At 49.1% G+C, this 115,908-nt stretch overlaps 5 protein-coding genes across 17 annotated transcripts; 3 read left to right on the top strand and 2 right to left on the bottom strand.

Annotated features, from left to right (window-relative positions):
* The first annotated feature begins 3,712 nt into the window (after positions 1 to 3,712).
* Positions 3,713 to 13,916, top strand: CHMP7 (charged multivesicular body protein 7). Of its 2 annotated transcripts, none has more exons than XM_063358578.1 (10): positions 3,713 to 4,099; positions 5,668 to 5,842; positions 7,213 to 7,398; positions 8,127 to 8,260; positions 8,662 to 8,710; positions 9,025 to 9,144; positions 9,458 to 9,556; positions 10,523 to 10,583; positions 11,179 to 11,343; positions 12,188 to 13,916. In XM_063358578.1, the coding sequence occupies exons 1-10, from the start codon at positions 3,810 to 3,812 to the stop codon at positions 12,250 to 12,252; spliced, it is 1,344 nt and encodes a 447-aa protein (XP_063214648.1). In that variant the 5' UTR covers positions 3,713 to 3,809; the 3' UTR covers positions 12,253 to 13,916. The 2 variants fall into 2 exon arrangements, with proteins under 2 accessions (XP_063214648.1, XP_063214649.1); XM_063358579.1 differs by having other exon boundaries at positions 3,714 to 4,099; positions 11,182 to 11,343.
* A 3,474-nt stretch (positions 13,917 to 17,390) lies between these two features.
* LOC134526574 (D(1) dopamine receptor-like) lies at positions 17,391 to 23,074 on the top strand. Its single transcript, XM_063358577.1, has one exon. It carries the CDS (start codon positions 18,252 to 18,254, stop codon positions 19,614 to 19,616), a length of 1,365 nt encoding a protein of 454 aa, XP_063214647.1. The 5' UTR covers positions 17,391 to 18,251; the 3' UTR covers positions 19,617 to 23,074.
* A 2,330-nt stretch (positions 23,075 to 25,404) lies between these two features.
* On the top strand, positions 25,405 to 35,694 carry R3HCC1 (R3H domain and coiled-coil containing 1). 2 transcript variants are annotated; one of them, XM_063358864.1, is made up of 8 exons: positions 25,405 to 25,481; positions 27,320 to 27,449; positions 28,531 to 28,668; positions 29,399 to 30,635; positions 30,905 to 31,077; positions 32,292 to 32,362; positions 33,202 to 33,297; positions 35,217 to 35,694. In XM_063358864.1, the coding sequence occupies exons 2-8, from the start codon at positions 27,355 to 27,357 to the stop codon at positions 35,363 to 35,365; spliced, it is 1,959 nt and encodes a 652-aa protein (XP_063214934.1). In that variant the 5' UTR covers positions 25,405 to 25,481; positions 27,320 to 27,354; the 3' UTR covers positions 35,366 to 35,694. The 2 variants fall into 2 exon arrangements, with proteins under 2 accessions (XP_063214934.1, XP_063214935.1); XM_063358865.1 differs by lacking the exon at positions 25,405 to 25,481 and adding an exon at positions 25,548 to 25,606.
* A 1,059-nt stretch (positions 35,695 to 36,753) lies between these two features.
* Positions 36,754 to 101,451, bottom strand: LOXL2 (lysyl oxidase like 2). Of its 10 annotated transcripts, none has more exons than XR_010074020.1 (20): positions 101,320 to 101,451; positions 100,122 to 100,239; positions 97,350 to 97,539; positions 94,586 to 94,740; positions 92,153 to 92,250; positions 90,158 to 90,261; positions 79,848 to 80,287; positions 77,200 to 77,375; positions 61,986 to 62,197; positions 55,674 to 55,896; positions 53,186 to 53,369; positions 48,730 to 48,881; positions 47,828 to 47,995; positions 44,687 to 44,852; positions 44,129 to 44,372; positions 40,821 to 40,936; positions 40,174 to 40,310; positions 38,771 to 38,882; positions 37,452 to 37,661; positions 36,754 to 36,946 (listed from the first exon to the last, which is right to left on the bottom strand). XR_010074020.1 is itself a non-coding variant. In XM_063358855.1 (20 exons), exons 8-20 carry the CDS (start codon positions 80,206 to 80,208, stop codon positions 37,582 to 37,584), a joined length of 2,331 nt encoding a protein of 776 aa, XP_063214925.1. In that variant the 5' UTR covers positions 80,209 to 80,287; positions 81,512 to 81,630; positions 90,158 to 90,261; positions 92,153 to 92,250; positions 94,586 to 94,740; positions 97,350 to 97,539; positions 100,122 to 100,239; positions 101,320 to 101,451; the 3' UTR covers positions 36,754 to 37,581. The 10 variants fall into 10 exon arrangements, 9 of the variants coding, with proteins under 9 accessions (XP_063214925.1, XP_063214931.1, XP_063214924.1 ...); XM_063358855.1 differs by adding an exon at positions 81,512 to 81,630 and having other exon boundaries at positions 36,754 to 37,661; XM_063358861.1 differs by adding an exon at positions 81,512 to 81,609 and having other exon boundaries at positions 36,754 to 37,661.
* Positions 101,452 to 101,489: 38 nt separating this feature from the next.
* Positions 101,490 to 110,965, bottom strand: ENTPD4 (ectonucleoside triphosphate diphosphohydrolase 4). Of its 2 annotated transcripts, none has more exons than XM_063358867.1 (13): positions 110,866 to 110,965; positions 109,500 to 109,617; positions 109,046 to 109,243; positions 108,361 to 108,566; positions 107,682 to 107,832; positions 107,491 to 107,594; positions 106,809 to 106,868; positions 106,353 to 106,507; positions 104,622 to 104,788; positions 104,073 to 104,397; positions 103,262 to 103,347; positions 102,881 to 103,042; positions 101,490 to 102,599 (listed from the first exon to the last, which is right to left on the bottom strand). In XM_063358867.1, the coding sequence occupies exons 2-13, from the start codon at positions 109,505 to 109,507 to the stop codon at positions 102,371 to 102,373; spliced, it is 1,851 nt and encodes a 616-aa protein (XP_063214937.1). In that variant the 5' UTR covers positions 109,508 to 109,617; positions 110,866 to 110,965; the 3' UTR covers positions 101,490 to 102,370. The 2 variants fall into 2 exon arrangements, with proteins under 2 accessions (XP_063214937.1, XP_063214938.1); XM_063358868.1 differs by having other exon boundaries at positions 106,377 to 106,507.
* Between the last annotated feature and the right edge of the window lie 4,943 nt (positions 110,966 to 115,908).

Raw genomic sequence — 115,908 nt, 5'->3', positions numbered from 1 at the left:
GTGATGGGGTACGTGCCTATATATATGTTATTTCTGAACATCAGCATTCAGCTTTTCATTGCCTCTCGTCTGTTTTTGTGCCTGGGTGGGAACTGAAGCCACCCGATAATTTTGATCTCCCCCCGCTCCAGATAAACAAATGATTTGTCTCATAAATGCCAGGTTCCTCTTTAAAAGAGGGAGGAAAAGGTCTTGCGGACAGTCCAGGCTGTGAACTTCATGAGAACGGAGCTCAATTCCCCGCTGCACCGCAGCCCCTTCCTTGTGCAAGCCTGGGCAAGCCACCCCAGCCCTTGGTGCCTCAGTTTCCCCTCTGTGGCAGAGGGATGCTCAGACTTCTGTCTTCACTCCCTTTGCCTGCCTTATCGTTGGGGTTCGGGAGATGCTCAGGGCACTTGGCTGGACTTCCTCATCCCTTCAACTTTCCTGATGCAGCTTCCCCACCTCTGCGTACGCAGGGCGGCGAGAAGGGTTAAACTCTTCCCCTTCCTCTGCCAACCTGGCTCCCAAAAGCAAGGGGAAACTTTAAACAGGAAATGTAGAGTCTGAACTAAGATCTAGCCTTTTCCGTTCCCTCCTCCCTTCCCTCCCCTTGAACCAGGACTTAAAAGGAGCTCTGGGACGCAGGAGAGGGGTGAGGGTGTTGCAGACTGTGAGCTGCATCCCAGGCTCTGAATGCAAACCAAGGTACCTGCCAGCTTCGAAACTGGAGCAGAAACTGGAGCAGAAACCTCTGGCACGGCAGGTCTGTGGTTCAAAATGATCAATATTGCATAAAATCCAGCTTTCTGTTCAACCTTGGAGAGACTCATTCCAGGTTAAATCCCTGTGGGGTGAAGCTAGGATGTTACAAACTCCCAGAAAAGCCTGCAGCTGCCCTGCAGCTGCCGGCTCCTGCAGCCCAACTCCTCCACAGAGCAGAGCTGCTCCTGCCAAACTGCTGCCCAGCGGGACCAGTCTCATCCCCTGCCACACATAAACCCTGAGACTCTGTGAAGGGACCGAGCTGCTGTTGTTATATCTCCTCACACAGCTACAAAAGCAAATTCAAAATTGGCTTTGGAGGTTACACGCTGAGGATGCCTTGGATCTTTTCCCCAAATGTCTCAAGGCACATGGATACGTTCTTCGGCCAATATATATTTTTAATTTCTATCTTGTATCACAGTTTTTTCCACAGCTGAATTTCCAGGAGGAAGTTTCTTGTGTGGCAGGATCCTGCGGGAGTGGGATCAGATCATCACTTGGCTCTTTTTATTGCCGAACATGTGACGCCCCACTCTGACAGCCTCCGGCACCGGAGGTTCAAGGCCGATTTTCTCAGGTGTATAAACACAGCCCTATGCGGCTCCTTTGAACAAGACTCTTGCTCAGATGCTGCCGTTCGGCGTCCTGCATGCAGTATTTACTTTACTGACCGTGACCAAAATGTGCCCTCCTTGGCAGGGAAGAGCCGGGCTGGTTTTTGGCAGAAGGGTTCCTGGAGATGGCAGGTCCTGGGGTATGAATGGCTTCACATTTAGAAGGTGACATTATTTTGAGGCTAGCACTGAAAGGATTAATATAAAATTTCAGCTTGACACAGAAAGCTTGGAAGAAGATAAAAATAGGCTCTTGCCTCTGCTGAGTCATCTCCTGATTTAAAACATGGTTTGGGGGGTGCTTAAAGGCTGCTCTGGGACCTGCTGCCTTCCCCGCAGCATCTAGGTCTGGCCAGGGGAAGAGAGCCAAGGCGGTGTTACCAAACCCTCTGAATGGACCATTGCTGGCTTTTATTTACCAGTGTCAATGCCTTTTGCTCACCAACACACTGCGAGTCAGCAGGGCTGCGTTAAGGACCAACTCTGACGATGAATGTGAAATAATCTCAATGAAAATGAAATCAGCAGCCGCCCGCGGTTTTGAGCAGCCTTGCATGAGCTCACCGCAGCCCAAACAGGCTCTGGCACAGCTCAGCAGCCTTGGAAAATCCTCCTAATAAAAACACAGGGTAAAACGAGCTCCATGCCCTGGGTCTCTGAGGGCCAGCTGACTTCTCCCTGATTTCTGGAGAAACCCTGCAGGCAGAGGGTGACTCCTGCATCCCAGCGGCGACAGGGTTAAGCTGATGACGGCACACCACTGTCTGAGTCAGAGCCTGCAGCACCGGGCACACCGACCAAAGCAATCCTTCCCCCTGTGCCTCTCAGGGAAGCCAAACACATCTGAGAAACTGGGAAAGTCCAAGCACAAAGGCTGATTAACCCCTGAGTGTGCCCATGAGGGACAGGCCACTCCAGAGCTGAGGTCCCAGACACGGCTCGATTCCCCCCTGCTCTGCAAGAAACAAGATATATCACATATGGTGAATGCAGTGATACAGAGGTACCCAGAACTTGGCAGCTCTGCTTAAGCAACAGAGTTTGCCTCCCCCATTTTTTAGTAGTATTGAGTTTTGCTCTGAAAACATCACACTCTGCACGGAGAAACTCTTCTCTCTCACTCCTCTCCTGCATCCGGATGCAAGGCCGTTGCCTTTAGGAAACAGGGGAAAATGGCAATGACGATGCCACATGAAGGAAAAAAAGAAAAAACAGCTGCAAAAGGACAGGAAAGCCAACATCTGTGGATGTTTGCTGAGGCACGAGTCCCTGTGAAGCTGTGCTGCTGCCACAGCCCTCAGCTGCCCCGGCAAGGCCAGGCTGGGGCAGCCCCGGTGCGGTACGTGTGTCTAGCGGGGCTGCTCTCAGTGTGCACTCGTGCGATGTCAGGCAGGTGCTTTAGCTATGCAGTTTGTCACTCTTCATATCTTCTGCCTACGGCAGTCTGAAGAGCCGGCGCTGGGAGGATCCCGCTCCCCACCACGGTGCCGCTGGCTCAGTCCTGGGCGGTCCGCGGGGTCCGCACAGCGAACCCTCTGCCATCCAGGACTGCACAACCCTGCCCGTGCAAACGGCCGTGCACACTGTTCCCGGGGTGACTGTCACTAGGAAGGTGTGGTGCGGTGCTGCAGGTCACCGGGAGGACAGGCCATCTCCAGTCGCAGCCATTCGCAGCCATGTCTGAGCTGAACCATCACTTCGGTGTGTGCCCGGTGTGTGCTGCACGCCCACTGACAGCCCGTGTGGGGCTCTGCGCCTTGCTGGGCCACAGCAGCGACACGAATAAAGTGATCAAACACAAATAAAACTGACAATGGCTTAGTTGTAACTTAGTCCCTTTACATTCGAAGTCGAGACAGACCCTGGAGGCAAAGCAGCCCCTTGCCTTATGGTTCAAAGCGTGAAAAGTTGCTCCTCTTGGGTGTTTTCGCCTGCTGCCTACTCGCCTCTGCTGCTGCTCGCGTTTGGAGGGCACAGGGGGCAAAGCCCACGGCAAGGCCCCCCCTCAGGGCAGGCCCACAGCGGCCCGGGCCTCCAGGCCCGACTCCAGCAAGAGGGGAGGAACTCACAGGAACACTCTGCAGAGTGACATCACCCACGATGACATCACCCCCAACGACATCTCCACGTGATGTCAGGCCACGGGGTGTTGCCGGTGTGTGTCTGTTTTTCGGCGGGAAGGGAGGCTGAGGGCGGCCTCCCCCACACCCCGCCGGCCTCGCCCGCCCCACCCGGCCGTCGTGCCTGGCGGGAAAGCGGCGGCGCGCAGTGCGCAGGCGCACGGGCCGTACCACGGCGGGCGCGGCGGGGGGGGGGGGGAGCGGCGCGGCCCACACAAAGGCGGCGCGGGGGGGAGCGGGGAGCGGTGCGCATGCGCTTCGCGTCTTCCCGGCAGCCAGGCGGGTCCCGGCCGGGCGGAGGCCGCGGCGCAGCCGGGGGCTCGCGTAGATGTGCAGCCCGGGGCGGGCGCCGCCTGGGCCGGCCCCGGCCGGGGACCTGCCGCCCGAGTGGGAGACGGACGACGAGCGCATGGCTTTCCTCTTCTCGGCCTTCAAGCAGAGCCGGGAGGTGAACAGCACCGAGTGGGACAGCAAGATGGCCTTCTGGGTCGGGCTGGTGCTGGCCCGCGGTCGCCGCCGGGGCTCCGTGCGTACCTGCCTGCGAGACCTGCAGCACGGCTTCGAGCGGCGCGGCAGCCTCCCGCTCGGCCTCGGCACCGTCCTCCGGGAGCTCCTCAGGTAGCGGCCTGCGCCTGGGCAGGCCTCCCGCTGCGGGGGTGGGGGACAGGGGAGGCCGCGGGGGGGCGTCTGAGGGTGTCCCTGTGAGGGGGGGGATGTGTCTCTAGGGGTGGAGGGTGGGGGTGTCTCTGTAAGGGGGGGAGCCATCAGGGAGGAGAGGCCTGAGGAGAGGTGGTTGCAGAAGGAGGGGGTGTAAGGGAGCTTTGTGCCCTGGATGCAGGCAAGGAGAGCTCTGTGTGGTGTCAGCCTGGACGTGTCCAAGGCAGGGCTGGACGGGACTCCGAGCAGCCTGGTCTAGTGGGAGGTATCCCTGCCCAGGGCAGGGGTGTGCAACGAGATGAGCGTTAAGGTCCCTTCCAGCCCGTTCTTTGATGTCGGGAAGGAGTTCTTTCCTGTGAGGGTGGCAAGACACTGGCCCAGGTTGCCCAGAGAAGCTGTGGCTGCCCCATCCCTGGAGGGGTTCAAGGCCAGGTTGGCCGGGGCTTGGAGCAACCTGGGCTGGTGGGAGGTGTCCCTGCCCAGGGCAGGGGGTGGCCATGGGTGGCCTTTAAGGTCCCTCCCAACCCAAACCGTTTTGTGCCATGCTCTGTGTGTGGTGGGGAGAGTGCTGCAGGGTGCTGGATGGACATGGAGGGGGACATGATGGAAGACTTGATGCTCTTTTTGGAAGGGTGGTTGTGCTTGCCCGCACTAAGTGCTGGGAGTGTGGGAGAGCTTGAGGGGGTTTTGGTTGCGGTGGCAGGGCTTGCGAAGGAGAGGAGAGCACAGAGAGGCCCAAGGGAATACAAGGTTATGTTATGCGGGGGGAATTTGGGAGCCCTGTGCAAGGTGAAGCATGGACAGGGAGTTCGAGGAGCTCACCCTGGGGCTCACAGGGGGTGTGGGGAGTGCAGGGGATCCCAAGGGAATAAGGTGCTGGGAGTGTTTGAAGGTGCAAGAGGAGCTTTGTGTTAAATTGGGTTGTGTTTCCTGAAACGGTTGTTGTGATGACCAGGCTGCAAATGGTATGTGTAGGGGGCATGTGGGGATGTGGTGTGCTGGTATTTGCAACCAGGTGTTTTGTGTTGTGAAACTAGAGCCTAGCACTGACACCCTGAAAAGATTCAAGAACAGCAGGAGCTAGCTGAGTCTGTGTCTGTAACGTAACAAATAAAACTTCTGGATCTGAGAAAAGCTATATTTGCAAAACATGCAAATGAAGCATCCTGAAATGTGCAACTGCCCCTTACTAAAAACCAGTCCTCCCCATGGATTTCCTTGTTTGATGCTTCATCAGTTTCAAGTCAGAAAACTGGGAGAAACTTACCAAACTGGAAAAATAGTAAACAAAAGACCCCTGTGTCCAGAGGAGCCCCGGGAGGAGTGGAGGCCTCTGTGCATTTTCACGGGCAGCAGTAACACATCAAACTAACTAGAAACTAACTTGTAGCTAGGAAACACCACTAGGGCTGTGGATGTACGAGAGCAATGTTTCAGTTAATAATTCTCCATCCTAGCACTCTTGCTAGCTGCCAGTGGGAGGGCTTAGACTGACCATGTTCAGTTCTGCATGCATGTCTTCTCTCTAGACGTGGCAAGCTGCAGAGGGAGTCAGACTTCATGGCCAGTGTAGACAGCAGCTGGATCTCCTGGGGTGTGGGAGTCTTCATTCTGAAGCCCCTGAAGTGGACTCTGTCCAGTGTGCTGGGTGACAGTAAAATACCTGAGGAAGAAGAAGTTCTGATTTACGTGGAGCTGCTTCAGGTGAGTGTTGTTGAGAGCTTTCTCAAGATTATGCATCTCCAAAAAAATTATGAGTCATTTCCTTGCTAGCAAGGAAAGATCAGGATTGAATAGGCCTTCGTTTGTACTCATTAGATGTTTAAAAGCCTCTAATAACTGGGGAATAAGAAATCGTTTATATCTACAGATGTTCCTTGAAACTAATAACAACTTTTCTCTGAATTCCAAGAAATGGGAGGGGCAGGCTTGCTTGCTTGTCTAGGAGGGCAAGTAGTATGCTGTGAGACCACTGGAAATCTCAGGTTTGAGTTTGTGCGAGTGTAGTATCCGAGGGAAACTTGCAGATTGAGTGCCATCTGTTGTAGGGAGAAATGGGTGACGTAGAAGTTGCTGGCTGTCAGTCCAATGTATCATTGAGCTGAACTCACATGTGCGTTACTAAAGGCTGCTTTCACTTCAGAGCGTGTGCTTTCAGCCTGCCTTTTCAGACATGATTAGAACCGCCCTTTGTCCTGTCAAACCTGTGCCTTTTCTGTGGCACATTGTTAGTGGTAGACCTGTGGGTCGCATTGTGAATTCATCTAATTCATTGTTGCTCAGCCTGGCTTGGACAGTGCAGTGCTGACAGTCTCTGTGTTACTCAGCGACTGTTAAAATTAGCACCAAGACTTGCTGCTGTTGCGTGCAAGCGCTGTCTAAATGACCGGGACAAGCAGGAATACAAGAGCTCTTTAGATGTGTTCAACTGTTTGTAGTTACTCTGATAGCAGACGCTGTCTTACCTCTGCAGTGGGTGTTCCACAGCCCTTTCAGAGGGTGTGTGCAGCGGAGAGAAGAGAAACCTTTTAAAAAGGTGCCTGGAAAACCACAAGCCTTGATGTGGAATCTGGGGGTGGTTGGAAAGCGTTGTTTCTGTAGTCCTAAGTGGACCATAACTCTCACTTGCAGTGGGGAAAACGCTTCTTTTTCCTCTGCCCATGTAGAAATGATGCAAAATGTCTCAGTGAGTAGAATTACAGTGTGGGTTAAAGAAAAGCTTTCGTTGGATTGAAGCTTGGGGAGGGGGAAGAACTTTGAGAAATGCAGAGGAGGCTCACTTGCTGCCTGTGTGGTTATGTCGTTCTGTAGCATTTGCACAGGGAACGTGAGTAGTGTAGCTTTGGTTCTCAGGGAAAACTGTAATATTTTTCATTCCATCAATGGTGATATGTTTAAAGCATTGTAACTGCTTTTGAATGTTATGTACAACTCATTCTGAAAGTCTGTCTGGCTCAAAACATCGTGTGTCTAACTTTTCACCTTCAGCGTGTGGGAGGAAGCAGGTGTGGACTTGGCAGTTGTTGTGGGAGTGCTGTGTAAACTAATAGACGGCTCTGTTGCTTCCTTTGCAGGAGAAAGCAGAGGAAGTTTATCGCCTGTATCAGAACTCTGCGCTTTCTTCTCACCCTGTTGTTGCCCTCTCAGAGCTGCGTTCCCTCTGTGCCAGCGTTTGTCCAGATGAAAGGACGTTCTACTTGTTGCTTCTCCAGCTGCAAAAGGAAAAGAGGGTCACGATCCTGGAACAGAATGGAGAGAAGGTACAGGGTAAAGGTGACTGCTTTTGGGTGGTATAATCCCTGTCTTGCATTTCATCTGGCTGGAAAGAATACCGTATTGGCTAAATATGGGCGTTCTTTGATTGGAAAACTCAATTCTGTGTGCTCCAACATCATAACCTGGTTATAGATGAGATTAAATCCTCAGTCTTGCATGACAGGTTCTTATTTTTCTCCGTCAAACATTTGTAATATTACTTATGTAATTTAAAAGCTAGAAAATTGGCAAACACGGTAGTTGTCTACTCGCAGGTTGACTGTTCCCAGCTACCCCCAAACTGAAGTTGTTCCACGCTACTAGAGTCAGCCTTCCACTTTCTGTGGAAAGGTTTTCCTGTCTGTCAGTAACTACAGCGATGCAGGCGCTCCCGTCTCTAAGATGGCACATTTGCCTGTAGTGTTCTGCACCGTACAGTTCAGTACTGAAGTACTTAGAAATGTGACATTGCCATACGCTGTTCGGAGCACCAGGACAGCTTTAAATCTTCAGGGTGTTCCGTTAAGGCTTTCTGTTTTCACACTGGTGTTACTCGATCCTGTCTAGTTTAATATTAGATTATATGGTAACTGGTATGTCCTCATCACTCTATTACAGGGCTTAAGCTGGGGATGTAAAAAACATTGTTTCCTTCCATCAGAGTGAAAGTATTTCTAGTGCAGGCACAGATTCTGGAGGCAACTGGCTTGAGCGTGTGGTTCTTTTTCTTTAGATAGTGAAGTTTGCCCGAGGTCTTCATGCCAAAGTCTCCCCAATGAATGATGTGGATATTGGAGTGTATCAGTTGATGCAAAGCGAACAGCTGCTGTCACAGAAGGTGGAGTCCCTTTCCCAGGAAGCAGAGAAGTAATTTGGGGAAGGGTGGTGGGAAGAACTTCTGTGTGCTGTAGAACTGTGTATTCCTGTAGCATAGTTAGAACGAAGCTGCTTTCTGAAAGTCATTCTTTCCTGTTCAGTAAACATAACAGCCACAGTCATCTGGTAGGGCAGGTTTTCCAGTCTTTGTTCCCTATCCCCATGAAAACAACTTGCAGTGAGTGGATGTCAAAAGTTTTTGCAAAAAGATTTGGAATGCGTTCAAGAGCTATTTCTGAGAAGCAACAATGGCTTAAGAGCGGTCGTATCTGAAATGCATTGTTACTCCGTCACCTCTGGATTAGAGCAAGGTAGCGAGGATGGTTGCTGATTTGTGAAATAACTATTGCTTGCAAAGGAATAAGCTGCTTTTCTTTGTTGCATCTCTGCAGATGTAAAGAGGATGCCCGGAGCGCTTGTAGAGCTGGGAAAAAGCAATTGGTAAGTACTGTTCCACTTGGGAGCAACTACAAGGGAAGCGTCTGGGAGCTGGTCCATAGCTGCAGATAATGACCATTGGCATTGTGTGATTGAACTTAGACGTGTTGAAGTGGTGTTTCTGAGGCCAAAGGTCTCCTTAAGGTGAAGATAAGAATATATTTGTCCAGAGTGATGTGGTGAAGAGAAATGGAAGTATCTAACTCTTAAAACCAGCTGGTGTGTGTGTGTTACTGCACAAGGATTGCTATTTTTTTTGCACTTCCTTTGGCTGCTGCCCAGTTTGTGATGCGAGTCTGTGTATCTAATGTCTCCAGGCGCTGAGATGTTTGAAATCCAAACGAAGGACGGAAAGGCGCATTGAAGAGCTTCATTCCAAGCTGGATGCGGTGCAGGGGATCTTGGATCGTATATACGCCTCCCAGACTGACCAGATGGTAGCGTGTTAATTTTGTCTTGTGCTTCTCACTTTAGCCCCGCTCTTCTCATTTGTGCTGCTTTACCTGCTTGTCAGAGCTTGTGTCTGAGGGGTGTAAGCTGCCTGGTGAGACTCGATTCTCCGCTCTAGGAAACAGCAAATCCGCTGTTGGGGTATCGCTCTGAATAAACCTGCTTGTGGCTCCATTTTCTGCTTGTGTGCTCATGTTTCTCTGGGGGTCCCATTTGGATAACGGGTGTCGAGGGAAGCTTACACGGCCTGTTGTTTGTTCTTAGTTAGCACTGTGCATCTTTCTTTTTTTTTTTTTTAAGGTATTTAACGCCTATCAGGCTGGTGTGGGAGCTCTGAAACTCTCTATGAAGGATGTTACTGTGGAGAAGGCAGAGAACCTGGTGGATCAGATACAAGAGGTACTGAAACAAGACCATATCTAAATAAACAAGCAAATAGTGTGTGGATGTACGCAGCAAGCTTGCCCGGCTATTAATGCTGAGGCTTGTGGCACCGTTTGGTTTCTGTCACCAGAGCAAACTGACTCTAATCTTGATCTTTTTAGACGAGCGAGCAGAGGTCTCCAAATAATTGTGTTTGGGTTTACACATTTGCATTTATTGCTGGCTAGTAATCACAATTTTAATTAAATTTGAGTATTTCGTGTATTCTTTTGGTTAGCAATATTGTGCAAGCTCACAGCTCTCCTAGAAAATGTTTAGCAAGATGTATTAAAAAGAAATACAAGTCATATCTTTGGAAGCTGGAATGCAAATACATGCATAAAAACGGGGTCTTAAACCCCCCTAACCCATAATCTTCTGCAGTTCAGTAAAGGAAAGGAGACGACTTTATTCTGAATGAATTGAAATGAAGAGAGTAATCTGTCTGCGTAAGCTGGTGTGAAAAACAGAGAAGGATTACTTTTTTAGCAACTTCAGCTCCATGTACTTAAATGGTGACTTCAGCTACCGAACTGAGAGGCTGTCTGTAAAAATTTCGTAGCTGAGGTGTATTGGTCTTCAGCTTCCTTGTTTTCTTAGCCTAAGCTGCAATACGGGCTCATTACTTATGTGAAAAAGCTGAAATTAGGGAGCTTTTCCTCTTTTTTTTTTTTTTTTTTTTTTTTGTCTGTGAAATTCCGTTTCAGGTTTGATCATCAAATGTGCTATTTGTTCTTGTAGCATTTACTAAATAATATTCCGTATTACTGCTTTTGCTACTGAAGCCCCAGTCATGTTGGGAATCTCTCTTGTGCATTAGTATCTGCTGCCTTTAAGTCAACTTCTGAATTTTTTTGTTATTTCTACTTTTGACATAGGTGGCTACAGTAAGACATAAAATTAGCTTATATTCTGTATCAAACACTCTGTATGTTTCCTCAGCTTTGCGATACTCAAGATGAAGTAGCCCAGACTCTGGCTGGAATGGGAATCAATGGTCTAGGTATGTTTTGGGGTTTTCATCTTCTCTTGCACTGCTGGCCCTCTGTGCTGCCATCCCTTCCCTGCTCCCTCCCCACCTATGTCTAGTCCTCCTTCCTGGGAGAATAATCGCCCACTGAAATACCAAGGACGTTGCTATTGGCGCCTTGAGAGGGAGCGAGGACTGACAAGGAGTTCTCTGACAGTGGGTTACAGAGGAATCAGCATTTGTGCATCTCCAAATCCTTGCAGTCTCTAAGTGCCGGTGGATTTTAGATCAACATTACACAACTCTGAACTAAATCTATTTTTAGAGTGGCTGCTGCTTTGTTTTTTTAAGTGATTATCTCTTTCCTGTGGCCTGTGTGTTGCTGCAGCTTTTTTGTCTCTGCTGAAATGTTTTCCTGCCCTTAGATATCTCAGCACAAAGGCTTCTAAAGGAGTAACTTCTTGAGATCAGGACTGAATTTTCACCCTCAGAAGCATCACAGGGAGTTCCTAATTATTATGAGTAATGATGGACGGGAGTAATAATACCTCTCTTAAATTTGGACTTCAGTTTGTGCTGTGAAAATGCTACTTAATTCTGCTTGGAACTGAATGTTTTCTTTAATCAGCAGAGATGGACACTGAGGAGCTTGAGAAGGAGCTGGACAGCCTCCTCCAGGACTCGACTAAGGAGCCTGTAGATCTGCCTCCTGTTCCCCAGAAGGTGCTGAATCCACCCATTTCTGATGCTGAGCTTGAAGCTGAATTGGAAAAGCTCTCTATTGCTGACGGAGGTACGGATGTCAGCAAGTTGCGTTGGTTAGCTGCTATTAGGAGCCATGGCAGCCTTGTGAAATAAAACGTGTCTAGCAGAACTGAAGTCTGAGCTAGAATCTTTCCCGCTTCAGTTACCTGGTTGAAAGCAAGCTCTCCTGGCAGCCCTGCCAGGTGTTCGACGGCATTGTCTTTCACTACCAGACAAAGTCTTCAGAGAAACTGCCCTCTTTGTTAGAAATTCTGCCTGAACTTTTTGCCGTGGGGTATAGGGAAAGTTGAAGGCCAAGTACCTTTGGACTAATTACTTTTTGTTGTCGTTTAACAAAGCCTATACAAAGCCAGGCCGTGGTTTTTGTATGTTCTGTTAAGAGTGATAAAGTATACCAGCATTTTTGTGCCTGTTGCTGCCAAGCACACAGCATCTTCTCTGCCCTAGAATGCTTCCGATGCTTATCTTATGTGTTACAGGTATGATGTCTGCTTAAACTAATACTAAACTAGTCTTTATTTAGTGACATGAGTGACCAGAGCTTATGGGCTTGAACTGTGTGCTGAGTTTTTGCTAGACTTGTCTTGGACCGGGGTAAATAGACTTTAATTTTCCTTTCAGGATAATCTCTTAATGAACAATTAACTGTCCATATAGTTTTCTTTCTATTTGTGTAGCCGATACATTCTGAAGTTTCAGAGCGAAGAACGCTCAGCATCCCATATCAAACATGGAGCGTGGGTTTCCAAGAGAATGCGATTGAATATTGAAGCACTGAGGCGCTCTGAAATTGCATTTGTTAGTTATGACATGGTTGATCTAGTCGCTCTTACTGATGAAAACTGATCTTTCTGTTGCAATTTTCTTTATAGATTTGGCACAAAAGACTCCCTCTGCTTCCTCTGAACCCAAAACAGCTCTGGGACTGAATCTCTAAAGACCCAACAGTATCCTGTTGCTGCAGTTTGAGAAGTTGTTTTAAGGTTCCTTAACTAATGACTAGAACTTCTGGGGAGAGGGGTGACGCTCCCCTGTTCTTCATGGATATCACTTGGCTCAGCAACAGGATCTCCTGCCATGACAATCCACTCTGGAACTGGCCCCAGCTGGTGTTTGTCATCTCTGTGCCAACATCTGCACTGGTCTCAATTTGACTTGTGATCCCAAGTCACTCTGCGACATCCAGTCTTCCCTTCTGGGAATGCAGTTCACTATTCTGCCCGGTGAAGATGAACTCTTCTATGTCCATAACAGTGCTCGTTTTTCTTTCTTTGCTGTGGCTGATGTTGAGAATCTGAGTTGCAGCGGTATTGCAGTTGCTCAACATTTGGCTGTTTGTGTGGTTGTTTAAAAACACTTGGCACATAGGTACTGTCCCTGACATAAGTTATCTGCAACAAGCTTAAACACCTTATGATAGTTCTATCCCTCCCTGTCTGTATTTTGCACGGTCGTGGACAACTAGACACTGTAACTGTTAAATTGTAGGAGATTTTGTTGCTGCTCTAGGGGGCAGCAAGTGCAAGCACAAGACAAAAATAATTCCTCTTTCTGTAATGATACTAAGGCCTTAAAAGGGAGACCTGCAAAAGATTTCAAATGAAGAAGTTTCTTAGGCTGCCTGTTGTGATGAAGGCGTGCAATCACTAGAATACAATTTTCTGCGTGCTCTTACTTGAAACTTGAGCCGTTAGCTATTTTTGTATCTTCCCTATTTGCAAAACTTCTTGGGAACTGCAGGGTGATCTGCACTGAGCTCTCGTATTGAGTGATTTGGAGTGGGAGGAGAAGGGATGCATCACTTTCCCTTTCTGAAAGGACGGTTTCATGTAACAGCCTTGACTTTGCCTTCAGTCTTGATGTTGCAATTCCACAAGATTATGGGTTACCAGAAAGCCCAAAACAAAACCCTGTAAATGTTTCTAATGAAAAAAGGAGCAAAGCAGCTGAAGATGTTTTTTAGAGGCTGTCTTTGCCCCTCAGAAGTGAAATCGTCGTCTTTTGCAGGTCCCTTTTTTATTATGCGTATGCACGTGGAAGAGCGGAAAGCCTGATGCCTACTGTGAATAAATGAATTCTTTCAGGAGGGGAATGTGCTATTAACTGGGCTTTCTGCACACGGAGCCCGTGCGTGGCAGGGGAGCGACTAGCGACGTGCTGCTGTATCACCAGTCCTCCTCTCCCTGCACCTCTCCCTGACTCGGAATGTATTCCCAGCACCGTTCGTTTCTACGCTGCCTCCGGTACCAAGCTCCATTGCTCGAGCCGTGTGGGTGGCAGCTTAGGCAAGCGGTAAACTAGGGCTGGAGTTCCCGTGTCCTGTTAATTATTGACAACCCGGCTTTAGCCCCAGAGGACAGGGGAAGAAATTAAAGGTGTCACTAGGGCGCTGCGTTGGCTCTGGCTTCTCTGTCACTTTGTCCCAGCGTGCAGATTCCTGCCAGAGAAGGTGTGCTGTAGCCAGCTAGCCGTTTACCCAGGCTGCACACGGAATTATTTGAATTGACTTGAAGCTCTGTATTCCTTTCCTTTGTAAGTAAACGGGAGAAAAACCACTGTGGCTTCTGCCTATGTGTAATAAAGGGGAGGGGAGGAACGGAACCAGAGTCCTTTGTGGTGCTTCCTTTTCTTTGCCTGTGCCACAGATCACTGCCATAATAGTGATGTTCCAGCGCTGCTTCTGCATCTATAAAACTTGTCTGCTGAAAGTAAACGGGCAGATTCCTGAGCTGCTTTGTCAAAAAACCCCAAGTTGAATAAGTGCTGTACCAGACTGATTTCCCTGAGCCTTTACACTGTGTTTAAAAAAAAAAACCAAACCCAACAGGTACGATGGTTAACCTAAAGTTGTCTGTCTTCACCAAATACCCTGTGCTGGGTTTTGAGTTGTACAGCCTTAATTTTACAAGTATCACTTTGGAAAAGGCTTGTTTCTTTTTATTTCCTTCAGCTTGTCTTACGTTTCCACTTTTTCATCGTTGAGCATTTTGCAAACGTGCAATTTCACACAGAACACCATCCTTTGCCTAAGGCACCTTGCTGTGGCCATGGAGGAAAATGCTGTGCCAGGAAGTCAGTTCTCCTAATTGCCCCCTTGTTTTTGTACTAAACACTATGTAAACCTTATTCTGGGACAGTTTTTGTCCAGCTCCTTGTTCTGGTAATTAAGCAGTGTCGCTGACGAGACTGATACTGGTTTTTCTCCTTTGTTTAAAGACAATGAATCTAAATGGAGTAACCTGATGTGTAAACTACTCAAAACAAATTACTCCTACTTCCCTCCCCTACCAAGATGCCCGAAGTAAGCTTTGAGCGTGCAGTGCAGGCAGTCGAGCCTGTTTCCTCTGGCAAGAGGTTTGATCGGCGCTGGGTGCTGATCCCTGGAGAGCTGCTGTGGTTTTTTGCTGGGACGGGCAGGGAGGAGGAAGTTTCTTCCCTGTGCTTATTTTCTGCTTTCTACCGAGCCCCCCCTGAGTTACACTGGTCTTGCCTACAGCCAGTATCGCTGGATTATTTTTTTAAAGGATCGGATAACCCCTCGTTTCTCCCCTGCTGTCAGAACTTGTGTCTTCTCTGGAAGTAAAGTGCAGAGTGATTCCTGTAGGGATAAACACTCTCCTGGAATTCTCTAATGCATCTGAGACAGCCATTCTGGAAGAGGCATTGAAGAGTTAAACCCAAGCAGCTGCTGCTTTATTTGAAGTGGCTTGTAATTTTCTCCCTTTGATGCAAAGTGGGGAATGTAATCAAGATGGCTGAATAGAGAATTTTGAGTATATTTTGGTGAGACAGCAGGGAAGGGAAATAGAGGGCAGCTTCTTGCTGGGCGAGGAAATTAAATATAAAAACCTAGAGCTGAATTGCCACCAAACTGGAGTCTTATCATACTTGAGTGCTGTTTAAAATAGTACTTAACTTGATTCTCGGGGAAAAAAAATAGCAGCTGCTTATGCGAGGAAATGTAGGAACTGTTCAGTAATATAAAGCAGGAGAACAGCTTTCTCGGTAGATAAAATTGCATCGAGCAGGCAGGAGGAGTTAATTGTGAACATGAGTAACTGCCTGTGTTTTGTTTGAGTAACTGTATTGTGTTCGCCTGTGACAGCAGAGTTAACGGTCCGCTCTTCGTTAGGTGTATTCGGAGATGCACAGAAATTGGGTAATGGATTGGATCCCTCTCCATCCCGTTTTCCCCCTGCTAACCCAGCTTTGAATGTCCGCTTTAATATAAGCGGTGTGCAAGGGCAAGATCCTTTCTTGGATATTTTGAAGCTCCTGTGGAGGAGGAAGGTTTCGTCGAGGAATGATTTCCTGGAATGCCTTCTGGCTTGGCATGTGCGACCTAGGTGTACCGTGGGCTCTCACTCCGAGCCTCTGCCGTGATTTAATGCTGTATGACAGATCACCTGCCGTCGCTGGTATTCCTGTTGTTAGCGTCTTGCAATGTAGATCTCAAAAATCTTTGTGCCCGGCATGGGGAATGTGAGAAAAATGTCCTTTGGGGCACAGAGGACAGTTCATCCGCATGCATCCTTAGTGCACTGCCAGGGTCCTGTGGTGTCTGGGCAATGAGGTGACCCTCCTTTTCCTCTGATTAAATTCTGGGGAGGACGAAGGGAGCCGGCCTGGCACAAAAGAGCCAAGCTGAAGTGCTGAGCCATGAGCCGGCTGTTGGTGCCATCTAGCTGCCCTTCCTGGCATAGGCACTTGGCAGGAGTAGGCTGCAGACGGTGGAACTAATGAGGCTTAATTAAACAAAGCCTTCAGAACTAAGTGCTGTGACATGCTGGCAACAACTTTCTTTAACCTGTCACAAAGCAAGCGTGCTGTTTGCTTTAGGAGTAAGCTGCTTGGTGCTGTATCTTCAAGAGAATAATTGCGCTCTTGTTTGAAAGTTGTTCTTGGGCAGTTCCTGCTCTATCTGGGCTCCTGCAAAGCCTGGGCTGCAGGGTCAAGTTAATTAAATCTCAGCGCAGCTGAGCTGACTCTGTATAGATTGGCTGCTGCTTTCTTCAGAAGTGGCGTATGTGACAGGCGAAGGCAGAGGGCGTCGTGATACACTACAGCAACTACCAATGTAACGCGTGAACTAACGCTGAACTGCCTGCGTCGGTTTTTCAGGTCGAGTTGGAAAGCTTTTGCTGCCCTTTCCCACCTTGCCCAGTTTACCAGCAAGGCATTTCTCAACAGCAGGTCCCCGTTTAAGCAGCCGTTACAGAGCTGGCTCTCGAGGAAACTTGCCTCCTGAAGGATTTTTCTGGCATTTCTTCCATCAGAGGAGCCCTTCTGCTTACAGAGTGGCTTTAGTTACAAAGTGATGGATGGGATCTTCTTGTGTCCAAGGCTAAACTGTGGGTCAGACCTGGTTCCTAATACCACGCTGTTCCTCCCCTCAATGCAATAGGGGAGAGTCTTAGAGAGCCGCTTGCTTGTCAGTCTGGAGTGAGAGTTTTACGGGGCAGGAAGAGGAGTAGTTTTAGGGGAGATATTCCTGCTCATTCCCCACTTCTGCAGTACCACGACACCTGCAATTGCTGCTTTTCAGCCCCAGCAGACTAATGGTGAGGCAACGGCTGGGGTTGCTGGGCTCTACTCTGCCCTTGTGAGAGGAAGAGCTGTTCTTGTGCTCTCGGAGATGGTAGGGTACCGAGGAGACCTCCTGGGGGTGACCGCTGTTTGCTGACAGGGCTGGTTCTGTGCTGGAGAGACATCTGGATTTTCCAATTAATGTTTTCAAGCTGTCGGTCGATCACTGAGGTGACAGCTAATGTGGAACTAGTTAGGAACTAAATTTAAAGAGGGAGTTATGAACTTGAAAGAAATGCTACCTTATATCACTTTACTGAAAATACCCACGTTTATTTATCAAAAAATCTCATCCAAGCGATGTTCAGAATCCTCTTTGGTCCTACACAAAACCTCTACTGAAAGAAAGACTGTCTGAAAACTGTGTTCCGTCTGAAACTTTCAGAAAGAAAAAGCTTTCAGATTTGTACAGGCTTCTTTTTTTTTTTTTCTGGTGTGCTTTGTACCTGTGGACTTGAAGGAATTTTGCAGCAAAAATTAAATGCCAGTTTTGCACCACTTGCAGCTGGGCAGCTCAGGACACGGGGGGAATAAATGGTTTAGGGTCATATATCTGCGCCGTGGCTCAGTGCCTGCGCACTGAATTTAGGCGTCTTTTATTCAGAGATGGAGGGCACTAAATTTCCATCCTGATTTGCATTGAGGACCCTCAAATCCCACTTGAACGTTTGTTATTTTACCCCGTCAATCCTATCACCTAATTCCCAAGCAACTTACCCTGCCGGCTGCGGGCTCCCAATGCCACGTTCTTCTCGGCTCGCAGAGGACTGACCTGCTGAGCTGGGGACCTGGTACGCGTGCAGAGAAGGATCTCACCTGTGTGAAATCCAGAGGGAAGCGCAGAGCAGCCTGCTTCACGAGCGGAGAAGGTCTGTCTGCAAGAGTAAAGAGAGTCCGATTCCCTCTTGCGTCGGGCAGCAAGTCCCAGCCTGGCCAGTGCAGAAGGGATTGACTGGGATTCCGTAGCAGGCACCAGATCAACAACGGATGAAGAGCTTCTGAGAGAGGAGAGGGAGGAAGGCTTGCAGCAAAGCCCTCCCAGCTCGCTCAAGTGCCGGAGGTGAGCGCCGGCTCTTTGTGAGCGGCAGGCTGCAAAGAGAGAAAAGTGGGGTGGGAGGCAAGAGCGGTGGGGAAAAAAGCAGACGCCACACTGTCAGCAGGAGATTTGGAAAGGAGTCAGAGCTTCAAGCACTTTTCCTTGTGCCGGGTCGTCTGGCTGGGTGTGAGAGCTGGGAGGATGGCAGTTGGTGCTTCTGAGATGTCAGTGGAGCCGTGAAAAGGGTTTTTGGATGCTGATGGGGGCTTGAACAGCTGTGGAACCTCTCAAGTGCCTGCAACAAAAGGGAACCCATGGATGGTTTTTACTCCTCCGCAGAAGGAGATGGGCAGGATGTGATCAATGACACCAGCAGCAGGAAGAGCTGGGCAGAGGAAAGCAACTCCAAGTTGCCCTTCCGCGTGGTGACAGCTGCCTTGCTTTTCCTTCTCATCCTCTCCACGCTGCTGGGCAACACCCTGGTGTGTGTGGCTGTGGTCAAGTTCCGACACTTGCGCTCGAAGGTCACCAATTTCTTCGTTATCTCCTTGGCAGTGTCCGACCTCTTTGTGGCTGTACTGGTGATGCCCTGGAAGGCTGCCACCGAGGTGGCGGGGTTCTGGCCCTTTGGGGCCTTCTGTGATGTTTGGGTGGCTTTCGATATCATGTGCTCCACCGCCTCTATCCTCAATTTGTGCATCATCAGCATGGACCGTTACTGGGCCATTTCCAACCCCTTCTGCTATGAGAGGAAGATGACGCAGCGCGTGGCTTTCACCATGATCGGAGCGGCTTGGTTACTGTCCCTCTTGATTTCCTTCATCCCTGTGCAGCTGAAGTGGCACAAGGATCGTGAGCTCTTTAGCCAACAGGAGCCAGGTTTTAACGTCACTGGGGAGGAGGAGAACTGTGATTCCAGCCTCAACCGGACTTACGCCATCTCATCTTCTCTCATTAGTTTCTACATCCCTGTTGCCATCATGATTGTGACGTACACCTGCATCTTCCGCATTGCCCAGCGGCAGATCCGCAGGATCTCCTCCCTGGAGAGGGCGGTGGAACATGCCCAAAACTGCCACAGCAGCGACTGCCCTCACGAGGCCTCCCTGAAGAACTCCTTCAAGAAGGAGACCAAGGTCCTCAAGACCCTCTCCATCATCATGGGTGTCTTTGTCTTCTGCTGGCTGCCCTTCTTCGTGCTCAACTGCATGGTGCCCTTCTGTAATCTTGACCTACATGAGCCAGGAGAGCTACCTTGTGTCAGCAAGACTGTCTTCAACATCTTCGTCTGGTTCGGGTGGGCCAACTCTTCCCTCAATCCCATCATCTATGCTTTCAACGCAGACTTCCGGAGAGCTTTTGCAACCATCTTGGGCTGTGGCTGCCTTTGCCCCAGCAATGCAGTGGAGACAGTGAACTTCAGCAATGAGCTGGTCTCCTACCACCACGACACCACGTATCAGAAGGACGTGGTGACGCTCAGCTACCCCCAGCTTCTCCCCCATGCTGCTCTGCAGACGGAAAGCCACGAGGCGTCCTTTGACAAGGTTTCTCAGGTCTCTCAGCCCTCTCGCAACGCCTGCCCTGCGGATGCCTTGCCTGCGGTGATGCACGTGGAGCGCAAAACGGCTGTCTCCCTAGAGAAGATCACGCCTTTCACCAGCAATGCGTTCGACTGAGACAGGGTCGGGAAAAGGGTGGTGGGGTGGTCTCAGGGAGAGACGGAAGCAGGGACACTATTGCAGTTGCCTGTTTTCTGAGGAGTTTGAGGATAACGTGCATATTGTACTTTCTGTCTGGGCAGGAGTTTACATTAATAAGCGTGGAATAGCCAGAGTGATTTTCCAGATGGCTCAAGGGCTTCAGATACGTGGGTTTTGTAACTCTCGGTTTCAGATCCAGCCCGGGTGGGCAGTAGGGGTCTGTGTCGCTGCTCTCTCTAGCTGACCCATGGAAAAATGCTTTCTGCAAAAGACGAAAATGCAAGGGCTTGAATTCCACTTTCCTTGTGACTTCAGCTGAGAATGCAAAGACTTGTGTGGTCTGCTGAGCCTCTCCTCTGTAGCCCATAAAGTAAAAACGCAGCTGTGCTGGTGGGGAGGGAGGCTGGCTTTGCCACTGCCCGTGTCCAAAGGGCCATCAGCCTTGGGCTGCTCAACGGGCACAAGCCAAGTGGCAAACAATACTTGGTGATAATTGCCACTGGCAGAACTAGATAATGCTGCCTTGTGCTTGGGATGGTGCTGTGCCGCATGGGAGCCTTTAGCTTGGGAAACCCATGTTCCCGGTGGGCTGTGCAGGAAGGAGGTAATGGCCTCGCTGGGATAACTCTTAGGCTCACCTCCAACTGTCTCTCTGTTGCTCTGGCAGATTATCCTGCGAGTCTGGACAAGTATGCAGCCACCTTTCCTGGAGCCCTGAGGCTGTGCTTGGTAGCAGCTTGTCTGGAGCGTGTTGCAGGGGAGGATTCGGTGATCTAAAAGTCTGCTCTGGCCCCGGGAGCAAGAACCAGCCTCCCGAAGCTGGGACGTGCACAGGGAAGGCAGTCTAGGATGAGCATAAACTGTGTTTTAGCCCCAGGATGTCGGACCGTTTGCTCGAAGCCTTTGGGAATGAGGGTGTCTGAGCCCTTCAGACTCCGAGGGTAGAGGAGAAAATCAGATGTTAAAGCAAGAACATTGCTGTTTTGGTTTCTGCACCTCCGCAGCATCTCCCATCAGTCAGGTCCCCCTCCTTTTCCTAGACTGTTTCTTCCCCCTTTTACTTTGTTCTCCCTCTAATTCCCTTCCTCCCCCATTTCATTAAGGATCCTTCCACACTGCCTCCCTTGCTGTCTCATTTCAATAATAATGGCTTCTTAAGAGGCGCTCCAGCTCACCTGTACTCTTTAATTAGCCCCGCTGGTGCGTAGGGGAGCTTGTGGCTGCTTAGCTGGGGGTAGAGACACCAAGTGAACAGCCCCCAGCATTTCAGTGCCGGCTGCGACACGAGTGACTTCAGAAAGGTGTTTTGATCGGTGCCTGGTTAAACACTGCGGCAGCAAGCGGCACATCCATGTCATCTTGAATCTGAGACATCTTTAGCTCTCTGGCACAGCAGAAAAGCCTCTCCCCCCCGCCCCTCCCCGGCAAACGTTCACAAAGAGAAAAATCAGAAAGTGATAATTACAGAGTAACGGTAATTATTAAATAGAGCCCAATTATAGTCAAGTTACAGCATAATCAGCGTGGGAGGGGAGCAGAGCTCAGCGTATCTGCAAGGTCGACGCTTGGATTTTTTTCTGGGGAAGCACGGATAAGACTCAACTTCATTTCTAAGCATCTCCCCGCGTGGCGGTGGTGGCCAGTTGTCAAAGCTGGGACGGTCTCGGGGCTTTTCAGCTCTGGGAGGGCGGTAGAGCCTAACTCAGAGCAGGAGTTGCTGTTCTGAGATGGGGGCGATCACCCGGCCTGTTTCTAGGAGGCCCAACGCGACTGATTTCGCTTGAACGTCGCTGCGATATGTGTAATGATTTCCCAGACTAAAAGCAGGTGTTGCGGCACGTGTGTGGCTGTGCTTTACTTCGGGACTCCTGGCGTGGTGGCGAGGAGGAGTGAGAATACCCAGCTTTTTTTTTTTTCCCAAAGCAGAACTGTCCTGGCCTCCCTGGTTTTGAAGAGTTTACTGATGCTCGTCTTGTGGCAAAGTTCTGGGGCTTAATCCATGACTATTTGTAAAGCGAGCGGAGGAAAAACAAGTAGCTTGATGTACTGCTGTTATCAATGATACCATTCGATGATGATGATGATAACCACTCTACGATGAGTTGCAGGGTGAACCTGCAAAAGAAAGACAGTGAAGAGGGTGAAACGATCCTTTTTTTTGTCCAGTTGTCTGCATTTAATCTGCTGCACCGGTCCCTGGCTCCGGAGCACTGGGGCTGTCCTCGATGAACGGTGCAGTGCGCCAGCCCCCTCGGCTGGACCTTTTACTGTGATTCGTGCCCTGGCCGGGCACATGGGTGGCTGAATCCGTCCTGGCATCGGCATCGGGGAAAAACGAGGTGGTGACAATGAGCTACACCAAAAATTGCCAGGTTACGAAACAGGCTTCTGCACATTGCACACCTTCTGTGGTCAGTCTGGCAAATGGACAACGGCTCCAAGATGGTGTGGCTTGGGCTTGCTTGGGCAAAAATATACCTTGTTGATCTTGCTTCAGCATGGGTTTCTTTTTCTTTTTTTTTCCTGCTATGGGTTTCTTTTTCCTTTTTCTTTCCTGCTGTGGGTTTCCTGCACAGGTGTCCTCTGCTGTCCCACCGAGGAGCATCCTCCTCCGAGCATCCTTGCGCAGCTACTGCTGCATCCCTGCCCGAATTTCAGAGCTGAGCGTAATGAATCCCTACGTGGGGCTGATCCCGGCGCAGGGGCTGTGGGCCGCGACTCGTGTGTGCTGTTGCTTAGCTCTGCTCCTGCCCGGTAATCCCGGGTAGACCAGTTTGCTTTCTGGAGCTGTTTTTCACCGTGGGTGAACTGGGGGCAGCGATGTTGGCTCACAGGTTGAGAAGACGGGTGGTTTTTCAGGCTGTCAGCGCTGAGCAGTCTAGATAAGAATAAAATGAGTAAATAGGAGTTCAAATCCAATTTAACGCGAGCTTAATTGTGGAGTAAAGTAACAAACTGGCATCTTTAATGCTCTGAGTGTCCCTCAGCTGCTGTGGAGGCACCGGGGCCCCAACATTTTCTCATTAGGTGCCTGGTTATGTGAAGAGAGAGATCATTAACTAGGGAGAGGTATCCGGGACCCATCAGGCACAACTCAAGTGTCCAAAGCCCCCGGATACCCAGAGACTAGGGTAAAAGGAGCATTAAAATCTCAATTTAAATGGAAATTGGAGGCTGCTCCTGAGAGAGAAAGGGCAGCAGCAGCTGGCAGCCGATGGGACTCGTGCTGCGACGTGGAGGTGAGCTGTTGGGCTGGCCAGGACTCGGCTCCCAACCTGGGGAAGCGCGTGTTTGGGGAGGGAGGACCCGAAGGGCAGCCGGCTGGGGACAGAGAGGACACCCTGTCCTGGCACAGGGGCTCTGAGCTGCCCCTGGCCCCTGCTCTGGTCAGCTCTTGGGCCCCACTGCTGTGCTTTGCCCTCTCTTCTACCTCCTCCTCCGTTCCCCATCCCTGTGTAGGTAAAAATCCCATTTTCTCAAGTCGCGGCACTCGTGGTCCCATCCTCCCAGGGGACCGTCGGGCTCTGGCGGTGGGCTGTAGGCTCCTTTGAGCTCTGCAGGGTTTTTCCTCTTTTCTTTTCTCCACGTATAGTTCCTGCTGCGTTGACGAACAGCCAGCACCCCAGAGACATTTAGCAGTTACCAGGAGACACAGCAGGTTGCCCAAAACTGCTGCCGGAGAGAGAAAGCTCTGTGGTTCCTCTCTGCTCGGAGGCAAATGCCAGCAGCGGTGTAAGAGGGTTCCGCTGCCACCCAGGGCCTGCAGCTGGGCTTGCAGACACAGGACGGTGGCCACCACATGCTCTGAGTCTGGTTTGTGGTGGAGGTAGCTCCTGTTCTGGAAGCCTGTGCTGCTGGTCCTGCTTTCGGGTCATCTCAGCCCGGAAAAAGGGGAGCGGGGCTTTCATGTCTCCAACCCAGGCTGGAAATCGCCCTGCTCGTGTCCACGGAGGTTAGGAAAGGATGCTGCAAAGTTGGGAAAAGGGCGATGTCTTACTCTGTGCAATCAGGAAATCAGTGCACGTTCTATTCTGTCGGCCTGGGGCTGCCAGGAACACTCTGGGAATTAACTGTTGGTGCAGCGGATGGACGCAGAGGTCGTGCCCACCCCTCCTTTCCCAGCTGGGTTGGAGGAGCGTATCTGGGGGGAAAACGTGGGGCAGGGGGTGGCTGTTGCCCTTGAAGTGGTTTTTTAAGGTTTAGGGGGGGATTGAATTTAGCAGAGAAAGGGAAGAAAAAGGAGGGGAAGGGGATGTGGCTGGTTTAAGTTGCTGTCTTGCCTGACTTTGCTCTCAGATTGGAAACATCAGCTGCTCTTCTCATCAGGCGGAGGCCGGGGCTGGTCTCCAAGGAAAGCAGCTCCAGACAGGGGCGAAGATGGGATGAGGGCCTCCGGGTCCTTGGAGGAGCCTGGCAGAAGCTCTTGTGAAATCACAGGCCTGGCTTTCTCAATCTATATGGTAATTTGGAGCAATCAGTCACCTAAGGGTTGGGGGGGAGAGGCAGAAGGGATTAACCCTGTCCAGGAGCATTTTGTGAAAGCGAGGCCAGAAATCCACGGGGATGAATTCGTGGGAAGCCATGAGGATGGCTCTGATGGACCAGCGCTGCTGCCTCGGACTTTGTGTGTCTCTCACAGTGCACGGAGCACGTAAGGGAGCCCAGACATGGGCTTTCTCTGCTCCTACAAGAGAAATAATGAGGATCGTTAGTTACCTTTGAGCATATCACTAACGAACAGTGCGGTTCGTTACCGACCTTGCTGCCATGCTGACCAGCAGGGATTTCTCAGCTGGGAGCAGCTCAGGGCCGTGGAGTGACCGGCTCTGCTCGTGCTGAGGAGCAACGGGGACACTTGGCGCTGAGCCGGGGACAGGTGACACCCTGGGAAAGCAGCCGATCGATGTGCCGCTGCCCTTGTCTCTGTTCCGCACAATATTTTCAATCCTTGAGACCCTTATTCTTCCAGAAACTGTCACCCCAGGGCAAATTGCCCCCCAGGATGTATGCATTAACTCATTACGGAAGGAATGTGAAATTAGGAGCATACTTACAAGCGTCAGCACCTGTAAGTCTCATTTGGCTTCACCTGGTGCTTCTGAAACAGACTCAAATCTCCAGTTACTCATCCAAAAACTCTCTCGGCACCAGAGGCTGCTTCTGGCTGCTTTCTGCCACGGTCTCGCTGAGAAAGAGGACACAGACGGCTAAAAACTCTGGGACTTTCGGCTGGAGGAATCTGTGATTACAGAAAAGTGTTAGTATTTATTTTGAGCAGTTTTAGAAAAAAAGAGTTGAATTACAGGGAAGTTAAGCTAAGGAAAATGAGCAAGTGGAACACGTCCCCACTCACAAGCTCTCCTAGGCGCTGTCTGCTCCCGTCAGCTGCCCCGGCCCGGGCTCAGTTTTGCATCAACGGGGGGTTTTTTTGCAGGATTTGGTGTTTTGGGACCACACCGCCGGTGGCTGCGTGGTGCCCCCAGCACCCGTACGCCCCCCCCCCACCGGGTGCCTTGGGGGATCCCCATCGTGCCGGACAGCGGGGGTTTACCCCCGAGACACACACACACACACGCCCCCCACCCCCGCTCCGGTTTTTCCATCCGCGTGGGGAAAACGCTTTTCCCTCGTGTGCGAGCGGGGGCCGGGGGGGACACGGCTCCCACGGGTGTCCGTTGGGCGGTGCGGGGGGAGTCCGGGAGGAGCCGAGGGGGCGCGGGGGGAGCCCGGGAGGAGCCGAGGGGGTGCGGGGGGAGCCGGGGAGGAGCCGAGGGGGTGCGGGAGGAGCCAGATCCGAGCGCAGGCGCCGCACCGGGAACTACCGCTCGGCCGGGCCTGGTGGTGAGAGCGGCGCGGGGGGGGGGCCTGGCCGGGGAGGTGGCGGGGGGGGGGGCAAGTGTGTGTGTGTGTGTGACACGGGACGGGAGGGAGCCGCCTGGGGGGGCTGCGGCGAGGGGTGCACCGAGGTGGGGCGGCAGGGGGTGCGCGGGGGGCTGGGGGTGCGCGGAGTGGGGGGGGGGGAACAGGGTGCAAAAGGGAGCACGTGGTGCTGGGGGGGGGGGTGGGGGGTGCCACGGCCGCACGGGGTGCTGGGGGGGCGCGGGGGGTTGGAGGGGTGCACGGAGCCACGGGGGGGTGCCGGGGGTGCAGGGAGCACAGAGCAGCACAGGGTGCTGGGGGGGGGGGGGGTCAGAGGGAAGGGGGGGGCAGCAGGGCCCACAGCAGCACAGGGTGCTGGGGGGGGGGGTCAGAGGGAAGGGGGGGGCGGCAGGGCCCACAGCTGCACGGGGTGCTGGGGGGGGGGGGGGTCAGAGGGAAGGGGGGGGCGGCAGGGCCCACAGCTGCACGGGGTGCTGGGGGGGGCGCGGGGGTGGGGTAACGGGGTGCACAGGGGGTTGGAGGGGTGCACGGGGTGCTGGGGGGGCACAGGGGTTTCGAGGGGTGCATGGAGCCCCACGGGTGCTGGGAGGGGGGCAGAGGGAAGGGAGTGGGGTGCAGCAGGGAGCACAGAGCAGTGCTGGGGGGCGGGGGGGGGGGGGGCAGTGGGGCCCACAGCTGCACGGGGTGCTGCGGGTGCACAGGGGTGGGAGTAATCGTGCAAAAAGCACGGCAGGGTGCTGGGGGTGCACGGGGAAAGGGGGTGGTGGGGTGCACAGGGCAGCCGAGGGGTGCACGGAGCCGTAGAGGGCGCTGGGGGCGCGTGGAGCAGCGCGGGGGGCTGGGGGTAGATGGGGATGGGGTGGAATAGGGTGCAAAGGGCAGCGCGGGGTGCTGGGGGGGCATGGGGACGGGGATAGCGGTGCAAAAAGCAGTACAGGGTGCTGGGGGTGCACAGGGATAGGGGGGTAATAGGGTGCACAGGGGTTTTGAGGGGTACACGGTGCCACACAGGGTGCTGGGGGGGCACGGGGAAGGGAGAGGGGTGCAGCGGGGTGCACAGAGCAGCACAGGGTGCTGGGGGGGCACAAGGAAGGGGGTAACAGGGTGCACAGAGCATCAGAGGGGGCACAGGGGTTTTGAGGGGTGCACGGACCCACATAGGGTGCTGGGGCTGCACAGGGATGGGGGTAACAGGGTGCATTGGGGTTTCAGGGGGTGCACGGAGCCATACGGGGTGCTGGGGGTGCCCAGGGAAAGGGATGACAGGGTGCGCAGGGCAGTCGAAGGGTGCACAGAACCATGCAAGGTGCTGGGGGTGCAGAGGGAAGGGGGTAACAGGGTGTGCAGGGGTGTTGAGGGGTGCACAGAGCCATACGGGGTGCAGAGGGAGAGGGATGGGGTGCAGTGGGGTGCACAGAGCAGTACGGGGTGCTGGGGGTGCACAGGGATGGGGGGGGAGTGGTGCAAAAGGCAGCACGTGGTGCTGGGGGTGCAGAGGGAAGGGGGTAACGGTGCACAGGGCAGTCGAGGGGTGCAGGGAGCCACACAGGGTGCTGGGGGTGCAGGTGGAGGGGGATGGGGTGCAGTGGGGTGCACAGGACACCCAGGGGCCTTGGATGCACAGGATGGGGGTCAGGGCTGCAGCTGGGTGCATGCAGCTCTGCAGAGGGTGCTGGGGCCAAGGTTTGGGTGCTGGGGCCAGATTTTGGGTGCTGGGGCCAGGTTTGCAGGGGTCCTAGGCACCTCCAGGGACAGGGGACCTTGCAGCCACCTCTCCATGTGTCCCTGTCCCTCCGCAGGCCTCCCGTCCGCTGCCACCCTGGCGCTGCGCTGCATGGATGGCGTTTTCCTCTCGCCCAACGAGGATGAGTTCGTGGGCAGGATCGCGGAGGAGCTGGAGCAGTTCATGCAGCAGGGGCAGCACCACAGGTGGGTGCCCTTCCACGATCGATGTGGAGGGGTCTTTGCGTGGGGTGACCTGCTCCTCGCTGGTGCACGCAGTCCCTGGGCGATGGCAGATGTCACTCCAGGAGCGGTGGCACATTGTGACGCTTGTCTGCGTTTTTGCATCGGTGAAAAACGCCGGAGCGGCAGCGTTTGGAGTCTGGCTGGCTGCAGAGCTCCAGCCTGGCCCGGAGCATCCCGAGGATCGGCGTGGGGTTTCTGCCGTGCCCACTTTGCCGTTCGCACTCGGTCAGACAGAGCTGTTTGGGACGCTGGTGGCTTTTGCGCCAGCCCCGCTGGTCACTAGTCAGCCCCGTGAGTTAGAATGAACAGTTTCGTAATCAAACTGCTCCGTTTCCCCTCTCTGCTGAGGGCTTCCTGCGCACCGGATCCTCCTCCACGGCAGCGATCTCCGTCGCCTTGGAATGCTGCGTCGTTTTTCTTTGGCCAGGCTGGATTTAACTGGACCCAGTCCCTGGTCCAGTGACCTTTGAAGCCCTTGAAATGGCCAAAAAGAGGGTGTCAGACAGGAGCAGGGGTGGGATCGCGTAGTTCAGCTTCCTGCCAGCTTGTAATGACTTCAAATATTTGTTTCATTGCTTTTTTTACAAAAAGTTTGGCAGAGAAAGTACCTGTGCTATTGTAAAATGTTCAGAAACGGAAGCAGAATTGTAAAAATGTGTCTAAATGTAATGTACGTGGTGTTTATTCATCCATTCATGTTCTTTTAGTTGCTGTTTTCTGGAGTGCAGTCAGACTGGGAGGAAGGGGACCCCTTCTGCTGGTGATTCCAGACATTCCCAGCACGGATACAGGCAGGGAGGAGAGTCCCAGCTGCCCCCGCTTCCAGTGCTGCGCACGAAGTGAGCGTGTCTGTCTGGGCATCTAGGATGGAGAAGGGATTTTGGCTCTTTAATACCAGAAAATCCTGCTTGCCTTTTGGGCTTGGATTTAAACCCTCCACTGGGAATGACTTGGGGAAGAGACGTTAATAAATTCTTGCTCCGGTCCTGTCCTTTTCCTTCCTGCGTGTTGCTGATGCCCCCGAACCCCTCTCTCTTCTCAGGGTGCTCCTCTTCCCCCCTCTGTCCAGTCGCCTCAGGTACCTGATCCACCGGACCGTGGACAATGTGGATTTGTTGAGCAGCTTTTCTGTGGGAGAAGGATGGAGGAGGAGGACGGTCATCTGTCACTCGGCCGTAAGGTACGGTGCGGTGGATGTGACAGTGCTTCTCTTTCTGTGGCCGTGGGGTTTTTGTTCAAGCTTATGAGCATGAAGTTTGCACGGCGCTTCTCCGCAAAGAGAAGGGTGTCTGTTCCTGGTATTATCCAGTTATTAAGGAAGCAAAGGTGCTTTTTTTATCCCTATCTGCTGACTTCTGTGTGGATTTGATGCTTTTCCTCCTCTCTCTCTTTTACAAATGTCATGTTCACAGAATCACAGAATGGTTTGGGTTGGGAGGGACCTTAAAGGCCACCCAGTGCCACCCCCTGCCCTGGGCAGGGACACCTCCCACCAGCCCAGCTTGCTCCAAGCCCCGGCCAACCTGGCCTTGAACCCCTCCAGGGATGGGGCAGCCACAGCTTCTCTGGGGAACCTGGGCCAGGGGCTCACCCCCCTCACAGCAAACAATTTCTCCCTCAGATCTCATCTCAATCTCCCCTCTGTCAGTGTAAAACCCTTCCCCCTCGTCCCATGGCTCCCCTCCCTGCTCCAGAGTCCCTCCCCAGCTTTCCTGGAGCCCCTTTAGGGCCTGGAAGGGGCTCCAAGGTCTCCCCGGAGCCTTCTCTTCTCCAGGCTGAACCCCCCCAGCTCTCTCAGCCTGTCCCCACAGCAGAGGGGCTCCAGCCCTCCCAGCATCTCCAGGGCCTCCTCTCATGTTACTTGGGTTTCTCTTCTCCCCACTCACACCGTGGTGTTCTCTTGGTCCCAGGCTGCCCAGCGAGACCAACGACCAAAAACCCAGCAACAACCCACCGAGACCCCACCGCCCTCCGCAGCCGTGGGGCCGGGGGGGCCGAGGCGGCAGGCTGCGGCACGGCGGGGAGGTGCACGGTGACAACACCCGAGCCTGCGTGGGGTCTGGAAGGATAAAAAGGCCACCCTGGAAGAAACCGGATAAAGCCCTGTACGTCCCCAAGGCGATGCGGAAGAAGGCGGAATGGGGGGAGCAGGAGAGCCCGGTGGTGGCTGTCACCGAGTCAGGTGGGGACGTGGCACGAGAAGAAGAGATCTGCCCTAAAGCTTCAGCCGGGGACGCCCAGGAGGAGCTGGGTCAGACTGAAGGCAGCCCCGGCGATGTCCCCATGGCCCTTGGCAAGCAACAGGAGCCTGGAGAAGAGTGCGTTTCAGGAAAAAGTAACGCTGGCGGAAACGATGAATGTCCTCCATGCTGTATGGATGTCCCGTCATCAGAGAACAGGAATGATTTCTCCGGGCAGGAAAGTCAGGATAAAGACTGTTCAGGTTCCCTTTCTTCTCTGGACAATAAAAACCCAACTGAAGCAGAAGAGCAAGACCAGAGCTGCAACACTGCCATGCCAGAAGGCAGCAAAATCCCCTGCCAGCTGCGAGCTGAAGACCAAACCAGCCGGGATGCCGGCGTGGTGGAGTGCGGCACAAACTCCTCCCTATCGGAAAGTTGCGTCAGTAACTGCTGTACGGACCCGGCTGCGGCAGAGTCGAGTGCGACGTCGCTGGTGCTGGAAAACCAAGATAAGAGCTGCGCCGCTGCCAAGAGACCGGAGAGCGGCAGATACCTGTCACCGTCTGAAGACCAGGGCGAGGACTCTGTGAATGCCGGCACGGCAGAGGGAAGCGGGAGTTTCTCCCAACCGGAAAGCCAAGATCAAGAGTGTCCCAGTGTTGCCCATGTGGAGCGTAACCAGAACCCCCCAGAAGCCCAAAATGAGCCTCTGCCCACACCCGCGCCGGTCCGTGGTGCCAACCCATCAGCTCCTGAGGACCAGAGCGAGCGCTGGGTGGGTGCTCCCGGGCAGAGTCCCAGCGGGAAGGTGCCGGTGGCAGATGAGGAGGAGAAGGAGCGTTCGGGCTTGGCCGATGCCCTGTGGCGTGAGCTGCATTTGTCTGCAGGCGATAAAGAGGAGAGCGCGGCCGTCCGTGGGCAGAGCGGCCTCGAGGACGACTGTACGGCGGAGCTCTTGGCAGAGGTAGTGTTTTGCCACGGGTTTTGCCGCGGGGAGCGACTTTGGGGGAAAGAGGATTTGGCCCAAAGGGAAAACATTAATCCATGGGAGGAGAGTCCCTGTCCCGGGGCTGCCGCGGGCGGCTGCTGAACACGTTGGCAGGAGTGTGGCAGCAGGAGTGGTTTGCAGGGACCGAGGTGGGGCCCTGGAGGATTGTTCTTTGAAGGGAAACCTTGTCTTGATTATTATTCTTCTTCTTTTTTTAATCTTTTTTTTTTTTTTAATATTGTCAGATAGTGGGTTATTTAACCGTGAAGGACATAAGCATTGAGAAGATCAGCATCGATTATTCCAGCTACGGAGAGGCACAGCTCGGCGAGGGGGATTTTGGCCACGTAACCGAAATCTATGACTTCTCCCCGTCGCTGAAAACGGAGAACCTGTTAGAAGCGTTGGCGGATTTCCAGTGAGTACCTCTCCGCGAGCCTGAGCACACCGGGGGCACGAGGGGAGCAGCAGTCACACTTGAACGCCCAACAGAATCTGATGAGTTTTGAATTTTAATTTTGCCTCCCTGCCCTTGTGTCTCGCGCTCTCTCTGTGCCCTGAAGGACACTTTCCTGCGGTTTATGCGGGATTTAAAACACGCCCCGTTCGTGGGGGCTGTCACACACACAGGTGTCCATGCGTTACCGCGTCCCAGTGCTTGAGTGACATTACGTGCTTACATAAGTCTCTGTAAGAAAAAGGGCCCAATCCTGCTGTTGGAGATAAGATTTATTATGTAAATATTGGGAACAGAGCCTTGTGCCTGAGGGAGTGACATTGGAGTCGTAGCAGGACCCAGAACAAAGTTCAGCCCTTCGTTAGCGATAAACGGTGCAGCTCTCACCGACGGTGTCACCGCTGCCAGGGCGCTCCGGCACCGTGTCTGCGGGCACCTCTCCCTCTTTTCCTCCCGCCATCCTCCTCCTCTGTTGCTAAACCTGGCGGATTGGACGTGAACACTTCACCTCTACGGATCCCTTAAATTAAAACACACGATTTACATTTTAAATTAGCTACTGTCTGTTGCATGTGTTTCCTCTAATGTGTTTTTCCCCTGGCTGGGAGAGTGAAACCGAGCTGGAGACGGACGGATCAATCCGAGCAGTCGATTGTATTTGTGTTTCCTCTGCCGCAGGAAAAGCTTTGAACTCCCTGCTCCCAAACTCACATTTTCCACTGGCGCTTTATTAAATTTTCACCTCGGTCTCTTCACCCTGAGCTTTGTAAACCACTTATTTATAAATCGCTTGCTTTTTATTGTAGATGGCTGAGGGATGGCGTAGTGTTTGTAAAGCACTACCTAAATGACAAACAGTATTTTGGGGTTACAGGACAGTCCCTGAAATTGAGGTTGGCTTTGGCCAAGGGTTTCTTCAGAGCAGGAGGAGATTTCTTGGGGGCAGCTGATGGGGGAATTGTGGCCTTGAAAGGGGCACGTTTAATGGTCTTCTGTGCCTTCCTTTCCTTCTTTCCCCGCCTGTAAAATGGGTACAATGCTTTGAAAACCACCATCTGTCTACGTAAAAATACTAAATGCTCTTGATAACCCGAAGTGGCTGATGGGGGTTATTGCGTGGTGGGGTTTTTGTCTGTCTTATTAATGAACGTTATTCTATTGTCTTTTCGTTTTAGTGAGAGCGGCTTCAAAATCCAGTGGGTGGACGATACGCACGCCCTGGGAATCTTCTCCAGCCCGTCTGCAGGTAGCGTGACCCCGGTGGTGGCTGGGATCGAGGGACGCGCTGGGGTTTCTCCGGTCTCGCAGAGTCACCCCGTGCTGACGCCGAGGTTCCCAACGTGCCTCTGTTGATTCTTGCGCTCAGGCGAAGCTGGTGCCAAAGGTAGTCTTGGTTCATCACGTCTGCCCCCGCGCGCTTCAGACTTGAAAGGCTTTTGAGGCTCGAGAAACCGGAATTGGTGTGTGGAAACTCGGCTTTGCAAGACCAGCAGGTTTTTAATTGGCTTGGATAATAACCAGGGCACCTTTTTTTTTTTTTTTTTAACCAAGCAACTCACGCTGCATTTCTAGAAATTAATCTGTTTTGCTACTTCAGGGTTTTTGTTTTTTTTTTCCCCCTCTTGTAATGAGACAAAATTCCTGCTGGGGAATATAAACCTGCTGGAAAATAACCTGCTGGGGCCCTTCCGAGCGCGATGGCACACAGACACCGACCTCCTGGCGAACTGACCTTCTCGGGGACAAATGCCCCAAGCTGGGGTCTGAGCCAGCCCAAGAGAAGTTTCCACCCAGCAGCGTGTGGAGGCCCAAAGCTTAGGCTTTTTTCTAGGGATCTAGTCTAATAAGGACAGAGTTGACTTGTAAACCATGTTTATATTTTCTCGGGACTCTTCCTGCGCAAGGAATGCGCGACGTAAGCCTGAGGTGACCAGAAGGAGTTTAGGAGTTTTAGTACAAGTCTGGAGAGAACGCGTCAGCTGCTGAGGCGCCAGTCACTGGGTGTTACTGTACCAAGCACCGATTTTTATTATTAAAGCCACCAAAATTCAGTCTGCTAATGTCAGCAACCTTTGTTCTTTGCAGCATCTCAAGCCCTGGGGCGACGTTACCCTTCTTTAAAGATCCGACCGTTGATCCACGCGACAAAGCAGTCTAAGATCAAGGCCCTTCAGCGACCAAGTAAGACAATCTGTTAATTATTAGTAGTGTTATTCCTTGGTTTCCCAGTCTTCTGGATCCTGAGTGGTGACGGTGACAAGTTAAATGGGGGAAGTACATATTAAGGACCAGTATTTCTTTTTTGGCTTGTATTTTTTACAGTTTTACTGGCCTTGCAGGATTGTGTAGCATTTTTGGTAAAAAGCCTGTGGATGTTTTTTGGTTGTTTTTTTTTGTTGTTGTTTTTTACAGTATTTTCAGCCAACCCGTAGCATAGTTATGTTAAAATTTACAGCATCAGCATCAGGTTTGTGCCTGTTTGCAGCAGGCAGGAGGGGTTGGCAGAGGTGAACGTGACGACAAATTTGCAGATCAAGACTAGATTACGTACTGCGTACCCTACGGCTCTTGCCTACGCTTAAGCTTTCAGTCCTTTTTCTCCCTTCTGTAGGAGAACTGAATTCAAAAAAGCATCAAAACCTGTTGCTTTTTCTTTACTCTCCAGCTCAGCCCTTTGCTGACGTTCCGGCTCAGTCTTTCTTGCGTTATTCTGCGCAGGTGCAGACAATAGATGAGACAAAAGCCATAGCAGTTGCATTTTGTGGTTGGCATAATTTTATTCAGTATCAGGTGAAGGAAGAAATTGTTAAGCTTAGCCATTAACATTGTTTTATTTATTCCATTGCCTTTTAAAATCATATTGTAATCAGTTATACTTGCCACAGTAAAGAAACGCCGTGAATCTTGTAGCAGTAGAGACTTTGCTGAACCTACAACTTTGCTGTTATTTCTACAGTTGAAACAAATTTCAGTATTAATGCTTTAAACGGACACTGTCACAGTCAGAACTTCCTGAGTTTTTAAGACTGCTGGATTTAAAGGAAAAGTCAAAAAAATTGGATTTGCTTTTGCACTCTCTGCCTCATCTGTTCTCATTCTCCCTGATTCTTCTTGCTTCTGAATCACGTTATAAACTCCTTTCTGGGGAATGTCGTATATGAACTCAGTTTGTATCCAATTCAAGTAGCAATTTTTATTTTCCAAATACAAATTTGGGTCTTAATTAGCTGACAGTGTCTCTTCTTTTTCTTTTTTTTATTTTTTTGTCAAGAAAGAGCGGCAGTTTTATTTTCCAAGCTGTGGACGCTTTGAGTCTGTCCCTTTTTCTTTAAGCTGCTGATGGGCTGCCTTTAATTAACAAAACTTCGGAAAAAGCAAGCAAAGCCCCCATTGCTAACTGGATAATAAATTTGCAAACAGTTGCTGATACGATAAAATGATTAGATAATTGCCAAATCCAGACTGCTGTGGACTTGGTAAAGTTTTGCTGTATTTATTTCTTGTAAGATGAAACCGTAGCAAGGCAGGTGTCTACCAGAAAACGGAGCTCACTGGCCAAAGGGCTTTCCCAAAGCATCGGAGAGATTGTAGGTGGTTTTTTAAAAAAAAATACAGAGTTGGTTGTTTTTTTTTTTTCCTTGCTGCTTTCTAAGGACTCAGAAAGCTGGTTTTGATTAGTCTAAATTGAGATCAAACTTTCCTGTGCCTGGAGAAATTGTTGGACTGTGCGCCTTCATTTTGTTCTCGGAGATGTGACTGGCTGAATTTTGCCAGGAACGGGGTCGGGAAGCTCTTCCTGGAAGCAACCGGGGAACGATTCTCTCTCCCGCTGCAGAAGAGGCCTGGAGCTTAATGCCAGCCAAATAGCTGTGGATCTGTCATTGACAAACGTTAAGTACAGAGCTGGCGGCACATCTGTCTCAAAGCAAAGGCAATTTACTGGGGAGGGATAGAATAATTTGCTCTTGCTCCTGGGCTCATTCTGTAAAGGAACTAAGAAAATAGGAGTCAGCCCTTCTCTCTGCCAGCCTTACGCTTTAGCCACCAGGCTGTTCCCTGAACAAGCGCTAACTTCACGATTTTCACCCGTTTTTACCTAGAGCTCCTTCACCTTGCAAAAGAAAGACCCCAGACGGACACCGCGGTGGCCAAGAGGCTGGTGACCCGGGCTTTGGGCTTGAAGCACAAGCAGCAGGACGGCTCGGGCACCGAAGCGCTGCTGCCGGAAAACTTGGACCAGGAGGAATAAACCATCTCAGCTTAAAAAAAAAAAAAAAAAAAAAAAATGTATAGATGAGCATGGCTGTGCTATTAAACTGCATGCAGAAGAGTGAGTTGCCACAGGGATGTTCTCTTAGGGGTTAGCACCATCTTTTCTTGCTAAAGTTGGGAAGGGGAAAAAGTTGATGATGGATGAGATCTTGAGCTCAAGAGCCGAGCGCTGCTGCTGGCTCTTCGTTACGCAGAGCATCTCGTCCTACTCTGTTTCAAAGCGTCGGTTACTCACTGGGGCGCTTGCAGAACGTAAAGCTGCTTACAGAAAAGCCTGCTCTATAATTAAAAAAAAAACCAACCAAACATTAGAGTAAGGGAATTGTATCTTGTTGGCCAAAATTCAGCTGTAAGCAAGAGGAGGGGTCCAAAACTCTGTTTAATGTTTACTTTGTTGTAATGTTATTGTTAAAATATCCCACAAGCATTGAGTGCAAGTGAGTTTCAGGGTTTTTCCTTCTTTACGTAGTGTTTAAAGAGCCTGACTTGCGTTGTTGCACTGTCAGCAAAGAAACTTGTCCTGCGCTGGTTAGGAAAAGAGAACCAGAACTTGCCAGTTCTGATTTGCCCAGAGCCTGGTGGTGGGAGATGCTGCGAGACACCCTGTGGCATCCAGCACAGCTCAGGCTCCGCTTCTGCTCCACAGTCCGGCATCTCGAGAACAAAATGGAGTTTTCCAGCTTACAGTAGGCTAAAAACCTTTGCTAGATGCCACTATCTGAGCCACTGGATAAATGACAGAAATACTCTTGACAAGCATTAGCAAAAGACCTCTGTGTTCTTTAAGCCTCACAACATCCCTGTGAGGTAGGTTCTGGAGAGCACGCGTTAAGATGCGGCCGCTTTCGATGCCCCGGCGGATTGAAATGGTCTCCTCCAAGTGTTCAGTTAACTTCAGCGGCTCGTAAAAGTCTTCCGTACAAACACAGAGGGAGAAAAAACTTCAGTACCAGGAATTGCGAACAAGGCCCTCGACTTTCATGGAGTTTGAAATCCACAAATGGCATATAAAACATTTTTCTGGGTAAAACATTTTTATTCAAGTAGCTCTGCCTGAAAATCTGTAGCGATGCGCGTCCTCAAACAAACAGAGGAACACGCTGAGCACCATTATGAATTTACCAAGTGTAAAAACCCTTTTAAAGGCAACTTACACAGGCGGGACTGTGACAGCACAGCTCCACGTCCCTGATGATGAGAGCCGGGAAGTTACCTCTGGAAGGTACAGCGATGATACAATGCCTTAAACTAAATTCATCCTTGCAAGGAAAGACAGAACACCCAGCCCAGAAGGTAACATTTGTAGAATCTATCGGGGTGAATAGCTTACTGCGTAATGGAAATTCACAGTCCAGCGGACTCATCATCGGGAGATCTGCGAAGTCTTCTGGATGTTCCAAGGGAGGTGCAGCTTCCCAGGAGATCTGCGAAGTCTTCCGGGTGTTCCCAGGGAGGTGCAGCTTCACGGAGCCCCGCTGCACTCGTGGAATGCAGTCCTGCATTAGCTGCTCCGCCGAGAGATCGCGTTGGGAGTCGATTGTTGAATACAAGAGTTTCACTGCAGTATTAAATTATGCTTTATACTGTTCCACTCGGAAAAAGCTGCTCCAATTTTATTATTTCCCCCCCCCCTTTTCCTGTATTTCTTGGCTAAAGTGGAGTAAGGACACGGCAGTACTGAGGATTAGCTGTGTTCAAGAAGCAGCGTCACAAATGGAGGCGTTTGCATCAATGGTGCGGTTCAAGCTTGAGTCAAAGAGCTTAAAGATACCAAGATTAATGCCTTGAAGAAAATGGTAAAGACATATTTTGGGTTGTTGGTACCCAAAGCAAAGGCAAATTGTGCTTGCTGCAGCCTGGACCTACGTCTGTGAGTAAAGATGGTGCTGCAAAGTGGAGGGAGGAATCTTTGTGGAGGAGGTTGGAATGGTGAAGACGCGGAGCCAAGTCGCGTTTAAAAGCCTGCTCCTGACTGCCCAGTAGTAGGGACTGGAGTTACGAGAGCCACGTGGTGGTCTGAGCACCTAAACTGGGAAGGAAGGCATCTTTAGAAAATAATTTACCTTGCTAATTTCGAGTTTTGATTGTTTGCTTGATTTTTTTTTTTTTTCCGGTTTTGTGCAGTGGTTAGGGAAATCACCGAAGCAGGAAACTTCGCTTCTTTTAAATAGTGGGGTGGGAGGCGATGCGGTTCTATCGGGTGGCCACCCTGTTATTTGTGAGTCCGCTGAAGTGATCGAACTTCTGTTCCGTTTCCTCGCTGAAGGAGCCACCTGGGGAGCGGAGAGAAAGAACACGGGGCTGAGCAGGAGGCAGCGAAGGCGGGTGGTGACCCACAAGGCAGGGAACACCCTGGGGTTTTGTGTCATCTGCAAAAGGGGGCGTCAAAATTAAGGGCTCAAAGCAAACACTAAAAGAGCAAAGATTTTCCCGGGCTCATTCATTTAAGGATTAATTAAATTTTGGCGTAACTGGAACAGCCAAGAGTCCCCAGGAGGACTGGATCGAGGTTTTTACGAAGACTGGACTATCGGCTACCCCCAGTTTCACTGCTAACCTTTGTGGCTTGAAACAACCCGGTGGTGACTAGCAGGGCCTGTGAAACGGTCTCCTCCTCGAGGCTGGTGGCTCCCCTTGCGTTCTGCTAGCTGAGAGCCAATGGAAGCTAAATACATTTATTTTTAAATAGAAATATTTTCAGGCTCAGCTGGAGAGCTCGTCCACCACTTAAGTGCCTCTTCATCCAAACGAAGTGGGTTTGGCTTTTCTGAACTAGGTCATGACACACGAGACAAGTTTTGTTTTTTTTTGTTTTTTTTTTTTAAAAAAAGAACAAATTAATGAGAAAAAGCAGTGGTTACATGGAATTTTTTCAGAAAAAACACTCCAGCCAGCTCTGGAAATTCTCTTCAGCACTGATTTTATTTGGAGGTTGGCAGGTCTTTGCTGTTAATTTATTTTCGGTGGTAAAAACAGTTTACCTTAGAAAGCCCCCAACTTAATTCCATTTTAAAATGGTCTGAACAATTGACTGATAATGCAAATTTAAACTAGTTTGGCTTCGTTTTGTGTGTATTCAAGAAAACGCAGAGTTCTCCCTCGCGTTCGAGGGACAGCAGAGTATTTTCATTTCTGGCTTGAGCAGATTTCACTGCTCTGCTTCGCACGTCACTGGTTTTTCTTTGCTTTTCAAGACGTGAGAAGCTTTGGGGTCTGAAATGGCACCAGTGTAATTTGGGCTCAGGATCCCCATCTTTCCTGGCCTCAGGATCCCATTTTTCCAAGCACAGAAGCTCAGAGAATTCCTAGCGCAGGGTCAGCGATGGAGCCTGATCCCGGCACGACAGCCATGAAGCTTTTCCCCTACCGAAGTCGCCCTCACCTATGTGGCAGTTGTACATCCAGATGCGCTGCCCATCGTACCGGCTCCTGCATTTCATCACGTTGTTGGAATAATCGGATTCAGCAACTTCATAGTTTGGGTTGATGACAACCTAGGGAGCGATGGAGAAACATGGCATAAAGTTATTTAAAGGCGGACTGGGTACAACACTTACTAGTCAGACTGAGACAGAATGGGCTTTTTCATTATACCATAATACTTCTTTTTTTTCCTAACAGAAAAAAACCTAACTCGTTTTGCAAGGAGACAGAAACTACCCGATTAAAGCCAGATCAAGATCACACCTTCCCCCGTGCCCCAAGACAGACCCTCAGCCACCTTCCCTCCGTTTCATACCATAGCAGCGCACACGAAAATAATTCCCTTTCCCTTCGCTCCTCTCCCGTTTAAGCGGCTGTTTTTAGAACCAAAGAATTCCCCCCACTCCACCCACCTGCAGAAAACAGCCTGGAGGCACAGCCCGAGCTCCTCCCGCGAACGCCACCGGAACAGCCCTATTTAATCCCAAGCGATGGGAGCGTTGCCTACAAACAGCTGAGAAGCTCAGTACCAGACAAGGGGGGGATGCTGTGCGTACATCTAGTGTGACATCCGACACCGTGCGGTAACATCGGCTGCACGTGGATCGTGTAGGACTCTCACGTTTTGGCTGGACACTGATTCCTTAAGATCTCTAAGCTGTGGTTATTGACCCTGATTTTTCACTCGAGCAAATACGTAATCTGGTAACGCTTTGTTGTCCTGTTGGGTAATTTATCTTTGAGGTATCCTGGGAATATCTGTTCAAGAGGGACAGGGAACTGCTGGAGAGGGGACAGCAAAGGGCCACCAAGAGGATGAGGGGACTGGAACATCTCTCTGATGGGGAAAGGCTGAGGGATTTGGGGCTCTTCAGCCTGGAAAAAAGCCGACTGAGGGGGGACCTTATCAACGCTGATCAATACTTCAAGGGGGGTGTCAGGAGGACGGGGCCAGGCTCTTCTCAGTGGTGCCCGGGGACAGGACAAGGGGTAACGGGCACAAACGTGACCGTGGGAAGTTCCATCTCAAGACGAGGAGGAACTTCTGTGCTGTGAGGGTGGCAGAGCCCTGGCACAGGCTGCCCAGAGAGGTGGGGGAGTCTCCGTCTCTGGAGACATCCCAACCCCGCCTGGAGGCGTCCCTGTGCCACCTGCTGTGGGTGACCCTGCTCTGGCCGGGGGTGGGACGAGGGGATCTCCAGAGGTCCCTTCCCACCCCCGCCATTCTGCGATCTCTTTGTAATCAGAAGTTTATAGTACTGTACGAGATGCACAAATAAACTAGGTAGGTACATTCCTGACATCCCTAATGGATACAATAAAAGCACCAGCAGCGTCTCCAACCCTCTCTTTCCCCCATACCTGGAAGAGGTAATCGCCGGGGGGGACATCAGTGATGTCGATCCACTGGCAGTCGATGTCATGACGGTACACGTCCCAGCATCCGACCGTGATTCCTTGTTCGCCAAAATTGGCGCATTCATACTGTTTTTGCACATCTAAATGAGAAGAGTTAAAGGCACAAAGCATTAGATCCACAGCAAGTCGGGCTGGGAATTTCCCACCCTCGGAGACGCCAGAGGAAGGGGGGGTTGTTCTCCAGCTCCCATAGACAGTGGGAGCTACAGGCGCCGCATTTGGGATGAGATTTAATACACCAGTGTCTTGCTCAATGTCTTGTACAGAAACACACGTACTACCTACCTGCCGCCTTCCAAACCTCATCACCTACAGGCACCTTTTGGAGTTCTTACTTTACAGGACTCAGAAAATGCACAATTAGGTTTTCAGAGCAGCTCAGGGTAAGGATGGAAGGAGCTGAGTCTGAAAACCTCAGCATATGGGGCGTTTGGGGATTCTCTTACACCCGCAGAGACCGCTCCATACGTATATAACCTCAGGACTGGCTCCTCTCAGGCCCGTTCTAGCCCTGCTCAGGACTCTGACAGCATCTCCGAAACCAGTCAGCTCTACGAAATTCCCAGCACAAAGGGCTCCGGCAAACGTACCTGCTTCACATTCGGTGTCTTCCAGGCAGAAGCTGGCTTTGTGTCCTTCAGCCACCTTGGTTCCATTGAGGTTCAGTAGATCGTAGTGGGTAAAAACCTCCATGCTGTGGTAATGCCTGCAAGGCACAGACGGGGAGAGTTATCTTCAAGAAAAACAGACACCCCTTTAATTAATTACCAGGTCTAAAGGGCTGCACAGTCTGCCCCAGCAGAGGTGGCCCAGTGGCTGGGGCAGGATGACTTGGATGCAAGAGCCCAGACTCGACGCTTCGTGCTGTCGCATCCCTCGGGCCAGGCGTTTCACCTCCCGGCCGTGGGGGTAAATACGCGCCACGGACCGAGCGGTGCTACAGGAGGAAGAGCAAGAGAAACCACGGCCAGGAAATATTCCCCTGGGCATAATCCTACATGGCACCATCGCCCACGCTGCCTTCATGTTGGCTCCTGGCCCGGGTATTTGTTTATATATCAAGCGCTAAAGCTGTTCCAGGGGAGAGAGAGCCTTGCCCCAGCCTTCGTAGAATCACACCGTGTTTTATAAAGGCAAAGAAGGGAGAAAAAAAATCAAAGCCACCATCAGCCAGGTCATCATTTCTAGTGGCCCTGTCATTTACCAGAACTAGAAATATTTCACCTGCTCCTTAACAACAGGCTGCAAACGGAGCTGGATGTACCCAGACCAGCAACCTGGCTCGCTTTATTTATTTATTTATTTATTAGTTTCAAAGCAGCAGAATGTGAATTTATTGGCAGAAAACCGACAACAGATGGAAGCAGCTTCTCTCGGCACTCGCTCCGCTCAGATCTAAACAACCCGACAGCTGGGTTCACACATGATACGCTTCATAATTCTAAACGGGGAAGTGTTAGTGTCAACTCAGCCTGGGCTGGGCTGCTCTCGGGAACGCTCCGGCGCTGTTGGGCACAGCAACAGTTAGGAGAGAGCCGGCAATCTGTGCTGTAGACCTCTAACTACAGGTTTAGGATGGATATTAGGAAAAATTTCTTCACCAAAAGGGTTGTCAAACATCGGAACAGGCTGCCCAGGGCAGTGGTGGAGTCACCATCCCTGGAGGGATTTGAAAGCTGGGCAGACGTGGTGCTGAGGGACGTGGGTCAGTGGTGGTTTGGGCAGCGTTGGGTTGATGGTTGGACTCGGTGATCTGAAAGGTCCCTTCCAACCCGGACAATTCTATGATTCTAACTAGCAAAGTTGGACCGCAGCAGGGTTTGGGTAACGCTGGCCCCAGGAACATTGACCTTTCCCACACCACGCTGCTGGTTCAGCACAAAACGAAGCCTGTGCTTCGGTCCAGCTGAAATCCACAGGACTTGTAGAGCAGGAAGGAGATGGAAGTACCCGATTAAAACCCGGGGGCGTGCGCCACGTGGTCAAGGCCGGGCACATAACTGCAGTCATGATGATGAAACGAGTTGAATTTGATCCCAGCCTTGGAATCGTGAGCAAACCCTACGGCGTGAGCACATCGCAGGGAACGGGAGAGCAACCGGGGATGCTGAGAGCGGAGCGGGTCCTTAAATCACTGCGTGTCTATGGGGACTCTGTCCTGGGCTGGGCTGGCCACTAACACAAACAAGATGCTCAGCTCTGAGGAGCGAGGCAAATGCACAGACAGGCCCTAAGTCAAAAGCCATTGCGCTTAGGATTTTTATAAAACTAAAAAAATAAGACAAAAAAGTGCAGAAATCCTCTCCTTTCCAGCCGTAAAAATAATCACGGCTTAAAAACTTCCAGCCGCCATTATCTCAGCGTCGCTCTGCACACGCATCTACGGATAAAGGAGGAGCAAGGAGGGAAGGGGAGGAAATTTTTCCTCTGGAGTGGGTTTCTTCTTACCTCCTCCTGCCCTTCCCTGAACCAAAAGAAACCTAAAACTGCCACCTGCCAGAAGCGAATCCCTTTTCACTCCCTGCTACAGGTCTTTCCCATTTTTGTTCTACTTCCACATCAAAAGCCAACTAAACAGAAACTCCCAGTGATGGAGCCAGGCAGCTGGGAAAGGAGAGCCATTCTGCAGCACCTGAGCTGGTGGCTTTGAGGCCGTCTAATTTGGCTGCCTCTGATAAAAGTTTGAGGTTCTCAAGTCTGACTCAGTTTCTGAAATATGTCTGAATCATTCAAAGAGGTGTTTACATTCTGGTGTTTACAGACTGGAAAGATTGAAGAGGAATTGAGTTCATCCTCCTCCGTATAAACAGAATCCAGTTTTTAAAGCACGCAGATGGCTCTCGGCCTCTTCCCGATCCTTTCCCAGTCTCACCTCGCGCAGTCTCTCCCGACCAGCTCCAAATATTCTCCTTTTTAACCAGCCTGCGACGTGCTCAAAGTCTTGTGGTGCCCACAGATTTCCCCCAGCCCCTTCCCAGCAAGGTCAGAAAGGCAAATACACTGCGCTGATCCGGGTTTCCTCCTCCCCTAAACCCCATTTACCTTCGGTTCTGTGCTGCCGAGGGTTTTAGCTCTCCAAAAAAATTACAAACCAACCCGTCTGCAGGGCAAACGGCCAACACTTGCCCCACACCATGATCTGAAGCTTCAGAGCGATGCAAGTGCTATCTACGCGTCTCCTCTCACTCCCGCTGTTTATAAAGGCTAAAAGGGATTTAGATTTGAGAATTTACTGCTCTAATGTCTTCAACAAAGCGAAAGTCTTACAACAGGGGCAGGACAAGAGCTCTGCGCTGAGTTACTTAGCTCCCTTTTACCCTAAATCACCGAAAATCAACCTTGTAACAGGCCATTATTTCAGAAGCAAAGCCCCTGGGCGGCTTGGTTCCAGCTCCTTTCCTCCCCCTGGTTTACTTTGGCTGAAACCATCAGCTCCCCCCTGAAAAACGATGCATTTATGAGGGTGAATTTACAGTTTGTCAAAAATAAGCACAAAACAACCTCCCAGCTGTACACGGCTTAAGTGGAATCGAGATGCATTTAAAAAATACAGAATGACAGCGTGTTCTCGAGTCCTTTCCCAGACGAGGGAAGGAGCTGAGAGGTTTCCACACACAGCGGGTACACGGGCACGCTCTTCCTTCTCTCTGTACACACCCACACCCCATGTACATACTGTCCCTGCACATACATCTCTCCTGTCTTGTTCACATACCAGTTCTCAACGAGAATTCCTGCTGTAATAAACTGGTTTCCCCGCTGTCAGAGGATCAGGGCTGCCCTAACACACATCACAGCTCTGCAGCCGCGGCTCCAGCATTTCAAAACAGCCCCCTCGGGCAGCACGAAGGGATGGAAGGAGGCACCGACTGTGTAAGATCATCTTTGTGGCACTCACCGGTGACAGTCGTGCCAGACCCACGCGTGGCGGCCGTTTTTGGGGCGGAAATCAGACTGCCCGTTGTTGTGGATCTGGGAGGAGAAGCGCAGCAGGCGCCGGTAGCCCGACGTGAGGGAGGTGTTGACGGCCGAGCTGGCCAGGCAGTTCTCCTCCAGCGCGCACTGCAGCATGAACATGGGGCGGTCCTCCAGGTAGGCCGTCTGCTCCACCAGCTCGGCGTTGAGCACCAGGTCAGGGGCAGCTGGGAGGAAGGTTTGAAATTAACTCACGGGCTAATTAAAAAAAAAAAACCCCACAAGTGTCTACCAGAAGCAGAGGCCAGCCCCTTAGAATCATAGAAACGTGTTGGGTTGGAAGGGACCTTTAAAGGTCATCTAGTCCAACGCCCCTGCAGTGAGCAGGGACAGCTTCCTTGCGCTGTATTTCTCAGCCCCATCAGCAGCAATTTGCCACTGTTTTGACATATCCAAGGCACAGCACAGGCCAGCACGTTTCTCACGCGCATCCCCAAGGCAAACACTTCTTCCAAAATGAAATAAAACCCGAGTTACTCACTCTCCGAGCAGGACACACCAGCACCGAAACGACCACCTCCCCTGGGACAGGAGACATCGGCTCCGTCGTGACGACAGTGGGCCAGGGACATCTCGGTCCCCGAACACTTGACACCGCTCATAACCACATTGTCAGCGCTGATGTCTCCATGCCAGTACCAGGTTTCCTGGGCAGAAAGGCAGAAAAAGGCATTTCACACACCCTTCGGTGTTTAGTTGACTGCTGGGGGACTATTCATCCCCCCGTCACCTGCATTCTCCCTCCAGGGAAGATCGAGGCAAGACCCCACACCATCACGGAGACAGATCTTGCTAAAGATGCTGGAGAAGAGACGAGTAACTCAGGGAATGAACCCAAGTCCGTTTAAGTAGAAAACTGGGACTGGGATTAAAACCCGGGTTGACCATATTCCCCGCCCTGAACATCTCACCAGCGTTAAGCATCTCTCTCCTTGTTTCTGAGCTGGTTTCAATCTCTGCTTGTTTCAATCCAGCTGTAAACTCACTTTTCCACCCTGCTCTGCCCACCCAGCTGACGAATTCATCCTTGGGATGTTTTAAGTCATTTAGGCTGTGCCTTTGGGAGAGATGCCCAGCAATTAAGCCACATCTGTCTTGTGACATTTGTGCACTTGGGAGGGCCACGAGTAACGCCAGAGTGCCTGCTTGCACAAGGAGGGGAGGCAGAATTAACACTTGTGCTAGAAATGCCAGTGGAAACAAGGCATTTGTGGAGCACCGGGACTAACGGGGTCTGTTAACCCTGACAATCTGGGGGCTGCATCTCTGGGTTCCCAGGGGGGATGTTCAAACCCTGCTCACGGCTCATCTTCATCACCCAGTTTTACAAAACCTGTGGGAATGACAGAAAATTAACTTACAACATAACACAAAACTAAACACTAAACCCCGATGAAGCTGCAACTGCAAAGCCTGGGAGAAGGGGAGGGGAGAAAGAGGAAGAAGAAAAAAAAAATATTAAAAAAATCAGATCTGTTAGTGTCAAAACTGGGAGCACGTTTCCAGGAAAAGAAAACCCATCTGTCCCATTGCTTCCATTGCAACAGGCTGTTGGTTAACCCTGTTAGCAACACTCTTTGCACACCCGCACACAGGGCTGCCCTGTTCTACACAGTGTAGCTTTATGCTCATGTAGCTGGTGCAGCCGGGACAGGCATAAGGGCCTTTTCTGTTCTAAATACCAGCAGTCTCAGCTAAAGGAAAAAATGTCTTGTTTCTTGCTGGACTCTCAGGGCTATGTCAATAGAGCCAGGCAGCTGGAAAGGCCAGCGTTCAAGGGACGTGGCTACTCTCAGCTCTTGCGCTCGGCTTGGCAGCCGGGCAGGCAAATCGGCCGGAGGAACCGGTTTGAACAGTGGGATGGCCACAACAGCGTCACGGGCAGCTCCAGCCTTCTACCTCCCAGGCATCCGACCCCAGCGTGGTGCTCGGGGACCTGCAGATCTCCTCTCCGGCCGTGGATAAGCGTCATGTTGCTTGGAATCTGCCTGCTCACGAGCCCAGTGTGTCCTGCTGGATCCCAGCTTGGTCACTCATTGCAGGACTGGGCTCTCCAGGCAGGGTTTTAACTGTCCGCTGCTGCCTACGGTCTCTCCTGCTTTCTCGACAGGCAACAACCAGCCCCGAGGATGCTGAGGCCATTAGTCATTTCAGGGCTTTATTGTTCCTCCCTGCGCAAAACCAGCAGGCAGCGGGCAGAGACGCTAATTCTCACTGGGTTTATCGCTGCAGCCCAGCAGAGCCGGCTGCGCGTGAGTGCCGAGCAGACCAGCCACGGCACGAAGGGACAGCAGAGCCCACCAAACCCCCGGCTTGGAGAATGGGGACAGCCTCTGCTCTCTGCGACCACATTTTACTTGTTTGCCCAAGTTTTTGATTTCCGGAAATTGTTTGGGGAAAATAGTTTTCCATCCAGAACCCATCTAAGGCTGTTTTCTGTGTGCGGGTTTCCATCTATACAAACACACACGGAGTTTATTTATTCAGTGGCCATTCGAGCCTAAGTCTCCCCAAAGCTGCTGGCGATTGTTGATTCTCGGTTGAAATGCCTCAAAGGGGCTGCATTTCCAGAGCACAGCAAGACAGCAAGCTCTGGCAAGGGATTACTTTGTCCTAAGGAAAAACCAGTTTATTTTAGGAGCCCCAATCCCCATTTTCATGTTGTCTGGGAACTGCGATAAAGGCCCAGAGGTTAGAGATTTCCTTTCAAAATCTGCCATTACACCTAGGTCTGCCTGCCCCTCTTTCACCTTGTGATCCTTGGGGGGCGTTATCAGCGCAGAAGAGTATCTCGCACCAGGGATATTGGCCTACACCAGCTACTTAAACCTGATGCCATTTATCCATCTGGGAACTGGGTGGGAAGCTCTTGCTCTCCCTCCTTCCAGCTCTTATGGATGCTGCTTGTTTTCCTCCAGCCAGCACAGCAGGCTGCCATTCATTGTGCCAAAGAGCTTCGCTGGGAAAGAACACTTTATTCCTTTGTGGTTTTATCCCAAGCTTGTTAGTTGATAGCTTTTATGCCTTTATTAAGTGCCATTCTTAGTCATGTGCAAGCAGGGAGGGTTTAGGGCATTTGTCATGAAAGGAGAAAGAAAGGCGTACAGCTCCACCACACACTAGTGCACACACCGCACTGCGAACTAACGACGGGAGCAAAATCAGACTGTTTTCAAGTGATCTGACACCAGGTTAAACTTGGCTTCCCCACTTCGGTCAGCCGGAGGAGTGCAACTCCCCACCGACTCGGGGAGGGACAAGAAACTCCATGTAACCACCAGCCCAACCAGGGCCAAGGGAGCCAGGCTTCCCGGGAAACCTGAGCAGTACAAAAACAGCAGCTTTGCCCAGAGCTCCTTCTGCTCTGAATTTCCCCCAATGGCTCTTGTGCAACAAGGTTTAACCTTCGGGGCCTCTCCAGCTAATGCTTTGAAGCTGAATGCTGTGATTTATGGCTTGGTGGGTTGTTTTTTGTTTGGTTGGTTGGGTTTTTTGAGCTTTTTTGTTTGCTTTGTTGTTGTTTTTTTATTAAGAAGCCTTCCTCCTCCTCCAGTAGCCCCCGCCCACCCACACACATGGCACCACATCTGAAGCACGCGTACAGGAGGGCGCAGGGACTCACCTGGAAGGCATGGCTGGCGAACCCCAGCCCCAGCTGCCGACACACCACCATGGCCTCCACGGTGCTCCAGTTCTCGCTGCAGACGGTGCCCCACTTCAGAGTGCCGTTGCGCTCCGCCAGGACCTCCACCCGGCCCTCGTAAGGGTTGCGGCCGCCGCTCAGACGCAGCTGCAGGGCATAAAAAGCCATCCGTCAACAAATGTCAGAGCAAACTTTATAGGGAAGACGCAACAGTTGGGCAAGCAACACTCAGGGTCTTCTGAAGGCTTGTGGTTAAAGTCACTGAGCCCAGGATGCCCCGTTCAGCTGCCAGCAGACCAGTTGATGGGGTCTGGTTCTTCATCTCCCACCGTGGACAAGAAGCAGCCCAGCCAGGCCCAGCATATGAAAGTGGCCTGTACCAGTTGCAAGAGAGAAACACCCTCCCGATGAAAGCTTCCCTTCTCCACACCCTTCTGACCTTCAGCAGGAGAACTTACTCAGAGGAACCTGTGTCCAGCTCATGCAGCTGAAGTTTTTAAGCTCCACGTGGCAAAGATGACGGCAGAACCCATGCCACAGCCACCTGGGTACCACTGTCACGGGACCCCACCGAGATCCCAGCACAACAGGGACATCCACCAGCTTTACAGGGCCACCGGACCGCAGAGGTTACAGCCGGAGCGGCACTTCAAGCATGAAATGAATGGATGGAGGAGCTCAAAACTCAGTACAAAAAGGGAGCATCATCCTTATTTGCCCTCCTGTCTGACACAACGTGGATGTTAAAATCTAAATTGAATAGGCACCGCTTAGGTGAAAGGATTCCTACCCAGGTGCCCTGCGAGGGAGGGCAGACGATGCTCCAGGATGAAAACACCTCGCCACACTCACTCGCATCCGGATCTCGCTTGGCTTCTCACCTGATTCTGGAAACCCATGGCCGGGACGTTGCATCTCACGGCAGCATCTTCTTCGTGGTTACAGCCCTGCGACTCCGTGTTGAATTTGCAGTCCGTGACCGATTTCTCAAAGCCCGTACAGTCAATTTCGTTGAGATGAATTGGACCCATGCCTTGGGGGAGAAAAGAAGAAAACAAAAGAAGAGAGTCCTTACCTTCTGCCCATGCTACTGTGTGGTGAAGAAATATCCAATTACAGTTTATTAATACTTTGCAGACATCGCACTGGCCTCTAGCATTCAAAACACGGTAATCCCAAAAAATTCCATGGATTTCTTGTAAAAATAAAACAAAAAGCTGCAAGATTATTATTAATAATTTTACCATTAAATTCTTTCCAGTAGTCTCTGGGATTCAAGCATGCAAGAACAGCAGAAAAAGCCAAGTTTCCTTTGTTACATAATTTACAAACTTCAGCTGTAGGAATTCGCAAATTATGACCTTTTCGTTTGGGCCCGTATGCTGGAATCTGCTCCCAGTCAAGCCCTGACATTTAAATGGGACAGCCACACGTTTGCTGGGACAACACCACGCACCACCACAGGGACGCGCGAGAAGTCAGTCAAACAACTCTGGGGCAGCTGTGGGTTACAGACCCCACCAACGTTGATGGGAACAGGAGAGCGAACATCGTTTCATTCTGCAGAGAATGGTCTCAAGGTACTGGGAGCCAAATTATTCAATTTGGCTCCCTCCCTGGACAAGTGGCAGCAGGCCATTGTCACTTCTCACAAAGAGACACAGCAAGAGGAGACACACACATACGAGAAGGCAACAATCCTGCCTGCAGAGCCCTCAGGTCCTGTTTCCAAACTGATCCCAAAGCTGGTTAGAAAGAAGTCATGGGGGGGATGGATCCAAGGTTCCAGCAGATGATCTTCATCACAGAAGAACAACCAGAGCCTTTCTTGGAGCCCATATAATCCATGAGTAATTGCTGATGGAAACACACTGGATAGTTTTGACTCGAGATCCCTGCAAGTAGCAGATGTAGAACCTCTGGTCTCCAGCAGTTTCTAGGAAGCTTTCAGAGCTCAGAGGCTGAGAATAAAAAGACTTCTGACCTTTGCTATCAACTTGCTCTGTGCAGACTCGGCATAATGGATGGATATTAGGAAAAATTTCTTCATTGAAAGAGTTATCACACATTGGAACAGGCTGCCCAGGGCAGTGGTGGAGTCACCAGCCCTGGAGCGATTTGAAAGCCGGGCAGACGTGGTGCTGAGGGACATGGTTTAGTGGTGGTTTGGGCGGTGTTGGGGTGATGGTTGGACTCAATGATCTGAAAGGTCCCTTCCAACCTCCGCGATTCTACGAGTCTATGATCAAAAGGCTGGTGGATGCTGTGCTCTGACCTGCAGGTGCCTTGTTTCACCTCAGCCCTTGCCCAGGCACTTCCATCTGAGCCGCGGGTTCGTCCATTTCTGATCAGCAGCCGGGAGCAGCACAGTGATGGTGGTGACAAAAGGCAAAAGCCACAGAAGTTTCCAAGAAAGCAGCATCCACCCACCAATACCCTCCACCAGCCCTTTCAATCGGCTGGAAGAGGTCGATCAACACCAGATGTAGATTTTCGGTTTGGAGTTCCCCTTGTTGGCACGCACCTGGGTAACGGAGGTAGAAAAGCAGCTATGGTTTTCTTACCATTTCTGACAGCGACTGTTGATTCTTCATCCCTGCAACACCATTCTCATCACAGCAAAAGAGACAAGGGCCCCGCAGAGCCAGGGGCTGTCTCAGAGCACTCAAACCACGGGAATGACATCCTGGCTCCATTTCTTTGTCTGCACCCAGAGGTGACACAAATTGCCCAAAGTTAGACACTGGCAGAACTTCCAACTGGGCTCTGACCAGCAGCCTCCCAGGCACATGCTGCCTCACCATGAACCCCTTTCTTTTTTAATTCTCTCACTCCTCTGGAAAGGAAAATCTTACCCAACACCAAGCCTGCTCCTTTTAGTTCAAAGCAAAGGGCTGACACTGGAAGGCAGGAAAATGTAATTGGTTTATTAACAGTAGGTGGGATCCTTTTGCTTAAAAACATCTGTCTACTGCCATCTGGAGCCTCTCTAACGCTGTGTGGCAGCCAGCACACCTGTGACTCAGAGGCCTAACCCTGGGTGACAGTTTAATGATCCGTCTGGTGAACCCCTTCACCTCCTCAGACTTCTGCTGAGGCACAGAGAAAACAAAAAATGATTTAAAAAAAAATGTTCTCTAGCATATTTCCATGATTGTGTGGTGGAATGAGTCAGGACGTACCCCGGAGCCGCCTTCTGACAACAGCAGCAAGAGCAACGAAGGCAGAAATGTAAATATATTGGGTTCAATCTCATCCACAGAATGAATTTGGGTCTGGACGCCTTAGCGCTTCGGCCAGCCCTGCATCCACCCATCACACAAGATCTGGGAGCAGACTCCTAGGCTGTGGCCGCCGGAAAAGGGGCATCTAGCCTTTTTTGCTTCTCTCTCATTAAAATCCTGTTTGTGGTTTATATCTGGAAACGGTGACACCGACCCAGTCATTTTGCAAGCCGCCGAGCAGCTGGAGTGGGAGGAATGGCTTGGTGCCGACCAGAATTGGAGGGTGATGCACCAAGAACGCAGGATGGATCCAGTCCGACGTTCTCCGCTGAAACGGCCCGACAAAGCCATACCGATGAAATGACAAAGCAAGAGGGAGGGCAGGGCCACGGGGCTGATCCACGTAACCCTGGCACGTCTGCTCTTCTCGGGGAAATTCTTTTATAATACACGGAGGCAGGAAGCGCTGCTGTCCCGGGCACTGAATAAACGAAGCTGAATTGCTATATGTGCTGAAATATGGTGATAAATGTTATATTTCCTCCCATGCCATACAGGATTAGGGCTGTACATCCAACACAGACATTCACCTACTGATTGAGGTTTTCTTCTGTGTTCTCCCTCCAAGGACAACACATGGAGATCTGGGCGCAGCATCTTCCTTTCAGACACCTCTTGTGTGAATAAGGGTAAATCGTTTAATCTGGCTCTCAGTTGCCCGTCTATAAAAGGGAGAATAAATCACCTTCTCCATACCCCGAGCTCTTTGTGGTAGGCACTCATCGCTGCCTCAGCTGGGACTTCGAGTCACTGCACACTGGTTTAACACGTAGTCCGTCTTTATGCATTTTACCCTGGGAAATTAAATCTCCAACACAGCAAGGATGAGACGGGTCCTTCAAATTAGCCTTGGAACACACAAATTCACCGAGATGCAGCTGTAACAAGGCAAAGCGTAAACACGCGCAGGGAGACGGAGTTTAACAGCTGGGAGACTCCCCTGTGCCAGGCCAGAGCAGAGACGAGTTTGGGCCCCAAAAGCTCCTTTTCCTACCACAATGTGATGCTCCAGCTGCTGAAGGAAGTTACCGAGCGCTTCTCATCCCAGAGGACAGTTTCAACAGGGCGCGCTGATTGATTGCCGGTATTTAACGATAAAAGAAAGGAAAGCGTGTGGGAATCGGCAGCTGCTGTAAGAGTTTCCAGGCTGCGGGAGATGGCTGGGAACGGCGCGTTCTCCTCCCTCACGTGGCAGCCGCTTCCCCCCCCCACGATGATTATTCTCTTTCCTAGACGCAGCTAAACACATCAGCAGCTCCCTGCATCCCGCTGCAAGATATTTTTTTTTTGGCAAATCCAATGGACAGGTCATATTTTGAAGCTTTCCAGATCCTGGACACCACCACCGTGCTTTACACGTGTTGTTACCTTCCCTGCCCTTCTCCAAGCCACGGCTGAAGAAATTTCACCCATTCATTTAGTCTCACAATAAAGGGGTTTGGTTTGGTGTCATTTTCTGTAGGGTTTACACTAGGGGAGCATGGTATTTGAATCAGAAGGCGGTTTGAGAGGGCGTACATTAGGCTTTGAGTTACCATTTACCACAGTTTGGGATTTAAACCAACTCCCAAATACAGGAAATCCAAACCCAAACCTGGCTCTGAGCTGTTCAAATGCCCTTCTATTTATAATGGGCTAAATTGATGTTCTGGTCTTAAATTGGAGAGCGTTTGAAGTCTAGACTCAGGAAGCATTTTTGCCAGGAACCTTCTAGTAATGCATTACACCATGATGTGAATGTAGAGAAAAAGAATTTGAGAGCAACGGATAACGTGTGATAACGAAGAAGTAATTACTGGAACAGCTGCCTGAGGGAAAGGTTAAACTCATCATCACTAGACTTCTTTCAAGGAATCTTGAATATCTTTTAGAAAGTCACATATTCCAGTTCGGCCTCAAGCTCCTGGACTCAAGAGACTTATTAAGGGCAGAGAATAAATTCCTGGTCCCCAAGACAAACATCCCAGTAAAAATACGCTCTGCCCTGAATCATGAAAGGGTTCTCGGAGGTGGACAAGGCACGAACGGTCCCTGGAGCTCCCGCTGCTCTTACCTTGCCCGAGTCTTGCGCCCGTTATCGCTTCCTTGGCGCTCCCGAAGCCCAGCTCTCGGCACACCACGCTGGCCGACACCAGGTTCCAGTTATCGTCGCAAACCGTTCCCCACTCTCCATTTTTCAGCACTTCAACTCGTCCTTCGCCAGTGTTGGCTCCCCCTTTCAGCCTCACCAGTGGTTGCTGGAAGACAGAGACAGAAGCGGTGCTACCACTGTCTGCGAACGAAGCAGCCTTTCTTTACAGCTCTCATTTAAGGCATGTGGCTGCAGGCAAATTGTGGCCCAAAAATTATTACCCCGAGGCACCTTAAAACAACCACCACGTAATACAAAAGGCTAAAAGCGCTGGATGAAAGGAGATCTTTATCTGACAAGACTTATGGTATGCTTAGACGTATGTTTCTCGCATCCCTGTACACGGGCAGAGAATAAAAAGAGATATCTTAGTCCTCTGCAGGTTTAGTGCTTGGATTTAGGAGCCTTTTTCACACCACCAGTTCTGCAGCAGAGGAGTGGCTGGACATTCTCAACCCGTTTGTCCTACCATATCCCTTGGGAGCCTTACAAGAGGCTCAGGAGTCGCATGGAGCCAGTTCTTATCTGCTCGATGCCTGTGGTTCAGCCGCTAGATGGATTCAGCTGCTGTACGGATCCCCGGACAGGGGTCCTGGGTTAACCGAGGAGACCAACGTGGAACTCAAGCCACGTAAAAGCTACCTGTCCACTGCAGTTACAACTAGTGGAATAAGTGATGCAGCAGATCGCAGTCAAAAATACACAGCTGAGCAGCAGATCCAGTTCCATTAATTCCTATTCTTATATTTCTATTAGTCACGGACTATACATTGCTTACAGCTTTCTCCAGCACCAAGCAGAGAGACCCACCAGCTGCCGCCCCCGAGAGATGCGTTGGTATGGGAACACTGTGTGATTTGTGCAGAGTCTGAGAGCAAAAAAAGCCCTTAACTTTTAAAACTGGAAGCAGATACAGTTCTCCAGGCTGGGGTCACACTAAGGACATCCAAAGCCTACACAAAGGCTTAAGGAATTACTTGGCAACGCGCACGGCTCAGAAGATTAGTAATGATTTACAAGACCTTTCACCTTCGAGGCCTAGATCCTGCAAGCTCTCGTGCAGACTCCAGGCAAGGAAACCACGGACAGGACTGTGCTATTCCCACTACAGCAGCATCTGAGGTGGTGTCTGGGGTTTTCTCAGGCATCAAGAGAAAGCCCACCCCTAAATTCATAGGCTGGGGAATGCAGGCTACAGCCAAGGGCTATGGGCAAGATCCACAGCATCTAACACTCCTTTGCAAAGAACGCCCTCTAACCAGCCTTAAGGGCCTCCAGACCCTGAGATCACCCCCGTATCCGGAGGCTCCACATGCCTTACAGCTGGAAAATTTCCCTTAGCATCAACCTAAACCACGTTTGCTGCAAGTGAAGCCGTTCCTTCATACTCAGTTGCCCCACTGGCACTGAGAACAACTGACTTCAGCGTCATTTTATAACAGCCTTTTGCATATCTTAGAGCTTTTACGCTACACTCAGCCCTCTCCTTGCTAGACTAAACAAACACAGCTTTTTCCACCTTTCCGGTAGGCCATGTTTTCCTAGTCTTTCAGGGCATTTCTTTATAGAAGACAGAGAGGTGGCGGAACTGCCGGCTTATTTCCCCGTGTACCTCTTACAGGAGAAACAACCCAGCAGTATTTAAGTGACTGTGAAACAGCAAAGCCCAGCAGCGACTGGGCGTCCATTCAATTGGCTTGAACACAACAGCTCAAACAGAAACGTGACAAGTGTGTTTGTTTTTTTTTTTTTACTACTTGCTCCCAGCCTTGCCAGCTGCAGCGGGCAGCCAGCCTCCCACCCTTCTGAGCCTGGAGGAGGAGGCCAGGTACCATACTCATGTGGGGACAGAAAGGGCTTGGAAGAAATACAAAGAGGGAAAATTTGCACAACAGGTTGGTTTGTGGCTACGCATACACATGTTGAGGCCCTACAGGTGATAAACGATGGCGAAGGGCAACGGAGCTGGTGAGGGGTCTGGAGCACGAGTCTTGTGAGGAGCGGCTGAGGGAGCTGGGGGTGTTCTGCCTGGAGAAGAGGAGGCTGAGGGGAGACCTTCTCGCTCTCTACAACTCCCTGGGGTCTCTTCTCCCAAGGAACAGGCCATGGGACAAGAGGAAACGGCCTCAAGTTGTGCCAGGGGAGTTTTAGTTTAGATATTAGGAACAATTTTTACACTGAAACGGTTATTAATCATTGGAACAGGCTGCCCAGGGAGGAGGTACAATCGTCATCCCTGGAGGTATTTAAAAGCCGGGCAGCCGTAGCGATATGGTTTAGTGATGGTTTTTGGAAGTGTTGGTTTAATAGTTGGACTCAATGATCTGAAAGGTCCCGTCCAACCTAGGCGATTCTATGATTCTAAGAGTCACACCCCCAGGCTTTTCCTACTTTTGTGCTCCCCACTCACCTCCTGCCTGAAGGCTTTTCGGAAGCCACTGTGGCTGCTGGGGGCAAAGGCGCGCCCGGGGACGCAGCTGACCACTGCAGGCATCCCGTTCTCACACGTTGCGTTCTTCTCTGCATCCACGTTGAGGTGATTGCCCAGTTTGCAGCTGGAGATATGAGCTTCGTTCCCACTGCAGTCCATTGAGTAAGGCCAGTAATGCTGCTTCCTTCTGCTGGCAAACATCCTTAAAGGAATAAAAGGGAACAGGAAAACAAAAGTTAGGAATCCGTAAAAAACTGCACTGATTTTTACTCTTGGGAAAAAAACTTGAAATAAAATGAGGACTGAACAGCATTATTTGAAGGCTGATCCATTCATACACACAATGACTCTCTGTTAAGGTGTCACTTGGGAATAAATAGGTCATCTCCTTAAGCTAAAGATCAGAGTGAATCAACAGTGCAGCCAGAGCAACAATCATGCACTCGAAGCGGAGACACATAGTCGAGACCCCTACATTATGCTGGGGTCAGAGATCGGTTAATTCAAAAGGCAGTGTACGAACAGGGCCCGCGCAAATAACGCTGGCGAGTTTGGACTGGGGAGGTCCCCAAAAGACCTCTCCCGTAAATGAGCTCTTCTCTTTGCTGGCCATCGCCTACCAGCTGCGAGAAGATGGCAGACTGGGAAAAAGCCCCGGCTCCCCCGCTTCTCTCAAAGCCGCAGCGTTAACAACCGTGAGCCTGAAAGCAATTTCCGAGAGCAAGAGCAATTCCCCCAGTGACATGTTCACAGCAGAGGAGATTGGCAGCAGTTTCTGCTTCTTGCTCCCAAAGCGGAGCACTGGCCTGGAGCTGCTCCAGGGACTCCTAAGGGGGAAGGGGCATGTGTGATAAAGGAGAAAAGAAAGTAATCCAGCTTCATCCTCACTGCGCCGCAAGGCTGTCGGACGACCGCATCGGAACTAAAATAGTCAATGAAACAAAAATATAGGTCAGGTCATTATCAGAAGGGAGATGTTAGAAGTTAAGTTAAAAAAAAGGCAAGGCGCAGAGGAGCCAACGCCCTGCTGTGATCTTGACGTGGCTTTGCGAGATCCCTGTGCTGCTCCTTATTCCAGGACGAGCTGCCACGCAGCCCCGGCGATCCAAGGATTATCTGGGATAAATGGCAGAGCAAGGCAGGCGGAACTTGCTGGGGGAAAAAGCATCAATTCCCATTAACTGTAGCACATCCTCGCAGGACTGAGAGTCCGAACAGGATCAGGTAAAGGGACAAAGAGCCTTTCATAGGTTTGGATTGAACCTAAACCGGACAGGTCAAGCTTTTCCCAGCTGATGCCCTTTGGTGATCCCGTGTGGGCTAATTTGTGCCATTGCAGATGCTCGAGGGGACTGTCGTCTCTGCTCCTGCTTGCTAAGCTTTGCTGACAAGCTCAGCGGTTGTCTAGGCTCATATGGCTCTCGGCCACCGACTAATCCTTTCTGGAACCAAATTTCTCTGGGTTAAGCTTAGGGCCAAACGCAGCCGGGGCTGGAGATAGAGACGCAACTGCATCACGTGAGGGGGAGTCAATGCTCTGCTGGAAAGGACAGGGGATGGGGCAGGGCTGAGATCTATCCCAGTATAACCTGCCTGTCTGTCCTGTGGGTAAAACACCCGCAATTCAACCCAAAATGAATAGGAAATAGGAAGGGAGAATAAAAATTTAAAAAATAAAAAAAAGTAAAATAAAGGGAGGATGCAGGCAGAAAGTGCCAGCCGCTTCTCAGCTAGAATATCTGGCTCAATGTGGACCCAAACCTTAAAGATTTTTTTCCTTTTAATTAAACTGCGCAGGATATGACATGCCTACCAAAAAGCCATGAAAGCCTCTGCCCTCAGAATCACAGGATGTGTTGGGTTGGAAGGGACCTCTAAAGGCCATCTAGTCCAACCCCCCTGCAGTCAGCAGGGACATCCACAACTAGATCAGGTCGCTCAGAGCCTCATCCAGCCTGGCCTTGAATGTCTCCAGGGATGGGGCCTCCAGCCCCTCTCTGGGCAACCTGGGCCAGTGTCTCACCATCCTCAGCCCTTGGACTGCTGGAGCTCAGCACCAAGGTCCCACTTGAACATTAAGTGGTCTCTTGGGCTGCAGAGCGACGGGGCAGATTCACGCATACGTTACACACTGGAAAGCATCCGGAGGCGCCTGCGTTCGGTGACGCCGCTCCATCCTCTCCTTGCACGAGCCAGCTCTGCCCCACCACCCTTCACTCTGCGTCCGTGGCACGGAAGCGAGAACCTGAAGGAGTATTTTCACCGAGGGCCCTCCGCAGACATGTGCGGAGAGGTCCATGAACTCCAAAGCAGACAAGAAACACAGCCTGTCTTAGAGAAGTAATTACGGGGATGCCTTATAATAGCAAACAATGACCTCATCCTGGAAATTTCATGAGGCATTAACATCTGGTTGGTATTAGCAACCTTTGGTAGGCTGGGGAGAAATAGCCAGAGAAAGCCCCACCTCATTTCCCCAGGCCGAATATATAAAAAAAAAGTAGCATACAGATGATCTTCACAGACAGAAACTCAGGGCATTCTTGTTATTTACTTTTTAACACAGAAAGGGTGCAAGTCACCTCTCACTGGCCTTGGTATAAGCCAAGAGCAACGCCGCTCAGATCAGAGGTGTGAGCGAACAGTCATGCTGTGAGAGTTTAGTCAATTCTAGGTCAAGTTGGAGTCCAAACCATTTCTCCTGGTGAGGAGAGATGGACCTTCATCACATAAGCTCGAGCCCAAAGGCTGTGGGAAGTGGCTGAGGGTTTAGCTAAAGGAACTTTGCTACGTAAGAATGTCTCTGAGAGGACTCGGGGAGCAGAAAACAAATCATTACACGCATAAATTTTGGGGAAAATTCACCCAGAACACACCGAACAGAAGCTGGTGAACTCCTCTGCAGGTGTTTAAGCATAAAGTTTTTACCCTTGCAAAACTGTTCAAGCATTTACTGAAGTTAAGTAGTTTGCTGTCTTCAGCCTGAGGGAGGCAGAAGAGAAGCCAGACCTGCCACCTTCTGCTAAAGCCCTGAGGATCCTGGCTTTTCCAGGGAGAACGCAAACCACGAGGATCTCCACTACAAGCACAGAAGCGATTAACTGCCCTACACATCTGCCCAGACTCATAATGCTATGAGCAGACTGGTTAAACTGGGAGATACTGTTCAGACTGACGTTGAACGAACCATCCTGGAATTGCTGAGCTTCTCCATCCAGTTCTTTGACAAATCACAAAGCTGTAAGGCCTCGAGGAGGCATCAGGGCCATCTCTTTGCCTCAGGCATCTCCGGTCACAAACTTCTACTCTCCCCATCAGCCAAATGCATTTAATTGTACTCTGCTTTCTCAAGCAGAGCAGGAATCGGGAGGAGGAGTTAATAAGCAGCGCCTACATAAAATCACTTTGAAGAATGAACGAGAGCATGGAAACAACATTGAGATTTGTTTCGTTTCCTAACATAAATCGTGCTGTCAACTGCAGAGCCTAAGTTACATTCAGGAATAAAAACCTGGCACCGGGACAACAATGAACTAAGTTGTTTTCTTTCAAGCAAGATCCATCTGCAGATCATTTCACCTCCCACCATTGTGCAGAAGCAGCGCAGAGCGCCAGCCAGCTCAGCGTGCAAAGCTGTACTTTGTGGGGAGCGGGACTGGTGGGGATGTGGGAAGGGGACACTCGCAGCCCCGGCCACCAGAAACCCGATTCCAGCCCATCTCCCAGCTGCGGAGCAGGAAAGGATCCGCTCTTGGGAGAACGGTATTTACAGATTAGGGAGAGCAAAAGCCCAAGAAATGAGAACAAAGTTTCTAAGGCTTCACATGGAGAGAGGGCTTGGTTCAAGAGACTCGCCAGAGACGAAACTCTTCCCTCCCCAAGAGGGGATGTGACTGGAAAGCACGAGGGACAAGCAGAGAGCAGTGCTCTCCTGGCCCAGGCGAGCAGATTGCAGGGGTTGTCATCATCCCAGTACGTCGATCGCAACGCAAAGATCACTTTTGAAGTTCCCAGCCCAGAACGGGGAGGTTTCCCCCACCAGCAACGCTGGTTGTATGCGACACATCTGCCAGTAACACCAAGCACAAAGGCAAATGCCCCAAGAAAGAACGCAGCTTTTTAAACTACGCGAACCAAACAAAAGTGTCCAGCTGACGAAGTTTTACAAGTCTCTTCCCTCTGATAAAACGACATCCCATCTCCTTCCAACCTCGGATAATATTCAGCGTATTTTCCAAAATATCTTTCTGGGGTGCGGGAGCCCAACAAGCCGTAAGTGAAAACGTGAGGGAGGTATTGGGGCACCGAGGCTACTCCAGCAACGCGTCCGGCTGGGTAGCAGAGATCTCCCAAGCCTGCTATTCGTAAGCACTGCACATTTATAACTCCAGCCCCGGTGAATGGGATTTTCAACATTGCTGAATATTGTGCTGAACAACCATGCCTCAGTTTTTCCATCTCTACGTGCGCTATTGCAAGAGACACGACAATTACCAAGCACCCTTTTTATTTCAGGCAGATGGCTCCAGCTGCTGAAGTTAATGCTTTTCTTGGAAACGCAACCGCGAAGCAGGAAAAATCTACTTTGTCTTACTCGAGGTAATTTATTCTGCCCTCCTGCTCGGCTGCAGGGGATGGGAATCTCAGAGCTGAGTTAGAGGGAGACACACTGCACGGGTGGGAGCAAGCGCTCCTCTAACCGGTGTCCAGGGCAAAACATGAGACCGCCTGGTAGCAATTATTAATTCACTGCTCATCTCCCTGGGAAGCCCGAGAACAGAATTCCACTCGGGTTGTTCATTTTATATTCTTTGTGCTGCTATGCGGCTTTACGCTATTCCAACCCAAGGACCTCTTCAAATTGATCACGATCTTGCTAATGAAAGAAATGAAACGTGGCCAGCCGGTTCCAGAGGCAGCTTTCAGAAATAGCAATTGCACAGGCCAAAAGGAACAGGCAGGAAAACCACAACTCCTGCCTGGAGAATTCAGTTCTCCCCGTAACCGGTTGACACTTTCCCACTCCATAGGTCACAGTGTAGGAAAGAAACAAGACAGAATTTCACTTAAACTATTTTGCATCTGCTTCAGGGTGTCATTTCTAGGGAACAGTGTAGGAAGAACCACGTCTGTGATGAAGGCTGGTGACAAAACTCAAGCTGAAGCAACGACAACAAAAAAGACCAGAGCTCCTGGCTTTCAAGAAATGGGAAACCCAGCCTGAACGGATCAGCCTGCAGCTCTGAAAGACACAACGTTCTCCCTAGGGATCACTGTTTTCTTCCCTCGTTTTAAAACAATCTATAATTCTAGGAAGAAAAAGCAGCACCAAAACCACAACTGCCCCCAACCGCATCCTTCTACCAGCACCATCTCAGGCGCGCAGGCAGCAGCGGCGCGGGGAGGAGCAGCACGGGTGCTCTACTGACATTTTTAGCTCAGCACTGGGCTCAAGGCAGGCTCTAATGGACAGAGCAAGTCGTACCAAGTTGGAGATGGCTGGCAGCCCTTCCAGCCCGGGACCCCGAGGAATTGCCAGCGCCAAAGGAGCTGAACTGGGGTTAACAACAGTGGGAGATTTACTGGGAAATATTCCCCCGGGCAGAGTGCTCCTTTGTGGGTGATTTGGCAGCTGGACACCCATGAACCTTCGTGAGAGCCAGAGCAGTTGGTAAATGTGGGTAAACATGTCAAGAGAGGTGTGAGACCAGGAATCGCACGCAGCAGCGGGGAGGAGGAACCTGGGCAACGAAGCACAACAAAGGCCTGTTTTATTCCAAGATTACTCGGTTGGAGCTTTCAGCACGTACCACATCTGATCCTGCAGCTGGCTTTCTGCAGAGGGATGGGGAAAGCGGTTAGTTTTGCTTGCAGCTGATAGGTTTACCGGGAGAGCATGATCAGTTCGCTCACACCCATCCCCTGCACACAACACAAAACCTAATCCCATAACTGGTAAAGGAAATCACTACGCTATAGCTGGAAACAAAAAAGATTTCTTGGGCTGAGATGTCCACATCTCCTGCTATATGATCTATCGAGTACTAGAATTGATACTGCACTTGGGTCTTCAGCCGGAATGGCGAGGATCAAACACCTCCCCTGTCCGCACAAGGAAATTCTTGACATTTCAAATATTTACACAGAAGGAAAATCTGATGTGAAGGAATGAAGCAGTTGGAGGTTTTTCTACCTCAGGTCTCCAGTGTCATTTGACAATTTGCATTTTTGAACAAGGCCCCAAGTGTTCAAAGAAACACGCTCGTGTCTCATACAAAGCTCTGCTCTTACTTGTAGACGTTGGTGTTGTATTTCCTCTCGCTCGGAAATCCAAACATGCCGCAGACAACTCGGGAATTTTTCATGGTCCAGTGCTTGTCGCAGATCTGCTTCCAGGTCCCTTGGTCTTTCACCTCCACGTAACCCTCGGTGACAGGCACCCGCTTGCGGTAGGTGGCGAGGATGGCGCGGATCCTTATGTCCTCCACCTGGATGTTCATGTTCTGGAAGCATAAAAGAAACACAAATGATGCCGGCTTGCGAGGAAACGGGTTGTCTGGCTTCGAGGTGGGGAACAAAACCCAGTTCTGCTCAGGGTTACGGCTGAGCAGAGGGAGGCAGGAGGAAGAGCTGTTTAGGAAAAGACACAACAGGGAAGCAAACAAACAAAAAAAAGAGCATTATTTTACAAAAGGCTACGTAACAAATCTTGTTTGTTACTTAAATTCCTTGAAGTGCTGGTTTTAGAAGCACAGTGACCTTAATTTAGTCTTGGCTACTATGGAAGTGAACCGAGCTCGGCTTTGGTAGGGCCACCTTAATGCTGGCAGGGAGCAGGCAGGGAAGGATGCTGGGGCCCTCATCAGCCACTGGGGCTCTCATCAGCCACCGGGCATCCCTTCCCGACCTGGGCCGGGCAGGCGCTGTGAAAGCTGGGATCCCGATGTGCTGACACCGGCATTTCCCTGCTTCCCCAAGTGACTCATTTGCTGTCCCAAGTAACGCTTCGGTTCCTGCTCCAGCTGAAGCAAGCGCTACTTGGGACAGCAGACAAGTCACGAAGGTTGAATGGATTTCACATTTGGAGCCTACATGAGGACACCGCACAAACAAACCAAGCCCAAAAGTGAAGGCTGACTGGAAAATATCCACTATGGCAAGCAATTACAAAAGAGCTACTGAAAATTTTATAACTTGCTTCCAGGGGACTTTTTCTTGTCAAAAATGTATAAAACCACGTGGTTCTGCTAACAGTTACATCAGAACTGAGGAATCCTCCCCTCCCCTCGCTCAAGTTCAATCACTTGGAAAAGAAAAATGCCCAGAGCTTTAAAGAGACACAGGCTCCCGGTTACCCATCAGCGGCACACGCAGGTATTGAAGTCAGGGAGATCACAGCAGGACATGCAGCGTCCTGCACATTACACGTGGCGCATCCATTCTCCAGATGCTTCACCGACACTGATGCAACCAACAGACCCCAGGGAAATGGAAACCAACAGCAGAGAAAGAGCCTGTTGGGCAGGGAACGGGGCTGGCATCTCCTCCTCATCCACTGCTCTGCCCGCACTGCCTTGGGCAAGTCACTTAAAGCCTTTTTTTCCCCCTCCTTTTCTTTTCGTCTTCTCCCCGCCTCCTCCTTTTCTTTTTTTTTCCCTTGTTTTTTCTTTATTATCTACCTTTATCACCCAGTTTTACAGCAAACCAGGATCACCGGTTCCTCCTTTTATCTTCAGCTGCGGGAATTCAGTCCTGCAGCAACTTGGCTGGAGCATCCATGAGACACCCGCAGTGACCCTGGAAAACAGGACGTTGTGATTTCCCCAGTAGGACAGCCCTAGTCATACAAGGCTCACAGTTCGGGCTGAGGTTTTGAAAGCTCTCGTAGCCTCAAGAAATAAAAACCAACCACAACGATATCCAAGTTACATCTGAGACACTTTAAGGTGCTCAAAGGGGCTGATGCAAGAGCAAACTTGCGCACCTCCTGTGTAGTCTGGGAAGTCCATTTGCAACACAAAAGGTTCCTCCTGCATTTGGCAGGTCGACTTGAAATATTGCACAGCTCTTGACTACGTGCTCTCAGGGAAGTAGCAGAGCCTCCGCGCGTTGACGGCCTCCCCAGGCTGGTTTCCAAAGCCTGCAACTCACTTTTCCCCTGGTGCAGCTTATGAAATGTTTCCAGCCCTTCACTTAATGGAGAAAACGTGTTTACCTGGAGCTACAGACCAGCGCTGCCTCAGAGAGCACCTTGTTTCTCTGCTCCCTCTACCTTGCCTTCATTTCTTCACCAGGAAACAAGAGGTAAACCAAAGCCTTAAATCCATTTGGAAACAGCTTTGGCTGATGAAGATTTAAAAGCGTTTTTAGTAAAAGCCTGCTAAAAAGGATTAAGCCAAAGGACAGAGCGCCAAAGCTTAAAATTGTACTGTAAAAAGCACATGAAAAGATAGCAGCTAGGGAGGAAATTTGCACTGACAGCTGAGAAAGAGGGTGAGACGGCCGAAGTGAGTTTTTCCGTCTGTCTCTGCAGGACAGATCCACCCTATATAAAGCCCTAAGTATGTTTGCTACGCGCAGTTACGTCAGTATCAGCCCTACTGCATATTAAAGTACCCGAAATGGAACATTTTCCCAGACTAGACCTGACATCACCAACGTGCTAAAACCCACCCGTGGTTTTCACTTGACAGCCATTTCCATTTTGCTTGAATTTAGACGGCTTGGAGGCCGCAGCCAGTCCTCGGCAGGCCGGAGAGGAGGAGCGTTGGGAGCAGAGCGTGATTTCTCGTTCAGGAACCACGTTCAAGATGCCTGTGTTTTGTGAAGAAGCTGCACAACAGCAGTTGCTAGCCCCATTGGGATCATGCAGAGTGCCGTTCCAGATGTTCAACATCTGCCTGATGCTTTCACCGCCGAGCAGCAGCAGCATTATTCCCATGTTGCACCTATTAGTCATCGTTAATACATCGCTATTCTCACTACCGCACCATCAGAGGTCTTCACAGAGGTGGAAGGTGGTGACAAATCCAAACAGCCTCCAAGGCAAACAGAGCACTCAAAGGACGGGAGAAAGCAGTGATTCTCAGCCCCCTTTTGATTGAGAAATAAGGTGCAGAGGGAGCAAACTGCTTGTCCAAAAGACCACAAGGGCAGGAAATCGCATCCAAGTATCCCGAGGCCTCAACTCTAACCCCCAGGTGAAGATCCCTCCAGCAGCAGGAACATCAGCTAAACCTCTAGCACTAAAGCACTCACGTTCTGATCAACCGCATTCATTTTTTTTTCCCTCCTTCCCACCCCATCAACCTACCAGGAGCACAAAACCAGAGACATCCAACCTGTCTCCGACAGCTGCCAATAACACATGCTGAGGAAAGAGCATCCGAACAGGGCAACAGGCAGCAATTCCTCCCTGCAGCTTCCGAGCATCTCTATCTCGCAGAATTTCCAAGCCAGAGGGTGTATTTCAATGTTCAAAAAACCCTGGATGGGTTTGAGAATCCCTTGCTGAGATTTATGATAGCAGAGCAACAGGCAACCACAGAAACCAGCCCACCAAACCAGAGAAGGGGAGAGAGGAGTCACAAAGTTGCAAAAAATAAGAACTGAAAAAAATGAAAGCTTGGGAACGCTGTTAGGGACCTGACGATTCGCCTGTTATTTTTGCAATTAGTTCAGCAGCTTAGTAAATAAAACCAGGTTGCTCCATCTGTTTCCAGAAGAGCTCTGACCACTGCAGGAGTGGCGATGCTGGAGTCCCAGGAAAGGATCCTGGGTTGCCCTGACCCAGCGCGGTACCCGTAACCCCGCCTGGGGCTCGGGATGCCTGCTCTTCTTACTTCCAGGCTGGGTGTTGGGGCATGTCTTTTCCACTAACTGATGGGACTGGGTTGTCCTTGCTGGTCATTTTACAGAAGTGAAAAATAAGGTGCAAATTGACTGGCTTGGTCTTGGAATTGAAAAAACATTGTCAGAGCCAGCACGATACCTCAGGCACTGCAGGCTCCAGTGCAAAGGTCCCACAACGCGTCTCTCTTGCCCCAGAGATGCTGACACACACACAAAAAGAAAACCTGCTCCGACTTGGGACTCTGTTTTAGCACATCCAACTCTTTTGTCATGGTTTTTTGCCTGCTATTTGCCAAGGAAGAAGGGGGAAAAAAAAAAAAAGTGAGCAAACTAGCAAGAAATAAGCCATCATTTCATTCCCTGGAGGGTATTTCAATCTTCTGATAGCTCTAGCAGGCCGGCACGCAGTGACATTTTCATGATCTGTCTGAGAGCAAAACCAATCCACATCCATTCCCCTTTCTGCTCCCAGAGAGTGGGTTTAGAGCAGAGAATTATTGATAGAGCAACTCAAGGGTTTGCACTGAGTCTGAACAAACAGCAAAACGTCTGAAAAGAATTCAAATGCTTTAAACCTCAGCTTTCTATTGAAAGATTAAGGAACAAAGGCTCAAAATAAGTATACTGTAGGTTTCTCAAGGAGAAAGGACTGCTAAGAGCTTTCTCCCGATAACTTTTTGCAGATTTGAGTGGTTTCCTTTCATTGCAGAGTTTTTGTCACACTGGGAGTATTCAATAATGCAAATACACACAGACTTACATTTTATCTTCCAGCACCAACGTGTAGAGCAGCTGGGCTAATGGTGAAAACAGACTCCACATAAGAATCAGAAGCAAACAATACTTAATAGCTAGAGCAGACTTTTTTCAAATCGCCTTCTCCACACTTTATGTACACGTGGAAACAAACGCCTACAACAAGCTGTCATATCAACAAGGAAACCTCATCTCTGAAAGCTTGGCTTATTCTCACATTATAGCCAGACCACCGAAGCCCCAAGGTAGACTGGTAAATCCTCTGAAGGATATCTGAGGATCACAAAGCAGGTATCTGCAACCAGCTGGGAAGCTGAATGCACATCTGCCAAGCTCCCACCCTCAGGTATCGACCACAAAGTCGAGCACTCAACAATATTTCAGGAGCCAAGCGGTCATTCACCAAAGCAGCAATGCGACCTCTAGGAACTAAAACTGGCTTGACTGCACCCCAAATTACAGGCAGGGAAAGAGAGGCCCAAGCCCCAAAGCCTATGGGGACATGCTTCGCTCAGTCCGAGGAGCACAAAGCAGGGAGAAAACCACGCACAAACCCACAGCTCAGCTCCCTCGAGGCAGGGGAAAACGTTTCTGGGGGTTTCCACTTGCAAGAGAGGAGACCAAGCCCAGAAAGAGTTAAATCTCATGTCTCACGCTTGACAGTCCTCCCCTTCTAGGCTAGCTTTGCGCAATTTCTACCTAGTTAGGCCAACAGCTGCGGAGATGTGTGTGCCAGCCTTTTTCCTTTTTTTTTTTTCCCCTCCCCCCTAAACTCTGAGTCTTAGAATTCAGCTACAGCATAATTCAGATCTGGATCTCCAACCTCTCCTTTGCTTATGAAACAATCCCACCCACATACTTGAGGCTGAATCAGCTCTTGCCTTTGCTTTCTGCGCTCCAGAAGGCTGCTGGTTCACAGGATGGCGTGTCTCGCGTTGCTGACCCCGCGCACGGAGTTCGCAGGTCTGCTCCATCGCTACCGGCCTCACGCATCAAGCCGAAGCTCCGCTTTCGGCAGAGACATCCATTCTGGCACAGACCAACTCCATTAAGGGAGTAAGCACACAAGCACCAAGAATCCCTAAGGCGTTTTTCTCCTGCTTGAGTTAAGCCTCTTTAGCCTTGAAAGGTGTGAAGAAACAGCAAGATAAAGCTGGGTATGGAGGGCAGGGGGAGGAAGCGCAGAACATCTATTCCTAGATCCAACGTTCTGCCTTCCACACCAACCTGCTTTTCACTGGAGCCACTTGACTGCGTGGAGTGATATAAAAATCAGAGCGAAGCTAAAATAACTCCGCTCTGAGGCTGAAGAGATCCTGCTCAGTTCTGCCACGTATCTCCTGTGTGGTTTCAGCCACACAAACTCACTTCCCCACCTCCTCGCTGTCACTTCTGGACCCTTCCTTGCACTTCTCCACCCCTCTGGAAAGGGAAGACAACACTCAGCCTGTCCCACCTGCTCCGAATCGCAAACCCTCTGCAGCAAAGGCTTCGCATCTGTATTTGCCCAAAGTAAAGGTGTGATTTTGGTTGGGACTTCCAACATTACTACAATACAAATTTGTATAAAAATGAGGGGGGGAAAAAAAATAGCATCAAGCTATTCTGGTTTGGGCCATATTCCCTTCCACCCCCCTCCTTTCCTCGCCAAGAGCCACATCCAAGACCCGCACTGCTGCTCCTCTTCAGTCCCGGACACAAAAGCCCAGCCCAAGCCAACGTGCTGTGCTCTGTTACGAAACCAATGAATCTCAGCTTCAGAAAGCTGGGGCCTGCCCGGAGACAGCGAAAAGAAAGGGGTTTGTTTTTGAGCTTTCACAAAAGCATTCCTGGCTTGGAAAGTTTTCACATGAGCCTCAGCTGCTTTTGTTTCCATTCTCTGAACCAAATGCTTCCCCACGGCTTCGGATCCGATTGCAAAAACTGACACAACTTTCATAACATTTTCTTTCACCTTTTGCCATCTGTTTTGTGTTGCCAGAACAGTTATGCCCAGGACAGCATGCCTGTGTCCTCCTCCACTGCCCAAGCCCAGCGATACCCTTTTCTTCTTGCAAGAGCCCTGAGGATGCACAGTAATCGATACAGGGAGGAGATCCCGTTCCTAGAAACCCAACAGCTCCTGGCTGAACACAAGCCATCGCAGCTGGGATTGCAGAGGGGCTCTTCAGAAGAGCATCTCAACACTCACTTAAAACACCCGCCCACGCGCTCAGTGATGGCGCTGAGAAACCAGCTAGAGAAGGGCATGGGGCAGGCGGGTCTGAGCAGCTACGGCTGTAGGTGTCCCCCCCCTGCAGCCAGATAAACCACTCACATGCAGGCAGAAAGGGAGCCGGAATGAAATTTTGCTTTGTGTATTTTACTTCAGTGTTTTTTCAAAAAGCCATGACGATGAGTGATGCTGAGGATTGCAGGGCAGTGGAGGTATTCGGTACTGGCAGCTCTTCGGTCGCTGGGTGACGGTACAAACGGGCAGTTTAGGCAGAGGTGCAGTTCTCCCCACAAATCTTCGATTTAATGAACGCAAGGAGCCTGTGTGCTGTCTATCTCTGGCTACTACCATATCCATTGCTCTCCTGCTTTAACATTCCCCGTATCCCACTGGAAGTGCTCTTTCCCTCCCTATGCCTGACCTATCCCACTGCCCCTTAGATGCAAAAACCTATTCATATCATCATTTTTCACTTAGAACGGAGCGCCAGGATTTCTTGGCTTCCCAAGCACCAAGACACCTGGACAAGAAACAAATTGATTTATTTTTTTGCAATTAAGAACATAAAGCAAAAATCTCCCCACGTAGACTTTGTTCATCCCAGAGGCACCTGCTCTCCTGTATTTAAACTCTTGACGTACTTCCACTGAAGTCTCAGCTACCTCCGTCTTTTCCACTGAAGACGACTTGTTACAAAGCTATCTCTTCACATACATCGGAACGGGTGGAATCTGTTTGGATTTAAACATCTGGTGCTGTGCTTCTGAGTCACTAACAAGGTCCCAGCTGTTAAACAAACACGGTCAAATAGATGCTGCAAGACGCAAGACAGAGACAGGCTACCCACGGGGGACAGAAATCCCCTGGGGACATTGTGCTGCGTTAGACTCCAAGCACTTTTTGTTCTGGGTTTGTGCAGTACAAAAGGGTAAGGGATGAGAGAGCAATTCAGGATTAGGGTCCAGGAGCAAATACAGTGCAGATTATAAATGACAAAAGCCGAGGCCCTTTGCTAAGCCATGAAACGCTTCAGCGGCAGCCTCACAGTTGCCAATGCAAAGCAGGCTAATGAAAAAAAGAGAAAAGAAAGGCTGGTGACAGAAGCGAGCGAGAGAAGGCAGGAGCACTGAACCCTGGCGATACTTCGGCACGGCTGGGAGGCTCAGCTCAGGAGAGGATGCGGCTCTGCTCTGTGAGCATCAGCGGCCGAGGGTTTCTCAATCAGCAAAGTTTTACGTTCTCCATTTCCCTTCTACTGAGCTATTTTAAAGACAATCTGGATCAGCCACTGTAAGCTAGCCAAATTTACTACCTGACCTCCGCACTGCAAACCAGAACAAGCTCATACTCTGCTCTCAGGCTTAGTTAAATACTGTCTTGTGTAACAGGGAAGTGGTGTCGCATCCAGCACAACGGCTGTCACTGCTTTTGGGCCCCTCGCTACAAAATAGACCTTGAGGTGCTGGAACGTGTCCAGAGAAGGGCAACAGAGCTGGTGAGGGGTCTGGAGCACAAGGAGAAGGGGCTGGAGAACTTCTGAGGAGCGGCTGAGGGAGCTGGGGGTGTTCAGCCTGGAGAAGAGGAGGCTGAGGGGAGACCTTCTCGCTCTCTACAACCCCCTGAAAGGAGGGGGTAGCCAGGGGGGTCGGGCTCTTCTCCCAAGGAACAGGCGATGGGACAAGAGGACACAGCCTCAAGTTGCACCAGGGGAGGATTAGGATGGATATTAGGAAAAATTCTTACACCGAAAGGGTTATTAAGCATTGGAAGAGGCTGCGCAGGGAAGGCGTTGAGGCATCATCCCTGGGGGGATTTAAAAGCCAGGCAGACGCAGCGCTTAGAGATATGGGTTAGTGATGGGTTTTGTCAGAGTCAGGTTGATGGTTGGACTGGATGATCCGAAAGGTCCCTTCCAACCCAGGCCATTCGATGATGCTACTCAGGCCCTGGATACAGTGGGTACAAGGAGACAGAGAAGTTACCCGTCCCCCGAGGAACTGCAGCAAACCAACACCAGCCTCGGTGCTTCCTCAGCCCTGCCAGCTCCAGAGCTCACACCTCCTGCTCGACGACAAACACCAGCTCCCTCCCCAGCAAACCCAGCACCCCGTCATGCCGCGAGCCATCACAAAGAAACCATTGAGGCAAGCAGTTAGAAACTACCACACACACACACTTTAAAATTATAGCACTAAAGCTCAGCAGTGGCTTGTCCCAACAGCAGCTTAACTAATATTTGTCTGGAGTTAGAGATGCTGAGACCCCTTCTAGACGCACAAAGCATCAGCGTTTATGTTACACGTGGGCTTATGTTTAGAGAAATAAACATTTACACCAAGGGGAGAGAAAATAAAACACTGTTGTCATAACAAACAGGCAAATAAACCTTTTATTGTCAAGCATTCTTGAGAACCGGACAGCCAAGACGTAGAGCTGAAGCCTCAGATGGCGGTGACCTAAGTTGCAACTCCCCACCGTATGGAGAGAGTCTCCACTGATTTGCGGGGCAAAAAGCTAAAGAGGAGGAAGAATCATCTATGTGCCAAGCGACAACGGCCCTTTCCTTCTCCCCTCCTTACACCTTCCTGTTAGGAGCAGCTCAGCTTTTGGAAGCATTTTGTATGGCCTCATCCACTGAGGCCAATTTAACTGAAAGCTCCCAAGCAGGACTTAGCAATGCCCTTTCCCACCGGTTAAAAAACCTGGACAATATAGTCGAACCCACTTTTAACCTGGCATAAGCAGAGCCTTTGAGCCACCGGGCTTTGAAGTGAGATATTTTAATATTATTTTTTTTATGCTTCATGTACACCCAGAAGGGAAAAGAAGGACAGAAATAGCAGCACAGCCTGGTATGTTTAGCTAGACCTTGTCTGCCCACCGTCTGGCCAAAGCTACGGTCTAGTCTCAGGTACCAGATCTATTTGTGAACTCGTAAGGGCTGCAGAAATTCAATATATTTAGAGTATGTCCTATTTGAAGCCTGTGTGTGTGCACACAGAGGAAGAGGGTGGACAACAAATATTTTGTTAAGGATGTTTTGGGGGATAGGTTAAAAAAAAAAATATCTAGCGTGCGTTTATTTAAGAAATATATTAAGGGCAGGACCTAGTTACTGTGGTCTTAAAATTGCTGGTCAAGCCAGTAAGGCAGTCGCAGGTGGGCCCGTGCTGCGTTTGGACAACACAGAGTGGCCACACGGACTGTTTGAAAAAGCAGGGACAGCATTCCCTGCTCCTGGGCTTGCGAACACACATTCAATCATTTTGATTTCAGAGCTTCTGGCATCCTGCAAAGACTCGGGAAAACGTTTAAGCCTGTGCACACATTGAAACCGCAAGCTTTGGCACCGCAGAAAGGAACCTCAAAGCAGGTCCGCGCTACCCACCCCACCGCTATCAGACACTCGTGAGCTGCAGGACAAGAAGTGACCAACAGTCATACTGCACTTCTGCGTGGATTTTATCCTGCTCTTTGCACCTTTTGCCATGGCATCTTAGTGGATGGAGGGGTGCAGTTCAGGACAATCAAGACGCACAGGTTCTGCTGCCGGCTCCGTTTTTCCATTTAGCTCCTAGAACCTGTCCCTTCCCCTTGCGGGCTCCCCCTGCCCCATCCGCAGGACAGATACGGCGCTTACTGGGGGCAAACAAACAGCCCAAGGGCCCACAAGATCAAAGATCTTTGGCTAAAGCAGCAGATTCCCACTTGTTATGTTTTGCAAAGCTTGAATTATTGCACTTCAGCGTATGTATTTATAGCACTTACTGCCTGTCCCTCCCGAACGCCATCGCAGTCAGCAAGCAGCTTTTGTCTTCCCAGAGACGCTTTGAGCACTGAAAATCCAACATGACTAAACTTTTCCTTTCACCCCCGCTGCCCTTCGCGCTCCCAAGACACCGCTCACAACGTGCCCGCCACGCTGTAACGCCTACAAGAGTTGCCATTAGGAATAAAGCGGGTAACGTGCTCTGCCATCGTGGTTAGACCCGAGTTCTACACCAAGCCACTAATGCGAATTAGATTATGCAAAACAAGAGCTTTCACTCCTGGCCGCACTGTGGCTAAAAAAGAAGGAACGCAAGCTAAATCAAACCCCGAGTTAAACCATGGTGTTATTTTAACAACAACTTTGGCCCCGTCACACTGGATGTGTGGAGGATGACAGCAAGGAAGGATCAGCGTCAACCTCCTCGTGTCCCCACAGGCTGTGGGCAGCCTTTACATTCCCATACAATTACTGGGTTAAGCCTCGATAGCACCTCCAAGTACAGCCTCTGTTTTTTTTAACCCTTTCAGGGTGTGTGGCTTATTCTCACAGGGCTGGGGTCTGCAGGAGGGGAGAGAGGACGCGATACCAGTGGTACCCGCCGTTCCCCTCCTAATCACAGAAGGGTTGGAAGGGACTTAAAACATCATCTAGTTCCGCCCTAAAATATCATCTAGCTCCACCACCTGCAGGGGCACCTTCCACTAGACCAGGTTGCTCAAAGCCCCATCCAACCTGGTCTTGATACGCTCCCAAAGGCCAACAGGTAATAATAAAGTGAAATCACAAGCCCTGCTCTCTCCGTTAACGAGACACTGTGTATTTAGTCTGCACACTTTAAAGAGGAGGGCGAAAACCCCCTGTCAATGCATTCAATGTCACCACACTCACATCAGCAGCAAACGCTGCTCTCCTGGCTTTGAAAAGGTGAGCAACCTTCAGTGTTTACACAGCCACTGAGCTAAAGGGGTATCAGGCTAATTCTGACCAGCCGGCAGCCCATGCAAGGGCTGTCCTGCTATGCACATTCATCACCCTCCAAGAAATAATCCTTTGAACAAGTCCCAAGGCTAAAAGCTGCAGTGGCTGCGGAAAACAGCAAGCAAAACCGATGGGAGTTTCTCTGCCCTTTAGCAACAGACTGATGGATTTCAGACCTGCCCCAACCTCGGTCCTGTTCGAAGGGTTAACCTTTTCCTGCCTGTCCCCCATCGTCTGATCACAGATTTGCCATCACTCAGCCTCGACTGAAACGTTTCACTTCGGCCTGTGACCGGCAACTTGTCTTACAGAAGCAAGGGTCAGGCACTGCCCCTTCCCAACAGGGCAGGGAATGGAAAGGCTCGGGGACAGGAAGAGATATAACGGAACCCTCAAACTATGAGCTGTGATGGGAAAAGATCTGCCTGAGCACATACGTATAAGCCAAGCGGTTTACGGTGATGGAAAATTTCATCCTATACTACTTATCTGCAGCATTTCCAAACTGGGAAACGGAGGTATGTACGTGGTCCAATAAAAATAAACTCCGCTCGAGGGCTATCGTGTTGCTTTTAAAAGAGTGTGAACTCTCTGCCTGTCAGATTTTTTTAGGAAGCAAGGCCAGATTTGAGCAAATGTCAATTTGCACAGCCCCTTGGAGCTGGAGCCCCGTCAAAATGAAGTCAGATGTTGTCTTATACCTACTGGCTTTCCACGTTAAATCTTAGCAGCACTTGGCAGCCGCAGAGAACTTAGCACCAAAGGGTCTTTAAGACACTTTCTAAATGATGAATTTAAGATGGTCGCTCTGTCCCTGGGAGCGGGAACACACAGAACTCCCTATTACAGCAAGGAAACTCTAAATGCGACGGCACACGCTTGGTGATGGGTTTAACCAGGCTGCACAAAGCACATTATTTCCCCTGAAAGCAGAATAAAACTGCTGCTCCTACCCCATCACATGAACATACACCAACGTCAGCGCTTGGTCCTGTTAATCTGCTGGCTGTAAACACATCAGTGCGCACACAGCCAGATCCATTTGGGAATCATTACAGTTGTTACTAACTAGTGTGGGAAAGCAACACTGGAAGGCGCAATTGAATACATAAGCTCTGAGCATCGTCTTAAACCAGGCCTATTTTTGAGTAAAGCCTGGTTTTGAAAGCAGCTTAAGGGGCAAACTGAAATATCTTCCACTGGAAATCTCAGCAGGAAATTTGCCCTGGTTTAGCTCCATCAGTGCAATAGCTGAAGCCAGTGGGACTGGTGGAGAGACCTGACCACAGCATTGCTGCTCAGCAGAAAATTCCAGCCCCTTCAACCCCTGATCTCATTCCAAAGAGAAAACATCACTTGGGCGAACTGTGGCCTTACAGACTAAAGAACCCAGCAGCTTAAAAATGATGATGTTTCCTCTGGTGAATGTGAGGTATGATATGCACAATTCCCAGGCATGTTAGAGAGGGCAAAGACTTTCAACTTGCATTCACACAAGCCTTTTGACCTCCCTGTTTTGGAGTTTATGACCCTATGAGTAACCCTGCTCATCATCTTTGACTCAAACTATGTCAGGCCAGCTGCTAATGAGATAAAGCAAAGATTAAGACGGGGAGGAAAACTGAGAGAGGGGAAAAGAGTTTAAACGTTTGACAGCTAGCTGTGACTGAAAAGCCCTTCCACCATGGCATTTTAAAAATTTACAGCACATCACCTTTAGCCTTAATCCTCCTGCAATGAAGCCAGCAGAAAAAGAACCCTTCACCTGCCAGGGATCTTATAGGGATATAAGAAAAATCAGCTTTGTGGAGTAGAAGCAACAATATGGTACTAAGTTGTTCATAAAATGCAAGCAGCAACAGGGAGGGGAGAAGCACACACACACGGACACGTGGAGCTGGGGGTGACAGCAGCCACTGCCCAGAAAATACAACACTATTTTCTACCGCCAGGATAAAGTCACAGGGACAGCCAGGCTGACAGTTTAGTGCAGGCACTTAAAAATAAAGATATTCTTCTATTTTACGTTTTTTCCCCCCACCAGTTCGGTGTCGTTAGCCATCAGTGCCCCTGTGAATGCTGTTACTTGTCATGTCAGCAGATGCCTTCATCCATACATAGCTCCCAAGAGCTGCCAGGACACGGGGAATATGACTTCTCTTACACCTATTTCCGCTGAGTGGTCCTGTCAGTGAGTCAGGCTTCTGCTACATGAACTGCTTCAATCTCATGGTTCATTTTACTGATCACATGTGAAGATTAAGCACCCACACAGCACCAGCACAAGCTAGCCCTCAACTACCCAATGTGTTCAACTCATTAGTCAAACTCCAGTGCTTAGCTAATGGAAAAGCAGAGCCCTCCAAAGCTTTTATGATTAATATCCGAAGCATCTCGGAGAGAAGTGACCTCCGTCTAGACTAAAGCATCTTTTCTTCCAGGCCTCTGTTTTGAGGATTCACTGTGGCTTTGGGGAAGGGTGCGTCTGCCAAAGCCATCGCCGATGTTCCATGATCTCGCCTCATTCCCCGAGCAACAACAGTGCCATTGATGGAGGCAGCTTGGGATCCCTACGGAAAGCTTCCTTTCCCTCCTTAGCCAAGTGAAGCAAGGTCAAGGCAAGGAAGAGAATTTTAGCTCTTGTACCCTATACCTGCACAGGAGCCTTCCAGGGAAGCGCTGACCGCTGCCTGCTCACCCATAAAGTGTTCTTCCTAAAGCCTCAGCAGGGCAACGAAAGGTTTCACTGAGCATATTATCTCCCCTTGTCAAGTGCGTTACATTGCATTAACCTCTGATGGAAGAATAAGCTGGGAGACCCTTTCTAAATCAGCAGCTATGAAGGAACTGCTAGAATAATTTTGCTTTAAAGTGATAAAGGCGGCTGTATCCATTGTTTCAGACCGTGAACAAAGCCAAGACTCAGCCATGGAAACCGCACTGTGGTATGACACAGCCTGGATTCCCTGTCTGCTTAAAATAAGATTTGACTGTGGTTACCGGCTAGGCTCTTTCGATAAATTTTGACCAAGGGCAACACCACTGGATTCGCATACTGAAACACCAGAGCGTCCGAAACCAGGGAGATGTTAGCTGAGTCACCAAAAATACTTTCCAACCTGAAAAGCTGAAGGAAAGAACCCACTTTTTTTTTTTTTCTTTGTTGAGCTCACTGGAAGACGATTCGAGCATTTTGCCTCTGTCATCTCCCCAAGAGTCTCAACCTCAGCCTGGCAAACTAACCCAGTCACAGCCCAGGACCTTTTCCCCAATGACCAACCCACATCCTCCTCCCTTCAATCCCTTTCATCACTTCCAGTACTAATCCCCCATTCCCACAAATATTTCCATATGGTTATCATGGTTACTTCGTCATTGCTTAGCCAAACTGTGCAAAAATCTCTTTATATCTTTCCTTATAAATCCACCCCATTTCAAGCTGTGGCTGTAAGCCCTATTGACCTCCAAACCCAAGCCTACCTGCTGAGCCCTGCTCTTATACCAGAGACGTCCGGATCGTTCCCAGTACCGAAAGGGAGGGGACAGGGGAAAGAAAACTCAGTAATTTAGCGCTACAAGCCAACAAAGACACCCAGGTGTAAGGTCTCTGAGTACAGTACGTAGCCTGTCTCTCTACATTCATTCTTAGAAATATAATAAACCAGTTTTCAATTCCGAAAAGTGATTGCGGAACAGGAGTAATATATTTTCCCCTTACATATCCTTATGCTATAAAAAAAAGCCTTCCAAGTTCTTATTACACATACATATAATGCTCTGAAGAGCTGAAATACAAATCTGAATCTAGAAGCACCGTTGAGAGTTTGCTTTAACCACAGCGTGCAGCTGGGATAACCTACAACGTGCAGCAGCAGACAGCCCTGCGCGCAGAAGGCTCTTGATCAGCAGCTTGTAATTTGAAGGAAGTTTACCTCTATTTGGTTAAGCAAGGAGTTGTCAAACTTGAAGCCAGGGATTCTCTTTTCACTGCAGACCACGCCCACGTCTTCCGTGTGTTTGCAGTCAGTTACTCCCCAGCCATTTGAAGTGCATGCTGCCAGGGTGGTCTCCTTGCCATTACAGTGGACATTGTCCATCCAAATTTTCCCTGAAGGGGAAAGAAAATAGAACTGAGACTCACAAAGAGGATAAACCTGGACTGCGCTAACTGACAGAAACGCGAGCAAGGCTGCTGTGCTCTTACTGTGTCAGGGGAAGAGATTGCGTTTAAAATAAGCTTGAATAAAACAGCTAAGGAACATCAGTGATCCACCTCGAGTACTAACTAACTGGAAGCGGCTCTGCCCCACAGCTTTCCCTTCCCCTTATCTGCACGGTAATAAAAAATACCCCCAGCCTGACGCAGATCTCTGCTTCTGACGGTGATAACTGACCTCCTCTGATGACAGCCACTTCAGAGCACACAGTGTCACCGGGTCCCCTCGATTTGGCTGATTAGACCCTGCCCGCTAATCACACTCACCAGTTCATCCCATCCGTGTTCTAAGGCTTCTCTTTACATCGTTTCTCATTTATCAAACCCTCATTAAATGTCTTATAGGAGACAGCTCAAAGTTTTGATTAAATGCCCTAACCTTTTAAAAGCAGATTTTTGCAAAAGCTTTAACAAACCACTATTGATTGGAACCTTCTGTTATTTGGGTGCTCTTTGAAAACAAATTGCCAGATCCAGTTTCCAGACTGTAATTATCATTTTCCCTCCAGCAAAAAACTGCGTGCGTGTGCATGACAGCATGCACGTGTACATGCATATATATGTATTACATTTTAAAAAAAATCAGCCCTTCAGAACTCAATTCTAAGATGAGCAGGCAAAAATCAGTAAGCGTCACCTCCAAGTTTTAGGTCATGTTTTCCCAGGAGCAGCTGAGAGCAAAAGACCCAACAGCGTCTCTGAGATTCGTCTTCTCAAAGTGCTCGTTTTCCCTTTGCAAACGTGCTGGGCACACGCTGCTCCCCTGAGATTTACCCCCTAAACTGCAGGGAGCAAGGGCCAACAAGCAATTTCCATATTTTAGGATCCCAAACGCTTTGCTTGTCTGAAGAATAACACGTCCGTTGGACGGAAAGGACCGTCTGACCTTCAGAGCCACTAGGAGATTCCGTAGCTGTTTCCCTTGGCTGTCCCAGCAGCCCTAACAGGATCCCTTGGTTAATCAGCAGAGGCCGGAGCTGCCGGCCTTCACGGTGCTCCCCAAACAGGAGAGCAGAAAGAGCTCCCGCGAAGCCTGGCTCTGCGGTTTGAGGAAGGCATGATCCCCCCTGCACGGGCTTCTCCGCCCCAGGATTTACTTCTGGCGTGCAGAGAAGGCTCCCGTTTAATCCCGTAGCAATCAGGTTTTGGTTTGTTTTCAAATGTCATGGCCCCTTTCTCGCTCGGAAATCTCCTACTCTGCCCCAGGAGCCAAAATCCACAGCTTGGGACAACATTCAAGGTTTAGCGTTTCAGTCAAGTCGCTGTTAAGGCCGGCTTGCTCTTTTACGGGCAAGTTTATAGGTGTGAGCACTAACGAGCGGTGCTAAGTAACAGGCACATGGCACGTTTATCCCCGCTGCAGTGGAAATAATCTGTCTGTGGGTTACATCAACAGCGTGCCAGGCTGCGATGTTTGCAGAAAAAATTCTCTGTAGGTCAACATTTAACTAACAGCACGTCAAAATGCGACAATTAAATCTGTTGAGTTATCTACTATTACAGAGCTATTCTCTCTCGAGCATTGCGATTTTAAGAATTCATTGCTATAACACACCAACATTCACCTGTCAAAGCCTTTGTTCAGCACATCTTTGGGAATGAGGTGCAATAAGGTGCAATCTGCATTTGTCCACACGTCCATCACGTACAATCTCAAAGAGCAAGAAAGCATGTACGATTTGGGGTGAGAGCAAATAGCTTTTCCCCACCAGGAACAGCCTAAGAGTGTCCAAGAGGATTATTGTAAATCTAGTCCTGTATCGGACACGAAGTGTGAACACTCCTTTGGGGTTTTCCAGGCTAGTCTGCATTGCAGAATACGATGTTTCTAGAGCGGCTAACAAGGGAAAAGAAAGATTTGTGCAGCATCGCATAGGCAGTCTGTTTAGAGCCTAAACAGTTGAGAGGAGAAAAAGAATAGAAGGAAGGAGTGTTTCGAGGCCCTATTTGACTCACTGCAAGGCAACAGAAACATGAACAGAGAAATGGACCATCTCTACATTACATTTGTGGGTGCAGCTTGCCTTTTGATGAGCCATACTGGCTGCTGAAGAGCCTCCTACCCTTATCCATTACCAGCTGCTCACAAGCATCCCCTGCCAGAGGTCACACGCCATGATCTGGTCCTTCAGCTCTTTATCTCATCGTTCCTTAACTTGTTTCAGTCAAAACAAGCAAACACTTCTTATTTTAACTGTTTAATTGAACAGGACCCTGATTTAAAGAAGCACTGCTTTACCAGGAAGCTATTTTAGTTATATTTGCGGGAAACATCACTACATCTTAAATTTGATCGCCAGGTCAATAATTATCGGGGGTTGGAGAGGCAGCAAGGACAATCCCACTGTTCCGGAGTTACCTTACCTTCTCCTTTTCCATACTTTGAGCTGGGTAGCCAAGACACCGCCTCCACGTAGCCCAGCTCCCTGCAGACCACGTGGGCAGCATGGATGGAGAAGTCATCGTCGCACACCGTGCCCCACTCGCCGCTGTAAAACACCTCCACTCTGCCTTCGTTGTGTTTTCTCTTCTGTCCTGCGAGCCGCAGCTGGATCTTGGGAACATTTGCCGGCCTCTGGGGGGGCTGGTAGACTTGTGGGGGTGGCTCAGGGTAACCGGGGAGGTAGGGCCAGTGTTCATACTGGGCAAGGCCCAGCGGGCTCAGGGAGATGAAGAACAGCATGATGAAACAGTGGTTATGGGTAAAACCCAGGAATCTCTCCATTTTCAGTGCTCACAGTTCTCAGAGCCAAGTCCTCTGCTAGCAGCTGCCAGTCAGTGCAGGTAGGTACCGTGGGGCTGCCCTGAAAGGAAAGGAAAGTTTGAGTAAGGCTTGGTAACAACATGGACTTTATATCTCTTGCTTCAGCTGGGGAGAAAGCTACGGAGAAGACTATGTACGATGCCACCTGTAAAAACCAAAGTCAAGTAAATCCATCATGTGGGGTGGAAGAACAAGCTGACGCTCCACCACCCGCCACAAAAACCATTTCTGAGTTTCAGCCAACTTGCTAAGTAGTTTTAGCTGGAAAATATTTTTTGCCAGGGCAAAATTCTACAGGTCACAAGTGCTAGAAGTGGATTTTCCTCTTTCTCTGTAAATCCAGCAGGTCGGTACATCTAGCAAGTTACAGCCAACCTTGGTTCAAATCCTACCAGGACAGAATTGAACCGTTTTTCTCCCATACCTCCTTCAATAAAGAAGCCAAAACCGTCACTTAAACCATGGAAAATCAGCAGGGTAATGAGATGTATTATAATACGGTCAGAAGTGAGGTTATTTATATTGAAGTCTGTTTTCTCCAAGACGATGATAGAAGACTTATTTCTGTCACTGCACAACCGGTTTCATCTGTAGAGAATCAACATCTGTTGCTGTACGCAGACACTTTGCAGAAGTAGTCTTGGCTAACCACATCTGTCCGATGGAGTAGTGGCTAATGGTCTCCAGTTTTTGGTTGCCAAGTCTGGATAGGGACTTACTTGTCATACAAGTGCTACAGCTTTAAATAAGCTAGTCATTTAAGGGGTGAACCGGCAACTTTTTCACTTATTAGAGGAATTTCATCCAGATGCTGTGCAGAGTTTAAATCCTGGTCCTTTTCTGCCCTCTTCCCGCTCACGTACTCCCCAGCCTTCACTCAGGCACCCAGCACATGGCGCAATCAAGGAGCACACGTGGGGGTTGATGGTTGAATAGTTTCCAAATGAAGCAATGCCAGAGCGTAGTGGGAAAAAACTCCCCAGCCCTTTAAAGCTCCATTATTTCCTGGCAACCACCAAAGGGGAGGGAGAAGGGGAAAGACTTGGCTCCAAAACCAGATGTCTAGAAGCTAAAAATCCTCCAGTATTTTTGCTAGGTCTTTGCTATCCCTAAAAAACGACCAGAAGATCACATACTCGTATGAAGTCACAGCGAAACACATTAACCAGCCTTTCAAGCTGCTTAACGAGGAGGTGTATTGAATCCCAGGCGAGTAGCCTGAAATTCAAGAGACATCAGTTCAAACCTCAGCTCTGACACTGACCTGTTGCGTGACAGGTCACTTCCGTGGCCGTGCCTCAGTTTCCCCTTGTGTTAAACAGGGCCGGTGATCACAAGCTTCCTACCGAAGTGCTTTGAGACCTGGGGATGAAAGGCATTTGCCTAAGGAATAGACAAATGAAATGGAACGCATGTGGGTTAGAAGTCTAGCATTGAACATCAGGGAAGGAAACGGGAAAAGCAAGGGGAGACTTCACAACAGGTCTAACTAAATCAAGGAGGGGAGGAACACACGGCAAAAAATTAATGGAAAATAAACCTCTGGTTTCCAGGAGCCAAGTACTTTCATGTTAGTTTCACAAGATTGACATTTGTAAGTTTTCATCAGTCATTCAGCGAAATAGTGTTACGGAAACAAGGTATTTTTCACCTTTTTGCAGGTCAGGAGGTGAGGCTGAGAGAGGGGAATAAAATCAAGCCCTGCCCCACGTCAGAGAGAGTTGGAGGGGAGGAGAGGAAGGAAGCACAACTGCTTTCACAAGGCTGCTCCCCTCCAGCAGCAAACAAAGGGGATTTCCCAAAGTAAATGCAGGCGAGGGGGCAGGATACATGTGTGCTCTGTACAAATAAAAGGCTCCTGAGTCAAGGCACATTAGTACGAGTCAGACATGCCTGACTTCAATACCTACTAGCGCTGATTTCAAAACAAACCTCTTACAATGTTTTTCATGGATACAAGATGGTTTTTAGCCCAGAGGATAAACACATGGGCAGAACACTTGTCACGAGCAGTATAAAAAGATTCGAGTAACCCCCTTAGATCAGAACAGAGAAGAATAACATATGTTAGTTATAAGTAAAATTACCGAAAGGTGGTGTCTAACTTCAAGCCTAGCAGAACCGCAAGCCTAGTGGTCTTCAGAAAAATCTGGTTTTCAGTTCTAATCTTCTTCAAACATCTGTTTTGATCTACTTCATTTTTATGTGGCTGTTGTTCCTCGCTACTGCATGCGTTGGATTTTAAAAGCCTCAGCAAATATTAATCAAAAGCTAAATTGGAGCAAAACAACCTCTCTCCAAAAACTAAGACGAGCGGTAGCAGGGCCTGACTCAGCTGAAAGCCATAGAGTTGGGTTTCTCAAGAAGTCATTGCAGCTTTCCCATGGTTGTCCCACCCCCACAAGAACACAGTGCTCTGTTTATATATTGCTGGGACCTCCTAAGGCATGGGGATGGTCTTGCAGTGTAGCAGGCAGCCACACGAAGGATATTTGAGAAGGCAAAGGCAGATAATGCATCGTGAGCATCCTTACAGTCAAGTCCTGAAGGACCTCTAAGTCCTCAAGGGATTAGAAGGCATGTCAGCTTAATTAACGATATGCCAAATTCCCCTCTAGGTTACAGTTTTGCTTTATGATACTCCAGAAAACTCAACAGTAAACTAAATAAGGATATTTTACAGGATAAAAGGATGGACAAACAGTGTGTAAGCAGCAGGTCAGCACGTTTCACTCGTCCCTCGTGTGCCAAGGCAAACAATGACCAGCGATTAGCTCCGCACGCGGGTTAATGGGGGTCTTTCGCGATCAGAGGCCAAGGAACAGCTAAAAGCTGTGCAACACCAGTTTCCAGGGCTGCTTTCTGTTCAAACCAAAGCTCTTGAGTCATTTCACTGAAGGCCTTCAGCCAAAAGACACAACAATTTGGGGAAACCATTCAGAGGCAGGATGTAATAGCTACCAGCTGAGAGCGGTACTCCCTGAAGTGCTAATTAATAAAGCAGACAGACCACTGCAAGATGCCAGAGCCTTCCAAAAAGGCACAGCACTGGGAGACCTCATGGTCCATGAGCAGCTGGGGGCGGGGGGGGGTCACAACAGACTTCCAGGTGACTTTAATTGATACCAAGATTAGTCAGGGACACACTAATTTAAATTACAGTAAATACAGTAGGAGTGATTTTCACTCTTGGCAAAGCCTTGCTGAGTCAGACACCCCAGGAGCCCCAAGACTCCAAAAATGCAACTGCAGACGGGTTTGCTTTTGTTCCCCAAAAGCTTAGAGACGATCTGAAAGGTCTCTTCCAATCTAGATGATTCTACAAGACTAAGAAAAACCGCTATTTACCACAGAACTGAAAAAAAACCCAAAAAAACCAGGCGAGGTGGGGGGGATAAGGTTGCCTGAGAGCCCCCTGCTCCACAGAGGGAAGCGTGACTAGCGAAAAGGAATTTTAACGAGCCTGTATGAACAGAATCCCAAACCTTTGCTGAGGGAAACGACTCCGGGCACACACACTTTGTGCTCACGTCTAACAGCATCGTATCTCATCTTCGTCAGCATCCTGCAAGGATCAGGAGTACCAGGGGAAGGTACTGGAAAAACATTCAGAAGCCTCCCTTCTAGTCCTGTTCCACCTGCAGAAATGAATCCCGGAGGAATTCTCCATCGGATCAGAACAGCAGCAGTCCTGCGTGCTTCAGGAGACAACACTGCAGTGTGTACTAGCAACCACAGTCCGCTTTTCCTTCAGGTCATATTACCATCCGCTTCAAAATAGTTACAAACTCAAACATTGAGAGACAAAGCTTTCACAGTGTTTGCATCGCCCCAGAAATAAAACCTTCCATACCCAGAGGTCTTGTTTATTGAGGTGCTTAAGAGAAACTATTCAGACCAAGTCACGACGTCAGGAAAAGCAGGATCCTGTGGAATTTGAAGACAGGCATATTTTAGTATTTCCACAAGAAACAGCAGCCCAGGTACAATGGGGAAACTTCAGGAGCCCAGTGTGACCAGCAGGAAACTTTACACCGCTTCCTTCACTCCGCAGCACAACAGCTACGCGAGTCCTGGGTTTATTCTTTCCTGGCTCCCCCGAAATCTCTCTCCTTATCTCCGAGACATTAGTTGTACTGCATCAATGTCAAAACTATCACTGCTCTTCAATGAGCACACTGACGATTCAGCACGGCTCAAGAGCATTTAAAGAACCAAACACGGACAACATCAGATAGGAGCCAACTGCACATGTATATTTACGGTGGCATCATTATAAGCCATGATAACAAAATTTAAGGAGGAAAATATTTAAGTAAACCCACTCCTCTGCTGCTGTGACCAAGATTTGGATGCACTTTTTCCCCAAGTCTCAAAGAACGCTGCACGTGCTGAACTCCCTTAGAACAAATCTGGGCTTAGATTTGCGAGACGTTTGGGTTGTGCTGGCTATTCCCTTTATTGTAGGGCTCATTCCTCCCCTCACATCCTCTCTTTAATAGCCTCCAGACTTATTAATAATGATGTAATCCTTCAAGTATATATTTTGGTCTCCCCATTCAAAGGAATCCAAGACAGAAGATTAAAAACCTATTGAAGCCAGGAAAATACTCCAGGACTCCTGGCTCCCCATGCTGTATTCAAGCCATAAGATGATTCTCCATCACTGCATTAACATGTAATTTAAGGCTTTAAGGCATGCTCCTGCTAGCCGCTGACTCAGCCCTTTTCAGGACACCAGTCTTAAGTCTTGAAGGGAAGAGATGGACACAAGCCTACAGGGAAACATGCAACAGTGATTCCAAAATAATATCGAGCTTTTACTTCTCCAGAGAATTCACCAGGTGAAACTACTAGGCTATTCATCATCAAAAGCTTGCTCCTACCAGCAAGGATCCCTTTTTTAATTTCACCAAATCATCCAAACAATAGATCAGCTCAGACAAAACCAGAAGCACCAGCTTTCCTGCTCCCATCCTCATCCAGACAACAAAAGGAAAGCCTGGAGTGGTTGATTTGAGTCCTTTGTGACGGGAGATCCAGCAACGCTCCGTTCGGCTTGGCATCTATCAGGAGGAAGAGACAATTAGCGCTCTGACCACTGCTGGCACAACTGGGTCTCAGCCAGAAGCACCAAACACTTGGTATTCAGCCACTTGAAACGGTACCGCCTGAATCACACGCCCTGGGTTTCCAATTCCATGCCCCATTGCCCAAAGAGCATTCCTCAGGCACCCTCACACATCCCGCAGCAGGCACGGCCGTGGGGCAGGAACGGGATGAACGGGACTTCCCACTGCCGCCAAAACTCTTCTCTAGCCAACGCAAAGGCAATTCACACTGGGCCCCTCTCCAGTACTATTAAAGCAAATAGAAATGCTACCACTTCACTTGCGCAAGAGCTCGGATACATTCTCCCATTATTCCAAGAGACTCAGCCCTGCTGCGGGCACTAGGGCTACACGAAATCCCCATTGATTATAACCCCGGTGTAAACCATGAATGAGCACCCTCTTGATCACACTGAAAATACTCAGACATAAAAGTTGCTGGCAGGGCCAGATATACCAAGCAATGGCAATAAACCCAAATCTACAAAGACCCATTAGCTAGAGAGGCAATGCAAGACCAGAACTTACCCTACTGGTTAAGGAGTGGACACAGTTAAGTGATCAGAAAAACCAACATCACTCTTAACCCTCTCCCCAGAAATCCCCAGAAGGATGTCCATCCTTTGGACTGACTTCAGCGTAACTGAACCTGCCCTGGAGAAGAGCAGAACGGCATGGGCTTGATCACAAAAGTCGTGTCCAGCGTTCTGGGACTGGGATGGGCTCCTCAGGGCCAAGATGCCACGCTGCTCCACCCGACAGGCCGAGCAAGGACCTTCTGGTGTCGGTACACAGTCACTTTGAGGAGAGGCAGCACAGGCTAAGGCAACCCAAAGGCCATGCTGAAGGTGGAAGTGGAATGACTGAAGGAAGCCGAAATGCTGCTGGGACATCTAAACCAAAAAGTAAAGTTTTTTTTTTTCAGTAAAATGCTGTCTAGGATTCAAGGCAGAGCCCAGAACAAGCAGGACAGCAGAAATCACTTCAGGATAACATTTTGATACGTTACAATTCCAGAGGCTCGGTAAGCCAGAAGGACGGCAATGTAATCCACTAGTGATCACTCTGAGGAACACATTTCCTCTGGATTTCTCTTCCCAGTTGAGGAGAAAAGAACCAAAGCCATTCGCTCATCCCTTTCACTTGGGCTCCTGGAGCTCCCCGATTAGCATAGGGCTTTCATAAGTCACTTCAGAGAGCTGCCGCTGCTCAGGAACTGAAACCTGCTACCAGGGAGCCGAGAGCTACCGTAAGAAAGCAAATTTCACATTATTGCAAACTGGCCAAGGGCAACCAGTAGCAAATTCAAGAGCTGTTTACATCAGGGGAAGGTACCAAACGCAATTTGCTGCTTCCAGTCTGTTGGGGTGCTGCAGGGAAAGAGAGAGCAAAGTCCCAGTATACTCTATTGCAGCAGCTGGAGCTCACAAAAGCCAAAGCTATAGACTTGCCACGACTTTACCAGCCACAAGATCTCACTGAGGAGAGAAACAACATTATTTAATAACTACTAAAGAACCTTCTGGCCTCTGCTTCACATTCAAACCTACCTATATACATGCCCACTTGTTTTTTTTTTTCCCTCCTAAAAAGCTTACTGAAGTATGTGCTACCTGGAACAGTTTGGGGTGTTTACCAGCTGAGCAGGATAAACTACAACAGACTGCACTTTGAACAGACAGCAAAAAGAGATGTATGTAGCCCAGGAATTTATGTTGCTTGCCATCACTTGCTATTGAAGCTAGACAAGAGAAGAGAAGCTCTGATGGGCAAACATGCTAGTTAGGAGAGTAGAAAAGAAAAGGCACTTTGCTTGTGTTGTCTTTTAAGACAGCTACAAGTCTAACAGCAGAAAAATCAGTGTCTGTGGAAGTTGCTAATGAAAGCATCATTATTTGATTAGGTCTATGAGATCCAAATGTTTAGAAGTATGCTGCTTTCCGAAGTTGCATGGACGCAAAACACCCAGATCTGTGGTCAGCACATTTCATGAACAGGCTCAGCTCCCAAATCCAGGCTGTGGCCTCTTCTCGGATCTGCTTCTTCAACTGAAGCAATTCACATTTGCCTTCAGTTTTAGCCCCTTGATACATTCTTAGAAGGCAAAAAAAAAAGCTTGCCTGGGGATGAGATGGCCACATGCAGCATCTTCTCTCCATGTCACAGTTGTAATTCAAATATGCTTCCTTTTGGGAAGTTCTTTATTTTCCTTATCTCTTTCCTTTTCCTGGTGTTGGAGAATGAAGACGAATAGAGATGTGAATCATGACAACCCTCAGGCTCCTGGCCAGCCCCAGCTGGCTGTTCCACAGACCTTGTGCTGTGATCTTAATAGGAAACAGAACTTATTCCCAAATACACTTCCAAGACAATTAAACAGAAAAAGTGATTTTTTGAACTTAGCAGTATAAATTCTTTAATTCGCAGCTAGTGGATGCGATTATGATGGCCAAGCAATCTGTTTGTACTTAGTAAAACCAGCAGCAGCAGCAAGAGCTATAGGATTCAGCTTCTTTTTTCATGAAACATACACAATTAGTTCATGAATAAAGAACCTACAAAAAAGGTACCAGAGCTGACACGCACACTCACAGAACCAGAAGACATATGTGCACACACTAAGTTTGAAGAGCATTGGCAAATACTAGATATCCTCCAAGAAGGAGGTCCCCCTTGTACCTCTATATAACGCTGTCTTAATTAACACAGCTTTGGCTTGGGTTTGCCCATCAGCAGTGCGGACACAGGACAGGTTGACTTCAGAACGGCATGTTGTTATTCCGATGAAATATCCCTTGAAATAACAAACTTCCATCAGCATTACTACAGATTAGGAGCGGGACTTCTCCTCCGCAGCGGGTGTATTTGCAGCCATTCCTAGTAAACACGTATCTGCACACACACGCACGTGCTCCCAGAGCATCTCACAAAGTGCTCTGCAAACCAACCGGCTGGTTCCTCTGCTAAATCATTCCATCCACTGGAGCTGTGATCTCTAAGAAAGGGCATCACTGTGTTTTTAAACAGCACCAAGAATGTTATGAAACAGTTCAGGAGGAGAAAGAATAAAAGGCTAAAATAAACATAAAAATAAGAAACAGAAAAAACAGAAGGGGAGTTAGTACAGCAAAGTAAATACGATGAACTTGGGAGTAAAACTATTGAAAAAAAAATCCTGTGAACATTACTGGGCATGCATTTTGGGGTCCCTGCTTAACTTGCAAAAGGATAGCACTTTCAGCAAAACGCATGGCTTCTCTATTAAATCACCCTGCTGAAGACAAAGGCATCGTCCTCTACTACGTCATCAACACCCCCTTCAATCTTGGTGGCTTTTCCAGGCTGATAAAACTTTCTTGAAGGTTTTTCTAAAGGCTTCCTCTGTACACTCCTGCCCCAGCACTCGCCAAACACCACGCTGGATCTGACGGGAGAGCAGACGGTCTTGAGCCTCCTCACACCTGACCAAAGTATTAAACTTCACATTGTAACCCATTTTTGGGGGTGCTTTCCAACATCATCTGCGCTTAGAACTAAGGTGACGTGAAATTAATTCCTGCAGCAAGAAGCACCCAGCACACTACGCTGAAGATGTGGTTTCTCCCTATATGCTTCGCTATTAGCTCACGCTAATATTTCATTTTATGTTTTCTAACTGCTCTCTAGCTTCCAACCAAGGGAATTCCACCACTGTGGGTGGTTCAATACAGACGAAATGAAACTGGCAAGTAGGAACCCTAAAGCAATTCTTTTCAGACATATACAAATTTGAAAGCACTGCGATGTCATCTTTATGAGCTGATTATAGAGATGCTAAATAGTTTCCCTACTATGCTCCCAGGGAGCTAAACTGGGATCTTTCTCTACAGTCTTCTAAACTATCTTGGTCTTTAGATTTATTCCCCCCCCCGCCCCCCACTAACATCTGTTTGAATTAAACAACAGAAATTAATCTAAACGGCGGCAGAGTTATTTGCGTGCATGCCGAGGCACCAGAACTCCACCTGGGCTAAGTTCATTCCAGAGAGAAACATCCCGTGTTTCTGTGCTGCAACTTTTCACAGGTGGGTACCTCTGTATATCCTGGAGTCATCCTCAAAACCACTGTGATTGCTGCACGATAAAACTGCCTGAAGAAAGTTGCAAGGGGCTGTGAATCCCAAGCAATGACAGCAGAAAAGTTTCTTAACCAGGGACAAATCACTTTTTTTTTTTTTTTTTGCACCTTCTGCCAATGGGAAACATCTGCACTGAAGCCTTTTCCTCTGGAAGAGCACAGCTATTCAGAGAAGAGAATTTAAACTGCTTCTGAAGTTTAGCTGGTATCATTTACACAACGTTGATGGCATGTACTGTAGCTTTCTGGTCTAAATCAAGCAAATTTTAATCATATTACAGAATATGCATTGCCTGAACTTGTAAACAGTTTGCAACATGTCTTTTTTATTTCATCTCTGCCTGCCTGTGAGCAAGGAAGGGGAGAAAGTCTTTAACTCGGTCACAACATATTTGCAAAGTGACACTGAATATCTGTGTCACTGCCAAATCGAGTCTCAGGGGACAGGAATTAGAAGAAATCTCTACCTTCTTCCCCCAGCCCGTTATGTCTAAACATCGTACTTCATAACAAACTGATGGGAGAGAAAGGAAATAGGTTCAAAGAGAGAAAAGGGAAGAAGTGAAATCAAACTTTCAGCCCCGAAACAAGAGAGGGTTAAAAAAGTTTAATCGATCAGCCCCTTCATCTCTAGCAATAAAGCCACTGTGCTGGCTCGCAGTCTCGGCAAGACTGCGTTTACCTTGGAGTTAGTGGTAGGCTGTGCTGGGGGCGACCTCTGTCTTGTCGTGCTTCATGAAGTTCTTTCTCCTGGGCTGAGCGATCCCCTCTGCGCTGGAAAATATCCTGCAGCCAGAGAAATATGCTGCAAGGAGCTGCTGCTTCCTGGCAAATTTCACTAGACTTAGGCAAGCAAACCCCTCCCAAGACCCAGCCCCTTCAGCCTCGGCTCATAGCGGGTGATATCATGGGCTTGTAATCTGAGCAGAAGGACTGCAAAGAGAAAAGAAATGGGGGGGGGGGGAAATCCAGCCAGAGTTGCAGGGAAGGAGGGGGAATTAGGAATGTGAATGCTTTCTCAGGACATTCCTAGGGAACAAGTATTGAGAATCGTATCGGTACCAGTGTTAAATAATACAGCATGATCACAGCAGTTTGATTCAGAGCCTCACAGTGCTAAGCAAGCACTCTCCAGATACAAAGGACGCAGGGTCTTCAACCTTCCACCTCTTTCTATAGCTTGGGGAGTCTGCAGCACACCATCTCCCCAGCTATTCAGGTATCACCCACCTTAACCCTTCAGCATCCAGCAACTGCTTTTCCAGCTGCTCAATACCCATAAAGCTCGAAACTACAGCAGCTCAACCCAAGGCACACATTTAAAAACTATCTAGATCTGCAGCAAGAGTTACTCCGTACTCCTTGATGTCCCGAGGACTAACCAGATACTAAAAGCAATTCTTCATTAAAAAAAAAAAAAAAAAAAAGCCCAGATCAATCAAAAATCCCAACCTCTGCTGTGTCAGAAAACCGAGAGCATCTGTGGTGTGAACAGTGAGCAGTCAAACAGTAACGCTGGTCTGAGCTAGTTGAAACAGTTCTTCTATCAACAAGAACTCACTAAATCAATTAGACATTATTCTGAGGCAACTGTAAACTTCTGCAATCTTTTCAACTAGAGCAGGGGGGATGTTTTTAAAACCTTTCTCTTTTTTTTTTTTTTTCCTCCATTTAGGCTTTTAACGCATCGTAACAATTCAATTCTATTTTCTGTAACTGTGAAAATAACAAGAAAACAGTGGCTTTCAAATCTCTGTTACAAAGACGACCTTGAAATTTTGTCTTCTGACCCAATTTTAGACAGCAACGCATTCTGAAGCGTCAGCATTTCCCAAGGAATGCAAATTTATTTTCTCACCAGCTTTGACCTTAGGTATTTGCATCTACGTTCAATGGTTTCTTCAAACAAGTCAGCAGAAAGTTTACAGGCACAGAAAGAGCAGCAGGTATTCCCACAGGTGAACTTTTGAAGGAATATCCCCATTTATTTCAGAACATTCATATTTGTAAAGGACTTTCTAGCAAGCCCTTCCCTAGCACAGGGCTGCTGCCTACAGCATGCTCTTCCAGGTTAGTCCCGCCTGGTTTCACATCAATTCTCAAATTAATTCTAGTAATTAGTTTGAAAAGTTCCAGTGCTTAATCCACACCTCTGGATACGTTTCCAGCAATGTAACACCAAAGCCTACAAGAACACGTCTGTCATCAGACCTGCCTTTTCCCAGGCTTTTCATCACTTCCTAAACACAATTTACCGGCACCAAGCCTGCCTGCTTCCTGCTCAGAGCACGACTCCATTTTCTCAACCCCAACCGCGGGAAAAGCAGCATTTGTTCTTAGTCCCAGCTGCTCTGGCATTGACGTGCAGAGCCTTCCCCGCTCTCCCATGCCACCTTTTATTGGAGAGGGATATTGCATTGAACTGGGCACCAACATCAGAGGAAACTACGTGCTGGAAACGGAAAGGAAGCTCATTTGGAAGTGTAACACAACTCTGAATAATTTAAGACCTTAGCTCTTCGCTGAGTGAGCTGACAATACCAGAGCAGCTCAGCCTTGCTTACGAGAGACTGTAAGACTGTAATCCCTCTTGCTCTCTGTTTCACAGACTCTACATGAAATGGCCTGGTCCAGAACTGAGGGTTGAACCCAACGTGAGAATGGCCCCGTTACTTACTGGTGTAGCAGGCTTTGAGACGACACCCACCAGCTGACAATGCTGGTAGAGTGATGACAACCACATTCCCAGGAGTTGGCAAAGCCTCCTGCAGGGCACTGCCCCAGCATCAATCATGTAGTTAAAGGAGGAAAAAAAAAAAACAAATTAGAAAGAGGACAGTTGTTTCTTGGTGTGATATCAAGAATATCAAGATGTTAGGACTTAATCCCAGGATGCCACTGAAATAGAACCTGGCTCTTCTTCCCAGGGAAGTCAGCGGGAGCGGGAAGGAACAGCAGGTTTCGCACGCCACTCCACAGTGCCCTAATTCTCCTGTACTGGGAATGCTCACAAAAGAAGTGAAATTCTGCAAAATCGCAATTAGCATCATGGCTACCAGCACCACCTGGTGGGTCAAGCCTGGCCGGCCTCAGTGTCAGGGCCATCAGGGCCAAACCGCGTCCCAGCAGAAGCTCCACGGAGCAGAGCTATTTCAGACTGGCAGGAAGCTGAAGGCAGTTTGGCCAGAGGAAGGAATGTGTGAGCGTCTGCTGATCAGGGCATGGAGAAACATGACAGCCTGCCGGAGGAATGTTTGCCGAATGCCCAGGTCGGGTAAGGATACAAGTAGCAAATGCCATGCAGGCTTCCAGCTGATGGAAGAGCTTGCTGATTGCATAAAGCAAAACATTCGGCAGGAATTCAGCAAAGCTCTTCAAGGTAACACGCTGGATTCAGGGAATTTGCTGCCCCCTTCATATTGCAGCTGGTTAAGACCAAAAGAAAAGCACCTAGCAAAAAATAAAATAAAATTAGAAAACCTCTCAATATCATATAGTCTACAGGAAAAAATGCTGCACAAACTAGATTTGCATCATCTGATCATGCAAAGGAGGCCGGGGAAACCACTCGCCAGGCCCACCAGCCATCCCATCGTCTCTCAACCTGTTTAACTGTCCCCTCATTGCTCTTTGGGCTCTGTGGAGTTCGCTGCCCTTCACCAGGAGGGAAGCACGGCTCTACCACCCCATATCTTACCCTCTCCCCAGCAGTAATCTTTCAGCTTCTTCCAACACAGGGGCAAAGATGCACCCTTGTGGGCAGCGATACCATAACTAACAGCGGGCACCGATTTGCTGCATTCAGTGACTCCACAAATAACGGATATTTTCCTGTAGAAGGACCGGCTACAGCTGCATCGGTCTCTTGGCCATACACACAGCCACCATTTCAGGTCCACATCCCTCGCCTACATGTTTTCTTCTGCATCTGCCTGAAGGACACGCCTTGCCATACGGACAAGTCAAGACGGGTTTTGACCAAGTAGTCACAGTCATGGTCCATGCTCCCAAAAATTAGGCATGCGCTATTAGGTTCTATAATCTCTCATCTCCAATTTTCAGTTCTTTTAAAAAGGGAAGGCTCATTGCCTCCCCAAACCTTGTGTTTTCACCCTGTAGACTCTCTGGAGCCGCAGGTCGACTTGACCTTTCAAATTTGCAGAGCAGATACACTAAGCTCCGTAAAGGTTGCTCCGCACAGAGATGATCTAGGCGATACCTAAAGAACTGAAGGACCTGACTGCTCTGTGAGAGTGTTAATGCCACGTGGCAATTTTCACACCAATTGGCCCTAGTGGAAAGTTCCTGCAACGTGTAATTGGAGAGCTATAACCCTGCTTTTGAGCTCATAGGATGGCTAACAAATACCAGCAACCCTGGAGAAGCAGGTCCATGCATCCCTCAAAAAAGGCATAAACCAATTTATAGATGTTTAATCCCTACAGAATTTCTACAATTTCCACATCAGGAGCATGGTAGTGACTGAACTGACCTCCCAGACTCCCATCCCCTGCTACTTGGGTACTGCTAGTTGCTGTTGAAAGGACTGTAAACTTGCATTGCTTCTGTTCAGGGAGGGTCCCTTGCTTGACACAGCTCTTTTGCAGCCAGCAAAGCTGGAAAAAATGAGATTCATCTTCTAGAAGAAATAACTCCAATCCTTTGAGACCTCTCTTTCTCCTCCTCTACATGTGTTCTCATCTAATGGTCAATGCAATGTAGACAATGACCACATCACGCTTACTTTCCATCACCCACTTGATTTTCCATGCTTTGCAGAGTCACCCCCTCTAATCTGCAGGCCTCATCACTTCTCAGTCTTGCTAGTCATATTCGCCCGCTAAGGCACAGCTGACCTCAATGCTCTACAAAAACATCCCGGAACAAGGTCTCTGCTGAAGTCCTGACTCTTAACAAACAACCCATCTGAACGGAAGCATGGAGCCTCCTATGAGATTCGCGAGAGACCCACATCTTCCAGCTCTTCAGTTCGATGCATCATCTAGAGCGCGACACACCTTCAACACGCATTAACTCCACCTATCCCTGAGCAAATGAGAGGCGCATACACCAAGGCGGGTGAAAACCTGAAGCCCCATGAAATACTCACAGCAGATCTATTTCTGCAGCAGGCACAGGGGCACAGAGCTGATGTCTGTTCTCGTGCATGACAGCAGCTGTTCCTCCTCAGTCCCAGGCAGTTTGAACAGCAGAGCACAGGTGTAGAGAAAGCACATGCATCTTCCTTGCATTTCCCTCTTTCACCTTTCAAGAAAGGGGTGGGGGGAGGCCAGTTAGTACTGAAATCTCCCAACTGGAATGTGAGCTTCTGGTTTTCCTAGGCCAAGGAAGACTCTAGCACAAGACATTTTGCAAGTACTTCTAATTTTCTATCTGTAAGAGCAATTACTCAGAGATCCTTGCTGTCTTTGAGCACTGATTCGAGGAGTCAGCTGTTGAAAGGCAACTTCCCCCAAGCCATCTCCTGACAAAACGCAGGTGGCACGCAGTATCTGGCCAGCACACACCAACATCCTTCCCCGTACATACAGGCTCCTGACAGATTCCCCCTGTGCAACTCAGCCATCCAAGAGATAAGTACAGAAGGGTGTGAACAAAGCTTTGCCCCTAAAATATGTGAAAAGAGTGAGATTTCTAAAGAGGAAGAGAGTTTGAGCAATCCAGCTTCACTGTTTCAAGGCAGTGGCAACGCTGTGGGAAAGCAGCGGGAGCTAATCCCACGTGTGCAGCGAAATGACTCACCCACTGAAAGGCTGGGAAGGAGGGTTGCGTTTTATCTCCTTGCCCTGAGGGATGGCAGAGGTCCTGGAGGCTTACCATCCCCTCCCACTAGATGGCAAGAGTCCCCCTCCTAACAGCAAAGCCTCTGCAAGGCCAGACTTTGCGTCCAGGGGTCAACAGCCAGAGAAGGGACTTCTAGCCCTGGAGAGCACTGAGCAGATAGAACTGGTTTCCCATCCTGTCTGTCAGGATTTATTTTGCTGTGATGGGAAAACTATGTGCAGGAGAAAGGGAGAAGAGAGGAGGAAACAAACAGAATAAGGTTTGGTCGGAAAAGGGGGAGGATGCTCAAGAACACAGCGTACTGGTCTCCATTACGGCCAGGCAAATGCAGCAAATCCCTCCTCATCCTTAAAAGGCGCTATGGAAACATGTTTAAACGTCTTTTGTGTTGATTCACTGTGACAGGCCAAAGAACATGTCCTAACAAGGACAGTCTCTGCCAGCGGTTCTGTTCTTATGCAGAAACTTGAACAATTAGTTCAAGGACAGAGACTCCAGTTGGTGAATTTGCAAGAGGGCTCACCGCAAGGGCAGGACACGGGCTGCAGAAGGGGACATGGGATGCTATGTAGGAGATGCATTACACAACCCACGCATCTGATTCCACCTTCACGTCTACGCGATCAGCAAGGAGCTAAGGACCCTCAGCTTTCACGGCAAGTAGTGTCCTAAGAGTTACCTGAAATTACTGCCTTCCGCTATTTATTACTGCCTGCCAAAATCTGGCAAGATAGAGAGCCCACCTAACAGGGAAAAAACCTGGCACTGTTGGAATCTTGTTTGCAAGTCACCACTGGTGTTATCAGCAGGAGAGAGATGCTGGTAAAAGCACCATATGCATGAGACCCAGGAACAGAAAACACCTGCAGTCTGTAGGTTCAGACCCTGCCCTACTCATTATTTGTAGCAGGGAATGCAGAGCTAGTGACTTCCAGGACCCTGGAAAGCATTTGGAGTTCAGGAAAACCTGGATATTACAGAATCATAGAATGGTTTGGGTTGGAAGCAACCTTAAAGACCATCTGGTTCCACCCCCTGCCCTAGGTCCCACCAGCCCAGGTTGCTCCATGCCCTGTCCAACCTGGCCTTGAACCTCTCCAGGGATGGGGCAGCCACAACTTCTCTGGGCAACCTGGGCCAGTTTGTCCCTTCAGTGCGTTTGTGTGTTGCGTGGCACAAACGTGCTGAGCACTCCCTTTTGGAGATCAGGACTCTAAGTTAAAGTATCTCCAGCAACACAACCACTCATCGTCTAGTAAGACACGGCTAACCCAGTCCCAAGCAATTTCTCAGCTCCACTCCCTACCAACCCAAAGACCTTCAAGCACAAGCAGGCGCAAAAGTCATTGTCGTCCTCCCATTCTTTAAACAAAGGGAGGGTGACCTGAAAAACAGCTGTCACGACCAGGTCCCCTGAACACTACACACACAGAGGCCTCTGTGAGGAGGGACACAGCAAGTCCTTACCACACTCATTTCAGCTTTCAATGAGCTTCATGCGTTATTTAGTAGCAACAATGGCAGAAACAATGGGACAAGAAAGAACAAGGTGCCCCGGATCAGGCATTGACACCGAGTCGCTACTATTGACTGTCCCCTTCGCAAAGTGCCACAGAGACAGAAAACCCTTTTGTTTCCACAAGCTGCAGGGCTACCTCTGTGGGGCTGGTGTTCCTGGAGGAGCCGTGTGCTTCATCCCTTCCCCGCCCTCTCCATCACACCCTGCCTTTCTCATGGGTATACCTTTGTCTCCCCAACCACTTCTTCCATTAGGGGCCATGTTTGGCCTTATTTGCTTTGGACATTTTCCACACACAAAAACACAACAACAAAAAGAAGAGTGATACATTTAAGAGGCCATGAAGCTGAAAGCTTCAGTATCATTCTCCTGTCCATTCCAGGTCACTGGGATAGGTCAAAGAGCAGTGCCCCTGCCTCCCCTCTGCGCTTTTCTGCATGCCTTACCTGGCCTTAATGGACCTGGAGAAAGGACAAGGTGAATAGGAGAAGCAGAAGAAAGAAAATAAAGCATGTTAATGCAGAAACAGACACAAACAGATAAACATTACCGTTGTGACTTGGGAATCCGAGCCCAGGAACAGGCACTGAGTGAAAACAGGTATTGCTAAGTCTCTTAAAGGAATCAGGTTTCCCCTGGCTTTGTTGCTTAGTGTGGTCTCTTTGAAGCAGGCTTGTCCAGGGGTGGGATGGAAAGGTTTCCTTTTTTCCCCCCCCTTTCATCTGGAGCCGCAAAAAGATCTGCAAGAATAATAAGGCTTTAGTTGTCTTCTCCTCAGGAGATGTCACAAACTTCTTCCTCCTCTTCCAGAGCCCCTGCCCTGTCCTGCAAACCCCTACAGAGGGGAGGAAGAAGAAAAAGAAAAGCCCCAAAATCCACAACAAACACACTCACTATATTCTAATTAATAGGACACTACAGCCCGATCTTCAAAGCAGCTAAGAGCTGAATTTACAAACACTTGCCACAGGATAGTTCCAGCACTAAAAAGCACAGCAGTCTTGTAAATCCAGGCATTTAGGTTTGGCACTTAGCTGATTGCTTTTGAAAATCTGCGCTTCCTCCCTATGCCTTGTGGGCTTTAAGCTCTTAAAGCAATTAAAGGCACCCGCGCATCTGTCAGCCTCAATATAGCAAACGCTCAGACGTAATGAACTCACACAAAGCCCTCGCGGGAAGGGCCTCACGCAGCCCGCGTGCTGAGATCTGGCGCTGCATTACCCAGAAAGATGGTGCCTGGCTCAGGCTCCCCCCCAGCGCTGGGGCTGGACTGGCAAAGCCTCGTTACCCATTAATCGGCAGCCTTCGGAGGATCGCAGAGGAGGTGCCCACGAGGAGCCGACTGTTCCCCAGCACCAATCCTACCCCAGAGCCCATCCTATCGGCCTCACAGACACACCAGCAGTGAGGCCGTGGGAGCAGGGTGATCTGCAGGGTGCTTCAGTCGCTTCCTCGCACAGGCACACTACAGACCTGTACATACATATATAATCAGTATATAATTCATATACATACGTATATGAACGTGCTCAGCACCATTTTGTTGCCCTACACTGCCCTGATGGTCAGGCTGGTACTTAAAGCTGGCTTTTAATGTCTTTTTTTCTAAAATACATTTTTCCCAGGACAAAGCCCTGCTCTCATCCACACCCAAAGCCCAAGCACATCCCAGTTAGAGTATTAAAACCACCTCCTGAAAGAAGCAAGAGCCAGAGGTTCCAAGGCCTTGGTGCTCTACTCTTTCCAAAGGTACAGACCAAGGACAATCAACCTTTTTAGACCCACAGCCTAAGAATCTGCTGAAATTCCTCTCAATGCCCTCACTTCTCTCCAAGCGACAGAGATCTACTCCAGGACCGCTGCTAAATCAATCTAAAGCCACCAGTCAGTTTTGGGCTTGGATTTCCACTTCTGTTCCTCACTGCAAACCACTCTGCACACTTCGCTCCCCTTCACAGCACCCTACCACGCTTCTACTGCGCCTTCCCCATGGTTCCGCAGCAATGAAAAACACAATCCCACACCCCTTCTCCGACAGGACCAAAAGACTTCACTTTGAAGCTAGAATACCTCAGAGAAGCAGAAACATCACCAAAGAGCACCAGGCACAAGCAAAACACCATCTATTCTTCCTCAGGCCTGCGTTCGCCCAACCCTTATAGGCTCTTGCTTCTAATGAGCATGATGGCTTTCACCTGTGCACCTTTAGGACACTTAATTAATCCAGCTGCCTCTCGCTGCACCCCCTATACCTGTGTGAGATCAAGGGGCTCGACTCCCAGCTTGCTGGAGGTAAACAGGGTCCAGGTGCTGCTTTTGCAGTGTACTCAACTCCCTGAAGCTCCCTGCGCTCCTACCAGGGTGCACGACACGTTGGGCACGGAGGGAACAGCTGAGAATCAGGGTTTAAAGAAACTCAGCCCCTTCCCCCTCCAACCTTGCAGTTAGAATTACAACAGTAAAGACATAATGCAGCGGAAAAATCCACGCAAAGAAACACAAATCCAAGAAGCAACTGGGGGAAACAGTTTATTGAAAGGAAGAAAAAAAAAAAAAAAAGAAAACAAGCTGGGAAAGTGAGGATCAATGACTGGCATTATCATGACAAATTGACCCTTCTCATGTACAGGGAGGGGCAGCCGAGCACCTAATGAGATTTCTTAAAGAATTTAGGTAAGAGCCAGCTGGTTTTAGTTTTGAAGGCAGTGTTCACCCCACCTCACTCTGAAGCACCTTGACACCTGCTCACCTTATCAAGCCATTTACCACCCTAACACCGGAATGAGGGGGAAAATACAGACATAAAACAGGGCTCTGTGCACAGTCTTGCACGAGTGAAGAAAGCTTGTTTAAGTTTCTAGGCCTTACACTTGTTTGAATCTGTTTTTTCATGCTCTGCTTAGATTTTTAATGAATAGTAGCTGCTCCCATAACCAATCTCTGCTGGCAGCATCTTTTTACCATTACAAGAGGAAACTGTGTATTAGGTCATCTTAATTCTGCCCTTCCTGAACCATATCACTAGAAAAAGCAGAACAATACTGTTAGGATGCTGGAGAAGAAAAAAGAAAGAAAGAAAAAGAGGCACTGTACACTGCAGAGCAGTCACTGGTACGTCGAAAGCTTCCTGCTCATTCATGCCCCATTTTCCTGATCACTTTCTCACCACCATTCATCATCTTATCTTTCCTCACATTCCAAACACTCCTGCTTCATATCTTCACTCCCCAGCGCGGTGCTTTCAAAAACCAGTGCGGAAAGCAGCAGACGATGCTTTATGTAAGCACAAGAGCAATCTGTCCCCATCATCCCAGTTCTGTACCTGTCCCTACTGCATTCACCAAGCTTGCCAGCTGCAGCTTGTCCTACCAAAGCTCTTCTTAAGCTCTGGGGGGGCAGAAAACACATACTCCATTGTGCACAGCCATAGTTTGTCCATCCTACAAGATAAGAAAGCAACGTCGAAATCCTGCACTTGGTTCAACCGTGACATATTACATAACTTTAAACAATCGTTCTCCTCTCAAAAATGTTTCTACCACCTTAGGGCCAGCGTAGTTGTTTTTTTTCCCCCCCCCATGACTGCACATTATTTAATAAAAATAAGCTTCTGATTCTATTAAAGAATCAATTTTGAAGTTATACATTAAGATGATTTTCTCTCTTTTTTTTTTTTTGCGTTCTCTTAAGTGTTAAGAACATCACTAAAAAGAAAAAGCAGCAGCATCTAAAAGGAAATTCTATTTTAGGTCTGAAACATTCTTCCTTCAACTTTTTCCATGTTTTTATGATTTTCGTAAGTTTTTTTTATTGGTGGGTTTTGGGTTGTGGGTTTTTTCTTTGCTTGCTGCATTTGAGTCACTATCTCTTCTGCTAAGAGATACTTGGCATCTGCCTGGATTTTGCCCAGTCACACTCTGATATTTCCTCGTCACTTTAGCACTGACACCAGCCCTCGTCCAAAGGGGGCTGCTTTATCTAAGTGTGCAATTAGAGGCTCTGTACTCAGTTTTAGGCATCTCAGAAACAGGAAGCATAGGCTCTGGAACAATTGGCAGTGTCAGTTTTTTTGATAATTCTTATCAGCCTTATGAGTGCAACAAGTTTGTAGCACAATTCCAGACATCAGAAGTGAGAGGTGTCTTATCTACGCGCTCGCTCAGATGGTGCTCAAAAAAATAGCGAAATGCCAAACAGACTCTCAGCTGGTGAAGTGCTCAGATTTGTCAGGTACAAAAAAAATCCTTTCTAGAAAGACGACACTATTTGTTATTTCTGAACACTCAGTTAAAGGTTCTGTTGCCGTTTCAAAATTGTACCACATATCCACTTAATTCTACGCGGCCATCTGCCAGACACTGGCTGGAAGGGGCAGGAGGTTTAGCACCCAAATTTAGCTGCAGTTCAGCAGATCAAGCCTAAATTCCCTAAACAAAGGCCAAAAAAAAAAAAAAAAGCGTATCGAAAGGAGGCAATAAAACAACTGAAAGTATCTAGATTTTGAGATGAATAAACTGCACCTTAAGTATGACCAAAGTGGTACTGACATGCCTAGATCTCCAATACTGAAAACAGCATCCAGTTTTCCAGCGTCTTCTCACCTACTAGGAGAAAAGAAAGTTTTGCCAGTTGGATACAAACAGTGAGAACAGTAGCGATATCGTGCAATAAAATATCCATACACCAAAAGTTCATATAAATCCCACTTTTAATCATGGACAGATTTACTTTCAAGTAAAATTAACAGCTTTAAATAAAATATAAATTAACAAAACAGAGTACTCAAAAATCAAAAAAGAGACACTGTGCAGGTCTACTCTAGCAGAAACAAAAGCCTAGGCATATTCCAGTTCTCTTCACCTTACTGGAGCGTCAGGGAGATCTCTGAATGATTATGAAACAGAAATAGGGGATTAAAAATAGTGACTTTTGCCACTATGACGACATAGCTTCCAAGACAAAAGGGGAAACTGTCACAAATAAGCAAAATTGATTTAAGCAGTTTTGTGGAAGCACAGCATCGGGTGCAATAGGTTTTTCTTCTCCTTCACAGTACTTATCCCAGAATATAAAAATCAGATTAAGCTGTCCTAAAAGGTTGTTTTCTTACTGCTTTTGAAAACCCTGCACTTCCTTGTCTTTCACTGAGGAGACTCAGAATTGAGAATTCAAGTGATATCAATCCTGGGATCTGGAAAAGAAAATAAAAACAGTCCTCATTCATCCTAGCTAACGGGATTTCGCAATCTCACCCAAAGGATGAGCATTCACACTCATTCTCTTACCATACATAGCTTAAGCTGCTGCTGCTCATTTACTGACGAGTCTTTGCTCGTCCCATTACACACAAAAGTGCAATATTTAAAAAACAATAAGTAATTTTTGGCAGATATTGTCTAACGAGACTAAGCCAAGTTGACCCCATTTTCCCATGTTTCCAAAGCCTAGCTGTATGACATACTCTAGGCAATCTGCTTCTTCAATGGTTTAAAAGGGACAAAAAGTAGGAACCCTGAGGCAAAAATGGCTTTTTGAGTAGCAGGTCCAATAAAAGCTCTCCATCACAGCATCTCATAAGGGTCCTGCGATCTTCTGTGGTGGGAGGCCTTCCTCGATCCATAGGGAAGTAGACGAGCCGTTACGCAACATTCGCCGGTGGATCCGTCTGAGCCTTAGCAGGTAAAGCAGGATGGAGAGCAGCACAACCAGAAAACAGACAAAAAACAAGTAGTGATTGTAAACAAAGGAGAAGCTCCTCCAGTGGGAGTGACTTCCACGGAAGTTTTCTTGCTGGATGTCTCTGAAAAGAATCAAAGGAATAAGAGACATAAGCTGCAAATCAAACTTCGCCTCCGTGCTAAACTACCTTACCCCAGGGAACAGCCCATTTTAGTAGAATAGTTTTTATAAAGCATTACTTGAACTACCCAAAATACGTACTAAGGTTATATATAATGCGCTAGAAACAACATCTTGTCTCCCCCTATCTGTCAGCTGTTTGCTATCACCATGCTTCTTCCCTTCATAAACCCTTCCACTCAAACTTCTCTTTTCAGACGTTTGAGAGAAAACAACTCGTACCTTAAAGGTAAAAACCGTGTTCGGTAAAGAATGGCTCCCAAGGTCCATTGCACCTCTTTATCATAAACCTGCAGAGCTGTTTTCAAATTGCTGTAACTCACAGGAAATGAGAAGCCACTGTGAAATACTTCATACATCCAGGCAGACTTAAAACACTGGTACCTATAGAAAGAGTGGGAAAAAGTCAGGCCAGCAGTTACAGAGTCCCAGAGGACCGGGGAGCTCATTTAGACACATAATTATCGGTACTTTTTTACAGCTGATGCAATATTTAAGGTTATATTCACACTTCCAATGATTTCATTAAATGGATCATTTGGACGTGACCTCTCCCTGGCAACTCTGCATGAATGAATTTGCTGTACAAACACAAATACTCACTTCAATCTGTGGAGATCGGCATGTGATGCATAAAGACCATGGTCAAAACGTTCCCGTAGGACAGACCACTTAGTGGCACAATAATCCTTCAAGAAAAGAAAAAAAAGAGAGACTTCAACGTGGCTTCTGCCTTGAGAAGAAAAAAATGCCACTAGATAAGATGCTTTGTAAATACCAAAAGCTAGAAAACTCAAAAATAACAGCTTCCCCTGCACTGCCAATAAGTCAGACCACAAGTTTCATGGTATTTTCTATAACATTTTGTTCATTACTTGGCATCTGTAGTTAAATTAGTACTCAGTAGCACTTAAACTCTTTGGTCACGTACTTGGAGATGAAAAATAGACAACCCTATTTTTAGGACATTGACAAAGCAGGTCATATTCCTCTACTTTATGTTGTAGTCTTACTTTAAAGCTGTCCCCAACAGATTGATCTCTGCTAGGAACAATACATGAGAAACTGGTACAAAATGGATAAAGCAAGAAGAAAAGGAATTCTAACCAACAAAGATATTCCTAAAAAGAAGCAAGGGGTGGAAGCAGCACGGATTTCCCCATTAGCAGTAGTTCTGCTGGAACTTGACTATCACGAGTCCCATTCCCTCTAGAGTCAATTTTAATGTTGTGCTTTAAAACGGATATTCCAAAAGAAAATCCAGTGAGGAAAAGATTCCCTGGGATAGTTCATTACAGGGTAAAAGGACTTTGGATCTTTAAAGGAAGAGGTTTTTTGCAAGACTTTCAGAACAGAATGCTTCTGGAGAGTAGCTGTTTTGAGTTAGAAAAAGTTTCTCTCAAGAACACTTTACCTTTGCGGCTTTAGTAAATTTAGCAGCATTATAGTCTCCTCCCATGCGTAACACGTCCTCGGTGCAGTAGTAGAACTCAGAGAAACCATAGAATTCACTGTTCTGAAAGTGCACAGCAGGCTGATAGACACCATTAAGAGATGTCTGGGTTTCATTAGTCTTATTCATGAACGGCTGAATAATTTCACGACACAAATTAAAGTCTCCCGTTCCCCGCAAATACATTGTCTGTCCGTTCTGCTGGATCTCATCCTGAGCATCCAGGGGCAGGCAAGGATCAAGGTAGGGCGAATCAGAAGTCATGCCAGTCTGTTTGCCCAGCAGCCTGTATAAAGGAGCAAGCACAGCAACAGCTGCATATTCAGAAACATCAAGCTCTGAGATACAACGGCATCAAAACAAAGCAGCCCCGTCTAAAGAAACTTCAGCATTGCATGCAGCATGCTGTAGAAATTAAGTTTTATGTCACAATACTTTAACTAAATATATTCAAGTTAAGGGGTCACTGAGCCTACTGATGCACGGAACGCATATCCCCCAGCCAGCTACCTGTTTTTAAGCACTGTACTGGTAAATAGACTGTCTTCATATCGCTGGCGTGCTGCATTTCCTCCAAAACCAAGGAACGTTGCAACGTAGACTCTATACACGTGCTCAGTTTGATGAGCATCACAGCCCAAGTTGAATTCCGCAAGTAAGTTTTTGGCTACTTCCTCCTGTGGGAACACAAGCACCAAGATTAGGTATAAACTCTGTGAACCAGACTCTAAAGATGAGTTCTTTGGACAAACAGATGCCCTTGACATCTTTAAGCTCCACTCCTTATTCATCAGTTTTGCTTTTCACAGGCTCATGTTACCTTCTAACTTCATAGGGAGGGCAAAGCATATTGATTGCCGAGGACCGCATTATCGCTACTGATACTCAAGGAACTGTAAAGGCCAGGAACTGCTGCTGTGGATGCTGAAGTATCTTTTCCTTTGAAAAAGTACATGCTGTGGCTACTAATCTCAATGCTACCACTTCTGACTGAGTCCCCACAGCACTGACTGCTAGGCCAGGTAGATTTATGGTCCGCCCAGCAGAGCTGTTCTTCGTTTTCCAATCTGGAGTTCTCAAGCTTTTCGGGAGACCTGTCAGTCACTCAGCTCTGCTCACATACCATACGTCAGTCACTTGCGGTAGCTTTTCAGCTATTCAAGAGTTGTGTAGCAGAAGGACTTCACACAGAACGTGCTCAGATATGTAGCGTAACACTGTGTGGCTTCCAACTGACATTGTAAATGAAAAACAGCAGGACTGTAAGCGTCACAGTCAGTTATTTGACTCTCTTATCATTCTCTGTCTGGGAACCCAGACAGGTTCCATGACCAGAATACATATTTTATATCAGCTTATGTTCAGACAGAGCCATACGATAGTTGTCATATCGTCTGCAACTCTTCCTGTTTCCAATTCATATTTACTGGGGCAGTTTGCTCCGAATCGGAATGCCCATACTTCTGTTTAACAGCCCAAACTATTTGTTACAGCAGCTGCCTGAAAGGCGATGTCGTTATTAAAACCTGCAATAGCGAAAACCCATCATTTCACAGGAAGATTAAAAAAACCTAAATATAGATACATCATTATAACAGTACACTGAGAGTCAAAACACATGGCTTTTAGGCTATTCTTACTTCAGATCATTTCTCAATTAATAGTAAATTATTCAATATAAAAAATTCAGGAATTACTCTAGAACTCAGTGGAGTGAAGTTAGAGCAATTTATGTTCCATTTAAGACTTGTAACAAAGAAATTTGCTTCTTACAACAGATGAACTGTGCTGAGGATGTAGGTGGCATTTAAACAGACTGTACTGTTACCCCCATGTCCTGTTAATTCAGTTTCTATCAATCCAACTTAAAGGAAAAAGCCATTTCTTATATAAGAAGAATCTTTCACACACAACTTCTGGGTTCTAAACTCCAGAATACAGTCTCTCTTAAGTATAAGAAATTTAAAACTCGTACATAAATACAGGCACACACACAAAGAAATGCACGTCCACTTAAACTTAAAAGTTAGTGGCAAATTATACGAATGGGAATAAACGTTTGAATGAACAAAATACAAATGAATTGCTTAGCTGATGAAGGACTTGTATTTGCCATCTTCTCTTCCCTTGGGTTTGGAATGGGATGTAATGAAGAATAGGACTCAAAACAAAGAAAACAAAACAACAGATATGCATTAAATAAAACCAAAAGGAAAAGAAGAAAGTTGCACAGATAATAACCTGCTGCGAAGAGGCAAAGCTTACAGTTTTAGGGACTTCGTATGCTATCTGAGTCGACACTCCGCCCATGTCAAGAATACCCACTGTCCTCTTACGAAAGATGGCCTCTTTGTTTTCACTGCCCGGGACATGCACCTCCACAATCGCTTCATCCTCTGGATAAAACACGGAAAAGGCATTGAGAGATACAACTAGGGTGGTCTAAAGCAGCGCTACACTACTTCTAGTGAACTGGTTTTTGGTAGCTATGCAGATCATTGAAATTTCACATTTCAATGTGAAATGAGAAACCTCTCCCTCCTGCCCGTCAGTGTCATGTTTCAAATTAAACCAACATCAGCATCTGCACGGCCACTGTTCACTAACATCTCTATCTAAAATCACACCACCAAGAGTGAAAGCACAGGAGTGTACTTAAGTCCTTCCTAAAATCCGATTCACAATTAAGATACTTACCATCATCTGTATGTTCAAATCTTCCAAGGACAAAGTTGATGCCAATCCATGCATATACTCCTACGTGCATAAGAAAACATATTTCAGGACTAGCTGGTACATATCATCTTAAAAACAAAGAGGGATTTTTTGCATATGAGTTATTAAGATATATCACTGATCATATTTTATTACATAAAATACTTCAAAGTTAAACAGTCCTGACAAGTTATTCTATTCCTTCCATCCCAAGTCAAGGCTACAATAAAAATCCTATTTCAATGTATCAAAGACAGCTTGATGTGTAAATTTCAGAATTAAGCACATTAGCTTTTAAATTGATTTTAAGCCTCTAGGGAGCTAATCACATCAAAACATCTCTCCTTCAGAAACTATTTTTGCCTGCAAAGTTTCTTCCATCAAGGGTGTTGTGCCTTGTCTTTACCCCTCCCTCCCCAAAGCCAGGGAAAATGGACTAAAATTCCTGCTAAACACAGATGAGTTATTTTCCCTGCTAATTAGAAAACATTTAGACAAGTTACAAGATCACAGCAGATGATCATCTCCACACTCCATATGTTGCTACTGAGGAAAAAGGTCTCTCAGCCGAAACAGAATTTTAAAAAGCAACAAAAAACAATTCTCCAAGTTGTATGTGAAAGTAATAAACATTTCAAAAATTATTTTCCCAATGTTAACCTACCTTCCTGTTTCCCTGAAATAACCTCTGCATGCGAGTCCGAAAACAGAAAATCAAAATGCACGGGAATATCAGTGAGCAGATCTTCAAGTATTGCCTTCTGCTGGCTGCAAAATTACATTTTGGAACAGTTAAAAATAGTCAGACACACCAGGATCGCTAGTCTAAATGCTAAAAATAAGACAGCCAATAACCTTTCTGGCAGAATCCTCATTCCTGCAGTACACAGAATATAAAGAGGAGTCTCTTTGTGTTTTGCACGTGGCACATGTTCGGCAGCAAAGCTCAGAAGTGGAGAAATATAATCACTGACCTTTTCAGGAGAGCTGGCAAACTCCGAAATGCCTAGTGAAACAGAAATATATGAGAGGGAAGCAACTCAAGCTTTGGGTATCAAGATTTTGCAGGAAATACCCAACACAGAGGAGAAACGAACTACCCAAAGCCAAACCCAGGTAATGAACTACAGAAATAAGAAAATAAGAGCGAAGCTAATACTTTATCATTCTCCAAACATTAAACAAAGACCTGTATTACGTATATTACCTATTTATACAATTGGCTCAAATAGCTTTACAGAAAGCCAATTATTTATTCACTAAACAAACAGAACCAAGGTAAGTGATAACTGAACCGGCACCTGTCTTAGTCCACAGAGAAACCTCTCCCTCCTGCCCGTCAGTGTCATGTTTCAAGCTTTACAGCTGAACAAAGCTCTCTGCAAACCAAACCCAAAGCAATCTGGAGGAGTGCTGTGCTGACAACTCGCAAGTGCCCTTTAACCGGACACTTCAAATACAGGGTTGGAAAAAGCAAAGTTAGGATAGGCCCCTATCTAGAAAATCCCATCTCAAATGAATTTCTTTCCAGTACCTGGTTTAATTTTCATAACCACTGGTTTTCTGTTTTTGTCCCTCATCTGTTTGATGTCCAGCAGATCATGCGGATTACCATTGTGCCTTGGCCAACAGTACACAAAAATCCGAGAGCCACTGCTGCCACAGTCCACAACGATTCCATAGTTCAGATTGGGGTTGTTTGTATCTGTAGCTTCAGTATCAGTTACTCGGGCAAGGTATCTAGAAGAAAACTAGGCATTACTATGTGGCAATTCAGTTCCATATGGAAGTTTTTCTCAACATCAGACTCAAAACAGGACAACGGTTTCCATCGTAGGAATCACACTCTTCACTATTACACTGTTGCTGAAGAAAAAAAACAGCGAAGTGCCGCCCATAAGAATCAAATTCCCCAAATAATTACCAAAAGTAATTTCCAAATAATTTACTATGCAATATTTTTTGCACCTACAGTGTTACTGTGCTGCTACAGATCCATATATTACAGATATTATACAGTTGATACAGATATTAGAAAGTTGAATTATTGATAAATTAAAATCAACCCAGGATAAGGAAAGCTTCATTAAAAAAGCAGGAAGCTTTACTCATGCTTTTTCCCCATTCACGTATTTTACAGTCACAACCTGTCAAGTGTTTTCTCTTTCACGTCAAAATTATATTTCATTCCTTTCCATAAAAGTCTTTCCAACTCTCACCTGTGGAATCTTTTGTCCCTGTATGCACGCCCATACTTATTGCGGATGACTACCAGAGAGTAGTAAAGCAGAGAGACAGCAGCAGCAAGTATTCCTATCACCACAATCTGTCGCAAAGTGGTGTTGAGAATACGCGGACATCCCACCGGAGAGATACTGAAGTGCCATGAAGCAGGAAGCAAACATGAGATGCTGATCCTAAAATTCAAAGAGGATAATCTGCTTTAAAAATTGACTTTATTACCAAGAAGCACAATGCATTCCGAAACAAGCTAAGGACAAACAGATTCTTCATAAAATTTTTCACTTTGCTCTGCTCTAGCTTTGCTTTGCTCATGCTCTGGCTTGAGTGCAGCCAAGACGCTATTCCCACCTCTGAATTCACGATTAGGTTCCCTGTCCTTCGCTCAAAAGACATCACAATTTCATTTGACAGTTCCTTTAGGATTCTTACCTCCCCATTTTGGGATATGACCAGCAGAGAGACAGACCAGCTGGTGTTCAAACATCAGCCGGTCTCCTCAGACTGACAAGGCACATCAACTGTGCTCAAAGCCATTGCGCTTCTGCTCCTGAATTAAAAAGAAAACATAGATGATCTTCTAGACACCATTATGAAGAGTGCTGCCAGCAGGTCGAGGAGGTGATCCTTCCCCTCTACTCAGCACTGGTGAGGCCACATTTGGAGTGCTAGGTCCAGTTTGGGGCTCCCAAGGACAAGAAATACATAAAGGAAGGTCAGTGTAGGGCCACGAGGATGATGAAGGTTCTGAAGCATCTCTCACATGATTAAGAGATTGAGAAAGCTGGGCCTGTTTTGACTAAGAGGAGATGGCTCTCATCAATGCATATAGATATCTGACTGGAGAACCTAAAGGAAGCAAACTCTCCTCAGTGGTGCCCAGTGACAGGACAAGAGGGACAGGCACAAACCAAAACACAGGACATTCCATCTAAACATAATAAAAAACCGTGAGGGTGGTGGGACACTGGAATGGATTGCTCAGAGAGACCATGTCATCTCCATCCTCACAAACATTCAAAGCCTGAGTGGCCACAGACCCAGGCAACTCGCTTTGGATCGCAACTGTGCACTGCGCTGCTCAGGGAGACAAAGAAAGGTAGGCACAGGCAGCAGCGCACCTGCTACACAAGGTCTTTATAAACATTTTCAGCTCCACTACCACCCACAAAGCCAGTCCCCAAAACACAAAGACTCCAAACGTAATAAAACATCAGCAACGTTAAAAAAAACAAAACACAAAACAAGTACCACACAAATGCCGACACTTCAGCACAGGTCGGGACTGTCACCCTTTTTCCACCACCCCCAGCGGGCCTCACGGCCCTCCCACACACGCCCCATCCTGCCGGAGGTGCCACGAAGTCCTTGTGCGGGTGCCAAACCGCAGCCGCCCGCTCCCGCTCCGACCGGCGCCCACAAACCGGCACCGGGCAGCAGCAGGGAGGAGAAGGGGCTGGGGGACAGGCCCCAGCAGGGCCCGGGGGGCTGCGGAGAACCCTCGGGGGGTGCGAGGAACTCCTGCCGCTTCCTCACAGCCCCAGCAGCGGGCAGGCCGCAGGGCCCGCAAGTCTGCGGAGGACACCCGGCCCTCTCTCAGGGCCCCAGGAGCCGGCAGGCCGCAGCGCCGGCCCCGGCCCGGTCAGACCCCCCGCCCCGCTCCCCACAAACGCACCGAAGCCCGCTCCCGGCAGCCCAGAGGCCCTGCCCCCGCCCCGGAGGGACCCTCCCCACTGGCGCCCGTTCCCCCCATCCCCTCCCTCAGCCGGGGACCCGGGCAGCCACAATTCGCGCTCACCCGCCGGCCCGCCGCCGACCCGCCGCATAGCAACCGGCCCCTACGCCACTTCCGGGTCCCGCCGCCGGACGTGACGCACACACGCGGCGCTGAGGGCACGTGGTGGTGGGCTGGGAAGGGATTCCCCAGGGGGGCGTGGCCACAGAGGGGGCGTGGTCAGCAGCGTGGAGGGGGCGTGGTTAGAGCCGGGGGCGTGGTTATCCCGGGGGCGTGGCCAGGGAGGCGGCGATGAATTAATATTAATTTCTAGCCCGGCTGTAGCCAAGAGGGCTGCGGAAGCTGTACCTTACACTGCCGCTATAAACAGGCAAATCTAAGTATACAGACGGTACATAAACATATAGATAGAGATTTAGAAATAGAAATATAAGTATTTGTTTATATATCATTGCTATGGCTTCAGAAACCCACAGTTTATTGTCATTTAGACAACTATTCTCTCATCCAACGATCCCTCCCCACCCGGGAAGGGGAATCGGGGTAAAACAAGGAAAGACGAGGGTTGAAATATAAACAGATTTAATAGGATAAGTCTAAATAATTAACATTAATAATACTAAAGAACCAGCGTTGATCCCCATACTGATATAAAATACACCAATAAAAATCATACCCAGCCCATTCCCCCCCGCAGGGGACAGCCGGTGTGGGACCCTGCGAGGGCTCGGGGCTCCGGCACCGGGGTGAGGAGATCTCAGGGTCACAGGCATCACAGGAGAGAGAGAAAACTCCTCAGCAAACTCTCTGATTTCTACGGAATGTGCCGTTCGTGGTAGGAAATAACCCCGTTGGCACCTTGGGCCAAGCGCCCGGGTCTCGCTCCTCCTCGTCCCCGCACCTGGCGAGCTCAAAAACACTGAGATCTTGAATCCCGCGTACCGTCGCTGGCGATAAAGTAAATATTTTCACCAGCTCAGACACAAGAGGCTTCTAAAAGGGCAGTTTTCCCAGGCATTAGAAGAGAAGTGAGTCCTGTGTCGCTCCAACCAGAACAATTATAAATACACAATGGTACTGCAGCACCCGCAGGGCTGTGCAAGCTATAAATTACGTTGCCGGTATAAACAGACAACTATAAATATACAAACAGCATATAAAAATACAAATTTACAAATATAAACACACAAACATAAATATGTTTATGTATTATAAATATACATTGGTATTGTAGCGCCTGTAATAGAGGCATAAATATTTATGAATAAGTCATAAATAAGCGAATCTGGTTTTAAAAAAAAAATATATAAAAAAGCCTCTCCGTGCCTCGAAGGGGCTGAAAATCTGCCGGGGAAGGAAGGGACCCTCCTGCGCGTTGCCACTGAGCGGCAGCACAGCTGCTGGGAGAAAGTGGAAAGAAAAAGGTTCTCCTGCCAACTAGAACGTGTTAATAAGAGGAAAAACGCCAGGGAACGGCTGGGGAGCTTCGTGGGGGGCATCTGGGGAGCGGTGCCCGGGGTCTCCAGGGAGTTTCAGCCCCGTCCCAGTGGCCGTGGTGACATCGAGCGTGGCCTCGTGTCCTGGCACAGGTTTGGAGGATGATTGCATGAAGTTCTCCTGGGTCAATCGCTGCTTTTCCAGGGGTATCCGATGGGATGGTAGATTTTGTAAGGTCACAAATGGGTGCCCTGCGGTCCCTACCACTTCCCAGAGAGGAGGAGCGGGACCTGCCGGGCCTCTCCGCTTCTTCTCCTTCCCTCTGCCGTCGCAAACTGCTGCCCTACAGGCTTGGCCTTCAGCCCTGGGAGCCCGGCAGGAGGGAACTGGGACAAAGCTGGGCCAAAAGAGGGGAGATTTAGGTTAGATCTGAGGAAGGAATTGTTTGCTGTGAGGGGGGTGAGCCCCTGGCCCAGGTTGCCCAGAGAAGCTGTGGCTGCCCCATCCCTGGAGGGGTTCAAGGGCAGGTTGGCCGGGGCTTGGAGCAACCTGGGCTGGTGGGAGGCACTGGGTGGTCTTTAAGGTCCCTTCCAACACAAACCATTCCATGATTCCATGAAAACCGAACACCCAGCCTGATGGTGGCTGCCGGGTACCAGCACGAAGCCCTGAAGTGAGGCAGCACCGAGCCCAGTTCCAGAAGGACAGGGAACGGCTGGAGAGGGGACAGCAAAGGGCCACCAAGAGGATGAGGGGACTGGAACATCTCTCCGATGGGGAAAGGCTGAGGGATTTGGGGCTCTTCAGCCTGGAAAAAAGCCGACTGAGGGGGGACCTTATCAACGCTGATCAATACTTCAAGGGGGGTGTCAGGAGGACGGGGCCAGGCTCTTCTCAGTGGTGCCCGGGGACAGGACAAGGGGTAACGGGCACAAACGTGACCATGGGAAGTTCCATCTCAAGAGGAGGAGGAACTTCTGTGCTGTGAGGGTGGCAGAGCCCTGGCACAGGCTGCCCAGAGAGGTGGGGGAGTCTCCGTCTCTGGAGACATCCCAACCCCGCCTGGAGGCGTCCCTGTGCCACCTGCTCTGGGTGACCCTGCTCTGGCCGGGGGTGGGATGAGGGGATCTCCAGAGGTCCCTTCCAACCCTACAATTCTGTGATTCTGTGAAACCACCACTAACTCGTGTCCTTCAGCACCACGTCTGCCCAGCTTCTAAATCCCTCCAAGGATGACGATTCCATCATTTCCCTGGGCAGCCTGTTCTAATGTTTGATAACCCTTTTTGTGAATAAATTTTTCCTAATATGCAATCTAAACCTCCCCTGGCGCAACTTGGGGCTGCTCCCTCTGGTCCTACGGCTTGTTACTTGGGAGAAGAGACTGACCCCCACCTCTCTGCATCCTCCTGGCTTTACGCCGGGCTAGTGACAGGACCTGTGGGGAGAAAGAGATTTAGACCTGTGGGGAGAAGGAGATTTAGACCTGTGAGGAGAAGGACATTTAGGTCTGCTCCTGCTTTGCAAAAGAAACGTGGAGCCCTGGGGCAGCTGCCGGAGCATGGGCTCGGAGGAGGGAGCAGACCCCTGCCAGGACATTCACCCACCGGGCTGGTGGGACCCATCCTGGCATCACACGGGGTCCCACCGGAAAAACCAGCCGCCCCTCGGTCCCTTTCCAAGCTTAATTCCACCGAAAGCAGGGGCTGCAACTCGTGATTTCTGGAGGGGAATGGCTGTAGGGCAGCCGGCCCCCGATGCTGCCGTCATCCTCAGAGACAAAGGCACAAGTAGGAGCATGTCAGCGGCGGCGAAGGCTTCATGGAGGGGAAAAAAAAAGGAAAGAAGAGGAAAAAAAAAAAAAAGCCAGTGCTGCCATCAAACCATGCAAAAAAACCCAAACCCCCACGTCGGGGATGAGTGTGGGCTCTGTGTCACCAGTGAGCTTTGGCCAAGGGTGGGCCTGGGCCGGGCTGGGCGTTAGAAATGTCGAAAAATCTGCAGAAATTGAGAGCTGCCGATGAAACCGTCGCTGCCAGAGTCTGCAGGCGGCCCAAAATGGAGGCCGAGGAGGAATGTGCAAGTTGTTTTTGTGCATGCTAATTATTTCCAGATGCATGCTCTTTGCAGCGACAGAGAAAATATTAGTTGTTTGTGAATATATCTCATTCCACCGTTAACAGTGTCACCAGTGGGAGTAAAACCTTCCCCACCGGCTGCTGCTCGTGCTGGTGAAGCGAGCCCAGACTCTTCCTGGGGTGATCTTTCGAGGAGAGCTCCCGGCGTTTTCCATGGGAGGAAGGTTTCCTCCGAGCACCAAATCCTGCTTTATTCCCCCTGCGCAATTTGGAGGAAATCTGGGATAAAGCCACGCTGCTAAAATCATTGGGCTCGCTCTGAAGGAGCGTTTGAGAGCAGCCCCGAGGAGAAGGACTTGGGGGTGTTGGTGGAGGAGAAGCTCGACACGAGCCATCAACGTGCGCTGGCAGCCCAGAAACCCCCCGCAGCCTGGGCTGCGTCCCCAGCAGCGTGGGCAGCAGGGCGAGGGGGGGATTCTGCCCCTCTGCTCCGCTCGGGGGAGACCCCCCTGCAGTGCTGCCTCCAGCGCTGGGGACATCGGGAGCACACGGAGCTGTTGGAGCGGGGATGGAGGAGGCCCCGGAGATGCTGGGAGGGCTGGAGCCCCTCTGCTGTGGGGACAGGCTGAGAGAGCTGGGGGGGTTCAGCCTGGAGAAGAGAAGGCTCCGCGGAGACCTTGGAGCCCCTTCCAGTTCCTAAAGGGGCTCCAGGAAAGCTGGGGAGGGACTCTGGAGCAGGGAGGGGAGCCATGGGACGAGGGGGAAGGGTTTTACACTGACAGAGGTGAGATTGAGATGAGATCTGGGGAAGAAATTGTTTGCTGTGAGGGGGGTGAGCCCCTGGCCCAGGTTGCCCAGAGAAGCTGTGGCTGCCCCATCCCTGGAGGGGTTCAAGGCCAGGTTGGCCGGGGCTTGGAGCAACCTGGGCTGGTGGGAGGTGTCCCTGCCCAGGGCAGGGGGTGAGACGGGATGGTTTTTAAGTTCCCTTCCAGCCCAAACCTTTCTGTGATTCTCTGAATTGGTGCCTGGAGAAATCAGCGTGATGGAGACCCAGAGCAGCGCCGTGAGCGGGACGTTCAGGCATCACCCATTTCCAACGGAGAAATGGCCTCTAGGACACGTGCGGGTCGACCCTGACAGCCCCAGCAAGGTGTGTGCTGGCTGCCGGGCCCCTATCTCAGGGGACCACGTCACCCACCCCACCGCACCCTCCCCAGTATCAGCTGGCAGCGCACACCAGGGCCAGCAGATACGGGAGCAGCTGGGACACCCGGCCTCTGCCCTTTGCTGATCAAGGGGGAGCACCCTGGGGTTTTTCTGGCCGGTGGGGGTGTGGAGGGGGATGTGGAGGAGGAGGCAGGGCTGAGCCACATCTCCCAGCTGGATATTTCTGCTTGCATTTTTCTCTTTATTTATCAAAACGCCCCTCTTCCCATTTCGAAGGCGGAGACGTGTCCCCGCAGCCCGACCTCCCCAGACCTGCTGGCTGCGCTCGCTCTGGGGCAAATAATGCCGATTTTTTATTTGTTTGCACTGTGGCAGCAGGCCAGGACTGCCCACCAGCCACTGCTTCATTGGCAGAGCCTTCATC

The sequence above is a fragment of the Chroicocephalus ridibundus genome, chromosome 23 (genome assembly GCF_963924245.1).
Source record: "Chroicocephalus ridibundus chromosome 23, bChrRid1.1, whole genome shotgun sequence".
Lineage (NCBI taxonomy): Eukaryota > Metazoa > Chordata > Aves > Charadriiformes > Laridae > Chroicocephalus > Chroicocephalus ridibundus.
The sequence above is the reverse complement of the archived record's forward strand: the minus strand, read 5'-3'. Positions and strand labels throughout refer to the sequence as shown.

Bases quoted from the DNA above. Each gene is read 5' to 3' on its own strand.
- CHMP7 (XM_063358578.1), top strand. From the start codon at position 3,810: ATGTGCAGCCCGGGGCGGGCGCCGCCTGGGCCGGCCCCGGCCGGGGAC. The intron at 5,843-7,212 runs GTGAGTGTTGTT...CTTCCTTTGCAG, and splicing joins TTTACGTGGAGCTGCTTCAG to GAGAAAGCAGAGGAAGTTTA. The intron at 11,344-12,187 runs GTACGGATGTCA...TTTTCTTTATAG, and splicing joins GCTCTCTATTGCTGACGGAG to ATTTGGCACAAAAGACTCCC.
- LOC134526574 (XM_063358577.1), top strand. From the start codon at position 18,252: ATGGATGGTTTTTACTCCTCCGCAGAAGGAGATGGGCAGGATGTGATC.
- R3HCC1 (XM_063358864.1), top strand. From the start codon at position 27,355: ATGGATGGCGTTTTCCTCTCGCCCAACGAGGATGAGTTCGTGGGCAGG. The intron at 27,450-28,530 runs GTGGGTGCCCTT...CTCTCTTCTCAG, and splicing joins CAGCAGGGGCAGCACCACAG to GGTGCTCCTCTTCCCCCCTC. The intron at 31,078-32,291 runs GTGAGTACCTCT...TTTTCGTTTTAG, and splicing joins GAAGCGTTGGCGGATTTCCA to TGAGAGCGGCTTCAAAATCC.
- LOXL2 (XM_063358855.1), bottom strand. From the start codon at position 80,208: ATGGAGAGATTCCTGGGTTTTACCCATAACCACTGTTTCATCATGCTG. The intron at 48,882-53,185 runs GTAAGAGCAGCG...TTCTCCCCCAAG, and splicing joins GGGCGCAAGACTCGGGCAAG to GCATGGGTCCAATTCATCTC. The intron at 38,883-40,173 runs GTATGGGGGAAA...ATCGCTCCCTAG, and splicing joins CCGGCGATTACCTCTTCCAG to GTTGTCATCAACCCAAACTA.
- ENTPD4 (XM_063358867.1), bottom strand. The intron at 103,348-104,072 runs GTAAAGTGTTCT...CTTTTCTTGAAG, and splicing joins AATTTACTAAAGCCGCAAAG to GATTATTGTGCCACTAAGTG. The intron at 103,043-103,261 runs GTGAGTATTTGT...CTCTTTCTATAG, and splicing joins GCCGATCTCCACAGATTGAA to GTACCAGTGTTTTAAGTCTG.